The 121,896-nt window shown below is 41.3% G+C and overlaps 1 protein-coding gene across 6 annotated transcripts; it reads right to left on the bottom strand.

Annotated features, from left to right (window-relative positions):
- Positions 1–1,501: 1,501 nt before the first annotated feature.
- Positions 1,502–112,516, bottom strand: AFF1 (ALF transcription elongation factor 1). 6 transcript variants are annotated; one of them, XM_054064779.1, is made up of 22 exons: positions 112,425–112,516; positions 106,732–106,794; positions 64,026–64,146; positions 62,615–63,526; positions 37,170–37,214; positions 34,420–34,506; positions 33,630–33,666; positions 33,193–33,244; positions 28,442–28,496; positions 28,273–28,310; positions 27,075–27,231; positions 23,627–24,538; positions 21,003–21,103; positions 17,391–17,637; positions 13,742–13,833; positions 12,785–12,848; positions 11,792–11,928; positions 10,583–10,654; positions 9,877–9,970; positions 9,731–9,774; positions 7,710–7,936; positions 1,502–4,980 (listed from the first exon to the last, which is right to left on the bottom strand). In XM_054064779.1, the coding sequence occupies exons 2-22, from the start codon at positions 106,764–106,766 to the stop codon at positions 4,859–4,861; spliced, it is 3,651 nt and encodes a 1,216-aa protein (XP_053920754.1). In that variant the 5' UTR covers positions 106,767–106,794; positions 112,425–112,516; the 3' UTR covers positions 1,502–4,858. The 6 variants fall into 6 exon arrangements, with proteins under 6 accessions (XP_053920754.1, XP_053920752.1, XP_053920753.1 ...); XM_054064777.1 differs by lacking the exon at positions 112,425–112,516 and adding an exon at positions 86,043–86,127 and having other exon boundaries at positions 106,732–106,755; XM_054064778.1 differs by lacking the exons at positions 106,732–106,794; positions 112,425–112,516 and adding exons at positions 86,043–86,127; positions 95,447–95,677.
- Between the last annotated feature and the right edge of the window lie 9,380 nt (positions 112,517–121,896).

Here is a 121,896-nt window from a genome sequence, read left to right as displayed (position 1 = left end):
GCTGGCTTGCTGCACCTCCTACCTCTGCATCCCTGCTTCTGCTCCCTATCTCCATCCCACCTCCAAAACTCACCCTCCTCACTTTTGACCCAGGCAAGAGGTGTGGCACATGTACCTTTCAGGGTGCAAGCAAAGGTGGGACAGGGGACGCGACTGACCCAGGAAAAGCAGCTCCGCCCTGGGCAGCAGACAAGACAGCTCACGTTCAACTATTCCTCACACCCCACCCAAACCAGAACAAAATCCACAGACACTTGATCGATACATATATTGCCACAACCACAAGCCATCTTCCCATGCTCCTTTCTTACTCTCCATGCATCTTGTAACAAGCCTGGGGCTGATCCAGTTTCATGCCACTTGAAACACTAATTGCTGGCAGCGAACCGAGTCCCAGTCCCACCTCACCTGGGCAAGCGTACCACCAAGATCCTCCTGTCTAGCCTGTAGCTAAAAGTCCCACCAGATGCTCGTCTGTGCATCTGTATTCAATTTTTTTTTTACTAACTAGATATTATTGCCCTTTATTCTTACTTCAATACGAGTTTTGCCACTGTAATTTTAAGTGTGCAGTGAAAAAGTGCTTTGACTCAAGAAGAGCATGCATTTCTATATAAAACATCTGTAACAGCAACATGTCTAGCGGGTATTAAAACAGGTTTCAGTATCTTCTACAATTTATATACTACATTACAAAACCACACCCATTATTAGCAAACATCTTGGGTACACTGCCTGTTGCAGAAAGTACCTGAATTATACACACAAATTATATCACACTAGTGCATAGAGAGATGCAAAAATTATTGCAAGGAACAGTTACATTGCCTGCCATAAAACAACCACAAGAGGGAAAAGCCCCAAATAAGAACTGTAAGGTCTTTGCCAAAAAAGAATCACCCTCGTAACAAACAACCGGAAGCAGAAGGCCACCATGGGAGCCATTGTAGGTAATCCTGTGTTGATTCCCTGCGGAAATGCTTCCTCCACAGCACTTCAAAAAACATATTTCATGAAACTAGACCTGAGCAGGACCCTCCCCCCAGCCCCAAGCCTTGCAAGACCTTGTGAAAAACCATAAAGCAGTTACATTTCAGACCACCGTTTTCTGGCTTTTCTACTTGTTTACTTATTTAACCTAATTAACTGCATGAAACCAACCCATGGGATTTTCCTTTCAGTGAGTGCTAAGAGCCAGGCCCTGCTGGCCATCAGCAGCTGACCCCAGCACAGTCTTCCCTGGATCTGTTTTGGAAGGATAAGAGGCAGATATCTTGATCTGTGAGCCTCCTGCCTCTCTAAGCATCCAGACTTGCACCCATAGTTGTTCTTAAAGGACAGGGCAAGGGGTGATAAATGGGAACAATTGAAAAAGAGACTTCTTGTACATAAATTCATACTTAAACCTCTTTCAGAAGGGAAACACTAAGATCATCCAGAGATAAAAGGCAAATTACAGTTTCTCTACAAGAAGCTGAGAACACGAAGACTCTTGCAACAATTCATAACAAATAGGCTATTTTGTTTATTGTTTACTTCCCCATATGAATGAATCAACCATCTCAGAAACTCCATCACACACAGGGCAGAAAACATTATTTACACCAGGGACGTACAGCCCCAAAATAACTTTAAGATGTACAGATTTATAATGGGAACCAAGAGGGAGGGGAGAGGACAAAACCAAAATCAAAGATATTGCAGTCAGACTTTGACTTTCAGTTACAGGAGAGATCTCTATCTCCATGTAAGTGGGGTTTTCAACTATTAAATAAATGGTATCTTAAAAATAGAACATTTGACAATTTCAACACATGTATTATTTCTTCTAAATAAATATTGCATGGAAATGATGCTGCTTTGCCACCATAGCTGCCTTCCCTCCTTCTGTGACTCAATCATCACCTGTGTTTTTCCTTGGATTCGTAGTTTTGTTTCCTAATGGCAAATACTATTTCCTCCACTCTTACCTTTTGGTTGGGGGTATTTTTTTCTATTTCTTCTTTTTTTTTTTTTTTCCCTCCATCTTTCCTAACCCTTTGCAGACCTCTGACATGGCTCGAGGTTGAAATACAATGGCTTTTTAAAAAATTACCCATTATTTAAACAGTCTTTTCCATGACCTGAAACAAAACATAGCTTTGTACTATATAACTTAGTACTGATGCTTCCACAGATAATTTTTTTAATGAGTACCCCCAAATAACCCCTCCACATGCCTGTGACACAAATCACCCGTGATCTTGTTTCCTCCAAAGCCCAGATGATTTTGACCTGGGAGCAGGAGCAGCCCTTGCACAACTGTACTCCCACAGTAGCAGAGTACATAGTGCTTTCTCCCCAGCTGTAAAGAAGCAAATGTCAGTAGTTCATCTGCCTTCACTTGGTGTCTTCTTACCAACTTTGCTTGCCAGACACCCTTGCATGAGCTTTCCTAGCAGCAGGGCAAGGGATTATAATATCACTATCTGGGCAGCAAAGCGCCCAAAGGGCAGGTGAGGATATGAACTGGTGCACCTGCAGGCTGCACCAAGCTGTACACAGGACTGTGGCAGCACAGGGCAGATAGGCTGTGAGCAAGCAGATCTCCAACAGGAACCTGGTCTGGCAACAGGGAGAGAGGTGGGTGTATGTGAAATGAAAGGGGTACCGTGTCTCTCTTTCACCTTAACGCTTATTGCTAACCATCTGCTATGGTACTTGCAGATTTCTACAGTGGTTTTAAGCTTCAATAAAGCTTTCTTCCTTTCCTCCTTCCTTCCTCCTCCTCAGCTGGTGATCCTAAAAATAGCTTTGTTTGAAGACAAAGTCAAAAGAAGGCATCAACTCACAAGTCTGGAATTGAGCTCCAGCACTGGAAAAGTGCAGTCCCCATGCTTCCTGAGAACAAAACAGTTAATGCTGAGCCTCTCTCTGTCCCTGCTTCCTCAGAGCAGCTCAGGGAGGAAGACAGCAACTGAAATTTGATAGGTAAAATGTGGATAGGGGGGCATGGGCCTTCCTTCCACTGGTTAGGACAGCTTATCCCTGAAATGCACTAAGGCTTTTAATAAAGTGAACATAAAAGGACAGTCCCTTGAAGGTGTGGGAAGACCCAGCCAGGGTCCTGGAAGTCCTGCACTGCCAGGGTAAATGAGAGAGGAGCTCCTTTGTGCCTAGCACCAGGGCAGAGCTGCAGTATACTCCTGCCAGCTCCTCCCAGAAGTGAGAAGACTCCAGGCTTCCCCATGGCAGGGGCTATTTCTACAGAAATTACTTTTGGAAATGCAGACCTTTTGCCATTTATTTACTGCCCATTCTCGTGAGCCTCAAAACCATAAACAGGTATTTTACAAAGTGGGAACCACTGCACGTATGCAGACCTGTTCCTCCATGCTGAAATTATGTGGAAAATGAAGATAATTCTTTCCTGTAAGTAAAATTATTTTGGGTTATCATCCTCTGCCACCCCCACAGGCCTGTCAGAGATAGGGTGAGGGATGTGAAAGGGGACCAGAGGACTAAGGCACACTATTAGATATGAGGATAACAGGATGCTGCAGTCACACAACAGGAAATCTTTGGGCAGAGAAGGATATCATCTCACTGAACACAACAGTGCCACAGATGCTGTCTTTGCTGTTACTGTCCCTTGCAAAAAGGCAATTTCAAAAATGCAGTTCCTGACAACGAAACACTGGTTTCAAACATCTAATTATCCCTTTTCATGTTCCCATTACAGATTCCTAAGTTGCTGGGCCCATCTTGTAGTTTGGTTGAGAAAGAACACATGAGTTATCTCCCACATGAAGGATGCCCTACTTTGGTACCAATTTCTGCTGTTAGATATTCACTGAGACCAGCAAGGGTTGCAGGAATATATCCAAAGGCAAAATTTATCACATGTTCCACATTCAGCCACTTAGTCCCTCCATAAACAGAAGTGATTCCTCCCCATGTGAGCTCTCAGACTTGGAACAATGTCCAGGCAATCACAGTGATCCAGTACAGTTGTCCACTCCCACCCCCTGAAAGAACAAAAAGCAACCAGACAAGGAGTCCTCTGTGAGAGCAACATCCCTCCACTACAGAAGAGACACAGAGCTGTTTCCAGCTACACCTGGTCATTTTGTCACCCCAGCTGTGTTTGGCTTACAAAGCTTAAACTGAGCAAGACCCTAAGTAACATTGTTCGAGTGCTAAGGGCACATGTGCGCATGAGTGCATGGCAAGGAAAAGGACCAAAGCACTGATGACTTAAAAAGTGAACTTGCAGCACTGAAGGCAGTGGATTCCCCCGACTCCCAGGATAGCAGCTCGTTGACAAATGCAAGAGGGTGAAGTTGGAAAGCAGGCAAGGCAGACCATGTTGCTGTTTTTATTGTGCTGATGAAGTTGCTACTTGCGACATGAGGATCAAAGAGACTGAAGACTGCATCCATTCTTGCTAAAACACTTGTGTGATATGTCTTCTGGGGACAACTGTTACAGACTGGGATGTTGCATAATGACTTCTGGAGGCAGATTTCCTTCTTGTCGGCACTTTATCATGTGTGATTATTGTCCTGCTGGTTATTCATAATAGAAATGTTTATAGACCATTAATACACTGAGCCATTCAGACAATTCATTGCACTTCATTGTTTCAAAGGAAGGTGCCATAAACGCCGAGGCTTTCTTCCACCTCTTATTTTTCAAGGTAGCAAAGCACTACCCTAAAAACACAGTTCAAAGTTTTTCCAGTGTAACCAGATCCCTTCCACCTTGATTTAATTTTCCTTTGCAGGTGCTTTGTATCCAATGATTCAATAAGTCAGACTGTTTCTGAGGCTTCAAAAGTGCAAAAGAGTTCAAGGTACTTAGCCACCTTGAGCACCAGTTAAGGCGAATTTGTTTCCAGTCTCAGCCACTGTAAACCCTGTCTAGCGTAGTGTACCAGTTCAGTCATGCTGCTGTTCAGTGCCAGAGTGCATGTCACTGTGCTGAGTTCAGCAAAAAACTCTGGAAAAGGGGGAGTGAGAGAGAAATTATTTGGTTGGTTTCACACAACAGGCACTTCTGACAAGGCAACGGGGCAGTGAGGGTCAACAGCAGCAGCACACTGTCAATAGGCGAGTTCCGTAAAAACATGTTAATGGAGAGAGCTAAGCAATATTAGAAAGCTGGAAAGCGTAACAAACACATGATGCAGGCACATGAAATCAAGACACACACACACACAAGCACTGCCTTTAAAAGACTTTAAGAGACTCCATGGCAGGTGGGCAAAGTCTGGGTATTCAGACCCTGTCCCTGCTGCATGCTTCCCCCAGATTTTAAACAGGTCAAATTTGATTGTTTTCCTGAGTGATGCCCAGAGCATGCACAGCTGTCATAGGACTAGTCCCTTTCCTTTATCCATCCTGAAACCTTGGAGAACATCACAATTTCTCAAGTGAACACGTTTTGAAAAAAAACTTATAGCTTGTCAGGCTGTACAATTCTGGTTTGGGAATCTTATAGCTGGGTACGTCAGGCAGATTTAACAGAGTCCTACTATCCTGCACCAACTTCAGACACCACACTCCTCCTGCACAGGCAAGAGATCCACTCTTGCAGTGTACCTGAAACCTGGGGGAGGTGCTGGCAAGATGCACGCCCTGCTCTGTGCTGGCAATCATCTGTGCTGGTGGCAGCGAGTTATGGAAAATCGTCACATCTATAATTTTCTAGTCACCTTTACAAGCTATTACTGCATGACCTGCCTTTCAGTGACATGGGCTTGTCCCAGTCCCTCAGTCCCTCCTGCCTTGATGGTGTCGCCAGGTATCTTTTCAGAAACTTTCCATTCTCAGCTCTCCTTTTTTACATAACAAAGATTGAAACTGGAGACAGAAAACTTCTTCCTCGCTGTGCAAGGAATTCTTCAGAAGCAGAGAGCACCACACTTTCATTCCATTACTTTCCAATTCAGAAGCAGAGAGCACAATTCCCATGATTTTCCTGCTTTTGTTTACAAACTGGGTATCCATTCCCTCTATGGGCAAACAGAAGAGCTGTAAGCAGAGACAATGAGCTGAAACCCCTTGCCTTAGCAAACAGAAGATAACCTGATGTGTGACCACAACATTATGTGAAAGGGGAGTGACTTCACATGCATGCATGCAACCTAAACTTGTTGTTGCTGTGGGAGATCAGAGGCTGGAAGATAACTGGTTACAGCCTCATGATCTATGATGCTGCTTTGAATTATGGTGAGGAGCAGGGGCCTGTGCTGGAAGCACCTGGTTGTGAACCCACAGATCAGAGAGCACTTCAGATATGCACAAGTGACTCAGAGATCAGTTACAACTAACTGCTTTCCACTAATTTGTGACTTCTCTGTTTAAGAAAACTTGACAGCTGAAGGCCACTGCTCTTCCCTCTTCTTATTATGCCCTATGAAATGCATAAAAGAATAAAGGATGTGGCCTTTTTCTTTCAGCTCTATGTACTCCCTCTCTTTACCTTCCAGAATCTGTACGTTACAGTGAGTATCATCAAATTCCAGTTCTGAAACTGCACCATCCTGAACAGTGACAGGAACTGCCATGCCTACATGAGTATTTGCTGTTCCCTAGCACAGATCCATTCCCTTGGGAGTATTTATTACTCCAGTCTTTATTCTCCTACATTAAAAAGGCAACATAGAGCAGGCTTTGAATTTAGTCTTGATTGAAACAAGACTCTGCTTAAGCTGTCCTCCCACAGATTTTCCCTCTTTGACTCACTCCTCTGGCTTTTACCAGCAACATCCACAGCTCCTTTGTGTGACAGTCTTTTATCAGTCTTTTGAGAACATAACCAAAATACTATGCACAAATTGCTGTGAGCACAGGTTGCTCAGAGGACAGCCAAGAACTGAAGTTACTTTATTCAAAGATGACTTGTAAAGTCTTTTGAATTTCAGCAACTGCCTCAGAGTATTTTTACAGCCTTCCAACAACTCAGCATTGCACATCGTGCTTATTTCCTTTTGCAATTTTGCCAACAGATTGTGGCAATACATCCCTTCACCCACAGTAGCTCACAAAATGGGGTTTTTTTTTTATGAAAGATGACAGTGCAAATGCCACTTAGGGTAGTAGTCTGCAGACTGAACTGCACCCACTCCTTTTGCTTACTCACCACTGTTCGTATCACAGTTGCGTTTTTAACAATGCAACTGTAAAATAAAAAAGTAACAGCAATATTAGGAAATTCTACTGGCAGATACTGGTCACTTGCCCAGCAAGGACTTCAATTCAAGTGCTGCTCAGTTCCTCTGTTACAGAGAGAAACTAGATTAATTATTTTCAAGACAAAAATACCTGGAAGCCTGACAAACTAAAACACAAGACTCCAGCCCAAAAAGCTGCTTTTAAAGAAAGTGAGCCAGCTCAGAGAAGCTAAGTGCCTCAAAGGGAAAAACAAACAGCAAAAAAACTCCTTATGTTTCTTGTGTTACCATGGAGTGAATTGGCCGGTTTCCTGCACCTGATATCCTCATTCCTCAGCTCTTAGACATTTGAAGATGCCAAGACAACCTTTTAATTGGAACTCACCAACATAGCACCAATGGCTTTCCAATATGTCATAGCTACCTATTGCAACATATTTAATGTTTTGATCTTGAGTTATGGTGTTTGTGACACTGAACGTTAGGATTTAAGCAAATATAGATGCATAGCCACAACAAATAATACAGAAAAGACAGAGGGCAAAAAACTTACCCTTATTCTTCCTGGCCAGTGCATCAGCCTGTTCCCAAATATCATATGCATAAAGGATATAGGAAGTGATGTTGATGTAGGAGGAGGTGATGCTTGGGATATTATAAGGGACAGCGACTGAAGAAGCAATGCTGTTTCCACTGCAGTTGCTAGCATTCAATCCCAGCTGAGAACTCATAGAACTAGCAGGAGAGGGCATTGGAGAAAGAGGAGGTGTGCTTGTGCTTCTGCAGAATAAAGAAACACCATCACAAACATTTGAATTCAGAGTCTTGCCACAAGATTATCTTACACCAGGAGCTATCCAGTATCATCCAGGTCTGCAGTACATTGTGGAGTGATGAAAACTGAGATGTGTTCAGCTCCGTAACAAGTAATTGTCATTTGAGCACAAGGCCAAGGTTTTTAAAGTGATACTAAGGACTCCTCTTGACAAAAGAAAATGTGTGACCAGACATCAGATATTTCCACCTTCCAAAATATACAGCCACTTGTGGAAGACTTCAACAGATTATCTAGGTGTTTTTTCCTAATTACTCCCATTTCAGGTATGCTGAAGCCACCCACCTATGAAGGCTGGAGCTTTCTCACAGCTAGTCAAAGTAGTCAGGTCCGTCTACACACGCTTATTTATAGACCTAGGAAAGCTAAATATAGTCAGCTGCCTGCCTTCCAGACACAGGCTGGCTTCATCACAGCACTTCACCTCACCACTTCAGACAATCTAATTTTAGTCACTGGTATGAGAGGGCTTCCACCACTGCTCTTGGGAGACCACTTACTTCCCAATAAATCATACCATACAAGGTGGCAGCTGCCACTCTCTCAACTGCATTTTAAAAGGGACAGCTCATTGGGCCCAGTAAACATGGGCCTAGTCTGCTGGGCATCAGGTCAAACACTTATGTGACAGCTTGCCTTTTGGTTTTGCTGCCACATATGCAGCAACACTGCTGCACATACATAGAAAGGAAAAGATGCTCAATAACTCACAAGTTAAAAAAATTAGTTTTTTTTCTCAATTGGTGACTGAGCTAAAGAGAAAACTATTGAAGTATTACCCACCTCAAAGTTATGCTAGCACAGATTGAAGGCATAATCCTACCGCACAGTGACCAGGGTGGTCACCCATTAAGTCTCAAGGGGTCTCTAGCAGAACAAAGATGATGACAACAGAGGCTCTGAAATAGCAGAGTGAAAACACTTTCCTTCCTCCTCTGACCTGTTTCTTTAGTGAAGAACTGCTCTGCTTAATACATGGTAACCCAGGACCTCATAACAAAATCACAGGATCATTTACATTGAAAAAGACCTGTAAGATCATGAAGTCCAATCCTTACCCTAACACTGTCAAGTCCACCACTAAACCATGTCCCTAAGCACCATGTCTACATGTCTTTTACATACCTCCAGGGATGGTGACTCAACCTTTTCCCTGAGCAGCTTGTTCCAATGCTTCACCTCTCTTTCAATGAGGAAATTTTTCCTAATACCCAATCTAAACCTCCCTGGTGCAACTTGAAGCTATTTCCTCTCATCCTATCACTTGTTATCTGGGAGAAAAGACCAACACCTGCCTCACTACAACCACCTTCAGGTAGCTGTAGAGAGCAATAAGGTCTCCCCTCAGTCTCCTTTTCTCCGACTAAACAATCCCAGTTCCCTTAGCCACTTCTCATAACCCCTGTGCTCCACATCCTTCACCAGCTTCATTGCTCTTCTTTGCACACTCCAGCAGCTCAATGTCTTTCTTATAGAGAGGGGCTTAAAATTGAACATGGTACCCAAAGTGCAATCTCACCAGTTCCATGCATACGGGAGGAAAAAACCCTTTTCTAATGAGACAAGACAGGAAAGAAAGCAGAAACATACTCATGACTCCTAATAGTATTATTTCAGGTGGCAAGAAAGAGTGAGAGGTAGGGCACTCTCAAATGCAGTTTGCAACTCAAATACTCCGGGTACTGTTTACATTCACACACTTACAGACATATTACAATGTACGTATTTTTAAATCTCACCTTGCAACACATGGAGAAGGTGCTTGTGTTATTCTGGAAGAACTCTGCAGCAAGAAACAGAACTCTTGTTAGGTTTGGGCTATTCAGCAGACATCAGCAACTACTGCAGCCGTCTGACTGACAGCTTAGTAATAAGCATGCCCTACCTTGAAGTGGTCATTCAGGATCCTGGAATACTTCATTGCAGTGTCTTTTTTGTAACGAAACATCACCATGTGCAGAATGGACTGACAACGCATGCTGTGAACAGAAATACACCTAAGTGTCAGTGTTCACACACTCTGCTGCCTGCCTGCTCAGACTTTTAGGATGGAGGCAGGCAAACATCAGCTGTAGTGCAAAGTCAAGAAAGCTCAGAACTTCTTCCCCCGATCATCTTAAAAAAAACCCCAAAACACGGATTCTGTGAAAAAAATCACCTAAAACAAAAGAAACTAGGAAGGGCCACGTCTGGTCTCTTACATAAACAGGTGCCCAGACTCTTATAGGTGCCACAAGCTGAGCGAGCCCCTGTCTAGAAGTGCCTCACCTATGTCCAGCTACAGCTTCACTTATACGGCTCAAACACAGGCAGCCAAATCGCATTCTTTTGCCTTCGGTAAAAGCGCTTATGCGCTCTCAAGCCACTAGCAGATCAAGATTTAAAGCCTGTGCCTTTTGCATCTATGGCCCCTTGTGATATCCCAACTCACTTTAGAGATGTTCCAGTTCATTCTGGTTTTGTATTGTGGGTTTTTTCCTTACTGAACTTTGATTTCCATTTAATTCATTCCTTCACACCCAAAAGTAATGGGTCTTTCACTCTATTCAAGTCTAAAGAAAGAATAAGAAGGCAAAGAAAAAGTTACGTACCATAACACAGCAAAGATTTTTTCATGTGGAGGTGCTGACAAGTCTGTAAAAGGTTTCAATGTCATAATGAATCTAAGGAAACAAAACAAACAGAATCTCATCAGCCAACAGTGCTCTGAAGTCCCACTGTTTATAAAAAAAAACAGTGCACATCATTATTTCAAACACCAGTTCAAAACTCAGGAAATCTGCCTTGAGTTCTTAGTCCTGGCACCAAGTGTATGATCTTGACTGCGTCTCAAAATGCTATATTTTCCCCACAGTAGAAACAGATGTGATCCCTTATGCAACTCACTGGCCCCTCACACTGATTAATGGGCAACATTCCTACAAGTAGATGCCCCTTGTAGGCCACCTACAGGCCGGAGTCCCAAAACACATGCCCCCGCTGCTGAAGGGGAAATATTAATTTAAGAGTTTCTGGACAAGATATAACTTAGTGAAAAATACTTCTTTAGGGAAAAAAAAAATGGAGCAAATCTCCTTTTTGAGAACAAAGCCACAACAGCGTCTTGGAAATATATTCCATCAAGACCATAAAGCAAACACTGTAATCTAAAATTTTGAAATCTGCCACAAAAAAAAAAACCCTGACAGTTGTTTCAGCTCTAAGTTAAGAAGGTTATGCTACCTGCATATGTCATACTGTCTACTATCTACACCCATCTATCATGAGTATGAAACTAAATGGGGAAGGTTGCTAAAAGAAACACTGATAAAGTGTACTGGTACAAACACATATGGAAGAAACCAGTAAAATCTGTCTTCAATCAAGCTGCAAAACCTTTGGGGCACATACTGTTCTTCCACATGCTATAATGTTGCTTTGTTGTTTATTTTTGGGGTTTATTTATTTATTTATTTAACTGAAATACTACTGATCTCATGTGCAAAAGCAACTACAGAACTGGATAAAGTCAAAACCCCTTCATGTCCTTGATTGTCAAAACTAGTGTCCTCTTGTGTACCTCAGCTGCAAGGGTCTAATGCTGAGGACATGGTACCCACTTCTGGTAAGCAATACTGAAACATTTCCAAGGATTTGTCTCTGGTGCCTCTGAGCGGTCTCTCTATCTTGTGCTTGTACAGCAACTCAAACTCTGCTCCACGGTGGGAATCCACAGATGCCACGGCTGCAATCAAGCAATGCAACTAACTCTTCCCTTCCAAACATGCTGCCTAACCATGGTACTTTGAAAAATCACTTACTTGATGAGATCTATGGTGTCACTGAATATGCTGTAAGCTGGTTTTTGCGCTAGTGCATCTGATTCCAAGGCAACTCCATATTCAATGAAGGAAAGGGCAGCATCTAGGTACTGAAAGGCCTTTCCAGTCTTGTCAGTCTATTGGAAAGAAAATTTTCACTTTTAGACTAAGACAAATATTACTTCTTTCAAGTGTACTTGAATTCTTTTTTTCCTCTCTAGTTAAGCAAGATCTGAAGGGAAAAATAAAAGAGATGCAAATCAGGCCTCCAGGTGATAATTTAAGGGTTCTCAGTAGAAACCCTAATCTCTGGTCACAGTCATCAGGTTTGTGTGCTCTGGCTATTTATATCTCTTCCTCTTGCTCAGTGTTTTCCTTGAGTAATTTATTATATTCATTTTTTTTATATTATTGTCTGGTTTTGGAGGTCTGCATCATGAGAGGCAGAGGGGGCTTTCCTACTGCACTATTCTCTCACTTAATTTTCACAGGTAAATGGCAAGCAGCAAGCGTACATTATCTGACTGATCCATAATTAACAAAAACGTGTGTTCATTCACGCAAACTGTTAAACTGCACAGAGCAGAGAAAGCGAGTTACATCTGTAAAGAGGACTTCCAAGTCTCGTTCACCAGCAATACAGTTACTGTCAGGATCCTGACATTTCAGAGTAAACTGTCTTAAAGCTAACTGTTCCATTTATCTTCAAGCACTTTGTGATAGCTCTGCGAATCAAACAGGCCTGCTAACCTCAGACAATGACAGTTCTGAATCCTGTTCTCTACGCATATTCTCTAGATAAGTTTATAAACAAAGGGAAACATCTGTACATTTGGCAAATAAAGGCAGCCTCCTTACATAAATGACATGAGCATATGCCAAATATGGAGTATGAAATTAATGTTAGCTAGCAAATCTTGTTCATGGGTACACAGGTATCAGGTCTCGTTAACACAAACTCGTTAACATCTCTAGCACAGGGCCAAGACTCACCATTGCATCGGCTTTGTGCTTAAGCCTCTTGGCCTCTTCTATGTAGTATTCCATTGTGTGCTGTCTGAATTACGGACAGAGGAGGGAAAAACAGAAAGCAGAGTCAAAAGAGCAGGATAATTATCAGTTTTACCTTCAAATCTAGAGGATGCTGTGAGTCCAAATATCCTGTTTTAGCAAGACTTATAAACACACACTGCAGTTGTGACAGTCACTAACTAAACGTTGTCTGCATGTTAGGAAATACATGGCAGCTGAATGCACAGATAAAATGAATTATTTTTAAAAAAAAATCTATGATAGAATAACATTGAAAACTTACTTTCTGAAAGAAAAAACACGTGAGATTAGGCTACTATGAGACCAAGTTTATAACTTCATTCCCATGGAAGATATTAGTTATGTAATCTCCTACTCAAATACAATACCACATATACATTTTGATTGTAATGTACTTTACAGGACCAACGATTCATCTCAAACCAAAAGAGTTGGTATTCAATTTATCTGCTTACAAATGGTAGGGTCATCAAGGCCTCTAGAGCTCTTGGTCTCAATCAGCACATAAACGATGATAAAGTTGGATCATCTGTTCATGGTACAAATGGCACACAGCTACCTGTGCACTAACAAAACCAGCAAGTGAAGACTCATGTCCTCTCAGGAAAGTCAGTGGCCTGCCCAGCATTTTGTCACTTGTCAGCCATCAAACAAATCAAATCCCATCACTTGTAGTCAGGCACAAGAGACCTCCTGTCAAAGCTGAGTGGCTTCCCTCAAACCAAGAAATGTTGTAATGAGACCTTTACTTTTAGCTGGATGGGGTAAGTCCCAGACGCCTCTCTCTCTTTTCTCCCAGAAGTGCTCACTAAGAAGCAGAAGCCAAAGTGGCTGCAAGGCCAGCTTTGCCTAGTGTCTTCGGAAAGTACAGACAAGGGATGTGAAACAAAAACTTACTTTTCAATCTTGAGTTGAGGTCTCCTTGGTTTGGAGGTACCATTTGGCAAAGAAGGCACTGGGAAAGGATTTGTGACATCCTCTGCAGATCCCTGAAAAACCACAGAGTAGTGAAGAAGCTGATTAGAGAGATATGTCTAAAACCATTCCAAAGCCTGCCTTTCCTAAATTTCAAGAAAAAATGTATATTTTGTCCAATGACAAAGCAGCTGATGAGCTCTTCTATAAACAGCTGGGGACAGTCTCTAAATCTCTGCCTCTTGTCCTTGTGGGAGACTTTAACTTTCCGGATGTCTGCTGGGAGTACAATACAGCAGAAAGGAAACAGTCTAGGAGGTTCCTGGAGTGCATCGAAGACAACTTCCTTGCACAACTGGTTAGCGAACCAACAAGGGAGGGTGCCTTCCTAGACCTGCTGTTTGTAAATAGAGAAGGTCTTGTTGGGGATTTGACGGTTGGAGGACGCCTGGGATTAAGCGATCATGAGATGATAGGGTTTTCAGTTCTAGGTGGGATTAAGAAGGGGGTTAGTGAAACAGTCACATTAAGCTTCCAGGGGGCAGACTTTGGCCTGTTCAGAAGGTTGATTAGCAAAGTCCCATGGAAAACAGTCCTTCAGGGCAAGGGAGCCCACGAGGGTTGGGCGCTCTTGAAAAATGAAATCCTAGCAGCTCAAGAGCAGGCCATCCCTGTGTTCCGGAAAAGGAGCCGGCGGAGGGAAAAGCCAGCTTGGTGGAGCAGGGAGATCTCAAGAGGTGTCAATAATAAGAAAATAATAAGAAAATAATAATAAAAGCTCTATGTGCTTTGGAGGAAAGGACAGGCATCTTGGGTGGACTACAGGGAGGAAGTGAGATCGTGCAGGGAAAAAATCAGGAGGGCCAAGGCCCAACTAGAAATAAAACTTGCTAAGTCTGTGAAAGACAACAAAAAGTCTTTCTACAAGTACATTAACAGGAAAAGGAGGACGAGGGAGAATATCCAGTCTCTATTGGATGCAGAAGGAATAACAGTGACAGGGGATAAGGACAAGGCTGAGGTACTTAATGCCTTCTTCGCCTCAGTCTTTAATAGCAAAGAAAGTTGTTCCTTCTGTTTACAAATCCAAGAGTTAGAGGGGCAGAATGAGGCTCCCGTGATCCAAGAGGAGGCGGTTAGAGACTTGCTTGCCCAGCTAGACGCCCACAAGTCTATGGGGCCGGATGGGATCCACCCAAGAGTATTGAAGGAGCTGGCGGATGTCCTTTCCAAACCCCTATCCATCATCTTCCAGAGGTCCTGGCTGACTGGGGAAGTTCCACTAGACTGGAGGCTGGCTGATGTTGTGCCCATATACAAGAAGGGTTGCAGAGAGGATCCGGGGAACTACAGGCCTGTCAGTCTGACCTCAGTGCCAGGGAAAGTCATGGAACAGGTAATCTTGAGTGCTATCATGAAGCACATGCAAGAGAACCGGGTGATCAGGCCCAGTCAACATGGGTTTACAAAAGGCAGATCTTGCCAAACTAACCTGATCACCTTCTATGACAAAATCACTCTACTACTGAATGGGGGAAAGGCTGTGGATGTAGTCTTCTTAGACTTCAGTAAAGCCTTTGACACAGTTTCTCACAGCATTCTGCTTCAGAAACTGTCAGCCTCTGGCCTGGGCAGGCGCACACTCTCCTGGGTTGAAAACTGGTTGGATGGCCGGGCCCAGAGAGTGGTGGTCAATGGAGTTAACTCCAGCTGGAGGCCAGTCACAAGTGGGGTTCCTCAGGGCTCAGTACTGGGTCCAGCTGTGTTCAATGTCTTTATCAATGACCTGGATGAAGGCATTGAGTGCACCCTCAGCAAGTTTGCAGATGACACTAAGCTGGGAGGAAGTGTCGATCTGCTGGAGGGTAGGGAGGCTCTGCAAAGGGATCTGAACAGGCTGGACTGCTGGGCCGAGACCAATGGCATGAGGTTTAACAAGGCCAAATGCCGGGTCCTGCACTTGGGGCACAACAACCCTATGCAGCGCTACAGACTGGGGGAAGAATGGCTGGAGAGCTGCACGGAAGAGAAGGACCTGGGGGTGCTGGTTGACAGCTGACTGAACATGAGCCAGCAGTGTGCCCAGGTGGCCAAGAAGGCCAACGGCATCTTGGCTTGTATCAGAAATGGGGTCACCAGCAGGTCCAGGGAGGTTATTCTCCCTCTGTACTCAGCACTGGTGAGACCGCACCTCGAATACTGTGTTCAGTTCTGGACCCCTCACCACAAGAAGGATGTTGAGGCTCTGGAGCGTGTCCAGAGAAGAGCAACAAAGCTGGTGAGGGGGCTGGAGAACAAGTCTTACGAGGAGTGGCTGAGAGAGCTGGGGTTGTTTAGCCTGGAGAAGAGGAGGCTGAGGGGAGACCTTATTACTCTCTACAATTACCTGAAAGGAGGTTGTGGAGAGGAGGGAGCTGGCCTCTTCTCCCAAGTGACAGAGGACAGGACAAGAGGGAATGGCCTGAAGCTCCATCAGGGGAGGTTCAGGTTGGATATCAGAAAAAAATTCTTCACAGTAAGAGTCATTGGGCACTGGAACAGGCTGCCCAGGGAGGTGGTCGAGTTGCCTTCCCTGGAGGTGTTTAAGGAACGGGTGGATGAAGTGCTGAGGGACATGGTTTAGGGAGTGTTAGGAATGGTTGGACTCGATGATCCAATGGGTCCTTTCCAACCTTGTGATTCTGTGATTATGTACCATCTATTCTCCAGGCTCTCCTCCTCCTCTTACCTTCTTCCCCATTACCAATCCCAGTAACAGGAATGGAAACCTGGCCTCTTACCTGTTTGCTAGTAAGGCCTAATACCATTCAAACTTCTCCCAAGCACGGAGAAATTAAGTAGCAGGTTTCTTTGCATAATGGCTAGGCTAGCAGTAAGGTTGCAATCAGTGTATTTTTCGTGGCCACTAGCCAATGCAGGAATGGGTAACAGCGACTCACACTGATTTCCAGCTTAATCCCACAGTAATTGCTGATTCTCTATTACTAGCCATACTACCAGGAAAAAGTAAGCAGTCAGAAGCCAGATAATAGAGTGCACAGACTGTCTCAACACACACACACACACACATATATACACAACATCCTAGACCATATACTCCCAGCCACTAGTGAATAGCACTATAATTTAATTTCACCCAAAAATGCAATGATCTAGCTACAAGGATCATTAATTTTCTAAGCAAGCTATAAGGTATTATACCCAGGTTGCAGGCAAAACCACAAGTTGCTTGTTTCTTGCTTTTAAGCAATCCACTCTTTCTTTTCATAAACACATTTATTTTTATACCAATGTTGTATTTGCAGTTGCCTACAGTTAGAAAGTTACAGTCAGTTAGAAACCGTTACTACCATAAACATGATCCTCTTGCCTTTAGTTTTCACATGGTCACCCTCATCTCACCAAGTTTCACTGGTGACATAAAAACAGGTGATGGAGGAGAAGTTATAACGTAGGCTTTTGGGCTAGCAACACACTGTCACAGCCATTAAAGGGGCAAAAATACTTCAAAGAGCTTTCCTTGGTGGCTGGTTTTATCTTCCTTCCTTAATATCCGCAGAGCATATTTCTGAAGAGAATCACACAGCACCCACGAATCATAGGAATCCTACCAGTTATAATGGATACCTACTTTGATGCCCTTCGACAGTTCAGCGTGACTTCTCTCCACTCTCTTGTGCTTGGAGAACAAAGGACCCTTGTGGATGCTCTTGTTCCTGGCAGTGTTATCCATAGCAGGCAGCTCACCACCCTCACTTCTGGGTCTCTTTTGAGTCACCTTGGTTGACTTTGGTGCAGGATGTGCTGGAGACATAGGTGGCAATGGTGGGGGTACTAGGAGATCTTTCTTCTGGGCTTCAAACGAAGCTTTTGATACTCTGGACATGGGAAGAAAATTCAGCAACTGGGATGAATATGGTGTACTTATAATGTAGGGATTTTTTTTCAAACTTAGTTACATTATGTACCAATTCTATTTAAATTTCTCTGGAAGTGTGAGATGACGCATTGACATAAAGAACACAACAAAAGTAAAACGAAACTTCAGGGATGTCACTGTGCGTTAGATACCACAGCTTCAGCTGCCAACAATGTACAAGCAACTTGCTTTTCAAGTAGGAATAAGTCTCAGGACTTGCTTTTGGAGTAAAGGTGTGCAACCAGAACATCAAGATGTTGCAAAAAGGCATCCATCCAACACAGCCCCTTTTCACTGGAAGGGGGAAAGTGGTAATTACAGCAACTAAAATCCCTAGGATAAATCACCAAACAATGCAAATTAACTGCCCCCCTCTTCCCATTACAGTAGAAGGTATCTTCTACGATCAGAGATACTCACTCTGACACTTGAACCTGTAGGTGCTTTCACAGAATCAAACTAAGTTGTTCCTTTTAGACTTGCCAGCTCAACTAGACAACACTTACAAAGCTGAGAGGATTCAAGTAAGAGAGACTTAAAATGCTGTGCTTTTATATAGCAGAGGCTGTCACATTTAATAATATGGTGGAGTATCATATTTCTTATCACTTCAGGTTAGGATTGTCAGCTCTAAGGATTAGGCAGCTTTAAGCAGCAGCAAAGAGCTCTAGACTCATTTACATAATTTTTATTCAGCTTCTCAAAGTGTCTAAAAAACCACTAAGCATTGAATACCAACTCATGGACTGCAACATCAGAGGAGGAGAAAATTAAGTTAATCTGAGGGAAGACTGAGACATGACATTGTATCTTGCTTCATTCTGCTGTGTGTGGGATAGTCCTTTCCCTTCTTCCACAACCCACTTTTCCCATGCTACAGTCCCTACTCACTTCACACAAGCTCCCCAGCTTCACTAATCTGGTACGGCTGATGCTCCAGGGAGGACCACTTTACATAGAGCACAGCAGCATCCCCTGGCCTGATCCAGAGCCCTCTCTTCCCCAAAATGCATCCTTATTCTTCCTACTCCAAAAGGCAGAAAATGACTAAAAGGGGTGCTCATTTTCACTGAGGAGAAAAAACGGAGGAATGTATCCCAGAACTAAAACCTTTCCATTGTTACCACAGCTGAAATTTCCTTTCCTCCAACTATATGTTAGTCCCAGTGTCTCACTGCTTTAATTTCTCTGCAGAAAAGCAGTTCATTCACTGTCAGGACAATGCTACATACTAATCAAAGTCAAGACCTCAAATTCAAGCCATAAGCAAGCCGGAATTGAATGCAATAGCCCATGACTGATGCACAAGCCTCCACTCTGGGAACACTGCCCACTTGAAGACATGCTCTTGGAAGCAGGCCCTAGCAAAGACCTTGCCAAAAGTGCTGTGGCAGTACACTGATATGCAAATTACAGGTTAAGTTTCAACACATCTACCAGAAACACTGCAAATGCTATACTGCAATAAATGAAAAATTCCTGGCAATAAAGGCCACTTGAAATTCCAAAGTCATGATTCAAAAGGCATGATGGTCATGTGTCTGTTAGGTCACATACAAAAAAGACAAAGATAACAAGATGATTTTAATGGACAAGGGAAATGCTCCCTACCTATCTATATATACAAATTTGTTTTCTGGACCAGGCTTTGCACATTCCATCCCTATGCAAATTTGGGCCAGTCACAGTTAAAAGCCTATTGGTGCTGCAGCATCTTGGTTTGGTTAGAGAAAGAGGGAGTTACATATCCATGCAGTATTCCAGTTCAGCAGCCTCACACAGAAGCGAAGTGAGAAAATGGGGTTCTGCAATATCCACCACATCCACCTCTGTCTTCTCAGCTGTAAGATGACATGTCCCACCTAGCACAGACACCATGTGCACTAGCAGGTAAGTGCTATTCAAAGTTTGTAACTGGCGATGGCAAAAGCAGCTGAGGGAGTAGACAGTATCAACATTAACATCTGACTTCCTTCTATCATCAGGACTTCTTCAGTTAAGAAAACAGCAAGGATACCCAAGTCAAAATTTACGGGTATACAGTTACACTTAGTACAGTATCCTTTCCCAAGAGGCTGCCAGAACTCTCTGCTGTGGCCATGACTACTCAGTCACGGGAACAAGAGTCATGACTTCTTGCCCACATTTGCAGCTATTTCACATGTTTGTAGTGGGAGTCTGAGCAAACAACTCAACTTGCCTGGATCTCAGTTTCTCCACGTGCAAAATGTGTTCACATCATCTTCTCACCTTACAAAGACTAAGAACTTTCAACACACTTTCAAGGTGTCCTGAACCTGATAAAAACTTTTCTGTTGCTTCCCACACAGTGAAAGAACAAACCTCCCCAAAATAAGTATGACAGCAGAACCCAGAATAGGAAGGCACAGGCAAAGAAAAAGTAGGTCACAGAATCATTTAGGCTGGAAGACACCTTTAAAGGTCATCTAATCCACCTCCATCCTGCAATAAGCAGAGGACTTCTTCAAATGGATGACAAGTTCTCTTGCCATCTCCTAAAACCTTTAAACGATCATGCAGAACAAACTTACCTTACTCCTCACAGAACAGTTACCACCTTCCAGATCATCTAGGGCAACAACATGCCAATAAATTGCCACTAATATAGTCTGGACAAGGTGAAACAACTCCTGCATCCCAGCAGGAAGACAGTCTACCACGCTGTTTGCAGCTCAAAAATAAAGTGGTTTTGTACAGATTTGTTTCCTGCCTCTGCTCTGAAAGACAGCAGTTGGCTACCTACCAGCTTGGAAGGAGAAGTAGCACAGGCGCTTCTCGCAAAAAATTTCCTCCAGCATAAAAAAATTCTTTGACCTACGTGCAATATATGGATCGGAGTACACAGCAACATAAGCTGCAGAATGGACAAGTTCATGTTTAAGATACTGAAGTGTTCATTCCCATCTCAACTGCTAGAATTCAGGACAAATGCTATAATATTCAATGATTCTGCAGCAGTGGAGCTAGAGTATGGAAGGATGACCAGCCACTGAAACATCAGCTTATGCCTGAATGATTAGAACCATAATCCTCAGCATTAAGAAGAGGAAGGAAGATAGGTGACGCTCAGGTATCACTTCACACCTGCAGCAAACAAAAAAGTAAATTATATTCCCATAGCCATGTGGATGGTTCCAGGATGTAACAACAAATCTGCAGCAGATTAAGTGTCAGAAGGCACATTATGTTATAATATAAGCAAAGTCACAAGTCTAAGGACTGGAAGTAAAGTTCTTTGTCTTATCCTTTTTAAGAAAGATTCAGTTTCACACATCTCTCTGTCACCCACCACCGTATACTCACTTCCATTTTTTATTGGAGTCTGTGTTAACTGAAGACTGCAATGCTTTTGTTTCTTTCTCTGATTTCATTTTCTTCCTATTAACCTCCTTCTCCATTTCCCTCTAACAGGAAGAAAAAAGAAAAAAAAAATCACTCAGACTTTGAAAGTTCATGTAAAGTACAGACCAACACAACCAAGTTTGATTCTGGTTAAAAAAAAAGAAAAGATATTGGAACTGACAAAGTGGAAACCCAGCACACAGCAGATACATATTTCCGGCTCACTGATAACACTCACTGAAATCCTAAACCAACATTTTATCAGCTTTTGCTTGGACAGATTAATTATTTTGTAGTAGCAAGGATGAACTGCTAATCCTCTTGTTGGCAACAGAAATAAAAATTAAAGCACTTCCACTGCTGAAGATAAGCACTTAATCTGTTCTTGATGGGCTTTTTTCTCCTACTTAATATGAATTGTACAGAAACATATTCAGATTCCTCATGGCAAAGTCATGAGCTGGAAGCAATTCTCTGTGTTGTGGTATGCCTTATCAGAGGGAAAGAAAAAATTGCATTGACAGAAGAGTTATATCACTCAGATTCCCTAGATGAGCAAAGGTTCTTGGTTTTATTAACATGAATTCCATACAGGTAACATTTTAAACAGTCAGATAAAACTGCTTCCGTTGTCTTCCAGAAGAACAGGAACTATTTAGGCAGAAAAGTAATAAATAATACTTATTTGCCCTACATAGATCTTAAACACCAAGCATGCATATCATCAGCTCACTCGAATGAAAAACTTCAGAATCATTTGCTATAAACCAAGAAAACAAACCTCCTTGCATTTATCAGTCAGTGTTACCCATAGCGTGCCTGCTGGTAGCCAAAAGCATTCTAGGACTGTCTCTCTCCTGAGACTAAATCCAGGTTGCTGCTGCTGTGGTGGAGTTCAGTGGGTTGTGCTCAGCACAGTCTAGCTCTGACGGGGTGTTCAGGGCAAGGTTCCTGCACCTGGGTCATGTCTTTAAACCATTTCTCAGGTTGAGCTCCACACTACCGCAAAAGATAACCTCATCTAGATGGCTGCATTGACACCAGAGCCTCCAAGGACACTGATGCATGCTGACATAATCCAGACAGTAAGGCTCTGAGTTAGGTTTTCCTGCAATCAGACACTCAGACTGAGGAAGACATGTCTGACATCAAATAACTCCTGTCTTCGGTCTTTGAGACAACAGGACAGATTTACTGTCTGTCCGTTTGCCTTTCACTTGCCGCTCTGCAAGCAAGGGAGGACTGCTGGGGTCTCTCAGATTTCTTCACCATTTCCCTGCTCTTCTCAAGTTCACCCCCACAACTATGGGAAGTTCAGAAAATGACAAGACTAAACAAAACGTATGTAAGAATCAAGGTTATTCACTCACACATGCTAAGCTACCTGCTCTGTGAGGAGGGCCAAAAAGGTATACAGGCACTGAACTACCCACAATGAATACCTCTGGAATTGGACTGCAGCCAATTCTTTGTGCAGCTGAATCAGCTGGCTAGAAATATATTTATAGTCCCCTGTGGGAGTTAGCTTTCAAAAAAACACTTGGGAGTAACTACTATCTCTGTTAAATAAATGGCTGTCTTGTAATTCAAGGCAGAACAATTATTATAGTTGAAGGACTCTGCAAAGGAGTCCCTGGAAAGCCCCTTACTGGATACACTAGCATTGCTGCTAGCATCACAGCAATTTGAGGGAAAATCAAAGTTTTCTCTGCATTTGTCCAAGCAGTGAGATCCAAAGGAGTCTTTAGTGATGGTTGTTAATAGCAGTGCTGGGTCAGTTAAAACCTGCATTTACAGAAAAGCAAAAGGTAGGGGGCTGCTGCGATCATCCCTACTAACAACAAGAGTTCACACTCTCAGAAGTCATTCCTCTTTGCATAAGCAAGCAATCACAACTGTTTCATAGAAATAAACAAGACTACACAGGAACAGACTACACAGATTGAGGCTGAATGGCTAAAGGCAGCAGAAGATGCATATATGGACAAAATGGAAAATCACAGACCAGGGTTGCCTGGGTCAATTCTCCCTCTGGCCACCCTCACAAACTGCAGGTAAGGTGCTCTCACACAACAGACATTGAAAAGATATTGTAGATGGCTGCACAACCTGGGAAGTCCTTCGGATACTGTGCTGATTTTAAAGGGGTTGTATGGGGACGGATCACCACAGCCAAACAAACCTCTCTCCTTGGGTTGAAACTTGGAAAAACCCACAAATGCTACCAGGGGGTTGGCGAGCCACGTGTCTCAACAGCCTGCTTTCAAAAGCTCTCCTGATAGAGGAGGGCTGGGATTTTGTTGTCTGAGAAAACTAGCATTTCAAGAAAACACAGCAAAAGCGTTTTAAAACACTGAAGCATATGTTAGCTTATAGGACTTTTCACTTGCTCTGCAGGGGACTTGCCACCAACAAGGAATATCTGTGGACAGTTTTGATACACATTCCCTTTAGATGCTGGCTAACACCTTTATAATAGGAGCGTAATGGGTCCACTCCCAACTTGTGAAGCAGAAATGAACTCTTTGCATGGGATTTTCCAAGCACCACCTTGGTTCTTGTACAAACCCAGCTCCATCCCTCACCTTCCTCTTTTGAAGGGACTTGGAAGGAGCATTCACAGATTTCCTCTCTAAGTCCTGCTTCCTTGCATTGGGGAGTTCCTTGGCCTCTGCTCTCTTCTGATGACTGTCTTTGCCAGGAGGCTGGGGGACTCTTAATAGGAGAGGGAGATCTATTTTTACAGTGAGGGACTGAGGGAAAGGGGAGTCCCTCACTGATGAGGACAACTTCTCCATGATATGCAAGGTAAGTTTCTCCTTGTGGAAATTCTCTTTGGCCACAACAGCAGGCCTGTGACCACTAGTCCTGGTGTGGGTTGTGCCCTGGTCTTGAGGAAGGGGACTGAGAACGAGATTCTCCTGGGCACTGCCAAGCAAAACATCTCTCATGAGCTGGGGGTCCAAGCAGAGTTTCGCATTAGCCTGGTGGAAGCTCTTCTGCTTTCGGTTCTCAGAGGGCTCTTGCATTGACAGTTTCGGGTCTCTTCTGTCACTGGATTTTGGCTTTCCTTTCGTTTTGGCTTTTGGCTTGTCTCTGGAAGACTGGTCTCTGATGTCAAAAGAACCAGGGTCATTCTCCACCTTCAGGCTTCCCTTGGGCCCTTCATGCACTCGGGCCTTACCAGGCCCTTTGATACCCACAGTCTGCCTGGGAAAGGGCTCCTCAGCATGCACAGACTTCTGACAACTGCGTTTGGTTGGAAGATGAGTGTCCTGAGGAGTTCTGGCCACTTGGCCAGAGCTCTTGTGATGAGACTCCCTTGGCTCAGCATGCTGGTGGAAGGAATAGCTGCTGATGCCCTGCCCGTGCTCCTTGTCTTTCTCATGTCCATCCCCATGGGCAATTTCGCTGAGAATCTCTGCTGGCACTGCTGGTGGATTCACCTTGGTTAGCCAGTTGTCTAGCTGCCACTTATTAGAAGTTGGTGGGTCGGGCTGCAGACAAAAATAGAAAGGAAGGATGAAGGTTGATGCCTTGATATTATACTTCCATCCTAGCACAGCTTAACAGAACTCAGACAAATTTCCCCTTGCTGCTAGAAGACCTTGAAAGTGAAAGATCACGGGGCAGTGAGGATGCTCTAGCATGTGCACATCAACACTTATTTCAGACATACAGATGTCTTTTTTGCACAGGATGAGTCAAATGCGTTGCACAACACTCCTTTCACAGCCCTACCTGTCACTCAGTAAAAGACCAGTCTACAGGAAAGCTTCATCTTGGTTTGCCACTAATCAACATTGTTGCACAATTAGACATTATATTAAAAAAAGCAGCAGATATAAAAATGGATTAGGTACTGCCCTCCCAACTCCTTTGGAAAGTTATTTGCTCACAGCCCCGCTCTCAAAACGAACAAGAAGCTGTGCCAGCTACCACATCTCATTGAAGTCAGACAGGTAGACTGTCAGGCTCCTGTGGTTTAACTGAAAAAAAAACCAAACCAAACCAAAACAAAAACATTTACAAAAAAAATTGTATAGCTAGCATGTCAAGTACAGGCTCTTCCAAGTCCGCTGCCTACACAATCCAAATGCTGGCTCCTGTGTGGATCAAGCGAGACAAACAACAATCAAGGTGTGAAGGCCTCTGGAGTCACAACAGAATGCAGCTGCTTACAAGCCCTGCCTAATCATATGTGTCAGCATCACTGAAATGCATATGTCATTATCTGGGCACCATCAGAGCACAGCTACACTCCCATCTTCACCAATTCTCCCCGGTCACAACTCTCACTTCTGAGAAGAACCACAACTCTCCCCTGAAAATAGAAAGCCTAGTACATGAAAGGCTTTCCACACTAATGATGAATCCCTTCTGCCATGATTTTCTTCTCTATCCAGATTCGATCCAGAACACATGGGTAAATGAAACATGTCTTCAATTGCTTTTGAGTGAGCCAGTCCAGAAATCTGGTTTAAAAAACAGAGTTTAGGTTTACCATGGGTCTGTAAGTAAAATTAAATTACTAATTCCATCATACTTATCAAATTACACTAATCTTCTTTATTTTAATTAGAATTTTAACTTATCAGCTACCGAAGAGCATTTTTATTTTGGTCAAACACTATAAAAATATGGCCAAAAGACTTTGGTTTATAATGTAGGTAACCATCAGAAAGTGACATACTCTGATCTTTTTCTGGCTTGTCTTATTTGTACTCTACACCATTATATGGGTTTTCATAAGGTTTTCCAAACACAGAGAGTAAGAGACTTTTTTAAAAAAGAAGGAACTATTGCTTATAGGTCTTAAATTCTGTGCTTTTGCATGTGAAGAACTGACTATAAACAAAAGGGCCATGTGCACTGACTCGCTCCTTGAGCACTACAGATGAACAGTTAGCTGAATAAAAAAGGATAAAATGGTCAATGGCAAATAGCTAGGATTTCATTAGAGTGAGAAGGTTCTTACAAACCAGTATGTTCAGGAAAAGCCAGATAGGATTTGGTAAAAAAACAGAAGTACAACATCTTTTTCATTCCAAAGACATTAACATTGCAGAGGGAAAGGTCTGTAACTGAACTACGAGAGAGTAAAGCGTACTAGATGCAAGATGAAAAGATATGCCTTCTCAAATCCTGTTTTATGCACTTAAAATTCTCCCTATACATGTGCTTCTAAGGTAAAAGAAAGGAAAGATAGGGCTCGGGAGTATGGGAGAAAAACGACAAGGTTTCTGGGCTTTGTGAGAGTACCTTAAAACTGTCAGCAGATTCGTTTACGTCAGCTGTGGTCCATAGGATATAACCATGCACTTTCCATTGGCCTGAGAAAGTTTTGCATAGTGGAGGAGCTATTTGAAACCATGGGATACAAGCACTTCTGCAACAGATTTTTAAAAAATGCGTGGTCTCAATTATGAAACTTTAAGGCATCAACTTCTGTTTGTCTGCTTTTCCCAATAATAGCCTCAGAAATGCCAGTGCAGCACTATCCAAGCCAAATTCAATAGAAGCAAGTCTGAGCACATTCCAGCAGGGCCGATTCACTTCAACTTTGATCTGAGAGAGGCTGAATCTGTCACTTACACACAGGAGCTGCAAGGAGGCAGCAGTTCCTCTTAATGGATCAGGAAGCTGGTCTTGCCCCAAAGCAGCCCATAGTCTTGGCACCCAGAAAAGCTGCAGAGACGAGCAGCAAACACCCCAGACAGGCCATGCTTCTCATCTGCACCTTGCTTGTGTCTCACTAGCGAAGGCACTAATTCCTCCAGGAGCACTAGTCAATGTCAAAGGAGAAGAGGCAACATTTCAAGGTTAGACACAAAAGTCTAATTATGCTATTACTAAGAGTTATGTAACTGACAAACTCTAGAATGGAAGAAAAGGCCAAGAAAAGTCGGATGATGCAGCAAAGATGTCAAGGGAACACCTGAACAATGACTATATTTCAGGTTTACAGTCTCTCCCAGAGAGATTGAGACAAGAGGCTGTATTTAGCAACTTCTATATTTTATCTGTATTTACCTCAGGTGCTGACGCTCTTGGAGGGTCATTTGCTTCACTGCCACTCGAGTTGCTTTCCGTCTCAGAGTCTGAAGAACTGTCTGAGTCACTGATGCTCCCTGACTCTGGGCTGCTGGAATGTGCTGAAGCCACAATCCTGGGCTGGGACTGCGGGACACTGCAAGGCCACCATGAGACAACATTAGGAAGCAGCACAGGTGAAGGTTGCTCATTGTATTGACATGGCAGGATTCAAAAATAAAACTGAAACCCTTATTTTGGCATGGAGAGGACAGAAGGCCAAAGGAATACACTGCCATACTCAAAAGATAAAGGAGCAGAATAAAAAAAGGCTAGAATTAATAAAATCTTCCATTTCAACCCAATCAGACAAACACATAAGCAGGACATCACTGCTACCATATGAAGCTGCACTTAGCAAACCAAAATTTGAAAAACAACAAATTGCTAAGTGCTCTTCTGAAAGCCCAACCCTCAAAAGAAAAATTTCCAATAAAGGCTAACAAAACAAACATGCATTCCAGGATGGTTTCTCTGTTTAGTATCTCCCCGTTAAGTTTTCACTTGTTCATCTGTGTTACTTGGTCAAGGTGCTGAACCATTTTGTTAACAGTCTTTTCAAGCAGCAGCATATTTTTGCAAAACCTTTACCCTACTCAAAACTGTTTTCCTCCAGCACTGACAGTGGGAATGGAAGGAACTGAGGGACAGTTGTGACTTTTATGCACAGCTTCTTTTTGTTTTGAAATGGGCTTGCAAAATCAAGATGTATCAACAGATTTGCATGATTTGGAGGCCAGCTCCTTGCTGATCCAGACTGATACAATGAGAACACTATTTCAAGAGCTCGCAGAGATGCAGATCATGCCAAGAAGTGGTGTGCCCTTCTGCAAGTCTGACTTTGTAGACCATTACCCTGTGCTTGAAGAATATGAACAGTTGGGGAAATAGAATTCTGGTTCATAGGCAAAATCTAGCATGCCTGGATTATAAATTTCTAATTGGAGCTGTACATAAAACTCCACACAATTAAAGCCAATTTTCAACAGCAGCTTCAGGCAGCTAAGAACCAAAGCCTGTATCTACAAGAGGAAACCAGGAACCCATACCCCATATATACCATATACTCCATATATAAAACATAGTTTTGTTTTCCTCCTTATTTTGTCTAGCTAGTAGTTTGGGAACAAATGTGTACCTTGGAGGAGGAAGTGAATAAGGTGGCTTTTCAACAACCTGTTTTGTTCACAAAAACAAAGAGGAGAGGGGGAGGAAAAGTTAGCTTAAGGAACTGAGAACAATGCAACAAGTCATGATGATTTAAAGGGATGTCTGTGTGCCTAGTGTATAAAATATCTAAAACTGACTTGGTCGTCACCACTCTCTTCACTATCACTGAGCTGCAGGTCATCCTGGAGAATTCTGAAAGACAACCAGAAGACAAATATCAGCCAAGGCAAACACATTTTCAAGCAGTAGACACTCAAAAAGACTTGTTTTGCGTTTGCCAAAACAAATCAACCTCCCACATCCTTTCTGAACACTTTGCACGCTCTATTTGCTAAACACTATCATTACCTGAATAAATGATAAAGTGATAACAAACAACCTAGGTATTTTACTGTGCTTTCCAATCAATCTCAGGACAGATTGCAATGGAACTCACTATCATTGGCTGCCAGCTACAGACAACAAAGACAAGGTTCTGTGATGGGAATGCTCCTCAACGAAGGTTACCTATCACACTAACACAGCCAATAAAGGTTAACTAACACAGCCAACAAAGGTTAACTAACACACTAACACAGCAGAGCATGATGGAAGAGTCTGAGTTCAGATTGATAGAGCTGAGAGCAGGCTGTCTGCAAATGTTTTCAAAACAATTTAATCCTCTGCCTGCAGGTGGTAACTACTGCTTGCAATTTCAATGTATTACTGAGGTTTTCAAAAGGGTAAAGGAAGGATGTGTGGGAAGGGACACAAAGTTCTCCCAAACTGCTACCCCCCTCTTTGGGCAGGTATCCCAAAAGGAGCTGGAACAGACAGGGAAAACTTGGTGTTCAAAAGTATAGCGACTCAAATCTTGAAAGTAGCTGGAGACCAACTCCTCAACCCAGAGAATTAAACAAGTGTCATTCTAAAAATGGAATAGAAAGCTTGGGAACTGAGATGGGGATTTTAATCAATCAGTTAAAAAATCTGTATATTTCAACCTTATTTTATACTAAGGGCTCTCTGTGATATTTTTTTCTCATACTCAAGTAAGAAAAATAAGTCTCCAGCCCCTCATGACAACATATTTTGTATGAAGAAAACAAGTATGAAAGATCCCCAGTGAACCACATCACCTTGGAAAAGTAGGGACAGATTTAGTGTTCCCGGCGCTTGTTACAAAAAGGAAAACTACACAAACCTTCACACTCTTTCAAGCCTTCATAACAAATTATGAACAAAGTGAAAAATTTATGCTCTGTGGGTCACCTCTAAATGGCTGTGAGCAGTTCGGTTTTATGATTCATTGACAAGTGAGTAAAACTGCGAATAAAAAGTTATTTTTTTAATTTAAACACAATCCCCACTAACTAGACAAATTATTTTACACTCATACCAAAGCAGATGACATGCACAGAGATACTTTTATTGGACTAGGACCACGTTTACTGCCAAAGCTGGCCATGGTCTCACAGTGAACAATTTCACAAACCGGAACTGATGAAACTGCTCTTGCCCACAGAGTCAGACAGCATGAAGAAACCCCAAAGGTTTCCTGTGTCTACCATTACAAAGCCAACCCCTCCTGCTGAGGTGACACGTCCTATACTGACCCCACAGACCTCAAGTTCCTCTCACTGATGCAGAAGAGGCTCTCTGTGCCAGAAGGGCTCTACTACACTCACTATGCGCTTTCTTTATTCAAGCGTTTTGACTTTGTCATTCCCCTGTGATTATCCCTCCTCTATCTCCCAGCATCCACTACCTCATTTTCTCACACACCTTGGTGGAAACCACCTCTTGCCTCTTCTTTTGGAGTAAACACTGAAGGGAAACGCTATGAGACACCACCTTGAGAATGAAGCCCCTAAATTTCCTACAGAAGGTAAACAGCATGCAGCAATCCCACACATGCCAACTTTGCTTGTGGGCTAGAGCCAAAGTGCACTTCCAGTTCATTGAGACAAAAAAAGGAAAAAAGAACAACAATACATTAATTCTCCCCACTTCTGGGCAGCTTGGCCAGATGTCTAATGGCATCTCAATTATTATTTTTTTCCCAGACCGCTCAGGGAAGTAGTCCTTCAAAGGTTATAGCAAGCAGACTGCCAGAGATGATAAATAGAGTTCTTGGTTGGTTAGTTTTGCTTTAAGAATTGTGGACTATAGATACATTTCCTTTAGAGGAAACAGGATAATGCAAGGAAACACTAGATCTTCTTTTAAATCTGATTTACCTCTTTGTAATAAACAACGATGGCCTTTTTCACCTGAGCTGCTGGTAAATAAAATGCATCAGCATAAAAGAACACTGCAACTACTTCCAGTTCAAACAAGGACCAAAGTAGAATACTAAAACTTTAAACGAGTCATACTTCTGCAAGGAAAGACAAAGCCAGCTTCCCCAAAACAATTTGTTAAATAGCCTCGTTAAAGAAAATAAATCTGCTTTAATAACTGTAATGCTTTAATTAGCTCAGGACTTAATAGACACCAAATTTTCATTTGCAGGACCTGTTTGTTTGCAGCTTTTATATACACCATCCATCTCCCTGTAAAAGCTATTTAAAAAGAGCTCTTTTATTGAGAGAAGCAGGACTAAAATTAACATTGCTTGCCAAACCACCTCACTGAAAGCACAGGCTGGCCTCTCTCTGCCAGCTGAGTTAAAGATGCATCACCAAGAATGATCTTGGCACCTCCCCTTTTAAAATAAAGGACTACTTCTATTCCAGTGCAGCCAGGTGCTAGCTTCGAGGCTGTGTTCAAGAATGAAGGCATTCTGGAAAATCCATGCACAGTCTGTAAGTGGTCTGTGAAGCTGAATGCTTAATTTGGGCACACAGATGCAACAGGATTTCGACTTCTAATTAACAAATTACACTTTGTAACACGAGCTACTCTAGACAGCTGAATTTTCAGTCATTTGCACTTTGAACGGCAAAGAATGCAAGCTCTGTTGTGCAGATAAAAACAAACAAAACAAAAAAAGAAGAGATGCATCAGTTCAAGGGAAAGACAGAGGAATTCTTTGGACAAATCTTGCTTGAATCCATTTTTCACATAAACCTAAGCCATCCCAATTCTCCTGCTTCAACTGCTTTCACTGACTATGGGTATGCATGTCCCTGGTAGATGAATATTAGCCCTGAAATGCTGTCATGGACACTGAGCAGAGAGGAGATGTTGGCTAAGGACAGAGCTAAGTACCATGCCAAATTTGTGATTCTGGACCTTTGGGCCGAGAACGAGGTATTTTCAGATTCTTGTCTACACTAAAAGTCTCTATTGCCTAGAAAACTGATTCAAGTGCTAGAAGGATTTTTATAAGCAACTGAGAAAAGTTGCAATAAAGGTGATGGATGTAGGGTAACTGAGGAGGAAAGTAGAGTCTAGAGCAGTTGAAACAAGTATTTTGAATAATACAATGAAAATTTTGAGCATAGTTCAGAAGGACCAAGCAAGGGTAGAAGAAGGAACAAAATAAAGAGTGGAATGAGTGAGCAGTTGACTGCTCAGCAAAACACTGTCCCACACTCCTAGCCAGCAAGGGCTCCTCTCCATGAGACTAGAACAGTATGAAAAGCATTGTTTTACAGATCTTACAGAGTTTGAATGCAAAATTCTATAATCTCAACCAAGATGCAGAGATCCTCTTCCTCTTACTTGTGACTAGCCCAGTTTGGATTGGGTTTGTTTTGATATTTTTTTCAATTAAATTGTTCACGATAGGAAAACAAGGGGAATAAGCTTTGTAGTTTGTAGTTTGCAGCCTTCCGTATGGAACGGCAAGTCATGGACTAATGAGATCTTTATAAATCACAAACATTTAACAGGTGTTTAACAGTTTGGTAAGATCCTTGTACACAGACCCCTTAGCCTTACACATATGTAAAGATTTCTATTAATTACTCGGGGGCTCAGAAGATACCAATGCTGCCATCTGGCCAGGTTAATACTGAAAGAATAATGTCAGCCCCCACAAAACTACTTTCAAGCAATTTCTTTAATTAGCCTAATTAACAGATAACCATTCACCTACAAGGACAGTACCAAGTTATTTTATCCACCAACTTAAAATTTTCTGTTGGAGCAACTAATTTATCAGTTGGCACCCTTTTCTGGCCTTGTAAAACATTTTTAGTGATTATGCATAAACATCTTGTGCCAAGACTCAAATTGTAAGCAGCTTTCTTCTAATATTTCATAATATGAAGGGGAAAATTATATATAAAGAAAAGTAGAAATATAAAAATACTATTTAGCAAAGCTATAGAAATTTCATCTTCACTCCATTTTGCAACTAGCTAACATTACTAGAAATAAAATGAAGGTTTTAGAGTGCCCACATGAAAGTTTTGATTGCTTGTTAGTTTTAAATAAAAACAAAATTAAGACAAAAATTTTCAGAAAAATTTTTCCTTGGGCAATTGCAGAAAGTTATACCATATGATTGCTTTAAAATTTCACCCCTCATTTTCAAAGCTTTCCTGGCTATAGCCTTACAAGAACCACTCAGACTTCAAAACAGTACACAGAATAGATCAGATTCATTTTGTATCCCTTAGAACTTATGTCAGTTGAATGCATTATTAGTAGTTTGAATAGCACCAAGTGTGATAAGATGTTAAGTAGCCACACAGATTAAGAGTACAAAAACACCTTAAATCTGGTACATTAATAGTTGGAGGGTTTTTCCCTTCAGCTTTGTTTTGTTTTTAACGTAGTATTTACAATCATGAAACAGGAATGTTTCTATTGCTGAAAACTTCCTCCAATGACGTTTTCTGAGAAAAATCAGACTGATAAAACCCTTCAGAATCATCAAGTAAACCAAATTTTAATTCATTCCAGGTTCTTTTACGTAACTATACAGTAGAGATGGGAACTGAGTTTCGTTACTTACGATGTTCTTGGTTGAGAACTAGGCAACGTTTTTGAAGGTGCATCATACTGTTCTGTAAATCAAAAATGAATCAGTTTGTTTTATTTGCCTCACTTGTAGCATATTTTACCCTATCATCTCTGAGCATCAGATTAGACAATCGCTTTCTTCCAGGACGTAATTGTTTGCCATTGAGATTATTCATCCCTCAAATTGTGTTTCCTAACAAAATACCGTTTGTTCTCTGCTGTACTGCTGTCTTAATTAATCTAGGTAATGAGTGTACATATTCTCTTAAACATTTTCTAAACTGAACACTGTTCAATTGTTCAAACATTCAGGAAATTGCGCTCTTTAATCAATGTAAATATTTTATGTTCTCCTTGAGTATAACATACAATACACAAAACTATCTGTCAATGCATACAAAACAGTGTTTTCATTGGAATTCTACTTACTATGATTCTGTGCTACAGATCCAATATGTTGTGATTCCTAGAAAGAAAGAACAAGGTGCAAATTGAGAAACACAAATCAGCGCTTTCTTCATAGCAGCATACTAATGATTTGTTTTCCATGTGTTACCTTCTCTAACTTGTCAAAGTATGACTTTACAGTGTCCAGTAGTCTAAGCTGGCCTGACATAAATTAGTATGGACAGAGGTGGTAGGTGCGACTGCCACCAGAAAATGTGTTGCTAGCGCATTAGCAGTACGCGCATTTTGAAGAAACAATGAAAAAAATTTTATAAAAGTGGCCAAACGCTTCTGTTTAACACAGTCAGCAAATATTTTTGTTGACAATAAAGATAAAATGGGGTTTTATGCTGCAGAGATGAGGTGCTTAAAATATTTCTGAAAAGCAGACACATTTGAAGCCCAGGATTATAACAAACATGTAAGTCACTGAAACGTTATTCGTCCTTCCCTTCTCTGGCTTAAACATCTTCCAACTCTAAAAATACAAAGCTTTCTTAAAGAATAAAAAAGAGGAAAGGTAATTATACTACCACATAGTCCACTCAAAAATAATCACTTGGAAGCACAATCTGATCTAATTCTTAGAAAAACAATGTCTTGCAAGCAGATGTTATACAACTTAAGATTGCTTTAATTTATCTGACTACTACTAATGATAATCTATCCTAAGAGCCTTTATCTATGTATCAAATCAGATGAAAACAAATGCAAGAGCTGGAAAGCTCTCTTCTAATTTATCAAAAGCAATAGCAAGAAGAGGATGTTTTACCTTAGTTGGGAATGGAAATTTGGAAGTCTCTGCTGTACTAGGCGTATGAATAGCTGTCAGGGGAGGTGGCCATGAGTGGGTCATTTCCTGGAAAGAGATTGAAAAAAGTGGCTTACAGTATTTTTGCTGATGCATACAGGTTAAGTTTTACACTTAAGAGATTCATATGAATCTACCAAAAAAAGTCTGCCTTGATCTGATTGTAAACCCGAGAGACGTACCGCAGCAAGAAGCCCTCCTTTGAGCTCAGCAGCCAGACCGTGGTGAGGACTTGCTCCTTTTCGGCAAGCATATTTGCATTGCCCAAGTAACAGCAATCTCAGTGAAGCTTGAAGAGAGTTGAGTACTTACTGTGTTTGCAGGATTAGGCCTCACCCTTACAGCTATCACAGTTAATAAAGGGAAAAGTAAATAAAACCTGTATATGACTAGTTCTGGGGTTTTTCAAAGTGCAGGACTTTCCAATTATGGAAGTTCTTATATCCCCTTACAGCAACAACACTCTGAAAAGCTTTTCATAACTCAAGGAGGTCTGCCAGAGACAGGTAGCTGTTGCCCAGGCTATTCTGCCTGAAACACTGGCTTTTGCTCTGGCCGATCAAGACATTTTTGACACAGCACATGGTTTTGAACCAAAAAAAGAGACTCCGTGTTAGTCTATGTCTTTAGAAATCATTCTGCCCTGTTCCCCTGCCCTTACTCTTGCCCACCATCACTACCTGGTGCCAGCTTCTTGGGCCCAGCCATGGTCCAGGTGAAAACGGAGCACAAGCACCACAGCTATGGGATTGGGCTTGGCACATGAGATCAGACTCCAGCCTTCCTCTCCTGGCACCACAGCTGAACCCAGACAAGTGTGCTGAAGTCTTATCTTGCACTACAATGAGCACACATGAAAGGCCTAGCACAGACAAGGATCTTTGTCTTACACACATGCTAAAATAATGGAGGTTAATCTAGACAAGGCCTTTGAGAAAGCTGGAGATCAGAAATTCAAAACCACCTTCTTGAAACTGCACAAGATGGACTTTCTTTGACTCCTGATCCTCAAGTCTGAAATCTTGAAGAGCATAATAGTCACTCCAAGAATTAAGTGAATTCACGTGGTCTGCCAACCTCACTGCCTTTCCGGGAATAGTTATCTCAGGATTTGCCTCCTATCACCTCTGTGCTTAAGGTTTGCACTCACCATTCCCACACAGCATGGCTGTTCCCTGCCAACTTCCCAAAGAAAGCAGCATGCAGAGTAACACAATACTGCCACTTTGCTCAGAAAGTTAAGAATTATGTTCATGCTGAATGCATCTCATGATGAGCATGAACTACATGCAGTTTGCTGAGGGGCTTAGAAAAAAAATTAATGAGGAACATGTCAGTGCAAAGCACATTTTTATACTTCTGGCACAAAACAGACTGAAGCATGAAGAGCTCTACTGTATCATAATTTACAAGTACCATTTTTTTCATCAAGGCACAAATATGCAAGTTCAGAAGTGTCCCTAGTTTCCTTATCTATTAGGAATAGATAGATTTACAGGGAAAGAAATCACATTGCAACCTTTGTATCTATAAGCAGGGATCAGAGCAATTTGCAGGGATTTCTGTAGAAGAACTGGAAGCAGCCTAACAACTAACCTGGGTAACTACTTGATCACACAGGTACCACCCTTACCTTTTCCTTTCTCCCCTCCCACTGTTCAGTTCATTGCTCACTTTACTCACTAGCTGTGCAATCTTTCAAGAGATGACAAACTCCCCAATGTAGTGCACTACACCTCCTCACATATTTGTACACGCTCCCCTGTGGTTGCTACAAAAACAGTGTTATGAATTACTAGGCAAGAAAACAGGATGTATGGTGAAACATGAAAGGATGCAGTAGTTCTAGGCAGAGTACTCTAGCTGTATGCTAAAAACAGCATGGAAAAATTAGTGAGCATCTGCACATAACTACCTTTCAGTCAAAACACTGCCCCCAAACCAACTTCTTCAGACTAATAAAGGCATCAGGATTTTGCAGCCTGAAGCAGAGGCAAGTGATCACAGAAACCAAATGCTTCTGTTAAAACTTCAGTGTCCCAGAAGAGTACTTGCCATCAAGGAATTGTCTCCTCAGTATGACTGGCTTGCAGATCACAGTGCATTTTCACACTGTGCACAGTGAATGGGTGACATGTACTTAGACCCAGCTACTGGGTGTCTGTGCACTACTCACAGAGCAAGTTCTGGCAAAAGATTACAGAGGTAGTTTTGCATCAGAGCTGGCTTAGCTTTTCACAAATGGGCTAGAGTTACAGTGAAGGAGAAGCAGTTCAACAGCAGTGCCAGGCACAGGGAGGTGGGAAGGACACAAGTGCATGTTCCCATTCAGGGCCATGCTGTTGGGGCTGGCAGCACAGACAGGAGTCAGCATGTCCGGCATCTTTGCATGAAGTGTGCTCAGTAAGGGCATCACCTTGACTTGACAAAGGAACAGCTCTGGCTGTTCTGTTGACTTGACAAAGGAACAGCTCTGGCTGTTCTGAATGACTTGTCAGTCTTGCTCTTGGACTGCATCAGGCTGTATTACACTTACATATTGATAGAAAGACTAGTCTTTCTTCTCCACAGTGTACCCCAAAACACACTTTTAGTGATTGCAATATTTGCCAATGGAACAGAAGCAGAGTGATATTTTTTTCCCCCACACACTATTTTAATACATACAAAATACAAGCAAACATGGAGATCTATTATTTAAGGGCACCTACCTTCAAAATTTCTTCAATGGAGTGGACATCACTGGGGAAGGTTTGCTACAACAAAAAAGAGGGAAGCAGCATGAGTTTGGTTTGTTTTTACCAACTGTCATAAGATAGAGATGCAGCCACCAAACACTTGTTTATCATTGGTTCTCTAAATGTCATGGAATTCCACCGATAATAAAATGCTAGAAAGAATTAAAAGACCCATCAGAAGGGCATTTAATAATGCACTCATACAAACCTTGTGGTTTTCAAATCTTTAATGGAAGGCACATTCTACGAAAGATGATAAAGCAGGGAAGTGAAACAAAGCTCATTAAATAACAGTGCTTGTTCAGCTAATGGGAGTCCCTTGTTTCATGACTTGTGTTCTTCTATGCACCCACGTGCACTCAGCAGAATAAGAAGCCAGTATAAAGCCCTAAGTATGGAGAAGGCAAAAGAGAGGTGGTTTTAAGTGGAGGAATCATGTACCAGGTTGTTAAATGCCAGCTCTTGGACTCACAGGAACATCAACTGCCATTAAAACACAGAAAAGCAATACAATTGTAACTTGTATAGTTCAGAATAAAACCTTGACTATACCGCCAGGTAGAAGTAACATGGTCACTTCTGGAAAAGCTTGCAGATGACCTGGATCTGGATTGAGGGACTTGTACCTGTACCTCCCATACTCGTTTCTCTGGAGACCAGGCAGTGACCACTAGATGCCTGCCTGGCAAGGGCCAGGGCTCCTCAACACAAGTGTGCTGAGGACCTCCGAAGGGAAGTCATCTCTCTGGTGGTGCCCTGGCACTGTACTAACACCAGCTGAAGGGGACCAGGAAATGGCCATGGCAGCACCTACAGCTGCCTTCAACCAGGAGCAACCAAGATTCCAGGAGGGTACAGAGCAAAAGCAGTGCTAATATTTGCTAGTTACATAGCAAACAGTATATATTGCACCTTGTGCAAACACATAAATCCACTTTCAGTGTATCAGCAAAACCACTTATTGGCTCCCAGCAGGATGCCTCCCTGCATACACGTGACAACATGCAGCAGCAGCAGCATGGGTACTGCTGGCCAGTGCAGGGGCTGGGACAAGCTTAGCAAATGTCTCCTGCTTCCTAGGCACATGGGGTCAGTGAGGTGAGCGTCGATGTGCCCAGACAGAGCTCACCTGACCCATGACAGGCTCCACACTGCAGAAAAGGATGCAGCAGCAGTGTCCTTCCAGCACCATTGACAGCACTGGTTACTGTAGAAGATCCGCAGCAGGACCTGCGCTGCTTCTACACACTGACTCACTGCTTGGTCATAGGAAACACCACTTCACTTTGGCAGACTGGCTTCAAATATATTAGCAAGGCATGTGTTTTGAAAATACCTGTCATTTACATATTCTTCCCTAACCAACATAATTAAATGAAATTGAAATAAAAGAACAACCAAAGAGCTGAGTAGTTACAATAAGCAAAGTGCACCCAAGACTAGCTTCTTGCCTATAAACAAGAGATTCAATGGAAATGAACAGTGATCAACATAACTGCTGAAAGGCTTTGAAATTGATACAGGTTTACATACAAGGAGTATTTATAATGCCATTGTCAGGAAGATTTTATCATAACCCTGAAGGGCACTGTTCAGTGACTGTTGCTTTTCACAGGTTCTGTGGCCTAGCAGAAACCACTTTCTTCTTTGCGGCACAGAATTGAAAGGAAAGCAAACATACGACACTGGACAAGTACTGCAGAAGTCCACATTGGGATCACAATGACCTTTTTTTTTTTAATTCATTTTTTTTCTAAGACACAAGATGCCCCCAAAATATATGCAGCTCTGGAGATACAGAACATAAGGCATCAGGGATGCTCAGGATTACTTTCATATTTGGCTAGCAGTTTACTCCCTGGGCCACTAAGTTAGAACACACTAGGAAGCTCATATCCCTGCTGCAGACTCTCCCTTAAAATTATGGGGATTTCAGGCACCTTTAGTCACTGTTTTGCTATTCTGTTGCAAAGACTGAAAAACTCACTTTCACCAGCAGTAAAATATGGAACAGGCAAACAAAACTGCTGCCCACAAATGCACCCGCAACAACCATAAACAGTGAAACAATTGCCCTTGAGATTAAAATCACAGACTATTTGAGATATGCACAGAAAATTTGTTTTCAATACCAAAACCACAACAAAACTGGTCAGAGCCATTTGACTGCACCCAGGACCCCTCCTGTCCGTCAGGTAGATTTACGATTTGTCAGGTCTACCCTGAGACTGCAGCCCCTCATAATCCCTGTGCCCCAAACCTGCTGGCCTCAGTGTTTTTCAGACAGCACTGCTATAAGGAAGTGCAGCTGACTTACATCAAAGTTTAATTGCTGAATTCCTACAGATTCCAACAACTCCCTTTCTACTCAATGTGCACACAGCACAACACAATAATGTATCCAGAAAGGCATGAATGGTTAAAGAAAGCAAAAACATATAAACACCACATACTCGGGTGACAATTTTTAATGCAGTTTCTTTGCCAGAATAATAAAAGACTTTAATGGTTTCACTTCATCTTCATAAACAACTCAGAGGCTCAAGACCTGCAGGAGTTACCATCTACGTGATAAACTACTTTGGCTGAAGCAGATAATTTTGCTTTACTGTATGGTATCATTCTTTCCCTGAGAAAGTTAAATGTTTTTGTCTCTTGTACCATAATGCATTCAATCACAGAAAAAGTAGCTTTCCTTATGCTAAGGTAAGTGAAAAGAAGCTGAATTAACAGTTAAAGCACCTAATACAAATCTGGCTGTGAAAGACTATGTGTGAACCCCTCCCCATACATGCTAGGATAGCACAGATCCGCTGATGTGACAACACAATGGGATCTACCCACATTCATTAAAAGTAAAAAAAATCCCAACCACTGAACATTTCTGTACTTATTCGACCCTGAGCTGAAAAAGACTCCAGTCTTGAGGCTAACATAATTTCAAGTATCTACACAAACATAAGAAACCCTATAAGTTACACAAGGAACTAGTCTGCCTTCACTACAATAGGCTTGCAAAAATGCACAGGTACACATACCCACAAAAGAAGAGAAGGAGCTCTTAATTTAGAAAACAATTTAAAATCTGCATAGACACTCAATTCAAGCGTAGCAACTTTGTGATGAAACTCTCAGAAATACCTCCAAGTCCTCTCTTCAGAAGCAATTCCAATAAAACACACACTTTCATGAGCACAAAGTTCTTCTCATGCCCTGAGCCTTGCACAACTTAACACTTCTGTTGGACACTAAAAAGAAACAAACAAGGGAATTAATATAATAAGAATCATACAAAACCAGACTAAACAGCTTGAGGAACCATTTGGTACACAAATGAAATGCTCCACTGGCCATGATAATATTGTGGGCCAGACATCCAACCCTCAGCCAGCTGTACTGCACTGCTCCAGCCAGGGAATGACACAAGAAAAGGGCAGCATCAACCCTCCCAGCAGAAGATAGGGTTGAAGAGCTAAGGTTGATTCTTTTTTTTAAAGGTATCCAATTAAAAATTACAGCACACATTTTTATTCCACTCTACCCATGCCAAATGCCACATGGGAGGTTGAAGTTTTGTCCCTGGTTTTTAAATTGCTTGCCTCCTCACGAAGCTGTGGCAGAAGAGTTTCAAGCATGCTGTCAAAAAAAGAAAATCTTCTCCAAGACAGAGTTGGTCATGCATTATTTCAGAAGTCACCTAGTGGGACTGCTGAGACATGTGGACTCAAACAAGGCCAGTGGCATTAACAGCATATGGATTGTGCAAAGCTGAGGACAGGAGGTATGAAAGCAGATATTAACTGGAGCAGATATGGGCTGCCTTTCAGGCAAGCAGTAAGGTGTTGCAGATCTTTCTGTTCCTTCTCATCTGAGTGATTTCCACGTGACTGCCTTTTTTTTTTTTGCTAATTTGCATCTCTGCCATCATAGCCCATTAAGAGCTACCCCTCTGATATCCTGCACATAAACGTGCCCCATGGTTCACAGTCTCTTCCATCTCAAGTGAAACTGTTGCCTGTAGATACCCAGGCAGTATAGCTGAATAACAGCTACAGCATTGTATGCTGCCTGGTACCTCCTCCTAATCAAAACAGATCTGCAATGCAAGTGTGTAGCTCAAGTATGTCAGCTATTGCTCTTTGCCTAATTTTAGACTAAATAATTAGCACTGAGAAAACGCAAGCAAGCAGTGCAGCAAGGATGAGAAAAGTCAATTATTACTTCCATGCCCCTTCAATGTCTTGTCAGTTTTCTTGGGTTCCTACTGAGAGCTTTGCCACTGCAACTACCAGCGGAGTTTACCCATCCAAGCCAAAAAAGTTCATATTTACAGCTGCTTCTCATTTAATATTATGTTAAAACATAAGTCATAGAATAGTTTGGTTTGGAAAGGATCTTAAAGATCATCTAGTTCTAACCACCCTGTGATGGGCAGGGATACCTCCCACTAGACCAGGCTGCCCAATTCAGTTTTAAATTTAGTTTTTCACATCAACTGCACATGCTTTTTCCACTTAAATGCAATGGAGATCAGAAAACTGCATATGCATGAAGGGTTAGTTTGAAAACAACAGGCAAGACCAAAACCTACCATCCTGTTCTCACTTCACACACATGTGCTTAACCAGTACAGAGCAGGAGGAGATCTAGCATATTAGGTGGACTCCTACTCACACACAAGTCACTCTAGGGACAGCACGTTGACTTACTCTTCAGAGCAACTTTCCATCTGCATTTCTGTGTAGTTAAAAATCTGCCCTCTCCATATGACACAGATACAGAAATACAGAGCGCATTTCCAAAATGACACAGACAACAAGGGAGACAATATGTATTTTAACTAAGCCTCTACTAGTCTAAATTGTGGATGCAATGATGTTCTGCTGTATATCCAAAACGGCTTCCAAAATTTGAAGCTCGAATTACCTTGTTGGTCAAAACACATGAACACACAAATTCATAAAGGTCTTTGCACGCTGTCTCAAAGAAAACCAGACACCAAGCAGATTCTCTGCCAAAGATGTTTAAAAGATCCATGCCACAAAATAGATTAAATACATCCATGATACAAAGAAAGTTCCAATAATCTGAAACCTGGCTTACTCTATCCACCTTTTCTTCGAGGATGTGGTGACAAAGCTGCTTTCACAAAAGATAAGGCAACAATTCCTAGCATGCATTTGTGATTAAAATAATTTTTAGTCAGACAGAAACCATCCTGAGAGCAAAACATCAGCATGGGTGGTCATTAAGCATGTTGTTAAGAGATGTTTATATTTTGCTACAGACACAGTGCACTTCTTAAACAGATCTCTCTCATTCACACACTTAACTGATTCCCAGAAGTGTCTGATGAATGGAGAATCCTTTAAGAGGGCAAATAAAGTTTTTCCAAGTTAACCAGCTGAAGATTTATCTTGCAGAGAGACAGGTTCCCTATCAATCCTTCAAACAGTATCCACTTAATTAGACAATTTTCTTACCATGAATAACAAAATAACAATTAAGACATGCTAAAAAAAAAAAAGTGGGGGTGGGAGGAAACAGAAATGCAAACCAAGATTAATAAGACAGCAATGCTAACAACACTGTCTTGCCTGTGAGCTTTACATTTCAATTAGTCTTTTAAGATCTCAGCCAGCATTAAGTATGAACCTTATAATACACAGTATTTGCTTTAGGAGTAATTAATCTCATAGAAGGCACAAAAGGAAGTGCTATAGAGTAATCCCACCTAAAACAGTAGCCTTGAGGCAAAAAAATCAGTCCCACAAGTCTTTAGGGCATAGGAGGAAGTCAGCTGCCAGCAGAGGCACAGAAAGCAGGATTCTGGGTTTGAGCTTTTTGCCTCCAGTGGGAGCCAGGGAAGAGAAGGGCAGACAAAGCAAAAATAATGTTAAAGCAGAAACAGCTGTGAGGCTCAAGGGTGAGGTTTGACAGCACAGAGAAGGCAATTTAGCCCTTGGTGACTGCCAGGACAAGAAACTGCATAGTCCCTGGCCACACACCCCCCTCTGCCACCCTTCCCTTCCCCTGGCATCGGCCTGAGCCTGCAACTGAGACAGTTCAGGACTTAACCTGGCAGACAATCATTTCCCTTCCATTGATTCAGGTACTTCGACTACCTGGCCACAGGAACAGCTGAATACCAGAAGTAGTACAGCTCACAGGGTAGTAGAGTGCATTCCCAGATGCTCAGCTGAAGAGAGCAAAGGTGTTAAATTTACACAGCTTCCAACATTTGGTAAGCCTTTTGGGATCAAGAGCCAACCATCTACAGTCAAAATTATCTCTGGAAGCACACAGTTCACAGCTTAACCTTGCTTCTACTGTGGTGAAAATCCCATGAAGTGCAGTGGAAAAAGTGTTAGAATTCTTCACACTTTACAAGTCTGAAGTGCCTCTCATATTGCACCTGATATCTGCAGAACTTGAAAACAGTAATTTTCAAAACTTTGTGAAGTGGATATTTCAGATTTTAAAAAAAGACACAAAGAAAACTTCCCACACAATTCATGTATGTTTTGCTGCTAGCAAATTTTCTTTTCCCTAGAAAGCACACAAATGGGTCAGATTGTGTCATGATGCTCCATTTTCTAACCTAGTTCAAGACATTGTTTTTGCCTCAGTACTCCGAACTACAAATCAGGGTTTGTTTTAATTGCTTGTAGCTAAGCAGATTGGAAATAAAAGAAAGTGATGACTTTTTTGTTTTGAAGTGCGGGACATGCTGGTGAAACTTATTAACCTCAACAGCTCTCTGGGGCATAAAACCACATTTTCATTTCCAACCCACGGGTTTTATCAGCATCCACTCCTCCTAATATAATGCAAGTTGTTCAGATCTGGCATCAGCAACCACATCAGTGAACCTGATTTCACCTACTTATGGAATAAACAAACAGATATTGTCTGCTACCATCCCAATTTTCCCTGCCTACAGGTGTCATCTTTGGTTTGAGAGCAACCTAAAGTGAAAAGCAACTCTTACACCAACATCGCTGGTGGAGGACTGAGATCTGGAGGACTGCAGAGCCTACAGCACTTGGAAGAGTACAGAACAAGCCTCTGGAGCCCTGCGGGCCTTCACTGACAGCAGCTCAGAGCAGCAGCACACTGGTTGCACAGCAAGAGCCTCTGCTGAGCTGGCAGCAAAGCGGTCTGCAGGAAAGGCACAGCCAGCACTTGGGACAGCAGAGGAGCTTCCCTATTGTATTCCTACATGACCTGCAATACGGCAGGGATTCAGCAGCAGCAGCCGACTCAAAGGGCACCTGTTTAACCCAAAACACACATACGGAAAAGTTAAAATCATTCAGATATGTCATCTGTATTTGTAAACGTATGGTTTTGCAAGAACACAAAGGGAAAATATTACTATCACAACTGCTGCCATAGAAGAGACCCCTACAAACCACAGGAGAACTGAAAAAAAGCCACAGGGGAAACAGCAACACTGGTGAAAAGCAAACAAAAGCAGCAACATTGCGTCAAATAAGAGGGAGATGCAAGCAGAACATGAGCCAGCAGTGTGCCCAGGTGGTCAAGAAGGCCAACGGCATCTTGGCTTGTATCAGAAATGGGGTCACCAGCAGGTCCAGGGAGATTATTCTCCCTCTGTACTTGGCACTGGTGAGACCGCACCTAGAGTACTATGTTCAGTTCTGGACCCCTCACCACAAGAAGGATGTTGAGGCTCTGGAGCGTGTCCAGAGAAGAGCAACGAAGCTGGTGAAGGGGTTGGAGAACAAGTCGTATGAGGAGCGGCTGAGAGAGCTGGGGTTGTTTAGCCTGGAGAAGAGGAGGCTGAGGGGAGACCTTATTACTCTCTACAATTACCTGAAAGGAGGTTGTGGAGAGGAGGGAGCTGGCCTCTTCTCCCAAGTGACAGAGGACAGGACAAGAGGGAATGGCCTGAAGCTCCATCAGGGGAGGTTCAGGTTGGATATCAGAAAAAAATTCTTCACAGTAAGAGTCATTGGGTACTGGAACAGGCTGCCCAGGGAGGTGGTCGAGTCGCCTTCCCTGGAGGTGTTTAAGGAATGGGTGGATGAAGTGCTGAGGGACATGGTTTAGGGAGTGTTAGGAATGGTTGGACTCGATGATCCAACGGGTCCTTTCCAACCTTGTGATTCTGTGAATACAAGACTGTATTCTGATTTCTTTCAGGAATTGTAGGGGCTGGTTTTTGTTTGTTTTTTTATAAAGTTTATTTTTAAAAAAATATTTTTAAAAGAAAAAATAAGGTATTTGAGCTAAAACTTACTGATATGAGTAAGTTTTTGCTTTGGATTAGTAGATAGCAAATCAGAAAGAAGAATGTGAAAAGACTTTGAAACAAGCTGTATTTTAAGACTGTGACAATCCCTTCCCCGACTTCAGTGTAGGAATATTTGCATACACCTAGGTTTTCCTTGGTACTATTTTTGTATCAATCTCAAAAACTTTTCAGAAACTTACAAGAAAAAGGGATTTATATTACCTAGTTGTGAAATCTTTGTCTATATCATTTGCTTAAAATCTTTAATTTTACAGAGCTAAATATGCCCTTAATAATAGAATATCGCCTGAGGTTTCATTACTACTGTAAAAAAACCTTATAGAAAATATTTGGCAGTAGAGGCCCTGTATCAGACCTCAAGCTGTTTTAGGAAATTCAGGAAGCTGCTGTGTGAGGACATCAAACAAGAAGGGAAAGCGATTTTCTTAGCAGCTTGCCCAAGACAAGGGCAAGCAACTTCCACAGGAGATCAAAAATTGCTGCAAGAGACACCATTTTTAGCACAGAAGAAGAGAGTTCACCTCATTTCAACAAAAACTCAGGAACCACAACAAAAAAAAAGACACAAGAAGGTAGATGAGAGAGGGACAAAAAGAGGAAACGAAACAGGAAGAAAACTGACACAGAAAATCAGTTCTATAAAAACCTTGTTATCAGACTGTGGAAAGTGAAGAAACTCGTTTCTATTGCAGCACTAATAAGGCACCGCACAGCAGAGCAGTTGTTAAATACACGTGTTTGGAGATGCACTTGGTTCAAGTTTTGTTCTAGCTTCTAGTAGCCAGATAGGTGGGTATGATGACGAAGGATGAGCAGAAAAAAGCCACACAGCCTGTGTCTCCCCTCTCGCCAACTTAGCTCTCGAACATAATGGAACAATTCTGGAAGAGTCGCAACAAATCGAAGCAAACCTAAAGCTGATCACTTGCCATTGCTTACAGCTTTAAGTTTCACTTCCATACTTCATAAAAAACAAAAAACATGCCAAGCTTTTTGCTTTACACACAGCGTTACAGAATGGTTCTGCCTCATCCAGCAAAGTAAAAATCTTCAAAATTAAATTATCAATGCATTTGTTTTCACATTTATATTTATGTTGCTTGCTTGGTTTTGACACACAAGACCTCATTGCAGACTGTAAATCCAATCCACCAGTCTCGAAGTCCACATGAGCCTTCTAAAATAATTTCTCTGGGTGCTATTTCAGGTCCTTTGTGGGCACTAACATTTAACCAAAAGTTTTCATGTAGCCAAGTACCCTGCAGATGGTTTCATAAATGCACTTAACACATTTGAGTCCACTCCTTCCCAAGCCAACACTGAAGTTATTCCACCAGAACAATGCTACACCACAGGCACTCTCCTGCTTCTGCCTCAGCATCAACCCAACAGCCTAGCTCGCAAAAGAAGACCACAGCTCTGGCCTGCCTCTGCCTTCCTTGCAGGTTTGAAAACAAATCAAACCATTTCCACAGAACTTTTACTCCTGCTTTCCTCAGCTGAGACTGAATGATCCTGGAAATTTCAACATTTTACATCAAAATGCTCAGTAAACAATGGTGGTACTGTCATGCTTCTGCGTGGATGCCTGGAGGAAACAAAACATTCTTTAAAGATTTTACATACTGTTCTAACTCTGAGATGGATTATTTTTCTCAGTCTAAAAATAAATGCATGGGCCTCCTTCTTGTGTTCAAATAATATAAGAAAAAAGAATTGATATTTTGTCTTCTTTTGTTTGAAGGAGCAAAGTGGTTTGTGTTCAGGGGGGAACAGACTGTTATGTTTTAATAGAGGATTCTTTAAGTATCTTGAGTTGCTGAAAGCAGCTTGTGCATCCTTGTTAGCCTTCCTTAATAATAAAATAATTGAAATCCAAACAAACTAAACACAAAAATTAGATGCAGCATCACACAAAAAGCCATGTAGACCAGAACTCCAGCCAAGACTAATTATTTCAGTAGCAAACAGCTCTACATAAAGATCATTGCAGAAAAGTACCTCCCCATTGTACTTACCATCTGTATAGTACCTCTCAAACTAATTTCATCCTCTTGATACTGCAAGACATCCTCATCTAGTATCCCCTTAAAGCCTTTCCAGTAAATAATTTTTACTACTGCTTAATGTGAATCTACAAGTCTGTGTCATCTTGTTCCCTTCAGGACAAAAATGGTGTCTTTCAATTTAAGTGTTGAAGGTATGAAAAGCATTTGAGTAAGAGAAATAAGCCATGATTTCAGGTATTTTCTAATTTCCAATGCCACTTCGCTGCAACTGACGTATTAGATATATTTTTTTCAGTATTTTAAGTAGCCTGACTCACAGTCTACTCCAGAAAAAAAGAGCTGGTCACTGCAGCTGATATAAAGTTGTACAAGCAGCAGACTAAATAGAACTCATGTCACCAGAGATTTTTGTTGATAATATCTGTCAGATGAATAAGTAAAATAAGTCTACTCTGCTGGCATTACTATATTTACAAAGGAATTTTTACTCATATAAAATAGTCACAGGAAAGGGGTGGGGCAGAAGGAGAAATCACAGCTTTGACATTATTATTCTAGGGGGTGGAGGAGAAAAGAGCTCAGACCTGGTTGAAAAATAATGATTTTTAACATTTTTCTAAGGAAAAATATCATGAAATAATGCATTAAGCTGCATTAATGTTATCTGCAAAACTTAATACATGATCACTAGTAGGAATGTTGTATCAAGGCTAATACATATACATGCATGAGTGACGTACCAACTATAGCACAGCTATTTGAAAACCACAAAGGGCAATAATTAAATAAACATGCAGCACAAATTAGGAAATTCAGATGATGAGTATACATTTCAAAGGTTTCAAGTTTCTCAGAAACTCTCGCTTCACTTCCTAAAGTGATTTAACCATTTAAGTGCTCATGTTTTGCTAGAGGCCAGCAGGAATTAGGCTCTTACAAGCAAAGAGCATTTTGCAGATAAATTCTACTCACTTAGACCTGAGCTGAGCACAGCTACATTTTAGTTCTCCTTTAAAAAAAAAACAAACAAAAAAACACACACAAAAAAAAACCCCACCACAGACAAACCCAAAACCCTCCAAAACTCTGTGCATTAAGATACTTGTTAACAATATGAGTGAGCACCAAGGCGCACTTCAGTTCTCCAATCAACTGCTTTAACTAAATAAAATTTAGTAAAACCTGAAAACCTACACATGCTTCCCAAACTTCCACTCTTTCTCATTCCATTCTTGACCACGATCTAACAGATGCTTAGTGCCAACATCACCAGTCCCTGGGTATTCATACTAGAAGTAACTTCAAATCACAGAAGAACTACAGTCTTCAAGCAGGCTGACTTCTGATGTCCTCCATAACTTTGGCACTAGCAGGGTTTCCCTTCCATAGAAGCAGTAATGTAGTAGGCATTGTTTTATTACAGCTAGTATATTTCATTTCAAATCTCCAAATGTGAGCTTGAGAAATTATCTGATGGTAAATCCTGACCTTCATTTGAATTCAATGAAAATGTAAGAAAACTAACTACATTTGTTAAGACCATCAAAGAAATGGGTGGTTTAGTGGTAAGGTGTCCTGTGGTTCTATGGATCACCTCAGATAATTAACTACTGTTGTCTCTCAGAAGTGTTTGCCCTTTCCAAACCTCACTTTCCCCTTGGAAAATGAACAGAGTTAGATTTATAGTGGCAGCGGTGACACTTGGTACACTCCCCTTTAATGACTCAGTAATCAAGACTTGGAGATGCAGGCTCTCATACTGGTTTTATACTTAGCAGGCCTGTTTTTCTGAACCAAAGAAAAAAAAATTATATTTGTCCATATGTCTTGAAGAGTAGCACCTCATGACACCTCTCTGGATTGCCTTCACTGCAAATAAAAATTTGAAAAACAAAGGCAGGCTGGAGCCTGGAGCAGCATTCCAAGTCTGAGGTCACCACACGGCACAGGTCTGTGCTGCTGGGACTGACCACATAACTTGGAGGGGAGCTGGACTGCACCAGCCACCAGCACCGGTGTATCAACAGAGAAGGCAAGTAAGAAAGAAGTGAATAAAGGGATGCTTGTCAGTGAATCCAAGGATAGTGTTCCCAAAGAGATAAAAAAAAAAGAAAGAACAGGAGAGGACAGAAGTTTCATCTCTCTCCTTAAGAATGCAAAGGTCTTAACTGAAAAAGAGCCCATGTGCTATTATTAAACCACATCAGAAATTCAATAAATATATTTAAATGTTTCCAAAACAAGGAACTTAAACTTGTGGGATAAAAATAGCAGGATATCCTTTTGCTTTTAAAGGCAACTTTCACCACTGTTTTACAACTGACCTAAATGCAAACAGAATATTTCTAGATTTGATGTTTTAGGATTGGGACAGCAAAGTGCCTTATTGTTATTAAGTCACGAATACACAGATGAAAGCTATCCTCCCTGAGACGAGTATTGGACAAGTCTCTCAGAAAGCTCCCCTATCATGCTAGAAGACTTGGAAGCCACAGCAGGTCCTGTCCACCAGTTACCTGGTCACCCTCTCCAGTACACAAAACTATCCATTGAAGTAACTTAACCTATACTTTCAGCTGTAAAAGCAGCATCCAAGGCTGATGAGGGCTTCTCCTAGGAGGTGATTATTATTACTCAATTAAATATGCACACAGACACTTCCACCCTCTCCTCAAAGAGCTCTGCCCACTCAGCATAAATCCTGCCACGTGTTCAGCTTTTTTGCCAGGTGGATACAGAGGTCAGGGCTGGACGTAGGCTTCTAGGACCTGCTTTGCTCATGCTCTGCCTAGAACAATTAATACAATTAATATTTTAAATATCTATGTAGAAGATATTTGTCTCTGTTATGAATAAAAACATAAGCTTCCTTAAAAGAGATTTTTATTATCCCCTAATCTCTGTATTAAGGACAGCACACAGTGTTTCCCAAGATCCAGAAATCCTTCATGGCCAGGCTTACGCACTGCAGAGCTGTCACATGCAATTTTTATCCACAGCTAAGTGAAGCGGAAGGTGCTGAGCTTTTGTACCTGGCTGGCATTTGAAAAGTGATCCCTCTAAGTCAAATGTATTAGGAAGGCCATGGGCCATCAGTCTCCCAAGGCGCACATAGCTGGCAGAAATGTGGTGCTGCGAGGACAGGAGACTTTCAGTTCAGGAGAGATTCAGTTTGCTGTTTCTTTCTGTGTCTGTCTAATCTGGAGGGAAGAAGCAGGCTTTTTTTGCTTATTTAATATATCATCTGAATGGCTTATCATTAAAATCCACCCAAGGGGAGACAGTTACAAGAATTACCAAGACATGCCTAAGGGAAAGTTTTCTGCATCTTCAGCACACTGGAGAAGATTTAACTACTTGTGGCTCTCATCCACTACACTCATTTCCAGGTTTTCTATATTACTGTTTCACTGCCTATACTTTCCTTCATACATAATTGCTCATAAGATGGCAATATGTGTGGGAAAAGTTCCCACAAACCAGTGGCAAAATACACAAGCCACGTTAAATACTTCAGGAATGTGAGCAGGCAGGTTAGTAATTCATAGTCATACTACAGATCAGGCTCAACATCTTTGTATACCACAACTTGTTCTTTATATCCTCTCAGAGGCTCTACATGGGCATAGCTTCACATGGAATCTCCAACCACCACCAGCAAGTTGAACAACAAGCAAGTTGAACAACTACATGCACACCGCAGAAGGCTAAGGGCTCTAGGACACTGAGGAAATGTCTAAGGAAAGGATAGGACATACCCAAGGGGTTACTGCTACCATAGCAAACAGAATAACAAATACCACTAACCCTTCTCTTCTTCTTGTCATTATGGAAACATGCATAGTATTACCGCAGCAACATGAATACTGTATTAGCAGAGAGGGGAAGGAATAGAGCTGACCCTGCTCTGCAGAACAGTAAACCAAGGAGGCAAGGGAAGTCAGCCTGTCTTCTGCATCAGTAAAATGCAGACAGTATTCAGACAAGGATTAACAAAGTAAACCTGCAAATAGACAAGCAACATGACAGCCAACAGCACTGTTAGTAAAATGCTTGCTTCAAGGGAAAACACACAGGCTGAAAATACTGCACTTTCCACCTTCAGCAAACACATGGCATCCAACCAAGTCTGAATTACAGCTTAGTCCAAAGAGCAGTGAGCTAACAAACCGTTGAAAGAAACCAAAATATTCCACTTATAAGGAGGAGTAGGTTGGCAGGGTCCAAACCCGACGTGACTTTGTCTCCTGTCACATGAGTTCACTCTCCATCCTCTAAAACCTATAGCATTCTTCAAAAACCAGCGCTACTCAATGTGCAATAAGATACATTTACAAAAAAATAGTGTTCTTATGCAATGTTAAAAAACATGTCACCATGAGGCTTAGAAGAAATATTTACTGCATCATTAACAACGAAACATTCCAGGTGTTTTTTATTTTACAATAGACTTTTAAAACATGCAGTCACCCTGCCAGTGTATTCATCCTAGAGACACAGTAAAATACTTGTAAATACACACACCAGTTAGCCTTAAAAATTGTGGGGAAGTACTCCCTTTAAATCTGCTGCATTTCTGTGGGTGTGATTGCCAAACTTCAGGCATTTCCTCCTTTAAGGGAGCTTTGTTTATTGAATTCAATAGTGCATTAAAACAAACATTAGAATTTAGGCTCTGGTTCAAGAGGAATGTCAACTCAAAATTCTGCTAATACAGAAACTTAATTTTCTCAACATCTCTCAAGAAAAGGGAAAAGTAAGCATTGCTATGTTGTCACTATTCTTTTTAAATTCAAGTAGTGCAAGTGGAAAAGAGATCTGAAAACTTTAAGGTGGTTTTTTTTTTCAATGCACACATTTTTCTTTCATCTTAATGAAGCTTAATAAGTCAACCAAGATAATGGTTCTGACTGTGGCATAATCTAAGCTATACAGCAATGTACTGAATAGCAATAGTTACTATTTATCTTGAAAGGAAAGTCACCCAAACTGGAGTTTCTGTAAGTAATGGGAGTTTAGGTGAAGTATCTTTTTTAATAATACTGAAGGTGATTAACTGATTAAAAATTGGTCCACAAGTACAGTACTATTGAACTCTTTTTCTTTAACAGCAAAGGCAAACATCACACTTCTTCCTTCCTCCTTTGATTCAAGAAAAGCTACATGTTAAGAACAGGCAGAAAGGCAGAAGTGATGGAATTCAGTATCCCAGCGAAGCAGGACTCATATAGCAGTAATGACTTTTATTAGGTGAAGGTAGCTGCAGGGAAAAGAGAGGATAGAGGGCGCTTTCTAGCACCAAGTCCTTGCCGCATCTGAAACAAACACTGTCATGTCCATGGGCAGCTGCAGTTTATTTTCCATGTGGCTGGGTATATGCAAGGGCAGCTGGGCTGATGGCATAACCTCTCTGAGAAATACATGCGGACCTTTTGCTCGAAGCAGGATGGATTGCCAAGATCATGTCTTGCGCTATTTGCTACACCTGACTGCATGTAAAAAGAGCACCTCAATATCTAATAACATTTATGAACCATTTGACCAACTGAACAATTTGGCAAGAAAATGTAACACTGCTAACACAGTTTAGAAAGATAAATTAGTGTGCTGAAAAGAAGAATAGCAAAGAGGTAGGAACATCACCTTTTCCAACTGGGAATTAAAATACTCTGCTGCTTAAAACAATTGAGCACTTATTTATTGTCCAAGTAATAGATGTTCATCATTATGATGATGAAAACTGGCAGCTAAAACTTGTGAGGAAGGGGGATATTAAAGGTAACTGACAGGGACTTTGTTAGACATCAGTAAAAATGAGAAATGAGACCTGAAACTTCAGAGCACAGAATAAACACACAAGGAAAAAAATGAGAGGCATAACTGAGAGAAAACAGGCTATGCCAAGTGTATGCCAGGGCAAGAATAACACTAATTTCCAAATGTAATTTCAAAAATTAATATATTAGTATAGTCAAGGTTTGGAAACCTTACAGCATCTCAGCCAATGATCTTGAAATTCAGGATTTGTGTATCACTGGTTTAACGCCAGTTGTCGGCTTTAGAGGCAGCCAGTGCTGAAGACTGTAGAGGTCAGGTCCTCACACACAGGGGTGCACTCAGGGAGCCAGACCCTCACTCTGAGCCCAGCCATGCCAAGGGTGTTAGAGTTGTTCTCTAGCTAATATCAGTGCCTTCTTTGATGGGCTCTGGCCATCTCTTGCCCTACCAGGTAACATCAAGAATAACTTCTGCGATACAGAACTATACAAGCTGCCTTCTCAAGTTACTCACTAATCACAAAAGAGCCCAAGAAGCAGGAGCAGCAAACTCGTCATAACATGCATCACTGTGCTGATGCAGACAATGCCTATGCAGCATTCTTAAGATGCAAAATGCAACTTCCACTGTGGTTCACTGATAACCCAGTAAAACCCCCACGAAATAAGAAATAAAACATAAAGCATATGCTAACCATTTCCTTTCACTCAAGCAATGCAAGTAATAAAATCAAAGACCAGAAAGGTGCTCAAAATAGTATTAGAATATTAATGTGATGCCCAATGTAGGAAGACCAATCTGTGTTTTATTCCTGAAAATACATCTCTTGAAGAAGACACCAAGAAGTGTCAAAATAATTCAGAGTCTTGAAACAGGCAAATTCAGCTTCTGAGGAAACATCTCCAGGGGCATTCAGGACCACCAGAAGAATGACCCCCAGGCCCGGCACTCAGCTATGAAGTGCTGCTTGGTTGGGCAAAAGCACAAATATACACAAGTGTTTTAAGACTTACCTTGTTTATAAGCTCTTTCATACTTTAATAACTATAGAGAAGTTAACTCAAATTACATGAGGCAGCCCACAATTAGAAGACTCACTGAAAACAGCCCTCTCTGCCCCCCAGCCCATCCTTCAGTTACTGCTCCCACACAGACATAAAATCCAGACCCAGGTAAGGCCTCCCCCCCGCCCCTGCCTCTGACTTCACTGGGCTCGGGTGCCTGCCTAGGTTTCACCTCCTCCCTCTGAAGTCAACGCCCGACATCGCCCTAGCAGAGGCAGTTTAATGCCGAGCCACATCTGAGTGGTGTACTTACCTCTGTGAACATGTCTCACTGCCTTCCTACATGGCAGGGGAGGTTTCCTGTTTTCATTCATTCCCTTGTCAGCCCTACTCAGTGTCAACAGGTTATAGTGTCTTTTGCATTGGCAGCATCAGCCCTGACAGGAAAGAACTTCTAATTTTTTCCCTCACACTAAGCCATGAGAAGCGGCGAGTGCTCCCAGGCATAACTCCCTTGGCTCCTCTCCTAAAAATGCTCTCTCAAGCACACAGTTGCTTAGCAATATTTGCCTTCCCCCTCTGTGGTTCAAATTGGCAATATCTGTCCCTTTGGCACTTTCCACTTGTGCAAGAACTGGTGCAGAGAGTTTAAAAAAAAAAAAATCTACCAATAGGTTGGTGGATGACATTTTGCATGAGCTATTAAGCTACTTTGAGGTTTTATTACTGGTTTGTTTCGAGCCTGGATAAAATGTGTGGCTTCTTCCAAGCAGGTGGTACACAAGGGAAAAAAAGTCTTTTGCATCCAGTGGGACTCGCTGATTAATACAAATACAACAAGTAGGTTTTTCTGTTTACACAATTACACCTGCATGCTATAGGTTTGGGGGGGAGGGGGACCACACCAAATCAAAACACAGCACTGTCATATAATTCTCCCCTGTTGATTTCTCCTAAGATATTGCATGCGCATGAAGTTAGAGAAAACAAGAGAAATCAAAACCTGTTTATATATTTAAAAATGCAAAAACTGTATACAATCCTGACCTCCTTATCAGTAGTGCTCTGTCAAACCCTGAAAATGTCCATGAAACAGTCAGTGCCTCTGGATGTACCTGCAATACAGCTGCTACAGCAAATAAGGGAAAAAAATAAATTAAATTAATGTAAAAGTATAAAAGGTACCAACTGCTTTCACTCCTGAGAGCCAGAAGAGGCCACGGAAAACACTCAAGTAAAAGGACACATCTTTGGGCACTTGGTGCCTGAGGCAATAAGCAGCAAAGAATCCTGTAGTTAACCTTTTTTTTTACTGCAATTCATTTTAGGTCACATTACCACAATTTTTATGGGTTATGAAAAAGGCCTTGGACCACGGCTTTGGATATTTAAAAGCAAGTTATTAGGGATGCTTACTGGGAATGATGTAGCTCAGTTTCAGCCCTTACAGTGAAGGTGAGGTTTTCGGTTTTGTTTTTCTTTTTTAAATCTTATACAAAAGAGTCAGAAAAATAAAATGGAGTCAATCAAACTAAGTGCTATTACAAGCCTGAGTATTAAAATATCATTATACACATATGTGAAGAAACTAAACTTAAAAAAAAACCCCAAAATATATTTATACCTCTCAAAATGACCTTCCAACTGCTGGACAGTGGAGTCTGGAGACTAGGCAGAGAAACAGTTCAGACTACAACAGTCACCTCCTCCTCCCAGATAAACGTTTGGCTTTACTTTTGAAACTGGCAGCGGTAAGCTGTCAGTGGCTGTGTTTTGTTTTGAGCTCATGGATATGCACGTCGCCTGCCACCTCTCCTTGCCTTCAGTACTTGCTTTGAAGTTGTCTTGTTGGAAGGTTTGACTGTCATCTGCTTCTCCTCAGGCTTTCCAGATCTCTTTTCTTGTTTATCAGTCATAATATTGGGCAGCATTAATCATTATATTAGAAATATTAAATGCCTCTTTCAAGGTTACCGCTGCTAATCATAACATCCTTGAATTATTTTTTTTTATGATGTGCACCCACAAGCAAGGAACCAAAATTCTATTTTTCACATGCTGTTTCTTCCCACAATTCCCTCTGTAATGCCTCTACATAAGTACATATTACTCTGTTCAGAGTAATATATTTTGCATACCAACAGTCACCACTGAAGACCCACATGAACAATAACCAAAATAAGGCTGACAAATTTTTCTTGTTTCCACACAGATTTTTAGCAGGAGCATCAGGCAACTAATACAAGCTGTTACCAACCACACAAGGTTTAAAATCAACCACTTTAACTTAATAAAACAGTTAAAATCAACCAACAAATCTGTTCCTCCTGAAATGTCATACCCAACTGCCAGTGGCTCCTTTCCTCCATTACAAGTTCACTATCCCAAATGAGCTGCTTTACAAAACAGTTAACGCTGAAGCAATGGCAGTGCCCACCTGACAGCTGGGGGACTATTTTTCCATTCCCAAATTACCCTTTTCTAAAAAAAAAAAAAAAAAAGTATCATTCTGTGGTCTGCTCCCTTCGTTGAATTTTGCTTTCCTTAAATTGCTATCAAAGCTTTGTTTGCATGAGTACAGGCTGCCTCTACATTTAAAAGATTTGTATATGAAGCTTCATTAATTAAAATAAAGTTAGAAATAATAATCCAAATTCTTCTACCTCAGTTCTAGAGAACCAATAACATTCGCCATTCAACCAAGTCAGACTCCTTGCTGAAGTAAATAAAGCTATCTATAATGTCAAGTTCTGCACTTGGGCCACATCATACAACGCTACAGGCTTGGGGATGATTGCCTACAAAGCTGCCTGGCAGAAAAGGATCTCGGGATATTGGTCAACAGCCATCTGAACATGAGCCAGCAGTATGCCCAGGTGTCCAAGAAGGCCAACAGTATCCTGCCTTCTATCCAAAATAGTGTAGCCAGCAGAAGTAGGGAAGTGATCACGCCCCTGTACGCTGAATACTGTGTTCAGTTTTGGGACTCCCTCTACAAGACAGACATTGAGCTGCTGGACAAAGAAGGACAATGAAGCTGGTGAAGGGTTAGAATTGCGCAGACGTGGAGCTTAGGGACACGGTTTAGTGGGGTCACTGTGATAACTTCTCAGCTTTACCACATCTGAATATTTTCACTTACCTTTGTAAAACATGTGCAAGTCCCCATATACACAATGTAAGTCCCCATACATATATTTGGTACAGGTCAAAGTTTGGAAAGTTACTCATGCTCGCAACTGCAGGATATTCATTTTACACATTAACACGCAGCCAGTGACAAAATCAGATCTTACAGAAAAAAGTAGCTGCTTACAAACACTTAACAATCCCTGATTTTTTTTTTTCTGCACTGCAATGATAACCAACAACAGAAGTTCTCTTAAGTTCTCTTTAAATCCAGCTTGTTGGCTCTGAACTCTACAAACTGCAGAGAACCACAGTTTTTTTTTCCAGGGTTCGCTGGGATTTTTTTTGAGTTCTGGCTTTTTTTTTGGGGGGGGGGTACGTTTTTTTTTTGTTTGTTTGTTTTTTGTTTGCCCCTCCTTTTTACAACACAGCAGCTTTTACTGTTGCCAATGACAAAGGCAATGGTCTAAATTCTCTTCTGGAATCATAACTGATTCCAGTAAGGATGGCTGATCACAAGCCCTTTAGAGGAAGGACAACAACCTAAATAACCTCAATCAGAAACTTCCCAGTGCAGTCTGAATGAGACACTGACTGAGTCATGTGGAAAACTGCAATGCAGTTTATGGAAATTCATACCTGACCTTATCTATACTGCTCCTGCTTTCTGCAGGATTTGCTAATACCCATCTAACTGTTCTTCGTCAGTCTCCCATTGCTTTGTAAAGTGATAGATTTAGCAACCAAATTTGGACAAATGTTCTGTCGTGGTTCCCAGAGACACGCTATGGAAAGATGTCAGGTTTGGTGTAAGCAAAAGAGCTAAGTGCATCCATACCTGATGGGAGAAGCTGGAAAGGACTCAACTGCTCACTCAGAAACACTGTTTCTTGGTATTCTTCTCCTTCCACCCGCTCACCACACACTCCAAGCACATGTCAGATTCCTCTCTTCACAATGATACTCCCTAGCTGCGCTTCCAAGCAGCAAGAACAAACACTACTTGTTTCTGGTGGCCTAATGGCAGCACTATGTTTTCGTTTTGGTTTGTTTGGTTTTTTTTTTTAAACAATTTCCCTATTATTTAGTATTTTGCATAAAAGCCAAGTGAACAAGCAATGATCTCAAGCGTGAAAAGCTGTGCAGCTGAGAGTTGGTAGTTGAACACGACCTGAGTCTCCTTCTTCAAGCACCAAACAGGAAGATGAACGGGATTACTTGTAGTTTATGTCTTCTTCAGTCTGACACATGAACTTTGAACATCCCAGAGTCTGGTTAAACTGAAGTAACAATACAAGATGTCCTTTTGGCTTTTGAACAAAGCACCAGCCCCATGCTACACATGCCCTCACCCTCCATCTCTTCCAGGGCAATCTTAGTTCCAGAGACCATAAGGAAACGTTAACAACTAGTAGTAATAATTGTTATTTGCATTTGATCTCCTGCTTTAGCAGTCACATACCAACAAAAGGACAAATTTCTACAGTGCTTGTGGTGAAGCAATGAAATGCTTCTCCAATCACATAAGGCACTTCTGACTATAAAGAGGGCAGCAAAGGAGACGTAGGAGTAACACCTTGTTCTCTCTCTTGGTACAAACCAGGGGAAAAACAGAAGAAAGGAATAAAAAAAAGAATACAAAGGGAGGAAGGGAATAAAATCTCAATCTCCCTTCTATTCAGTAAGTGATAAATAAATACAAGTTTGGCAGAAAGATAACAGTAGCTTAATGCTAAATACTCTGTATTCATTAGGTAAAACCAAATGACAGGGCTATATATATTTTTAAAAGATTCTCTTTTTTAAAGTATGCAGGATTAGAGCAATATATCTATTTCTAATTTACAGAGTTCACCTATCGGACCGCTCCTGCCAGTAGAAAAGCTCAGCTGTCATTGAGAGAAGTCAGTGAAAAATTATTTATCTAAAATGGTTTCTCCTTTTTGCTCATCAAAGCTTCTTCCTAGGTATTTAGTCACTACCATATACTATGCGACAATCATGTTTTAACTGACAACCATTCATAAATATTTATTGAGGTGAACAGAGCTTGATGACAGCAATCACATTTTGAACATGAAGTGTGTACCCCGTGCTGCAAGGATAATACAATATTACCAAAAAGACTGAAAATATCTGGGCTTCTTCACTGGTTGTTGTTTTGGATTGTTCGGGTTTTTTAATTGGTTCCTTCTCTATTGTCCTCCAAGTTTGTTGGTGAAAGAGGAGAGCTGTTGAGGTCTCACTGCATGAGATAGAAGGAGCTTCTCCCTAACATTTCTGAAACTGCCAAAACAAAGCCAAATCTTCAGTCAGCATCAAGTGCTATACATTCCTTCAGACACTTTACCCTTAGTAATGTTTGAGGATTTACAAACATATTCCCAAGCCAGCCTCACTGCTCTAGACATATTCACTATCAGACTGATGGGAAGGCAGGACCTTCCCCACAGCTTTTGTTTCACCAAAAACAAAAGGGAGGGCCAACTTCTCAGCCAAAGGACAACATGGTTAGCCTTCCCAAGATCTTACTTTGGGTGAATCTTTCACCTGCATGCAACATACCTCACCAGAGGTTTCCCAAAAGGAAACCAGCCCACCCCTGCTCCCTCATCAACTCTTTCATACTGTACATCCAGCACACAGGGAATGTATCCAGGTGTACAACTACATGGTTTCTTCCTCTTCACTGTCCCCAGGCTTTAGCACTGAAAGATTGTGTCATCAAATGTATGTTAATCATTCAAATAAAACTGAAGTAAATATGACAATGACAAGCCTGAAGCAAGCAGAAAATGAAGTAATAGATTTTTCACTAAAGCTGACAGAGCCATTATCCACAATGCCTACGCACAGAAAATAGTCAGAGGTAACAGCTTAAAGACACCTAACTCAAATGAGGATCATTCAGCATATTCACAAAAGGTTTCATCTATCAGCTTCAAAATAATTAAGCATATAATTAAAACCAAGGTTTCATTTTGTGCAAAACCATTTCTTTCATTATCTTCGATTCCCTTTTCATTATGTTCTTACTCTGCTGCAGATCTGCTAGCATTCCTGCACCAGCATGGGTAATGCTACTTGTGCTCAGGCAGCTGTAGGATTTTTATGGGCATTTGGATTCAGAGCCACGTGTGCAACAAAATGAGAAAGTTTCACTCGGCATACAGCATCATGCTGCCTTATCTAAAATCATATTAAACCAGAGATAAATGAGATGACATAAAAAGCATCGGGATGGGAAAAGAGACAAAATGAAAATAGAAATGGGACAAGGAGAGTTGGGAGAGAACAAGAAAGTCTCACTTTGGAAAAAATAAGCATGCCTCCTCAAAAAAAAAAAAAAAAGGGAAAGAAAATTGCGAAGACTTTTAAACCCAGAGGTGTCCTTTATCTTGGCAATGGATAATGAAGAATGAGTAATACAGAATTCAAGTTCTTGCACTGCTTTATTTCTCCCCAAGGAGTGAAATATCTGGTCAGCAAATAATGAAACACAGACTAACAGCGCATTTCCTATTTTGAGGTATGATGTGCATGATGTGCAATGCCAACCTACTTTGAAGTAAATAAATTCTCTCAGCATGAAAGTCTTCTCACACCTGCTCAACAATGTCATTTTGCCAGTTTCCTCTCCTTTTCCACAAGAAGTTGTCTACAGCTATTTGTAGCTGATGAATAACCTTTTCCTTGAAAAGCAGACTGTACCCACACTCTCCCTTTTTATTACAAAATACAGTTCAAAAACTCTGTGTAGCTCTCTTAGCTCAGCTGCCTTAGGTGAGCACTGCAGGATCCTACATACCAGAGGGCACAGCAATATTATCAGTGCTGAAGAACAGTGAAACTGTCAAATGTACCTGGGAATCAAGCTCCTCTGAGCACACAGAAGGCTGAGTGACAAGGCAAGCAGAAGCACCATGGTGGTTCCTTAGTAAAGCTGAAACAATTGGCTTTGAAGAGCACAATGAAAGAGTGTGTGCATTTGCTCAACAACACTGCTCCTCCTCTCCTACTGCTTTACCACTGTGAGCTTCAAGCTGCTTCAATCTACAGCACATGACAGAAATCCAAGGCTTGTCATGTGTGATGGAGGCAGAAATCCAATAGGTGGTATTGCAAAAACAGATTGAGTGCAACAAGGAATCTTCCCATATCAAAATAATTATAAAGAATCACTTCTTGATAACCACCTGGTTAAGAAGCAGTTACAATTTCAGCCACCTCCTTCTCCTAAAATTTCCCAACAATCTTTTACACAACACATTTGCTCCTTGCAAAACCACTGGACTTAACAGCAAGCCTCAAATGTAGGTGAGAGAATTTCTGAAATCTTTGAAAAAGCCTTCCCAACCAGTCTGACCACTGTCCTTCTCATTTTTTCTCAGGTGAAAACTAGAACAGACTAATCTAGCTCAGATCAACTGCACCAGTCTCTATCACACACTGCCTAGGATCTCTAACCAACTCAAAATGCAGGGAGAATGATTAAAAAAAAACCAAAAAAATATTCTCAGAAGTTTTCCCTCTGGCAAGCAAGCCACTTAAGCAGTACAAAAGCAACATTATGTTCTGAACTGCCCCTGTTAATCTGCAATACTGTGCACTCAACCTCAATGCAACCAATTGAAATGTCCCAATGTGGAAAAAAACAATCCATGAAAATGACCAAAAGAGGAGAATGATAGACAAAGAAGGACCTTGAGAGAGAAACCTAACAGCAGATTCTAAGCAAAGATAGAAATCTAAGCCCTAAAACATTATTCATATTTAAAATGGTGGGCAAATGAAGAAGCTAGTGTTTTACTCTCAAGAAAATAACACAAATAAGGAAGAAGCTGTTCTCATATGAGCAGGAATAACCAAAGGCTTACACACAACACAGCCTGGTCTTTGGCCCAACTGTCACCTCTTCACTGCAACAACCACAGTTTCCCATCCCATGTTTTTTGAGACATTCCACTCAGTCCTTGGCAGAGAAAGGACAAGAATAGTGACTAGAAGGAAGCTATGCACAGAATCATGGCAAGTGTTGTATTTTCACCATCCAAACAGATATCTTACACAAGTCAGCAAAAGCCAACCTCAATATGCACCTTCTAAATATGTTAATGCATGCACAGCCATCGGTTCTGGTAGCCTCTGCCCTTCAATGACTTGTTCTCCAACAACTGAACTGTACTGGCAACAGGGTCCCCCAACAATTGCACTCACCTCTACAGGCTCAGAAGGGATCTCCAATTTGGATAGTCTGGCTTTTGCATTCGCCTTCAAATCTGAAATTTTTTCATAGAGTTCTCCATGGTATTCCTCCAGGAGAGGTTTGAGCACTGGTGATTCAACTGGTGCCTGATCTTGGCCATCCATTGGTCTGACATAGGCAGTTGGTTTCTGCTGCACTGCACTGGTTTTTGATGGCAAAGGTGGGGGGAAAGTCTGAGAGGAAGGCTGAGTGGTGCTGGTCAGGTTAACAGCTGAGTTGTCCTGACTTTCCTTCTCCTGTGATCCTGTCACTAGGTCCTGAGATGATTTTGTTTGACTATAGGTCGGCCCATGACTTCTGCCGCTGTTCTGTGACCTGGAATTGTTATGCTGGCTGGAATGTAGAGGTGACAAGGGTGCCACGGGAGAAGACAAAGATGGAAGCAATGGAGAAAGCACCAAAATGGAGGGCTGCAGTTCATTGGTATGACCTTCACCAACCTCGTGCCTGTCATTTCTCTTGTGGTGAAAACCTGCAAGACTTTCCTGACCACTGCAACTGTGTTCTTTACCTTGGCTCTGATTGTTGGATAAGCTGTGACTCTTGGCATGCAGACCTGAAGCTGGTTCTAGTTTTGATTTTGTCTTTTGGTAGTGAAAGGAGTGGCTTGGAGGAAGAGGAGCTACAACCATAGGTCCCATGAGAGGATGGTGAGTTGTGTGATGGAATGAAGATGGTAACATATGGCTGGTCTTTTCAGGGAAGCATGGGCGATCAGGCTTTCCTTGTGGGATCAGAGGAGTGAAACATTTTGGAACCCCTATGAGATTCTGATGGGATTTGTTGCTGATGAGCTCCTTGACCTCCTCATAATTGCCCAGCATGTTCTGAATTCGGCTTGACAGTTCATCTTCTTTATTAGTCTGCAACAGAAGAACAGAGAGAGATCCAGCTCAAGAAAGGACATTCTTCAAAATCTTATTTTAATCACTAGGCATCACCACAAGCAAAGGTATGCAAGCTCATCTCAATCCTGCACACAGTCTCTCCAAAGCAAGTCGCCCTGCTCTAGTCAGTATCAGCTATCCAGCACTCTTCAGCAATGTTAACACCAGACCAGTTTGTTTCAACCTTAGATGCAGACAGTTAGGCAGCCAAGCTGCTTTTGAGCCCTCTCCTTCAAAATCCCAGACTACTGCAGCCCCCCAAATGAATCTGCCCAACTCAAAGTCTATACCGTGCTTGCACCAGGTACACAGCTTTAAGCACATCCACTGATGTATTTAAGTTAATCAGATTGGAGGATGCTGTGCTTGTACGTATCACACTCAAGTCTACTATACCATACTTGGAGGCCACAGCTCTCGATTACCTCAGCTCTCTTTCCTCCTCTCCTTCCACCACATGCACACGCACCATTACCTTATAGGGTTCTGCAAAGAGGGGAGTCTTGTTGGGGACCTTGTCTTTGTCCTGCAGAGCCTCTTGATTCCGTCTCTCTCTCTCTCGAATACGCAGTAAGTTTCTGTCCTCATTGTACAAGCTTTAGGAGAGAGAGAAAGAAAGGATGGTTAACACTTCACAACAGTGTTATTAACAAGTACCTACTGTGCACAGAAGCCATGGTTTTCACGCAACAGTACACATCCAGCATGCAAGTAATTTTGAAATCCACAGGGTGGTTACAGCTGACAAATCAGTTCTGTCAAGTGTTTGCCATACCACATAGTAATGTAACATGCAAGGCAGAGTATGCATCCTTCTCAGTGATTTCTACTCCTGATATCACACATCAAGAAGTGCAGGAAGGGGAAAAACTATCCACTCATTTAATTGTGAAACAAATTGAAGACACCAAGATGAGTGACAAGTGCATGAGCTGGCAAATCCAGTTGCAACGTTCTATGTGAAAACTACCATTCTTGTCTCATCCAGACTCCTGCCCCAACTCTTCACATGAGAGGAAAAAGGTATCCACTTATTATCTGAAAGTATCCACTTTCAGATACTGAACTTTGCCTACTTTGTTAACAATCTTGAGAGCTTACTCTCTACTTTAAACCAGCATTAGGAAAGCTGCCTACCTGGCAAACCATGTTGGTGCATTTAAAGCAATAAGGTAAATGTATTTAAAGATAAAGTCTCAAAAACTAGTAAAACACCAGGTCAAAATCCCCTGTTCTTCCTCAAAGACATACACATGTACTCAATTCCACCCTTCCCACATCAAAATGGCACTAAAGCTGCATCACATGCACAGCAGCAAGACTTGATGGAAAATCAGATCCTTTAAACCATATGTCCTCTATGAAATACTACTGCAATAAATGGGAATCTATTGCTCTAATATTTATGGACATTGGGGAAGAAAAAGCATACAGGCATAGTATGTGGATGAAAGTATCTCCTATTTCTACTCTACTGCACAGACATAGTATGTGGATGCAAGTTTTTCTCTCTTTTCCTATTTCTACTCCACTGTAGAGTCCACTGCACACAAAATTCCCATGTTCTTCTCAGTACATTCAACTTCAAGGGTCCTAGTTTGAAAGGAAAGAGCCTTGTCTTGTCCTTCAGCGATACTTCATCAAATACCACACCAGTAACTATCTACTGTAAGTTTAACCACGCCTAAAGATGAGGTAGAGGATTGGCTTTGATGTGTAAACCAAGAGGCCTGACTGCTGCAAAGGCAGTTTCCTGACTCAATGTGAGCTCTGGAAAACGATGCTGTCTAATGATAGATTTCCATATATAGAACTGAAACAGGAATGTAGTTGTGCCACTAAGACAGGAAAATGTACTTAAGGGTTAGACTGTGCACATTTAAAATAAAATTCCAATTTTGTTAGTGCTAAACTGTTTCCAGACATATGAAAACATAAGTTTACAGTAAACTCCATAAACAGCTCTGCAAACAATGCAGACAATTTTAAAAATTTAGAAAAAAAGGAATCTCAGATCACCAATTCAGTAAATATACACAATCCTTCTGTTACAGATAATATATTAATAGATGCATTTCCACTGTGCATCTGACAGTATTTTACATGTGAGCGATTTTGCATCTATAATCAGTTAGTCAGTTGCCCTGTGTGTGCAGCCAGCTTTGGGAGATACCAACTGCAGAAGACAAAGTCAGGAGGAATTACAAGTCAAACTAGAAGCAACCTTGGCTACATCTACTACTTGAAATTGTATGCATATTTTTAAAGTGACTACCTTTCAATTTAACACCATTTTTTAAACATATCTGGAAAAGTTTTACTTAATGGAACAATTATCCAAACATTCCAGGAAGTAAAAAATTATTTGTAAATATCCTGTATAAAAAAAAAATTCCCTTAACAGCAAGCATGAAAAAGCCATAAAAGTTGGTTTTAACAGATAAGACACTGGCTTTTAGTATGAAGGAGACCTCTGAAAACTCCTCTTCATCAGTCTGTGACACTGTTCTCTTCATCAGTCTGTCCACTGTTGGGAACACCAACATCAACTGTAGAACAAACTGGTTTGATGAGCATGATTTAACCTAGATCAAACACCTCTTCTTAGTTCCCAGTCCATTTCCCCCATGACTGCACAAACACTCAAGCCCACACAGTGGAGCAGATAAAGGAACAAAACCACTGCCCTTTGTGGCATTCCTCACTTTTGCTCTTTGCCAGCCTCTTTGCCCTGCACTCAATATCTTACCTTAACAACTTGCACAATTCTCCTGCAAGGAGCCCTTCTGATGTGTTGGACTAATCAAGACTCTTACTGCAACGAGGTGCTCAGCTTCAGCTCTTTCCCACCAACCTTGACCTTTCCCTTTTGAAGGTACCACCAGGTATGTTTTTGAGCCCAAGGACAGTACTCAGTACAATGCTGAAGGCACAAATTTTAAGTTTGTTTTAACTCCTCCTCCTCGAGCATCATCTGTTTTCCCAGTCACGTTTTCCCCTGTCAGTTCTTCAGCCATAATTTTCACCATACAGTAGACACAAGGACATACACGAAATTCAAAGCCACAAATAGGATGTGCTTTTTATAAGTTAAAGAGAGAAAAGCTTCTGCTTCATGTCTTTTGATACACATATACGTTTCGGTCTGCACAATGCTCCTAACATCTCAGCCTGCCCTGTTAATATTTCTGCCTTGATCCACACTATGAATGCCAAGCACTCAGACCTACAGAGTACTTTTTAATACTACTGCAACATTAAATATACATACTTGGTTTTGTTTTCTCCCCAGTACTTATTAAATTATACCGCAGTCTGCCGATTGTTGCACCACACTTCAGATCCAGGCCTCCCAAAGACAAGCTGTTGAGTTGGCACAGCTCTCTGCTGAAGCCCAAGATGATAAGAAATGAAAGCAGTTTAAAATGCTCATCTAAACAACCCTTAAGGACAAAAAGCCACATCCAATCCATCTCTTTTTAAAACAGATTGTTTTAAAAACTTGAACACAAGTCTCTTGGGGAACACTGTCAAGACTAAAAGAGTAACTTCTCTTCCGACATTTCCAACATCCCTAACAACCTTATTTACATTTCAAAAATTCCAACATTATTATTATTAGAACATACCACATATATTAGAACATACCACTTAATAATCTGCATTATTATTTAGTAAGGCACATGCAAGAGCATTTGAATACTTGAGGCCTTGAAAGGTACACTACTATAGTAGAGGCCATTCTAATAAAGCACTGAAGACTGAGTAACAACCTCTGGATGCTACTACTAGTCAAGCATCCTTGCTTGTAATGACTTCACTGGCCCCTGCTTGCCTAGTTTCCAACAGTAATTTTAAATTTGCTCCCCTAATTAGTTTCTTCATGTATTATTAGCAAGGAGATAATATAGTTCAACTTTCTTAAACAAAAAATACACGCAACACTTCAGATGAATCCAGTTGACAAGCTGGGTATCATTTCTACATGCCAGAGGGCTGATGTGAGGAGTCAGCACGGATCTACATGTTCACCCGTGTTCTTCCTTTGTATGATAAATCCATATCACACAAGACTTGGCATTAACATTATTTTTCTATGATCGTTGGGTAAAAAGGGCAGGAGCCATAAACTATCCAGATTACTATTCTTGCAGGAAAATACAAAACAGCATGCCACTATTAGCAAGACTGGAAAGCATTAGTGATGATCCACCAGTATCAGTATAACCACATGTCTATCTCCCTGGCTGGAAGGGCACTGAGAGGTTGAGTCACTCCATAGTAAGACTCTGCTGCGAGACAATTGAGTAGAAATTCTGACCTAGAGGTTTTGTGTTATGTTCAGTTGTTTCAACTTGCAGAGCCATGGGAGGGCGAGCCAGAGCCCATTGAAACAGGCAAAAAAAAAAATCTTATTGGTTTCAACAGGCTTTGTGTTGGGCAATGAGAGCACAGTCTTCAGTCATGCAAAACAGGGCCGACCTTGGATACACATGAGCAAACCTCTGGCAAAATGATGGGAAGTCATAATTTGGACACCTTGCACCAACTCACAATGTTCAGCTTCTGCATCTTTCACAAAAATTACAAAACCAAAAAAAAAACCAACCCCCCAAAACAAATAATTCTCAAATATTAAAAGGCTGAGTTCATAAACATTATCTCATGACTACTCACATATTTCATCCTCTTCACCACAAACTTTTAACAATAGCATTAAGACTTAATTATTAAGATAAACCAGAACATTTATGTGCACATACACACAAGAGCAGAAGTGTATTGGAAAGAAGACAAGAAGAACATCAGTCTGATGTGCTAGAAGAACTAGGGAAAACCTCATGGGCTATTTTTAGTAGTTCTCCCAGGATAAAAACCACTGTCAGTGCTGGCCTATCAGGGTTCTTCGTTTATAATATCTTGCTGTAAACTTCTCACTAGACCTCTACTTAGAGCAAGAAAGCCCTGATTTCCAAGTAGTTTAAAAACTATCAGCAATGATTAAAAAAAAAAAACCAACAAAAAAACAAAACCAAAAACCCAAGCCACATATTATCACCCTGCAAATTGTTTTCTACTGAAACACTGCTACATCCACGTGGATTATGGATATACTTCTAGGCTGGCGAGCATCCAAATTCAGAGCAATCAAGCAGTTTTGCTCTGAGGTTCTGATTACATTCAAACAAAAGGAAAACCCTAACTGTAAATTGTGTCTGTTACAACAATAATATTTACAATAAGAAGTCACAATCTTTCTTATGTGGATCCCAACACTGACCATAATACATCTTACCAGCCACTTGCTGCAAAACCAGCAGCTGTAATACCTCTAACGGCCTTTTCTTTCCCTGAACCTTCCTTGACCCCAAGCTCTCTTCCCAGCAATAAATTCTTTTTCAAGAGTGCATGAAGAAAAAAAGAGGAGGCACAGGGGGGTGGGGAAGGGACACCACCTTTTTGCCATAATGCCAGTTCCTGTAGGTTTGAAAGAAGATGAATGTGCCTGCTCCCAGACAGCCCATAGGACACGAGTTATCTCACACACAGCACTACCACACACTGCTCAGTGAGATTAGCCATGCATTGTTACTACGCAAGCCTCTTCGTGCTGTCATGGTGATGAGTAGCCCATGTTGCTGGCCATGCACAGCTGACTACCTGTTCAGCAAGCTGTGGGGTCACTCCCCTCTGTTTTGCTGTTCAGGATCATCATCCACTCTCTACCTCTCTTTCTGAATCGGATTAAAACAATTTTTGTTCCCAGATTTTGTGCAATTTCACTGCACAGAAGGAGATAAAGGTTTAAAAACAGGAGGATAAGAAAAACACAAAGTAGCTACTTATTTGGTCATATAACTGAGAGCATCAGCCTCTCCTTCTTTAAGTTACATCAAGCCCTTAGACTACCTCAAGATAACAGCTAAAACTCATTTTAATTTGTACATTTTATCATGTAGGTGTCAAGCTTCCATGCATGCTGCTTCAACTCATACTCAGGGGCTTTTATTGAGTAAGCTGTATTGCATTAGACAGCACTACCAATTCAGAGCAGAAGTGTCTGCTGTCTACTGAAATGTCCCCTCTTTAATATAAACCTGTAGTTATCCTAGTTCCCACATCTCTGGCAATCCTGTTTCTGCCCATCATTAACTTGGCCATTGAGGGTATTAGTCAATATGCTTTTTAAAGCTGTAGAAAATCTGGGCTGTACTATAACTCATATCACTGCACAGTTTCCCCAAAGTCAGTATTAGGAGGCCAGGCAGAAAGTATCAGAGAACTGCAGTCAGCCCTGGCCTCGCATGTACCCCTGCCAAGAGGAGAGGGGGTCTCTAAAGCTGGTCAGGTACCAGAGGAAACCCACACAGCAAAGCTGCCTGGCAGGCTCCAGCAAGCTTTCCCTCGTGCATGCATGGACAGAGCCCTAACCTCACTATCACCAAGGCTGAAGGGTGAAAATCAATTCCTGTTCCTCAGGAACTTCTTCAGATTAGCAGCTTTGATATTTAGATTTTCCTAGAATGGGAAATCAAAAAACATGAAAACACAAACCACTCCTAAGCTCTTCCTTACCAAATTGTGCAAATGCTCTGGGAAACCAAATTTCTAGGCTTAGCATCAAAATGCCATGCACACAGAAACCTGTGAGCTAAGGGACTCCAGTTCCACCCTGTCCATCTTCAGGGGGAAAAGAGTTCAAAATTTGAGAGCTAAAAATAGTGCTGCACTCCTTGCAGCTGGGCTACACTTGACATGTCACCAGGAAAATACAAATACCCCATGAGTTTAAACAGCAAATGAGACTAAATATCGGCCCCAAAACATTAGCCCAATCATCTTTATACTCCACAAGAAGTAAACACATGCACAAATTTCTCCCTCGCCTCAAAAAAAACCCCAAACAAATCATAATTCACAGTACACTGAAACATTAAAATACTCCCATCCTTAAAGCAGCCCATGCTGGAGAAGACAGTCCACTGGCTCCTGTAATAAGAGATCTGGTTCAGAAACTTCAGCGAAGCGTACACCCTAACCCACATCATCATCAAGGCTTGGTTCTGTAACAGAAACTGTAACAGAAACCATGAAAATATCAGCTTTCTCTGAAGTTACACGACAATCCTTACTCCAGAGTTCTAGATGCCATTACATAATAATCCAGCCCATTACAACATTTTCAAAAAAATAGACAACTGCAGGAAGAAGTTCTGCCCCTACTCCTGCCCTCCGTGTCCTCCAAATGAAAATGAAATAAAAATTATCTGCTTTGGTTTTAATTGTAAAAAGATCTCTTGCTGGTACCCAAAAGGAATCATGCCAGCAGCAGGGAAGGGGGTGGAGAAAGACTAACAAGAAAACACACAAATGAGGCTCACTTCCTTCTGAACACATAGAACCTCTTCCTCCGAAACTTAAGAGGGAACATTTCCTTTTAGTACAACTGCAGGAAACCACAAGTCTATTGAAGCTGTTTTGTCATTAAAATAGACTTTTTTTTTTTATTATGAGAGGCTGCTAATCAACACTTCTCAAGACCGAGAGACATATTCTTTTTAGTTTCAAGGCAAGACACATCAACCATCAACCCAAAAAACTGATTAAACAGAAATAACACATGCACTGTAACAGCCCACCTGCAGCACCCTGGTTCTGCTGCTGTGTCTCCATAGATGAATCGCCACCTACCTAATACAGCCAGGATCACATCTACAAAGATCAAATAAACAGTTTCATTCATCAGCTTGAAAACAAACATGGATAAATGCACAGCACAGAAAGTTTTGAAGCACTATAGATGTGCTCAGTTCTCACACTGTGTATCACCTAAGCAGCTTGGCTGACAGTGACTACAAGACAAGCTGATGTAAGGATAACCTTAAAGTTAATACCAAAGAGCATCAAAAATGCCTTTTCCCAAACTTTGTTTCCTTTCCTTTATGGAAACACCATCAAGCTATGACTTTCCGGATATTTTTTAAGTTCTGTTTCACAACAAACACTATTTCACAGAACATACACAGTTTGAACAAATGATAAGAAGAAAACATATGGCAGAAGCACAACAGATGGTACAGTTAGTAAATTATTTTCTGCATCAACCACCAGCTTTGGTACATGCTTTTCAAAACTATATATCTTCACACTGGAAAAATATGAACTGGATTTTGTTTTTTCATATTTTTGCTTCCTGTAGCTCATCAAGTCTATCCAGCCCTTTTCACTGACTGTATGATAGCAGCATTAGACTGCTGAGCAAGAGATCAAGGCCACATAGCCCATCCAAATTTCCACGATGATTGCAATAAATCTCCTGCCAAATATTTTTGAATAAAAATAATGCTCCAAGAAAATCCAGTACTGCTGCAAGCTTTCCTTCAAACTGCACGGAACAATGATGTGGAATATACCTCTTCCTATGTCTTAAACAGATCTCTAGGTTACCCAAAAAAAAAAAAATGAAGTAGAGAACAGCTGGGATATTATAACAGGCAGCAGGGAACTGTCAGTTTTTTTAAGTAGCAGCTGAGTTGGCTTTTTCCAGGAAAAAAAAAATATATCAGTTCTATCTACTGATAGATATCTACTGTCTATTCTAACACAAAACTTCTTCTCACTTTGCCTCTTCCAGGGTAACCTTCGGGTTCTAGTTCTTACTTATTCATTTCCTGTTGCTGTTGCCAGGTTTAAAAAAAGATATTCATTACTCAGCCATTAGAAAGTTTTTGCTTCCTTTCAGCATCAATAGGCCTTTCTTTTTCAAGCAGCTCCCAGGAGTGAGCCTGAACATTTTCTGAAAAAAAAGCTGAGCCCCTGCAGCACCCAGTGACTTTGGCAGGAATTGGGAATGCTCAGATGTTCTTCAAACACGACAAGTGCTTCACAGAATTGAGCCTAAAACAGCCAAATGTTCAAATGGCTATGCACTTAAAAACACACCCCAGGACTGGGAGCAGCATTTCCCAGCTTATGGTCTATAAACAACTGAAGGCACAAAAGAGGGAGAAAAGATTGGTGAAAGGATGCAAATAACTGACAGTAACAACCTCTTCTCTGCCTACTGAAAAAAAGCAAATAAATGAAAGATTGATGACTTGGATCATGCACTGAAATTCTTAAAATATAACTTTTATTTAGTTGTAAATTAAAGCCATTGTAGCAATATCACACTAGACAGGCCTTCAATGCTTTCAAAAGAGATGTGACATGCTCTAGCCAGAAATACTTCCAACGGGAGTGCTTCAAGCTGTGGTGCTCTCATAAGAAGCAGAGCATCCTATTTCTCCTCTTCTTCAAAGTGACAGGAGCTCACGTACCTGATTCCACCATTCCTCAGAGTCCATAGACACATCTTTTACACTACTAGCAGAAAGCTTTTTGATTGCAAGAGGCAAGAAAGCCTCATGATAAATATATAGCACAAACAACACCTGTGGTGAACCCCTGAGAGGCCAGAATACAGCATGCAAAGTCAGAGCCTGTCAGCAGAAGGATCTTCCCAACCAAAAGCAGGAGCTCTTGCTGAGGGCCAGCCTCACTTAACAGCTGCATACAGCAGCAACTTTGAAAATTTGAAAAAATGTGACAATTATTTCAGTTTATACAATCTTTAATAACGTCTTCAATAACGGCACTTAACTATGTTGCCATAGTCAAAGCACCTGAACAAATCAAAAGGCAGTCTCTCTATTCATGATGGTACAGAAATGAAGACTCCGAAGAAACCCAGGCTTTCAACCTCACCCCACATACCTTGATCTTAATAGAGTGTTGTCAGAAAACGTGTTAATTATAAGTTATTACACAGGGAACAGGAAAGTTGTCATTCTCCATCTAAACGCAAATATTCTCGGAGGGCTTCTAAGAAGGTGTGGATGTGTGAAGTATAATTACAAGGACATCAGACAAGGTATTGGAACAATGATGAATTTAAGGCTTTGTTTGATCTGGATGTGGCAGGCAAAGGAGGAAATGTGAAAAATTTAAATCACCAGGTGTGTGCATTGAAAATTCCTGACCACTTCACCCCTCAGAGACAAGGTGTTCTGTATACAGCAGTTTAATTCATCAGGACCACATCTCAGCATTTCCCCAAGCCAAGTAAGTGGTCTGGCTGCCTTTCAGCCCTGAAGGCGCTTGTGTCATTCTGGGTAGGTGAGTAAAGATCTGCAACTCGAGTGTTATTTTAGTAATTGAGTACGCACAGAAAGATTCAGACAAAGCTGCTGACGCTTTGGCCGCAGAACTCATGGAGTGGCTCTAGTTGAGCAGACCTGAGTGCAGGATCCAGGCTCTGAATGCCCCCTCACAGCTGCACACTAAGCAGCCTTGGGTTTTGGTGACCCAGCTGTGACAAGACTGAGGTTACAGATGAGCAGCTTTTGAAAGCAAGAGAACCTCAACCATGCCTCTCTCACCTCACCAAGAAGGATCAAAAAGTTAGCCTAGTCAGGAAACAGACAGACACATGCCTCAATGACTGAGGTAACTTCCCAGAGGCAACAGTGAAAAATGAGTTAAGCTAAACATCACTCCGTGTTAAAACTGGAGATTTCAGTCTCCCACTAACACAGTTAGACACTTCTGTTGCACAGCTGAGCAAACATTTTCACATAGATCCAAGTGCCTCCAGAGGTCTTTCCACAGCATGCTCTGAGCCCCAACACCCAGCTCGGTTGGTACTTCAAGAAATGCATACCCAGATCCAATACCCATACCCTGACAGCACATTACATCCTGGCTTCATCTGAGAACCAATCTGTTTGGAGAAATAGCATTCCTTGCTGAGCAGATCCTGCTCAGGGAGGGGACTGAGTCACCCATTATCACCCCAAGACCTGTCTGTAAATAGGCCCTAGGAAACAATGCATACAAGCAGAAAAGACATTCAAAGATACTTAAATCATGTCATCCTAGATCAAAGTCTGCTGGAAGTAAATATAAGACCTTGGCACTATCAACAAATATATGGGGTGTAGCTTTTCTACCAGAATATAAACTTTGGATCTGCTTGGAAGTCTAACTTGAAGAGAAAATATCTACTGTCAAAACACAGGAAAACCAGATTTCAAAGGCCAGCAACTCTTGTTTCTCTTGCTGCCCCCACAGCTGCCACGCAGCTAATTCACATTCTTATCCCCTCTGTTCTACCTGTCTTCTTTCAAGTGGTTCTACCACACTCACATCATTTCTAAGCATTTTCTGCTCCCTCTCCTGAAAGGTGCTTCAGCATACAAGTTCATAAGCTGTGTAGAAAGGACTTCTTAGAAGACTCCTAGTATAGCTTTCATTAAGCACCATCCATCACCACAGCAGCTGCAGGATATCACATCCAAGTTTTCATCTCTCTTCTGGATTTGTCTTGGCACCATCTTGCATCAGCTTAAGCCCCATCCAGACAAACCTTGGTTGTTAGCTTCCTAGTGGTTCATCTGTTCTGAGGCAAACTCCTTTCCTGCTAGCTTATTTTCCAATGAGAACAGCCATGCTGCATAACACAGACTAAAGCATCTGCATCCACACGATCTTGAGTGCCTATACATTACAAAAGCAAGCATCAGCAACATTTCATCTTGCTTCTAAGCCCCAGCAGGTCCACTAAATGACCAAAAGACACAAGCTGCCTGCTTGCATCAAGCTAACAGTGGCTGAGTTGAACCAATTAGAAAATATCATCAGCTCAAAACCACAAAACCCTTTTCATGTGAATGGAAGAGAACTTTTCACTGACATAGCTGATGGCTGTAAACATCTCAGAAACTGCTAAGCACTGACTTACTGTAGTACCTTATCACTCTTTGTAAACGCTATGTTGCTTAGAAATTCAGCTGAATTGCCTGAGAAACAGCAAGAAATAGTCAGATTCTGACATTAAGTGGGCAAGCAAGTAGAAGACATTGCTAAAATGTTTGGTTATTTTACAGAGGAGCATATACTTGGTGGATGGCTTTATCCTTCTATACTTCCCCTTTCTCTTCTCCTATCCTGAAAAGTTACTTTTTTTTAGAAACTGATTAGCATGTGCTCATAAACACAAAAAGCAATTTTTTTTCAGTAGACACAATAATTTTATTTACTTTTATCCTGTTAAGAGAGTTCTATGAAAAAATGAGTGCAGAAAAAGGTCTTTTTTTGTCACTTTTGCATTTAAAATACTGCCCAGAAGATTGTTTCTGATCAAACGCGTCACACACATGTAAAGCTATGCCTCAGTACCAAGCTTTCCCAGTTATGAACAACATATTAATAGCTATGAAAAGATATCCCTAAAACTGAGTCACCTTTAGCAGAAAAAATAGCTATTCCTTTCCTGTGTATTTACCTACCAAGTGCCACAAGCATAGGATAGCAAACTTACTAGCACTTATACCCATGAACAAATTTTTACGCACCTTCCTAAAGCCAGAAGAACTCCACACATAAGAACTGTGAAACATTTCCAGATCAAACTCCAAGCTTCTACGAAATACTGCACATAAAAAAAATGCCATCATAAAGCCCTCATTGCATGTCACGCATGCCTCTACAGAATGAACGTAAAAATTATATGAGGAAACAATATGGAAACAAGAGAAGAAAAAAGCAGGGAGAAGGAACTCATAGAATTTTCTCCGGGGTTTCCTCTTCCAAAAGAATGCCAGACATTGAGAAACCCACCAAAAAAGTGTCAATGGGCAAAGGAGAAATTGTCTTTAATGAAGTACTCTCATTTTGATTTCCTCAGATACGGAGGAGGAAGATAGAGACAGTTGAAAAACCCATTTGCACAAGGTGCAGTCACTTCCCAGGGCTGATTTTGCTCCACCCAGTCTAAACATTACAATACAACACAGATGCAAAGTAACATTAAAAGGAACTGACCTGGGATCAAATCTCACTAGAGAAAGTGTGTTTAGGTAACCACAGATGTGCTGTAGTAACCCTGGATTGCAAAAGAACTGCTGTCGTAGTACACAGGATTCTAATAACTAACCATCTTATACTTAAGTGTGCTACCGACAGTCTGGTTTTGTTAGAAGCTTACTGCAGTTAAGACAAATCTTCCTGTCAGCAGAGTTCAGCTTTTGAATCTGCTGCTTCACATGTAAGCCCATCCTGACCACAAGGTCAAGATCTGCTTCTTCTCAGAAGTGACCTTTTCCCATTTTTACAGATTTAAAAGTCAAAGGCAGTCATGTAGCCTTCCACCAAATAAAAGCAACCTTGTATGATTCCTAACTCGCCTCAGGGCAAGCAGGGGCATGCAGGCAGCAGGGTAAAAAGCTACCTCAGCTGCTGTTAAAGTAATTGTTCCAGTGGTCCTTGAGGACCTGGAGCCTGCTGCAAGACAAGGTTGGGGTTTTTTTCCCCCCCTTGATGAAAACAGAGGTAAAGCACTTAGCAACTGCCGTGAATTAAGAATGTATAAATGAACTCCAATGTGGCCACATAGCACAGGAGCAATTTCTTTGAATAAGTCAGTGTTCAGGTAATAAGAAAAATTAAGGTGAGTACACCCATTAGAGACCCAGCTGGACCCCTTCTATGGTCCACTGACATTACAGCACCTGGAACAACTCAGCACTCAGGAGCAAACTGTCTTGCAGCATTATCCCTCCCCATGTTTCTCCTTCTTGATTATCTACATGCTACTCATAGTAAGAACAATTGTGCACTTCTCCCAGTTGTTTAAGTCAATCTGAGACACACAAACCTAACTCAAGTGTTAGCTTACAAACCCCAGCTCAGGAAAATCGTGTGACTGAAATAAAATTGGTGGAATAGTGCCAAACCCCACATTTGTTAAGCCCAGCTGGGTCCTCTAGCACTCTGCACTTCAGTGCACCACTTCAGCTATTACCTCTAGGCCAAACTTTCACTTAGAGCTGTAAGTCAGTTGTATGAACACAGAAACAGAGTAACTACTACATGGTAAGAAGCAAGCCTTTTCAGAGCAGATGGTCTTTTGCTACATGCACATGTGCACAACTGCCCAGCACAGTAAAAAGATGTTTCCCAGTGAAAAGGCAGACACCATGACTGTGATGTTTTTTATCAACTCACTCACTACTAGCTAAACATCACTGTTCCTAACCGTGGTAAGATACACTTAAATAAACAAAAGTGGTTATGGGCTGCTGCCCCATTAATGTGAAGGCTTACTTTCTCCCACAGTACCAATCCGCCTCTGAATTCTTCTTGGCCGCAGAAATCCAGCGCCTTGCATTAACTGTTCCATGTGTGCCTGGGAAAGTGTATAGGGCAAAACATACCTTCTACTCAGTATAAGAGCCATTCTATATGTTTATTTGCTTTTGCCTTGACATACCATTTTCTGTTGTTACTCTTGCTCAGTACAATGAACTTATTGGTAACAGGTTTAAAGGCGCAAGGGAACCACGCATTCTCAGTAGCAATCAACACAAAATGGAAAGTAAAAATTAAATCAGGCTTCTGTTTCTTTAAAATAGGCTCCAAACCAATATCTTTCACTGGCAAATCTTGGAGATCTGCGACATCAAGTAAAAAGGCTGCTGCATACTCACATTGCTTGAGAAGGAGACAAAATCTAGTAAGAGATTGTGAAAAAAGAGGGTTTGGCTGTAATATTAATTTCCCAGATGTATTTTAATTCTACTTTTTACACAATTACAAGATTTTGATTCAGACACATTTCCATCTGCCTGATTGTAGGAAATTAAACCCAAGATTGATTAGATCTACATTTTCTTCACACTAGCTGTCCAGACGTATTCCTGACCTAGCACAAAAGTACTCAGGAAAGCAAAGCCCAGTGGTCTTCCCCAACACAGTAACTGTTTCCCCAATGTCCTCATAAAAACTATAAATCTTTCAAACAACTATCTCAGTTAAAAGATCTGAAGAAAAAAGTAGGTTACAACAAAATAAAAACTCTAGGAAAAAAACCCAATGTTTAATTTTACATATGAAATCATTTTGCAAGTTAAATCCAGGATTCAAATCCTACAATCCACTTTTCTACCTCAGTCATTCAAGTACATAAATAAATGTTCGCTGCAGGTGCAAGTCAAATGCAATACATTTTCTACTTTAAGATTACATTAAAATTATTCAAGCGGATGTGCCTTTTGTTCACCAGTTTTATAGAACCAGCTTCCGAAACACTATTTAAAAAGAAAATCAAAACCATAATTGTTCTGTACTACACCAAAGAACAATTTTTTCAAGACATAGCTAGTAAAGAAGAAACTGAAATTATTAGTGAGTAGCTGCTTCATGTGTCTACATTCTAAATCTGTTCTCACACAATACTCCTCCTTGCATAGCTAACATCCCTGTACATCCAGCTGAGTGAATAAGTCACTAGTTTTCTGTAGGAGCAGGCTATCAGCTGCCCTGTTCATGCTCTGCCAAGCAGCTCAAAGTCCAACAGCCACACTGCCATGTGGTCCGTGAGTGCCACATCACACAGCTATTGCCACAGTGCATTTCACATGCAGCTTCACTTCAGCAACATTTCTCTACAGAGTCTCTGCATACTCCTCACACCACATCATGCAGATGGAGCACTAGTTTCATCATTACTTCACCTTGCTTTGCATGACGCACATGCATAACAACTCAGACTGCCGCTGAGCCTAAAAGCCTTTCTCCTCACATTTCCTGCACAGTTGGAAGGGTCCTCCTTTCTACCCTCTGCTGCCATCCCAGCTGTGGGCTAAAGTGCATTCCCGATGCTCTACAGTTTAATGCAAAGAAAGCCCACCATGAAAAGGAACACAACATCAGCCTTTGCATTTGTTCCTTTCAGAACTGCAAACACGAATCTGGTTTAAGAATAAACTACACAAACATTATCAGTGGTTTAATTTGCTATAAAGCATAAAAAAAGCAAAGTTTACAAATATGAGCATTTAAAATTGTTTCAGAAATATGGGTACGTGTAATTCTGCCTCCTGAATCTTTAAACCACGCAACCTCTTGAGCACATGAGAAAACATATAATACTTTCTCTGAAACATACCCTCAGTGTAAAATCCTTCCCAAACAATTGATTAAATCAGGCCCGTAGACAACACCGTAAATAATCTGTGATGAGGAAAAAAGAATATTAAAGATAGAAATTCTTTCATACTTTCATAGGAATTAGCAGCAAATGAATCATGCACAGATTAAAAGGTTTCCTACTCTTTTGAGTTTTCCACTTACATAACAACATGAGCTGAGTAACTGGTTGAACAAGTCTTATCTGCATAAAAAACACTAAGTAGGAAAACAAAGAGATTAGCAATGTTTGTAGAAAAGATGTGCTTATGTACTGAAAAGCCCGTTTAAAAATCTTTTCCAGAGCCTCTGTCAGGCTATAATTATTCTAGAATTATTTCCTAATTTTTCCATCTATGCAAACAAGCACCTGCTAATTTTTGTATGGTTTGTAACTGTTGCTAAGTTTTATTAAGAGGCACACATGGTCCGAATCCCAATATCTCTATATGCAAGAGTTTCAAACTGCAAATCATTGGCCTGAAGTCTTCACAATAAAGCACCTCATTATCATTCAAAAGGACTTGGAAAACATTCAAACTATGCAAGAGCAATAATCCATGACAGAGTTCATTAGGAAGGTAGCAATGCATGCCTAATTCACACAGCAAGGCACATGCTGCTCCAAAATACACTCTGAAGTATCTTATCTTTTTTCCTGCTTTTAAAAAATATTTACGTGCCGATCATTTTACAAAGGCTACTCCTTTCAGCAACTACAAAAAGCTACTCCTCTAAGAGAATAACAATTTGAAAATCTACAAATACCTTTTTCCTTTCAATTCTGAACAGATCTATTCAACAACTTTCTAGTTTTCTAATTTAAAAAAAAAATCTAATTTTCTTCGCATCATCTGAGCTTCCATCTTTCCCTCAGCATTGGAAGTCAGATGAGAAACAGCAAACTGTTCGGCTTTACCATTGTTAGCAACACTTGCATGCAGGCAGTGGGAGCATCACAGTGTGGCTCAGATCAAAAGCAACAGCTAACTCCAGTTCCCACAGGACAACAGTGTGGGTTTGGCAGCTCTGAGACCCACTGCAAACAGTGGAAATCTCTCCAACTTGCTTGGTGTGGGCATGGCAGTTGGTTTGCATCTGCATGCACCAGAGAGTCCAACAGGCACACATGATGTCCCAACTACGCCAAGAAAGGCTGGTATAATAGATTTCTGCAAGCAGGAGAATTTAGGTGTCCTTGTGCTTAGGCAGCATGGGAAAATCACACAGTAAATTGTAGGAAAGGGGAGTGCTGGTGGGAACCAGCAAGACCACTTCCAAAACACTTACCTTGCCTCCCTGTGCAGCATGTGTTCTTGGAGCACAAATTCCATGACAACCATGCTCTGTCCTGGGGAATGCAGCTGTATGCTAAATCAACTGCCAGCTCAGTACCGAGCTAATCTTTTTTTACCTCCTGCTCCTAACCTGAGAGATCCAAAAGTGGAGATGGCTTCTGCAAGGACTAACAAGCTTTGAACGGCTTGCAGCAATACCAAAAAATAATAATGCCAATGTGCCTTTCAGCACATCTCCTTTGCTGCTTAAAAAACATGAGGTATTTTTGTCAACCACACAACACAGCAAAAGCCATGACTTTTACAGGGAGGCAGAGGGACAATGCATTTTCTAGCTGAAATGGCAAACTACTACATATCAGGAGTTATCTGTCAATAACTGGGTAATGTGCTGATTAATACTTTTTCTGGGTTGCCTAAGGACAGTGCACGCATGAGTATGTCGCCACTATTAATTAATCACTCTTTGTGCATTTATCCTGATAGAATTTATGTGTCCCACACATTGAATGCCCTGAATGAGGCAATTTCTACCTCCAAAAGCACTGACTATTGTCCATTTATTTGCCCTGCTTAGCCTAATGCTCAGATTGGCAATAAATCATCGTTCCTAGCCGCTAAAGTGTTTAGTGTCTTTCATTCAATATTCTTTCCTCCCCACTGCGCCCCTCCCAGTGAGTACAGTAATCATGCTGAATAGTCATTTACAGCACTCCAATTAAGAGATTATTGCATTAGGCTTTGTATTTCTATCCAGTTTTATGTTTCCACTAAAAGCACTTTGTTAAACAATTGAGCAACAAAAGTAATGCAACCACAGGAGTCTCACGAGCAGTTGCCTGTTAGGCAGAGCCCCTGCAAAGCAGCCCAGGAAGGGCAGACAATGCACATGCACTGACAGAGGCACCTTCCTTTCATGCAGGGTCCCAAAACCCGCAAGAACACAGGTAGCACGACTACAAATAGACCAATGGAGGAGTTGACTGCCTGTCAGGAGTTTGCCTGATACTGAGGAAGAGTCTCTGGCCAGACACTTGCGTGCAGGATGAGTGAACACAACATGGTTGCTTGTGTCTCTAAGAACAGAGTAAGAAAGGACACGGAAGTTTTACTTCTGTAAAAAGTGACCACTCGTGTTCCTTACATTTCAGTATGCACACGGAGCTTGGGGATTCAAGTATTTCTAACATCTTCAGTGCTCATGCAGCCTCAGTCAATAGGTTTTCTACAGTACAGCTCTGCTGCTCTTTCACAGGTCCTTGCCCTCTGCTTGACCCATTTTGCTGCGGTGAGAACTGGAAGTTACTGGTGAAAGCCCCTCACTTCATCATGTGTGTGAGGTTTCAGCCCTTAGGGGCAGTCAGTACCAGTGAAGCCCTCGCTAAGTAAAAAGGCTCTGACAAATGAAGAAGATGCTTTTCCTTAGACCTTGCCTGGAAGCACATGAGGTGAACATGAGCACATGAGCTTCCTCTCAATTTCCATTTGCAGGAGTTACATGCAACTCAGCATGCTCAGCTGCAGCCACATTAAAAACAAGACCGTCTCAGCAATGAAAACACGTGGTCACATCACAGCAATTTTTCTTTCCATCTTCAAGGAGAAGACCCGACAGACCCGACAGATAGAAGGCAACTAGTCAAAAGACTTATTAATTACACCATAGTTGTTCTGTTTCATTAGCTTCCAGAGTCTGTATCATCTTATTTCCAGTTTTAATCTTCTAAGGGATTGGTATGTTTCCAGGACTGTTCTCAATCAGCTGTCCTTTTGTATGGGGAAACTACTACTCTGGAAGAAAGCCAGCCCTGCCCAGACAATAATGGTGGTGATTTAATGCCAAGCTCAAGACCAAGGCTGGAAAATTACACTGAAGTGCTGCAGGAATACACAGGAGGAGTTTCACGAGCATTTTTTCCGCTCAGCAGTGACTCAGGATGTCTTCCTGGGATACATTGCCTTCTCTCATAAAATCCTTCAGAACTTCTACCTTCATGAGTATTTTCATGGAAACAACCAACAGCCTCTTCAAGGTCCTGTCCCGTAATACCATAGTGGTGCAGACAGTTTGGAAAAAGAATGAATCAGCACCGCCTCTCCCTGGGGTTCCTCATTCCCTACCTTCCCACGCATGTTTGCAGTGACACTTATTCATCACCCTGAACACAAGGCAGGAGGTCTGCGCTTTGCCCTCTGAGGGACTGAGCAGATGCCCTGCAGTAATCATTGCATCAAACTTCCAAAGAAAGTTCCAAGTTCTTCCATGCAGGCTGCTGCATTTTCCCTCACCCCCTGACTCTGTCTAAAGCTACATCCAGTGGCAAGTTAGGTGAGCCTCTTGAACAACCTGCTTCCAACCAGACAGCTTCCTCTGTCATCACAAGGACACGTTTCCTCTGGATTGCTTAATCTCTCTGTAGTCTCTCACTGTCTCAGAGATTCACTAATGAGGCATCCACAAACATGATGAATAACATCTCCTACACCAGACAATACCCTAAATAACCCAAGCAACATCCAGCCAAGTCATCTGCAGAAAGCTAGGCAGTTTCAAGAAAATGCAAGCTGATCACAGGATTTCAGAATAACGTTCTTTATAAAAAAACCACCATATCTCCCTAAAATCTCACACACACTTTCTAATACATTCTGTATCTATTCCATCTTACATAATTGCTTAGTTGACACAGTTATTAAACATTCAACCAAAAAAAGAGTAAATGTTTTGCACAAAAAAACCTGCTATGCATAAGTATTTCTGGAAACCACTTGAAAAATGGGAGAAGGGAAAGAACAGAAAGTCACTCTTTCTACATTTTTCCATTCCACCTGAGACTTTCATTTTATCCATCCTCAGAACAATTCTTGGAATCCTTCCTGGCCAGCATATTGCACCTTAATCCCATGTTTTTTCACTTAACATGGCCTTGCTTAGAAATACAGTGCTTACAGCCACACACACATCAGAGAAAGAACAAAGTAAACGGTAAGGTTAATATCCTTCCCCTCTCCCACATCTCTTTTTCTCTCTATCATGCACACATGTAAGAAGTCATTCCTCAGTTTCAAGCTGTGAATCAGGAACCTATTTTGAGCATGTGCTTATAAACCTTCATATGCAAAAACCATCCTTCCTGTGAAAGGTCCAGGTGAAGAGTACATTTTGAGCACAAGCTCAAGCTCAGCTCTTTAACAGGAATGCTTTCTGGAACGGGACTTGAAAGGTTAAAGCCAAAGGAAACTAGAAAACTAATACTGGTCTAAATTCTTCCTTTCACCAAAACAGACCATTGCCTTATAATACATAGTTTAAGCCTCTCAAAAGATGTGAAGGGAACAGATCAGCTGAAACCAAGAGGACATGCTGAAGGTTACAATTTGGCCTCAAATGACCAACACAGAAAAATCCAGAAGAACCCAGGAAATTCAGAGCAGCAGCTGTAACAACACTTTGCACCTATGCCCTGCTGAGCCCTGGCACATCACCTCTCACTGCCACCTCAGAAAGAGAAAAGGAAGGAATGAAAGAATAATTCAAGGATTTAAAAAAAAAAAAAATGCATGATTTGGAGATCTTCTAAATGCATCATATTAACTCCAGTGACTGCTGCTAGGTTTTCAGCCCTCACACTGGTGGTTGTGTGTCCAGGGGCTTCTCTAGGAAAAAGATATAAATATTGAACAAACAAAAACAGACCATTATTTACTTGGCAGACTACTGTAACTAAACAGTCTTTATAGTTGTTACACTCAAGTAAACATAGCTTATATCAATATCATCAGTACATTTACATCATTAGCCTGAGAGACAGGAGTAGGGACCATTTTCAAGGAAAGCATTTTTTAAAAATGAAACCATTAACTTGATATTTAATCAATGTATGAAGGAACAGGGAAGTAAAAAAGAAACTTTTCTAGTATTTACCCTCTCCATCAGTTACATACTTTATCATCTGCCCCACAGCATGACACCTCTCACCCATCAAATTAACAGCTAGAAAGCAATGGACTGTAGGGAAAAGTGAAAGGATAGCCAATATAGAAATCCATTAAAAGAAAAGCAAAAAATGGGGTTGCAACACAGAAAGGAGTTTTCTTAACAATACCTTCTTTTGTATGGCATTTCTATCAAACTTAAGGGGGGGGTTAGTATTTTTAAACATGACTTTTGAGTTTTTCTTTTGCTATAGCTGAGAAAAGGACTTTTTCTCCCCCTCCCCACTGTTCTGGCTAGCACAAATGATTACTGCCAAATCAGAAAGCTACATGAATAAGCACTCTTAAGGGAAATGAGTAGAAACAGTACCGAGTACAAGACCTTTGACTGAGGGAGTGCACACTCCATACACATTTCTTTAATTGAGAATTACAGCACAGATGACAACCCCGTTCTTAGGTTTAAGGACTGAAACAACTGTATTTAGCCACAAAACGACATAAGGTTCAGCCCAAAGGATGGAATGTCAAATAAATATTCGTTAGATTTAAAAATTAACCCAGGTCACATCTGGCTTTATAAGCATTACAGAATAGTTTTGTGCACGTGTGTGCACGTGTGTGTTTGGTTTGGGGTGTTTTGTTCTAAAATAACACACATCCTAAGTTTTCATGATAAATTCTCTCACAGGTTGTTCAAATAGCAACACAACATCAACACACAACAATACAGCTTCCAAAAGAGAAGCTTTTGGTTGCAATTATCAGAGTGTTATAATTACAAATTGCTTTAATTTATTTAAGAATTATAGAAAGAAAGTTCTAGTTGTGAAACACAGTGCTAGACTACCTGAATGCTCTAACTTGTAAGAGAAATCTCCTTGCACATAAATTCACTTTGTCTCTCCAAAGACGTATGAAAAAGGGATGTGCAATGAGAGAAAAGTATCCACTGTAGGTCAGTCCATTCAGTTTACTTAACTGACTTGGAAAGAAAACACACTTCCTAAGTCATTAGGAACCAGACTGATTCACACATTTAAGTAACAGAAAAACCAGTTTAGAGCCAAATTTTAATGTTATCATTTCTGCTGACTGACAATTTAATGCACCCACTTTAATCTGCAGCACTAAGCAACAGCACTACTCTATGCTTAGTGATATGCTAAGGTAAATGCAGAAAATCCAGTTTGGGCCTGTCTCATTTTGCTTCGTTCAGAACCAAGGCTGAGATCATCCCATTTACCCACCAAGAATTTGAAGCTGGTCTGAAATGAGGAGGCATCAACATCAACAGAAATTTAAGGGCATCTTCCAAGAGATAGTCTAGCCTTGCTGAAAAGACAAAAAAAACCTGTTAGCACTTTTTCTTCTCCTTTTCCAAGTTATAGTCTTCATGCCAGACTGGCCACAATTCCATGTACCTGCATAGAAAATATCTGTTAAAAAATTAGTTTCCAGCACAGTGCATTCTTGCACAAAAGGCTGCAGTCTGTAGATTAAATTTATAGTTATTCACAACCAAAACTTAAACACAGCTTTGTACTCAGAGATATTAATTTTGGGGAGAGATTAATTTAAGCTATTAACTTTCCCTTCAGCTGTTATTAACAGTTTCCTAGAAACTACAAAACTGCTCAATGGTATCCTGCTAAGAAAGTCTAGAAAGTAAAACACTTTTTTTTTTTTTTTGCCCAAATGAAACTTGCTTAATGATATACTAAAAGTAAGGGGTTTTTTTCCATAGGTAACATGGAAAAAACACTCTCAACATCTGTTACAGCTAGATGGCACATCTTTACAGCACTACTAATGTCATCCATATTGTCTTTCAGTTTTCTCACTTGCTACTTTTTGATTTCATTGTCGCACCTAACTTATGTGATCTGAATTTTCCCAGCAGCGAAGATTTTCTGCAAGCTCCTTCACATATCACAGAATTTTTATCCCAATAGCTTGATGACATTAAAAATATTCTCAAGAACAAAAGCTATACAGGTAATTCCTTTATCAGCATATGCTTTTAACAGAAATGGCTGGGAATACTGGTGTAATTTTGGTTACAAATAAATAAAGTAAGGGAAAACTTTGTGGCCCTGAATTCACTAAATGACCAAAAATCTTTTTTTTGAAGGTAAAACTCTGAGTTATTAAATTTTTCCAAGTTAGCTAATTTAGGAAGGGGTTTTTTGTCTATTATTAATACCTCAGTGTATGAGTCAACTGCTTTTCATGCAGAATGCCACAGGAAAAAAAACTCCAATCTCTGAATATCAGGTCCCATTATTATGGTGTTTCTGAAAGCAGATTAGACTTTCTCAGAACAGGACATACTTCTACCTGTTTTTCCATCTCTCCCTGATTTGGGCAGAATTTTCTTAAGCTTAGAATAGTAGTTTTTCACTCTTTAAGTGGACTAGGCATTCTCTTTTCATAGGGGTGTTGGAGGTGGCGTCACAAACACTAGCTAAGCAAAGAAAGCCTATAAACAGTTTGCTGAAGTCAGCCTAGGTAAAATGGATAGGTGATTGCAAACGGATAAAGATTCCTATAACAATGTTTCAAAACCTCAGTAAAGTGATTGCATTCCCTTTAAATATTAAGAGGCTATTCATCCTCTTTCCAGAATGAAAGTTACAGAATATTATGCATTAAAGAGGGCCTGCAGGAAAGCTGGAGTGGGACTCTTGGTCAGGGAGTGCAGGGATAGAACGAGAAGTAATGGTTTTAAGCTGAAAGAGGGGAGATTTAGGTGACATATTAGGAAGATTTTTTTTCCTGTGAGTGTGGTGAGGCACTGGCACAGGTTGCCCAGAGAAGTTGTAGAAGTCCCAACCCTGGAGGTTGTTCAAGGGCAAGTTAGATGACGCTTTGAGCAACCTGATCCAGTGAAAGGTGTCCCTGCCCATAGCAGGGAGGTGGGATGATTTTTAAGGTCCTTTCCAACCCAAATCATTCTATGATTCAAACAGAAACCCCAGATTATACTGAAAGCTTCATATATTTACTCATTTCTGAGTTACAGAGCATCTAACCAAGCTGAAAATCATGAGCTTTCATAAACGTACATTAAACATACAGACTGGGGGGAAAGGAAGGTGGAACTACAAAGCATGGGGAGACACCACGAGCTCCATATAGTTCTGAATTGACATTCTCAAAGCTTTACAATCAGGTAACTATTTTTGAAGGGAGAAGCACTGCTTCCAGTACTGCCTAAGTTTCCTATCAGCCTGCACAAAAGACAACCTTGGGGAAGTCTCCCTCTCCAGACCGAGATGTACCTTATATCCGGCTATACACCAGGCAAGATTGCCCTGCAGCAGAGACTGAAAATTAAGTGCAAGCCAGGCTGCAATGGTTTAAAAAAAAAAGAAAGGAAGAGTAGATGTGCAAATTATTTTTCCCCAAAAAATGCACCCAGCAGCAACAGAGAAGTAAATGCATTCCTCATGTCAGAGTATATTGCACTAATAATGGGAAAACCTACTTTCTCTAAAAGACACACAAACTACAACCCCAGTGATCCATGCATGAGGTGTCTTTGTTTTTCTATCTGTATAAATCACAGGTGTTTTAGTGCTTTTTTAGATTTATATAGACAGACAATTCAAGAAGTAGTTTTAAACATTAAGGAAGCAATTTTAACATTAAAAGTAGGTGCAACATTTCAGTACAATTGAAAAGAGACTTCCAGGCTGGACTACAGGAAACATCATGGTCCCACTGGACGGTGATGGGAATTTTCTTGCACTGATTAAGAGTTAACCGCTGGATAAAGCGGGCTATCCTACTACAAGGAATCTGAAGGGTTTCAGCAAAGAAGGGGGAACACCATGGTTCAGAAGAGGTCTTCAGCTAACACAGCTTACATCCACCATCCACATCCAGCCCCCGAGAAGCCACAAGCCAAAAAAAAGACGCCTTATTCTCCAGCATCATGGTGTTTACACTAAGCTTTTGCTCCCACAGCTATCTCACCTCTGCAGTATATTTTTTACCTGTACTTTTAGCTATACCAGCAAAACTTGTCATGGTAAACAAGCCCCTGAAGCTGCAGTGACAGGCAGACACGGTAGCCATCAGGGACAGGGGACTACAGGTGATGGTAATGCTAAGGGAGTCTGTAAAAAAAAAAAAGTGAGCCTCCCTGCTCTGCAGCACAGCTAATCCACACTGCCTTTCTGTTAGAACGCATTATTTTAGCCAAGGTATGAAGAAATAGGTCCCTGGACTGACAGCCTGTTCTCAGCAGAACCACATGCTTACTGGCACCAGGAAAACAACTTTTACTAGAACAGCCTGTTCTGCTGAGGGCTGTGGGGACAGGAAAAAAGAGAGACATTTCACCAAAGCGCTTTTTAACTGCCAGTTAAGAGAAAGAGAGAAAGAACTGCCAATGCTTGAGAAATAGCTACAGACTAGTTATGAAGAAGAGTTTCGAAGCTCTGCTTGTAAAGATGAATTATCTCAAAAATGTGCTCTTAAGCACAACCTAACAAACTACAGAAGCACAAGAATATTGAAAGTAATTTCTTACATATATGTACAGCTCTCCATACATGCGAATATCCTTTTTACTGCTATACATTGTCATAATTCCTTTCAATTTCAGATACTAGCGGATACACATTTCAAACTGTAATGCCCATAACTCAGTTCAGGGAGAAGGCACATGTACTCATGCTCTCTCACATACCTGACATACACACACCAGCTGGTAAACACCGCTGTGCCAGGAAGAAGCTGTTCAATCATTGATAAATATGTCATTGCCCACCTATAGATTACACAGAATATGGTATTCTAAGCAAAAAATGTAGAGAATAAAAATACTACCATATGCTTGTGAGTTTGCTCTTTTGTTTCTTTTTCAAAAGAGCTTCTGTTATGCTCTTCCTGCTTAGGTTTTCATGAATTGGGGGTAGGGGTGTTTGTTGTTTGTTACTTTGTTGTTATTGTTGTCTTTGTCACTTTTTTTTTATAAGTACAAAAAAAGAAATACCCATTTTTTACTATCCTTAGAATAAGTTTTGCTGTTGTCTCTGACTTTAAACATTAACAATTTGCTTACTGAAATTTCTCTAAAAATTAAAGCGGGAACACTCTTTTATCTTAACCTCATGGGCAGGCACTGCAAAAACAACACTAAAGGAAAACTTAGGTCACTGGTACCACAAACACTCAGTACAACTAAAAAATCACAACTCTACACACTAAACAATATCTATGCCTAACCTAATCAGAAGACAAACATCTTCACAGAGCATACAGCACCTACGATGAAGGTTGCCTATCGAAACCTACCTACGACAACTCAGCTTGACAATGCTGAAACAGCGTTAACACTGGCAGAGCACCTCCCCAAGTGCAGTTCTGTGCACACACCTACTTTTTCTCCCTGCATGCCACCTACAAGAACAAGACAGTAAAAGATATGTACTTTTTAAAACCTGAGCGGTAAATTAAGGTGATTAACAATTTCTACATCTCAGCAGTGTAGAAGAGAGCTGGGGGCTACTTCTGCACAAAGCAGTATTCACAGCTGAGAGGAAACACAGGCGGGAAGGATTCTGCCTCTCGCCACCTTCCATGGCCACTTGATTCTGCACAGATCTAGAATGCAAGTTCTCTTCCCATAACTATCTGTGAATATGCAACTGTGGAAGATCTGCTCACACCACACGCAGTAGCTCTTATCTGTTCCCTGTAAAAGCATTTTGCTGGAACAATGCAGCTCTGTCTTAATCCACCTATGACAACTGCATTTTGGAGCAATATCTGCCCCAGCCAGTTGTTCCACCCCAGCCAGTGCCATGTGTGTCTTCACGTTTTTATCATGGACAAACTGCAGCAGCCAAAACTGCAAAACATAACACAGCCAGTACATTTCTCACGATAATACACCACAAGGGGGGGGGAAAAATCTCTATATTGTGTTCAAGCCTGAACAGGATGAGTACATTCCCATTTTTTTAAGGCTCAGGCATCTCTACATTAAAGTAACTCTCATGTCGCTGCCAACCTCTGTACTCCCAAGCACCTTGCACCTGAGCCAGGCCCTAAGAAGACGCCCTGTGCTCAGTGGAGATCTCTTCCTCACTTCTCTGTAGTCTACCTCACAAAGAATGTCTTCATAGCATTCCTATTTACTTTACTGAGGCAGTTTTTCTATTATATTTTAAAAGGCATTTAAAAGCTTCATGCCATCATTCACTATGACTACACTCAGAAAGAAAGCACTGAGGAGAATTTATTCATTAAAAGCTCATTTCCCGCTATTCATGATGTGTCTTGCTGTTAACTAGCAAATTATATTTCTTCTAAAAAGCAGTGACCAAATGCTTCTCTCTACAATACAGATCAGACCCAGGAAAATTACGTGACCTAAGGAACAATTCCTTCCTATACCAGCTCAGGTAGTCCATGACAACAGTATTTAGAGTTTTCAAGGGCTATTACAACTTGGAACTCCCACTGCAGAAAACAGAATAAAACAAAAAAAAAAAAAAAAAAAACCAAAAAAAACCTCCACACACCATAACATACACCAAAAAAAAACCACAAACCACCAAATACCCGAACCCAGCAAATCCACGTCCCTGTGAGTACCTCTTCTCGGGGGCAGGGGGCTACAACTACAGGCTGGCTCCAAAGCAATAGACTCCAGGCTCAGAAAGTCTAGACATAGACTGTATTTCTATAAGCAGGGCTAGTAGCAGTGTACAAGCAAAAAAAATGGGGGTTCAAAGGCTGTTTTAGCTTTCAACAAATAAGTAAACCTTAACACGACATTGTTGCAGTCCTTCTTCACGTACATCAGCTGACTGGAATGCAGCATCACCAATACTGGCATTTGCCAGTATAAACAGGACTCACAAATGAAACAAGTTGTGAAACAACACAGAATGAAATCAAGCTGCAGCATTCAATATAGCTCCTCCTCAGGGGGAAAAAAAGAAACCAAAAACCAGCATTATTCACCGTAGAAGGAACTGTTTTGCTGCACTTACCATATTTTAAATGCAGATATGGCTATATTTCATTTCTGCACAGCATCACCTTAATTTTCTACTGAAATAAGCAGTACAGCCTCATTTCAAGACTCTTCTGGGTTTAACTGGTATGACTTGGCTTTAGGGGGTAGAAACAGATAGCTTCCCAGACTGCTGTCCATCATTACCCTGCAGAGCTGACTGAGGAGAAAGAGCAAGGTTAGCTCAGCAGGGATGACAGCACAACACTCAGATTTCATGTTGCTCTGACTGTACTACTGCATTCACCTATGCACAAAGATTAGGAAATTGCACTCATTATGCATACCTGCAATCAAAATAATCATGACCACTTTGAAAGACAAGTCAAGTGACGACTGGAAATTCCTAGCATCCATACCAAGAAAGTATTTATTTATCCACCAATTTTAACTAAAGTGTAACCAACAGGGTGTACAGACAATTTAAAATGATCCCAACCAGCCTAAGAAAAGCAATCTACAACTTCAGAAAAGCAGTTAATAATCTAAAGATTCTCAGCTTGCAATCGCTGCAGTAGAGCACACGTTTTAATGAAGAATGAAGCAGCAGAAGAAAGACAAGTTCTGCCACTCAGCTAAGGAGCCACATCCACACGCCTCACTGATTGCTGGTAGTAGCCAGTAGTGAGCTCAGAAGCCACTCTGTCCCACACACCTCCTAGGGGTCCTGCCATATCTCAAAACAGCTAAGCAGCACATGATGAACATCACACCACATTTAACTAAAGTAAACTTGTCCTCTTTCAGACTAATTCTGCTCCTGTTCACATATTCCTGAATACACCATAAAAACCTGACACAAGCCCTGTTGCCTGGAGATGCTACAGGCATCAGATCATCCACACATTCCAGAATTGAGTGCATGGAGAGCTACAGCTGCAAACCTACAGCTCAGCCAGCAACTTAAAAAAAAAAAAAAGAAAATCTATATTTTACACAAAACACTAACTGGAGGATAGTTTCTCCACCTAATGGCTCTAGATACAAGCTATTCACAGCAGCTATCGGTAGAAGCTGATCATTCTCAAACAGCTGAAAAAAAATCATACACAACTTATCACAATCGTTTCTTAACATTTAATATTTTTTAAAAGGTTACAGCATCCATCGGTGCATCGGTTTCTCAGTCATCACTATGGCAGTTTTTAAAACACTGAAGAGCTGTAACAGGCACATTTTATTCCCTTGTTCTCCTTACTCCTTCCACCTTTCAAAACAGCTAAACCCAAATGCTAGGTGACCTGCCCAGGATCACATCACTGAAGCTGAAGAAAGAATGCAGGATTTTCTTGTTACCAAACAACATCATCCCCAATGCCACATCCCTTCCACTAGTTTAAACATACAGCGTGTGAGAAAGAGCAGACCCAAGCAGATTGAGGACTGCCAGAAGGCCACATACAGAGTGACATCCAAAACACTACCGTGCCCTGTATAATACCACCTCATTAGTAGTTTACTGAGCTTGCAGAAATTGATTGAATTTTTTACAAAGGAGAAATCAACACAAAAAGCTCACCCATATCTTTTGTCAGCTACCTAGCAGAGTAAACCCTCTGACACGCTTTGGCAAATGAACTCTGGAGACATGTGGCCTCACAGTTCCATGCAGCATAACTTTAATTATTTATAGTGAATATGAATTCATCCCTCACTGTATCCACAAAGCACAAGTCTGTTGGACTGAGATAGATACCCTTGCTGACCTATGCCACCAAATCAGAAATGTCACAAGCGCTAGGCTTTCTGGAAAATATAATCTCTCTCTTCTGCAAAAGATTAATTTCTGCTGCTCATATTCAGTCCTACTTTCTTTCAACTGTCTTAGAATAAGCAATAACCCGAGACTTAACAGTGATCTTGAAGTATAAAGATCGTACCTTCTTATTCACTATGCTCTAACACCCTGACATAGTTTTACAGCTTGAGCATGTCACTGCATCCTAACAAAAGCAAATACAAATGATGGAGGAGCAAATACAAACGATGTACAGAATGACAGGTGCATGTATTGTCTTCACATCCATGGCAGGTGTAAGGCACAGCCCTTTTACCTGCCCCGCATTACTCAACCCTTGGTTCATTTCCCTCTGTTTCAGTTTGAGCCACTCAATGTATAAAACTTGATTCTCTCACCTTACAAGTTATGGATGTGGTCCGCTGACCCCAGTGCCAGCCTCACCCTTTCTCAGACAGTTTGCTGAGGCTGCAGGCTAGTGCGCTGCCATGTGCCCTCCTGACACCCAAGAAAATGGCTGTGCAACCTCCAAGACATCAAGTATGTCCCTGGCCTTGGAGCCAAGCCAGGATCTGACACCAGCCAGCAGCACTAAGATTTATGCTGTATTCTCTTAGCCTGCCGGCTTATTAAAACAACCCATTGATAATGCAGTAAAGGCCAGTAAATCACACGAATAAGTGATCATACAAAAGAAAAAAGATGCTGAAAAATTAAACCTTTGCCTCCTTGCTAAGTACTCCCAGTGTCTCCACACAGGGAGAGAGAGCAGGCAGTCGGACCTAGGGAACAGTTCAGTTGCTAATGAAGCAATCGATCTTCCCTGTCCCTTCCTCCCTAAACCTTGGGGCTCTGTCATTTCGCAGCTTGTAATTTAAAGCCAGCTCTCGGCTTCAAACCTGCAGAGAAAACACTGTCAAAAGCCACCACGAGTGCAAAACTTCTGTATAGGATTCGCCACCATTTTTAATTTTTCTTTAACTGCCTGAAGGAAAGGGGAAGCAGGGTGACAGCTTGGTATGGGAGTAAAGAACAAAAACAGGAGTTTCTCTCGTTTGCATTTCTGAAATGCTCATTTAAGCACTGTAAAAGCTAAAAGTCATTTAATAGGTGCCTTAAATAGCACTGCTTCATCAAGTGCTATGACTTAACGAAAGATGCCTCCCTCATGCTGAGTGTGAAATTCACTTTAGATGGCATGCATGCACACCCCCCAGCCCCGGCTGGCAAGAAACTGTTTCTTTAACAACGCAGTTGAAAAGCATTTAGCCAAGACTAGTATATTTGCTTGAATTTTGCTCCCTGACAGCAACTACTTTGGATTATTCTTTTTCATACTCTTCTCTACAACCATTTTCTACCCTCTCACCTACTCAGATTTGCACACAGGCAGACACAACCTGCTTCCATTTTACACAGCTAGCTCCAGCCCAAGGAAATACAAACCGGGTGCCTTTTAAAACTTGCTGTGAGCAATCACAGAAACCTGTTTACACCGGGCTGGTTACAAAGGGGGGGGGGGGGGGGGGGGGGGGGGGGGGGGGGGCGGGGAGAACCCAAACAAGTAACAGACAAGTCTACAAGGGAGAAGAAAGTCAGTTTTAAAGCGGTGCTAACTTGTCGGATAGGGAGAGATTTCACACAGAATTACCACTGTTACCACCGTTCCTCCCGATAAAATAAAGTTTATGACGAGAGGAGGTAGTGGACACTTCAGTGAATAAAGTCCATGAACAGAAGTTATCCAGGACGTGCGCGCATACGCAAAAACCAAAACCAAACCGTGCCTGGGAAGGAGCGAGGGCATCACAAACCACACCGGGCCGCTAAACGCTCCCAATGAAACCCACCGAAGCGATCGAAGTTATTTAATGCCGTACCTCGACTGGGCAGCCATCGTGAAGTTCATTCCTCCGAGCGTTCTCTATTCATGAGCTCTCACCCCAGCTGTCCAGGCTCTACCCCGCTGCCAGAATCTTCTGTCCCATTTGATGCTCCCTTCCCCCCTAGTTCCCGGCGCCCGAGGCCGAGCCCCTCCGAGGCGTCACGGAGCCCCCTCTTTCCCAGCCCGGGAGGGCAGGCGCAGGGCTGGATGACAGTCGCGGTGATCGACATCCGGGCTCAGAGCCCTCCCCCGGGCGGCGGCAAGGGACGGGCGGCTCCCAACGGGAGCGGCGCCGGGTCCCGGTGCTGCCCGGCGAGGTCTGAGAGCTGCGGAGTGGGGCTGGGAGCGGGCGGCGCCCGCAGATCCCGGATCCCGCATCCCGCTCGTAGGCGCTGCGCGGGCATCCTCCATTCACCCGTGAGGATCATAGAATCACAGAATGGTTTGGGTTAGAAGGGACCGTAAAGGTCATGGGTGGTTGCGGTTGCTACCCCCAGTACTGGTTCCCTGCCTTTTGTCGCATCTTAAAGGCTCCCGCACCCCGCACCCTGCTCCCTCTCGGAGGCGCTGCCCGGTCCGGGGAAAATGTGCATTTCCCATCCACGCGTGAGAATGATAGGATTGTTTGGGTTGGAAGGGACTTTAAAGATCATGAGTGGCTGCAGTTGCTACTCCCAGTACTGGCTCCCTGCCTTTTGTCGCATCTTAAGGGCTCCCACATCCCCCTGTCCCTCCCGAGGCGCTGCCTGGGCCGGGGGGGAACAGATATTCCCCATAGAATCACAGAGTGGTTTGGGTTGGAAGAGACCTTAAAGATGATGGGCGGCTGCCGTTGCTACTTCCAGTAGTAGCTCTTGCCTTTTTTAGCGTCCTAAGTGCTGTGGGATGTTTTTATTTAGTTTTGTAGAGAAAGAAAAGAAAATGTCTCACATAGTCATCAAAATTTTTGAAAACAAATAGAGAGCCCCGGTATAAACATGGGTCCCATGCGGCCACACATCTGTAGCAGATGAAAGCAGAGTGTACTACTGAACCTTCAGGTATCCAGACTTGAAACTGCAGGCTAAGAAAAATAATAATAATTTTAAAAAATTGTTATGCAATTTCTTCTGGGCTCAAGTCCTGACACAGTTTGCAGACTCACTCAGAAAGCAGCAATACCTGTCCTTTGCTCTGGGTGTTCCCTGGCACAATTATAAAAACAAACTACTCCTGCAACTCCTTTCCACCGGTAATTAACCAGGCCTTCGTCAGGCAAAAACATTTATCCAAGATCCCTTCAACTTTTCTCAGCAGACTGTATACAGCTGAGATTTCTAACACTGCCACAACATTACAGTCCTCTCAATTTTCTGTTTTAAATCACAACTTGTGTCAAAGTAGTCAGCAGACACCACAGTTTTACAACCCATTCATAATATATGATAAATTATAATTTTAACAGGCCATCCATATAAAGTCTACAAGCATATAATTGTAATAGTTAAAAAATATAAAAATTATCAGAAAACATTTGTGTATTTTCCCCCATTCCTTGTCTTTACCCAAACCCAAAAGATTCTAAATAGAAAGCCACAACAGAACAAGTGGGTCCGATTATAAAATAGATAATATCATATATCAGATAATCATGGACTCACTGGTCATAAGTGACAGGGGATTTGAGGTGCCACCTTGATGATAGACAATTCCTATTACGAATTTAAAAAAAATACCCTCAAAACCAAACAAATAAAAACACACCAACAAAACCAAAACCCACACTCAGCATCCTGTGAAATTCTTTGAAATCCTAAAAATGCTGGTAAACCCACTATCATCTCTGAGGACAAGACGACAATTTCACATCAACTAACAAATCAGGAAACCCAGAAGACCTGGACAAAATAATAACAGAACAAGTTATCCAAGCAGCAGACACTCATCAATGGAAACAGTTACTGTAGCACAAAACCCTTGACTCCCAGCAAATCACACATTTCACACTGACTCACTCACTCACTTTTTAGCACAAATCTCAGCTTGCAGAATTAGCTATTTAGTGCAAATTTCATGCGTAAATGAGACAGTACAGAAGGCAGCAAGAAACAATTACTGTGTATGTCCTGTGGAATGGAGTTAACAAGATTAACATTAAATCCTCATACAAAACTTATTAAAAAGTGTAGCTTCAAAGAGACAAGTATCAATCTCATGGTTACAAATAGGGTATGGAAGATGGGTGCTATGACTTGCCCGGCATCAACAAGGTGGCCAACAGCAAAGCCTAGAAGGGAAGACAAGCATCCTGGATTGCAGGGGGCATCTTCAAAGAGGCAAACTAACTACCAGTATTAGAGTTGCTAACGCTGATTGCCAATACTACTTTTTTTTTTTTTTTTTGCAGCATTTTATAAATTCAAAGCATTGTAGAAATATTAGACCTCTGTCAAGATGGGAGCAGAGCACCTCTCTTTTCTGTAGAAGTCTAATGCAGGCTCTTAGCACTGATAACTTCATACCACTGACCATGAGACCTTTCAGCCAGGTTGCAATATGTACTTACCACACATGGTAAAAACCCTTCTGTGAGGTACTACAGAAAAAGCAAGCTGGAAAATTCTTGTCTACATCCTCTTGCTTTTGCCTTCAATTGTGTCATAACCTGGAGGAGGTTTTTGCTGCTTTTTATTTTTATTTTGTTGAAGTTGAACTAATTGATTTTCTTATGAGGGTATTTTCATCCTTTTCAGATGAGACACAATGTCAGGGAAACACAGTCTACCCTTAAGCCCCTTTTCTGCCAAGAAAGTGTCAAATGAACAAAGAAAGCAATAGTGAGGCAGGAATACTATGCAGATATGCAATGTTCATGTCTTTGTCTTTGTCTTTAGGAAAGCAGCTTAAGCAGGAGGGTTTCAGCACTTTACAGTGAGGAAAAAAAAAAAACCACTGCTGTGGGGACTACCACTGCTGGGCTGGATTCACAAATGGCCAACTCTTCTCAGGTGAAAAAAAAAAAAAACAAAAAAAAAAACCTTTTGACTCCCAGGTGAGTACCCCAGCCCTTGGACAAGCCCTCATACTCAGCTGTCACATTTTGATGAGTTATTAGGTCGTGGGGAGGGGGGAGGAAGAGAAACTGACAAGAGCCAAATTGTCACTTGAGGGCACAAGAAACTGTAGCTTCTTAAATAAATATTTTAAAAGGCTTAATTTAAATAAAATAGAAATTGGCAACAGTTCTTAAAAAGCTTGGGAGTCTGGACGGTTGTTCCCCCCCCTTTTTTTTTTTTTAATTTTACAAGGCAGAATTGGAATAATTTAGGTGCCTGGGATATCCAAACATCAGTTAATCCAGACATCAGGGCTTAATAATAGAATTTTAAATCATTACTTAAAAAAAAGAAATCCCACATCTTCTCTCAAGCTCACACATCAATCTAATGAACTTGATTATTCTTCCTATGAAAAGCAGTGGAAAATAGTAATGCTGAGTCTGACACCTTCAGAGAAGAGAATAGATTTAACTGCAGCTAGAAAGTTCTAAGTATAAACAAAAGCACTGATAATTAAACATACTAATACCAGCAGCAAAACTGCATATCCAGCCAACATTTTGGAGGGGATTTCCAAACAAAAGCAAAGATCCTACTTGTCCTAGAGAGTTATATATGTAATTATCTTGTGCAATGACATACGAAGACGTTAGAAAACAGGGAAAGGGAGGCATTTAATTATTTAAGATTATTTACTTATTTTTAAGTAAAGTAATTAAGAATTCATTCATTCTTTTTCATGTTTATCTTTCATGCAAGCAATAACAAAACTCTCATTTTTGAAAGTAGAGATATTGTCCAAAGGAAGCGAATTGAAATCCATGCCTCTATCTCAAAGCTTCATTGTAAAGTTTGGGGGTTTTCTCCCCTATACCTATCTAGATCAGTAGTTTTGAAGATTTGCTAGCTATTGATAGGAAGAGAGCTCTACCAAGCTATTGAATTTATGGTTCCTCCAACATACTATTCTGCTGTTTAAGCAAAGAAACAAAAATTCCCTGCTATACTAAGTTGAACACTGTGCACGTCCAGTGCTGCAAATGCAGAATACCAACATAAGGAAGGACACTTTTGGCTACTCCACAGTTCTTGCTAAGACCTGTGGAATCCACACCTCACTGAGAACATGCTAACTGGTGTTTTCCATAGCTAGTCACACTGGCTGTAACTGTTTTCTATGTTACAAGAGATTTCGCACTTGAATCACAGTTGCCACGAAATATTGCTAAACATAGAAAACATTCCCACTGTATAGATAGGTAAGTGTATGCACAAAGCAGGCAAACAAATTACTTGTTGCCTACCCTGTAGAAATCCTTTGATAGAAAAGATATTCAGCATTTCTTTCTCCATGACTTACAATTCAACTAATTCCACCCCACCTCCCTGAGTGGAGGGAATGCCGCTCCACACTCCCAAAGCTACATCAGGATATCAAATTTTCTACTTACCTAGAAATTAATTTGGACCTGCAGCCCAGATTACATTTCCAGATGTACAACATCCAGAAAAATCATTAAACAAAAGAGTCAGTTTCCTTTTCATGAGAACAGCTTCAAACTTTCTGAAAACATGCCAGGATGCTTCAGTCCAGTATGAAGAGACTAACAGAGGAGAATGGGATATTCTGAACCATTTGCCTGCACTTAACCAGGCTGCAACTTATTCAAGAAAACTTATAAAATATATACTTCTAGACTTCTTCCTCATCTCCAACACTAAATAAAGCTTTTGTTTGTACAGGCGGCACATAGACACTCTTTTCCAGTGGCAGATTATGTCAAAGAAAAGTGATAAATAACAAACAGAGCTGCTTTCTGTTTAAAATCCTCTCCAGCTGATCATATAAATTTTCTTAATCCAGGCAGCTGAGACTGGAGATTTCCATACACGTTATCTCCCTGAGGATTAAATAAAATTCATCTTGTTACTTTCAGGTAGAACAATAGATAATGGGAAAAAATATATATACTTGCCACGACAGCTAAGTTTTCTCCAGGTAAAAATGTCACAAACAACATGCTTTGTTTGCATCAGAAGTTTCTAGCAGCTTTTCATGCCTGTTTCCCCTCCCTCCTTGAAACCACTTGAGAAAGTGCTCCTTGATTCCAGTAGTGTGAAAAAGGATTCATCTTTAACAAGCGTTGGCTTTGTGGCAAGGCCTTCTTCATTGATCCAAGGTGTACAAGACTGTGCCAAGGTGAGGCATCTGCATTAGAAACACAGAGGCTTTCCAAGAGAACAAGGACTTTGAGGAGATGGGGCAGAAGGAAACAAAACACCATGACATTATTCAACTTCTGTATTTCAACTCTCATCTCACAAATACCTATGGGATCCTCCAAGAGAGTAAAAGAAAGTCTAACCCCACTTCACACTGCCAGGCAAGGACTGCCCTACTATCAATTTCTTCAAAGCACACAGCAGAAACCTCTGCCAAAGCTCTGAGGACATTGCAAGCCTGCAGGTAAATCAAAACAGTGACCAAATAAAACTGACACAGAAACAGCTGCTGGCTATTATTATTATTTCCACATACACCTTAAACACAGATACACTGTGATGAAAAGGATGTGATTATTTTTGGACAGGCAAACACTCAAAAATTAAGAAACGTTAATATCACTCACATCCCACGGACCACTGTTAGTCCTCAGGACAGACCTACCCCAGGACTGAAACATTTGCTTGGAGCTTAAAGGGAGTTAACACTCACAAGCTGTTTGGGCCTTGTTCCTGAAGCCTCTACCTCATTCCTCTCAGTCCACAGCTCAGCAAGACTTCTTGCAGGAGTAGCACAGCTATCCCAAGTGGGTCCTAAACAGAGCCTTCCCAGAGTATCAATGCCATGGAGAGCACAGTGATGATCCAACATGCCCCTACAGTGGCGACGCTATGCTACAGGCCCTGATATCTGTGGCTGTACCTGGCAGAAAGACTGCTTTGCTAAGCAGTATCCAAGCAACAAATACAGCAGAAGTCATTATCTTCTACTCATCTCCAAATCTCTGTACCTTGTTGCTTGTGAACTCCTGCCTTCTAGGGGTCCTGCTGTATTTACAGAACAGTATTCAGTGACAAAGCTGGTAGAAAAACAAAGAGATGGGTAAAGACAAGCACCCTGGGAAATCTCGCCTTTGTCTCTAAATTGTAACCTGAACATTTCTTAAAATATCTAAATCTTGATATATTGTATTCTTTACCTAATTGTCTCTTCCCTGCCCCCAATTTGTGTCATGCTGAGTTTGGTCTAACAGTGAATTAAAAAAAAAGTGGATTAATAAAAACTGTTAAAAAATATATGAAGAAAAATCACCATAATGTCATGCTGTACATACCCCCTGAAAAGAGTTTGTAAGTAAAATCAATACTCAAATTCTTTGAGCCTTTATCACAAAAAAAAAAAAATAATATCACACAGCACAGGTGGGGAATATCAAGATCCTGCCAACTACTGGAAGAGAGGAAAAACAGTATCAGTACTAGAAGCAGGAAAAGACAGGGACACTAGGATGCTAGGACTAAACTTCCTCTGCGTTGCCCACAATGATAGAACAACATCCTACTGCTGAATTACGGGGGGGGGGGTGTAAAGGTGAAATACACTAGAAGCATCACGGGTGGAAAACAGTAGCTGAAGTTTGCTGAAGATAAAAGGAATTGTAAAATAAAACATAACTGAGCATTCTCTCTGTCAAAACTTTCAGTATTAGTGAATCAGTATTAGTATTAGAAACATTCCATTTCACTTAGTTACTGATGTTTTCCAAAGAGCAAAAGCAGGCAAGCTCCTACTTCTCTTAACAGAGATAAGTAATAATTCCTGTGCTGTGCTGGCAGCACTTTCCATTTTTAAGGAAAAGAGGAGGGGGAGCAGATCATTGAACAACCTACCCAGAGTAAAGCCTTAGAAATCCTATGCCACGAACATTTCATATGAAAAAAATGCCATTCTGATGCTCCTTTTAGAGTTTCAGACATACAACAGAGGCCTTGTTGTTCCCTTCCTCTGGTTTCTGGCTCACCAGCTAGTCTAACAACAAAATTACACCATTTTTGTTGTAAGATTTGATGAAAACTTCTAAGTTCCTATGGAACATTTCAAGCCCGACAAATCAGTGTTTCCTCAAAGAAAGTTTTCTGTCAGAATATATCCTGTCAGCTGTAGTCCCCTTCCTTACATCTGTTTTCAAGATTAGCAGACTGCAGCTTTTCTAGCCTTTTTTATTCACCAATAGGATGCAAGTTTCCCCTTTTCCAGGTCCTTGTCTCTGAAAGGTGTATTGTACATGAAGGAAACTGTCTCCAGCAAGTAAAACACAAAATGAACCAATAAAATACACTTTTCATACTCTTCAGCTCTTCATAAACTCACAAATGCACTCCTAAAGTGAATGTGGTTACCAAAGTAATACCTTTCAAAACCTAACAGGAAAAGCTTCCTACCATATTTAAGCTATTTATGAGCATTTTAATTTTAGAAGATCCATTCTTATCTACTTATGTGTTAAATGAGAATCGGGTTCCCCAGAGATAAAGCTTGTGATTTAAACACTGCACAGAAATGCAAATCCAACAGAAAACCAGATGAAGATGTGCAGGCAATTCCTGAAAGTGCCTGACTACTGACCTCAGGCATCAGTGGTAAAGCACAGGATGTGGGTACATTATATGCATTTTACATACACAGCACCACCTCACCTGGCCATACACCTATCCATATCTGGACATGCTGAACAAAAGGAAGCTGAGATTTAGAAGGGGAAAAAAAAAGACATTTAAAGTTTGAAGCATAAAGCAACAACATTTTCAGATAAATTGCAGATGCTGTTACGTTGCCGAAACCAGTACTTAAAGCATTTACAACAGAGTCTGGCACTCCTAAGAAGGAAGACTGGTACCTCTCTGTACACCACTAACAATGCCTGTCATAGCTGAGTGTTGGTTCAGTACTACTAACCTCACACACCCATAGATTTTCAAAGTAATTACACAGTATTTTATCTCCAGCCTTGTTCAGCTGTTCAACTTATTCCTTCTGAAGCATTTGAAAGTTTTCCACAGCTCCACAGAGCATGAAGAACCCACTCTTTAAGTCAGTAATTTTTCACCTGCTATGGAATTTAATTGCCCCTGTGCCCTTTCTGTTATAATGCTATTTAGGGGGGTTCGGTGTGCATGCAAGCGGGTGGTATCACTAAATAAATCTTTTCGCATCTTCGTTTTCAAGAAGCATAAAATAAAATCAACAACAACAAAATGTTAACAGCAGCAATCAGTATCCAGCTTTTATTCAATGGATGTGATTTAGGTACTGTTCAAAGGGGAATACAGCATCCCTTCACTATGGAAAAAATGCAATATGACATTACACTAATAAACATATCATAAACAATCCATTAAATTTTTGAGACAAATTCTAGAAGTTTATGGTACTGTGAAACAAGCATAAAATACCAAGGAAGATGGAATAAATACCAAGCTATATTAAAATCATTAGATTAAACACATGGCCAGTAACTTTTCCTGAAATATAGTTTCTGTAAATTAAAACACATTTGTTTATACCTAGAAGTAGGCCAAATTCATGCCATTACTGAGCTTTTCAAAACATGTCATTGCATTGCGCTGCATTAGGTTTTTTTAAACAGACACACACCCTTACTTCCAGTCTTCAAGAGTCACTGTCGTCCTTTAATTAAAATGTGTTTACCCAGCTCTGTTGACAAGAAATCCATTTTACCACTGTCATTTATTGCCACAGATGAGTCCTTCACTTTTGGAGATGAAAAGCGTCAAATGGATACTGTGGTTCCTGGCCTGACACAGCTGCAGGTGGACTTTTCATTTGCACTGGTGAAGGCCAGAAGGTGAGGATCATGCACCATAAAGGCTCTGCTGCCCCAGACCAACAGGATAATTCTTAGCTTCTCAGCCCCATGAGCCTCCCCAGCTGTCAGCACCCCTCTTCCTCGTGTCTCCTTGCTACCTCTACAGAAAAACAGATGCTGCATGCCTGAAGACCAGTTAATCTTTAAGTAGTTGCATATGTTCTGGCAATCCCAAACCCTACACAAATCTAACAAGACTCTTGTGTCTTTCTCCACCAGCAGTCAAGGAACTAACCAGGCTACAATGACAAGACACATAATTTCAAGGGCTCCAAATATTTGGGGAAAGGAGATAGATTAATCTTATCCCCAAACTCCTGCCTCTAATGCATAGTTGGAAAACAAGCAAAATTCAGAAACCCATACACATAAGCACACACAAAAAACAGTTTAACAAGGAAAATGAAGCCCTGTGCTGCAAGCAATGGCAGCAAGCCTGAAGAAGGCTGAGGCAGCAAAACTTGTTGTTGACCCCGATTCAATAAAGCACTTCTCCATCGGCTTGATTTATAGAACCTTCTTGAACTTAGCGCGTTCCAGAACCAAAGCTAACTGCAAACAGCACACCCTACCTGTACAAATCACAAAAAGCATTAGATTTCATTGAGTGTAACACACACAGAACAGCTATAGGGAGGCTAGAGGAGCAACAAGGGCAAAGGAAAGAAACGGAACCAAGTACAATGCTGAAAAAATGGACAGAGAAGAATATAACCAAAAGGATATTTCAACTTTAACAAACAGAAGACTAGGTTGGATGCAGCCTGTTATGAAAGAAATTGTTCTACAGATGCTGGGAATCAAACATTCCTGAGAAAATAAAACCAAGCTCCGTCCTCCAATATTTAAACCGAAGGAAACATTAAAAAAGAAACAGCCTTCTTCCAGGAAATAGAATGCAGCAGAGACTGCACCGTACTAGCTTTTGGCAGCCACAAGGAACAATTTCCATCACCTTTCATTTATTTCTTATCACTCTGAATGCCTTAAAATGTTCCATAACCAGTATGAACTTTCACAAGCAGTTAAAAACCACAGAAAAGTTAATAGTCGTTGTTGGCTTTAAGACTGCAGCTGTCAGAAGCCACACTCTGAAGAGTGTTAAATATCCTGATTTATATTCCAATTGAATCAAGATAACATCTATGTACAGAACACAATGTACCCTTCAGATTCTCTACAGCAATCAGATTCATTTCCTGGTGATATCCAATCCCTAAATGAGGCAGAGAGGTACGTAGGACACTAAGTAAGGAAATGGCTGTGATTTTGATTTGCTTTTTGATCAGGCTGCTATACACAGCATTCCAACCAGAAGCCATCCAGAAAACAGACTTTTTTTTTTAGGTCCAATTCTTTGCAGATGTATCACCAAAACAATTATGAGGTTAGATGTACTTTGGAGAGTGATAGCAGAAGAGGTGCAGTAGCATCTGGATATTTTTGCAATATCTCTGTCTACCCACACCTTCACCTTAATGTAATTTTGCAGCGATCACTGACCTTTCACATCTAAGGATGGCACATATAATAGGGGAAAACACTGACCTGTGGTAGGAGAGTAAAGCATACCTGCAGTTGTAAAGAGCTAAATGATAAAGAAATGGGAACAGCAGAAAAACAACCACCTCAGGGAGGAGGAGGGCAATTAATTTTGCATGTTAGATGTTTAAGTACAAAACGCTCGTTGCTCAGACTTCCAAAGATGTGTACCTGCAGTATTGGGAGACCTGAGTCAGGTCAGAATTGCCTTTCTCAATTCATATGCATTAAAAGTAGAGAAATGCATGTTTTAAGGGCTGGGTTGCCTCATGCAGATCACTAGGATGGCAATATTGCCCCCTGCTACACTGAGACTGTGAACAGGACTGGATATGAAGCAACAGGACTGGATATGAAGCAACAGGACTGGATATGAAGCAACAGGGCTGGCGCACTAGAGATGAAAGCATGATGTGCTGTAGGCAAACACGTCAATTCCACACAATGAGTAGAATTTCCACAGGACAAGGGGTCATTCCCACCAGTGAGAATAATTTCGGTTGGAAAAGACCCTTAAGACCATACTGTCCATCCATTAATCTAACACTGCCCACTCCACCACTAAACCGTGTCCTATGCACCACATTCATGTGAGGATACCATTAAGACCCAGTCTCAAACACTGTTCATTTCAGAGTAGATTCAAGTTACAAAAGGCATAAATTATTTGGTCAAAGACAGCATGTTAGATTTGAAATTGTTCTGCTGTTATTACAATCCTTGTATTGAGGAGGGGATTATTTTTTTAAATAATCTCAAAATTTGTAACAGCACCTGAGAAGCCAGGATTACATCAAATTAATTCCTACCCATTGTTGCTGCCCTGATTGTCTGTAGGTTCCATTATGATGTTTCCATTTGAGTCAGGTCATCTGGAAGAGGAAAAAAAAAACCAGATATTTAACACCTCTCCTAATGAGAAGCACCAAAGCTTTACAGCAGCAGTCACAAAGACCAGCCCAGGAACATCCTTCCTCAAAGTCAGAGAGAAAAAAGGGGGAGTCAAATAAGCAAACATGAAAAATCTTCAGTTTACAAAGTAGCAAGTCATTGCAGTATAGCAATGCCTGGAACATTTGTTACAGTGAACAAAAGATGAGATCTAAACATTTATTTCCTTTGTCTACATGCCTCTGGGTGTCTATTCTGAATATAGTTTTCTATGTGTGTTACAACAGAAATTTATTTTAAATTGACTCTCCAAAATAGTTTTTCACTTCAAAACTAAAAAATACACATGTTACCCTCAACACTCTCCCACAGATATTTTCAGAGTTGTGCAAATTCCTCAGTTCTCCTTAGCAGTTTAAGTCATCTTTCAATTACATTCAGAACGATGCCTTGAAACACTACCCAACAGGAAGGTTAGATGTACCCTAACGAATAGATTTCTTACCCAAGGTAGCAAATAATTTAAATTTAAATAATGTTGACAGCATTCTCCACAATCCTCAATATTGATAGGCTGAGGCACAATCTCTGCTTCAAAGACAGTTCAAGAAACAGCTCTGGCAAAGCTTGTAAATATCAAGAACACCCCTGTAAATGCTTCTGCTTCAGAGAGACCCAATAGAGCCACAAACACTCACTCATTACTATACCATAATAGGTGATTGCAGGAATTGGCTTTCACTGCCTAGGAACAACAAAATAGCAATCATCTCTCTACACCAGCAAGACAGTAGGAGCCACTATGTGACATTTGATCTCACAGCACGTTTTACAAAAGACTAGCAGCTACTTAAGCGGGCATCTGTGCCAGTCTCTGCTGAACTCATCCAAAACAGGGAGCTAAACTGCAGGTGGATGAGAACCAGCCTAAAGCAGTAAGACTGGGTCAAAATCTCAAGGGACATTCAATGCACAGAGCCTGAGATGTTGAACTGCAATAACTGCAGTGCTGCTAAACATACATGATCCAAATACATGGATCATACGTAGCTAAAAATGGGACAACCAACATATCCATTTTCCCATTCCTCTAGCAGTGACACTGCATTTCGGGTCAGCTCTTAAGGAGAACTACAGGCTTGGCCAAGAGCATAACAAGCCAGACTATTGCTATAGCCGCCAGGATATTCAGTTCAATGTTAGCAATAAATATGCCATAAGAGCACTCCCTTCAGACCACCAAATAGCCCTCTGATGAATGGAAACAAAGGGAAGGAGAGAAGATGGGGGGGGAAAGCATTAAAAATATAGCTATAGATTAAAAAGTAACATTGGATAAAAATTCAAAGCAGCAGCATTCAGGACACAAGGAGAAAACAGAAGGGGAAGGATGTCGCAGCAATTACTGCAAGAGAGTCCCTCCTGTCACTGTAGCAGCAGTTCCACCTAGCAGGGCCCTCAGAAACAGCTAAGTTTCAGCCACTGCACTAGTACCATTTTGGCTGATCACAGGAAAATAAAAAGAAATCCCTTGCTTTCCCCTGCCTCACTAAAGGGGTAAAATTGAGCATATTCCCCCACAGAGATCTTCACTCACTCTATAACCAACACCTACTTCTCACCATCCCCTGTCTGCCCCAATTCTGTCTTCAGTTCACAGTAGCGCAGACAAAGCAAAGCATGTGCAGAATTGATGACATCAAAATAGTTTTCACAATGCCTGCCACATAGGTGCCTTGTGCTGCTAAGACATGGTCTACAAGGACTCATAAGGAAAAGAAACATGCATGGAAACACAAAAGATGTGATAAGCAAGTCTAGATTAACTGAAGTGCAAGATTACCTCAGCAGAAGCAAAAAATCTCCAACAGAAATACAACTAAAAATCATGGCTTTTCAATGTGTGGCATACATTTGTGGGATCAATTTCGCTCTTGAGGGAGCGAAATAATTTACAGCTGGGGTGCAGGCTACAGCAGCATTACATGAAACCTCATGAACCATTTAGAGCAACTGATAATAAACAGGTGCACAAATGCTTTGAGGATTAGATGAAATAGTTGACCTGGTTTTAGTCTCAGGTAAGATACCACCAGATAACCATTCTGTAAGCCACAGAAAGACAGGCCACTGAAGATGGGAATCCTGTCAGACACCATCTCAGCCTACAGCTACAAAGACTAAATAATACATTTGCTTACTAAGTTTTAGTGTATGGATCTCAAAGAAAACAACAGTTAGTTCCCTATTTGTTCCCTCCTAAGAATTATGAAAACCATAACCTTTGCTGGTAAATAAACAGTCTTAAAAGAACAAGGCGCCCACTTGAATTTAAAAATAAATCAAGGTGGGCAAAGTAGGAAGCATGTAGTGGAAGAAGTTATTCCAACTTTCTTTCAGCTTTTGTTTTCTTAATTATATATTTCTGTAGAAAGGTCTTCAAAATTTCAGAGGAGTTTCCTCAGCCAATGTATGGATCTCACATTGCAATAACACAGGCAGACAGAGATGCCTGCACAGATTTGACTCAACAGAATAGTGAGGAAGCTTGCTCTGTCACCAATTTATCCTTAACACAGATATAAAGCATGCAAGAATCCAGCAGTAAAATTTAGATTTTGCTAAACAATCTACAAGTTCTGCAAATGCCTTTGACAGAGCCAGGTTTTCAACCAATGCAGCATGGATTTGAGGTTGCATGGGCATTATTGATCTGACATATTTCAGCAAGTTACAAATGCTTTTGGTTTTTTCTGCAATCAAAATATTTTTATAAACAAGCTCATCCCTCATGTCAATTAGCCTAGCTGGCTCATTTAGTTAGGATGCCTTTCCTTGATCTAAAAACAACTATTCTATTATTAACAGTGCTTTTTGCTAAAAAAAACCCTTAAAATAGTTTCTTCCTTTATGTGTTTTCACTGCTGTGAGTTGATTATTTCCCTGCAGCCCTGCACACACATCCCTTATGTCTCAGGAACTCTAGGATGCCAAGGTTTTCCTTCCAAGCCTGTCAGGAAGCACTGCTGCAAAAAAAAATATGGAAATTGGTTTTTAGATATGAAAAACCGTAACAATTTTTGCAAAGCTAATTTCGTTAGTGTTTTTGTATTATTGTTTCACTCTTCAAGAATTGCAGATTGAAATTAGAATTAATGCCTATGTGCATGTATACAAGCTGATAACTTGTCCTCCAAAGATGTTACTACTAAGAGTAATGCAACAATGAGGCAATACAAAAGGAAACAAACTGAATTTGCTGTAGGGGAAGAGGTCACATGTTTACTATTTGCATTAGTAAAGTCTTAGAAATAGCAATTCTAACACTACTTAGGATACATAATAACTTTTAAATGACAAAAGTGAAAGATTAGCGCTATATATCAGAGCATATGCAAAAGTAATACAAACCAACCCCTGCTAGCACTTGGAGGATGGAAACAAAATTACCCCTCCTCTGTGGCCACATTGCACGAGGAGAAAGTGCATTGCCTCCTGATCATGAGGTGCAGCTTATAATTCACCTAATACCCTAATGAGCCAAGGTCTGTTTTACGCATTTGATTACAGATAAATCAAGAGATTAGCTAAAGCTAAGGAAGTGGAGAACTGCCAGCGGAAGAAACTGTCCACATCTGTCCCTAACCCCAAGTAAGCCAACAACACCTGCTAATCCTTCGGGCTAAGGGGGCTTAGAGGGCTACTTACACAAATGCCAACACCTGAGCTGCATACCTCAGCAAGACAGCCACCAGAGACTTGGGAGCAAGCAGTTTCTATTCCAAAATAATGAAAAAAATAAGATATTCAGAAGCTGCCAACTGCTCATCACAATCTAACAAAGATATGACTGCCTTGTGACTGGCTAGATCTTTAGCATTAAACCCCACCATTTTAACAAAAATCAGATGCCAGTACTGCCTTTAAAAGAGAAGCCTGCATAAGCTAAACATAATCCAACAGGGAGATACATCAAGGATAACTTGTGCATCTTCAACAGGTAAGACAGACGTGGATTCAAGGATTTAGCTGTGGAAGGTAATTTTATGTACCAAGAGGTGACAGAAATGTTCATAAACTTGCAGGAACTCAGACTTTTTCAAGGTAATGTTGCTCTGCAAGGTGCAAAATGTATAAACACATTGCAAACCTTGTGGATATAGGTGAACTTCTTAGCTCAATATTGGGTTCCATGCCACCAATAAATAATTTTCTACCAAGCTACCTGAAAATGTATCCAAATTTACTGTTAATTTGTATTTCCCACCAATCTACCTGGGAGCAAGTAAAACAGACGCATAGTACCAAGGCTTAAAATTTACTAACAATGAAAAGCCAGGTAAGATGCTCATGTACCTCCCTTATAACATAAAATATATTTGAACACTTCAGGTAGTATTCACAAAGAGAAAAAAGCCTGCTGAGTCTTGAAAGCTCTGACTCTCTATCCCAGGAATTGCATGACAGGCAGTAAGAGTTATTTCCTTCACTGGCTCTGCCTGTGGAGAGGCTACTTTCAGCTGTCAACTTTCTATTGCTGCCAATTAGTTACTCATTTCTACTTCACGTTTATCCCAAAAAGAAGTGCAAGGCTAGTTGTTGGTAAAGCAGCTGAACTCTTCACAGTCACTGTTTCTCGTTCTTAAAAAAAGCTACTGTCATCAACAGTGACAGCATAAAAAAAAGACGAAAGCAAGCACCCAAGTGGCCCTTATCTGAAATTCTACAAGTTTCTTACAGTGCTGTGTGTTGCAAAATTAATTTCTTTATCCTTTAGCTGGACATAATTGCATTCCTCTGAAATAAATGCTTTTTTCTGTCAAGCCTTGGCAAACATCTGCTCTGATGGAACAGGGAAGCTGCTTGGAAAGTTCAAACTTATGTGCTCATCTCAAGAGTTTCACTTTCCTTTAACACTGTTATTCCTAACATAGATACAGTGTTAGTATGGTTAAAACTTGACATAGGTGTATACATCAAATTATTTGAAGTGACATCTCAATGTAGGGTCACAGCAGACTTTGGATTATTACAACTGAAATAAAAAAGTCAGTAGTTTTGACTCCTTTCCTCTGGTTTGGTTTTTTTCAAATATATGTTACCTCTAAGAGTCAGAGCACTACAGCTCAACTCTAAGACGAACCGATACCCATGCCCGAATAAGAACAGTAGCAGTATTCCCCTGAGTAAAAATACCCAATGTAAGCATGGGGGGACACAGAAGACTGAGCAGCAGTCAAGGAAACCTGCCGGGGAACTTGGACAAGACACCTTCCTGCAAACAATCAGTTTCCAAGTTACCACCTCGCTAACAGGAACGGGTCCAGCACTTCCACACCGGACGTCGCATTCCACTTCATGACGCAGCTGTGGGTGCTGCAGCGCTCGCTGCAACTCTGCTCCATACGCAGGAGCCTGGGAACGTCCACGAACCCGGACTAGACACCGATCACACCACCCAAAACCGGCGGCGGTCTGCACCGGCCGCTGCAGCTCGCAGGGGCTGCATCGCCGCCTCTCTCCCACGGGTACCAGCCGCTCCTGCTCCGCAGGCAGTCCCGGCAGCGACAGGCGCCGGGATCAGCAAGGGAAACCACCCAGATAGGCTCACCTCAGCGCCGCTGCCGATCGAAGTCCGGCGGGAGACAACGCGCTTCCCGGGCGGCGCAGGGCCGCCCTCTGCCGCCACGCCAAGACTCCCTTCCCAAGCCACGCCCAGGGGCGTTCCGGGTGTGCCCGAAGGGTTCCGGAAGCATCCGAAGGGTTCCGGAAGCAACTGAAACTGTAGAGCTCTGCTCTTGAGTCCGCCCCGAAGATATCGAGCTGCTGCCCACCAGCAGCCCACCTCCCTCTGGACACGGCACATCTCCAGCCACTCCTCTCCCACTTTCTGCTTGTGCCCGGCGTGACCCCTCCCAGGTGCAGAATCCAGCATTTGCTCCTCTTCCATTTCGTTTCCAAACAGTGTCATCTCTGCTGCCCTTGTTGAACCCCCAAGACTCGACAGACGGCTTTTGTTAGGAGCTGCTTCTCCTCGGGAGGTCATCTCGTTTCATCACGGAGAGAGAATTAAAAGCTTGAATACTGATTTGTTTTGGTCTGCTGCTCTTCTTTCTCCTCCGCATGGGTCAGGATAGCACAGCTGGAACGTGGCTGTAGCGAGTTTCAAACAGCGTATGTTAGCTTGCTTTAGAGCTTGAAAGCACCTGGAGCTCTGTACTTGAAGTGAATGATGACTAAAGGCAGAATGGTGATTTCCTTTGGCAAGAGAAGACAACATAGGAAGGACTGAGCTAGATCCGGAGGACCTGATCAAAACGCTTTTGTATCGAGTCTTGTGACTTACTGGAACATCGTCCCAAAAGGGAACCCAGTCCTGAACCGAAGGTTCAGCCTTTATAATAATCGTTGCTTGTCTTCATAAACTATTCCGGTGCCGTAAAATTGTTCTCAAAACAGATGTGTCACAAATCTTATTTAGTGAGATAAATCTGAGAATTACCTTCGGTAGGTTTGTAGTGGTTATGGTTTTCAGTGGGAGGATTTAGAATCCATTTCTCTAGGTGGTGTGAATATTTTTTTACAAAGAATATGTTTTAAGGGGTATAAAATTTCTGATGATGTGACTTACACTTGGGTAGATATCTATCCTGGTTTTATTTAAATATTTGATTATTTCGTAGTGCAGATGGCATTGAATATACGAAGTCAATACTTTGAATGAGGCATGAAAATCAGTACTTGAGGTCAAAAGAGGCTTATAAAATAAATCAATGTCATAGGTCTGTCTAAGAGGTTGTGATCTGGTTACATCGAATGATACTCCTTAAGTATCAAAAGGAAGTACAAAAGCAAGATGTAAAGTTCATAGAAATTAATTGAGAAAGTAGCAAGCCTAATCAATTTTGTAATAAAGTTCATTGACCTCAAGATGAATTGGGAAGACTGCATTCAAGTTATCAATTTTATGCTTTCACAGTAGTTCTTCATAATGTGAAACAACAACTCCACTGGGTCACGTGGTAGTGGACTATCACACTTGTCCCTTTCTTCTGCTCCCTCATCCATGCTTAGCGTGTGTGTGGCTTGGTGTATGAAGTGTCTGCAGCATGTCATCATACCCATGATTTATCAGGGTGAGTGGCAGCTCTCTTGGATTCTAACTGTGTGACGGAGAGCTTTACTTCACAAGGTGACATTTACTTGGTCTAATTTCTTTTGTAGCTCTGTCCTTGAGCTTAAGTTTTCCCCTTTTTTTCTTTCACTTCCCATAAAATAATCCAGCCATACCGGAGATGTGTGAATGGATAACAGTAGTGAGAGAAGCCTCCATGATCCACTCCACGCTTTGAGCAGATGCAGGGTGACCTGCTATATGTACCCATCTTTAGGCCATTGATTATGCTTCCGCTGTTATAAGTCTTTTGCATCTTATCACAAGCTGCCCTGCCCTCAGTCTTATTTTGCTCCCGCTACCCACAAAACAGCCAACACAAAGGGATACTTGGGCTTTTTCATTCCTTTAGATCTCAAATCCATAAAGAAAATGTTGCAACAGACATGGCACCCGCTACTTCTTGTGCTAGGCCAATTGCCATAGGCTGTCACACAAGTTTCATAAATGGGAATGCTTGTGTCTGTAAAAATATAGATATTTGCACATGGTTTGTAATTAAATAAGGGTTAGCAAGCAATGCATTATAGTCCAATAAATGCTGCTCTCAGTGCCATGCATTGTCAAGATCACAAACCAGAAGCTGGAATATCTTTCACACACTTTCATTGTAAATCTGATAGTTGTCATTGTCATTACTGGATGTAACACAAACACTTCAATGAAATACAGGCAGGACTGAGAGAGCTCAGGCTTAGGTGTATTTTAGGTTTCGGTGTCTTTTCTGTAACACTGAAGATGTCTTCCACAGGAAGGTCTGTAAGAGTGCAAAAAAATCCTCTATTGGGTGTTTGGAGAAAGGGTGAGACAGTGGTAGATATTTTTCGATTTTCAGAGACAATGAAGTAATTTTAACTGGATAAATTAGAAGAACCCGGATAAACTCGTAGCCTATATTTTCCCTTAATTATATCGCAACTCATAATGAAGAATAGGTATGTATTTTTACCATGGCAGATATTATCACTGGTGATCCATTACTCATTTTGTGTATGCATGTGCATGCACATATGTTTTGATGTTTGCATGAAAAAACTATACCCTAACTCAAGTGGTACAGGTGTACAGACTGAGTGCCTGGAAGTTCATTTACCTGCTGGGCAAAAGAACTTCTGTTCTTTTGCTTTATCAGTGGCAAGTGAAAATTTGATAATGTTCAGGCATTCCATACAGAAAAACTACTTGACAGCCCTCAAAGTTCCTCACCTGCTATTTGACCTGAGTTTTTCTAGGAGGAACTTTCTATCCTGAACTTATTTTCTAAAGCTTGAAGGGCATATGCAACAGAGCAGATGTAAAGACTTTTTCACAGTCCCAAGCAATTTGTGTGGTTTCAACACATGCTCCAACCCATTCTCTGCAAAGGTTTGTCTTAATTTAGGCTGCTACTCAGTTCTTACAAAATTAGAGCCATTTTTTACCCTCTTGGCAAGTAAATTGCTGGTCTCTGGCTACATTTTCCTTTGGTTGAAGTAGTAGGTCACACCTCGTGCTGAGCTGTTGCGAGTATCGGAGAGTCAGCCGCAGCGTACTAAGCGATCGTGATAAGTTACACCAATCTGTTGCAATATCTCCCTGTACCTCAACCACAAATGAGGACAAACAGATTTTTAGGCTAATTTGTTTGATGAACCAACCAAGGAAGGCAGGCATCTCCCCAGAAACTTGAATGAAACTGCTCCTGCTCTGTCCAGCTCCTTGAAATCTGCGGGGCAAGCCTCCACCTGGGTTGTCTCACCTCTCCTTTAAATTCTGAGTGGAGTAGGTGTGATCTAACTCCATCTTCTCCATCACACTGATGAGATGATTTCTGTTGTGCAGAGCGGAGGAAAGAGAAGACAAATGATGAATGCAGCAGTTTGGCTTTCTCAGATGTTCCACTAGAAACTGTAACAGAGGCTGGTCTCTTTTGAGAGCAGTCCCATCAGCCCGAAGGGCAAGGTGGGAGGAAGAAATTCTTGACCAACGTTATGAAAAGCCTTGTGTGCACATGGGTGCAATTTCTCACAACGTCTCATGGCATATGGGAGAAGGCATTTGGTGGGGCCTTGAATAGCCCTGGTCTAGTGGAAGGTGTCTCTGCCCACGGCAGGGACGTTTGAACTAGATCACCTTTAAGGTCCCTTTGAAGCCAAACCATTCTGTGACTCCATAATTCTATAAAATTGCCATAGCTGCACCAAAGTTAATGGAGTTGTAACAACTGATGCTAGTTGACCAACAGTCCTACAGAGGTTACAGCATAATCTGGCACCTTGATTTCTATATAGGCTCTTAAAGAAGTAGCTTGGTTTTCAGAGGTGCAGGTGTATTGTCATTCTTTTATTCCTGCCTGTGCTGAACTACGAGACTTGATCCAAACCTTCAGTCTGCCTTTCAAAATAAGAACTTTAAGTAACATCAGATATTTCTGGTCCCAAAGTTGAATTTGCTTGTGACTGGGTATTTTTTTATCAGTCAATGTGCATATGTGGCACACAGTAACTCTTCACAACCTGTGTTAATTTTTATTCTGGCACATAAATCATGGCAGTTACTGCAGTGATTGAAGATAGAGCATTAGCAGCTTTTCAGAGGAAATAAAGATGCATATGTTTAAATCAAAGTTGTATTAGGACTTAGATCTTAGTGTTGCTTCTAGCACAGAGCAACACTATTTTTTCCTCATCAATTGATCAAGAGACAGAGGAGATAATTATCAATTCTGAGGAGAAGAAAACATAAATGTATTTTAATAAAAGAATGTAAAACCAGTTCTAGGTGCAGTCCTCTTAATTTCCAACAATAGTGGTGGGGGGTGGATTTTTTCCAACCAGCACAAGCAGCTGGAAGCAATAAACAGTACAGAAGTATAGCTAAACACATCCTCTTTTTGCGTTAAAATCTGCTTATTGACAAAAAAATATGTTTTTCCTACAACACTTTTGATTGTAAACATGGCAATCTTTAAAATTAGATTTCAAAGAAAGCCTGGAAGCAAGAGAGATATTTTACTTTTTCTTGTGAAACACTTGGATTGTCACTGCCTGGCTGGGTTTCCCGCATTTCCTGTTCACTGGAAGGTTATATGAAAATTTTCTGAGAAAGAAAACAGCTTAAATATGGATTCAGTTGATTACAGATGAAACATGAGCGTAATTCCTACACGAATCAGGACTAAACCTTGAATCTTCTGAGCTGATCATAAAAGACTAGAAAAAGTTTGTTTGTTTCTAATCATACAATTATGGTTTAGATGGAGAAAAGCAGTAGGAACACCAGATACCTGAAGGGCTGGTTTTGCTAACATTTCTGCCCCATTGCAGTGTAGACTTCTGCAATTGCTAGCACTACAGGGCATTTCTCATGATGTGTAATGAGGTCTTTAGATTTCCAAGGGCGAGAAAAGGAAAAGAAGTTGTACTGCCTGTCAATTATACAGTGTCTTACCGGTCATAAAAACAAATGTTTACAGTAAAATTAATTAAAAGAGAATCATACAGCAAATTTTGCAGCTAAAATAGGTTTTATTCGGGCTTATAACTAAATGTAAAAACAGCTTATCTCCACAAGTAGTAAAGCTAAGGCAGCATTTATTTAGGAATGGGATGGGATGTTTTCAGTTGGAAGGGACCTGCAATCATCATATACTCCAACTCCCTGACCAATTGAGGGCTGACCAAAAGTTAAATCTTCCATTTCATGCCAGTCACAGCTGAAATCCCAGAGCGGGGGTTATTCCACAGCAGAGGACAGGGTCATATCTGCATGGCATGGGGGGAAGTGCCCAGAGGAAGAACTGCAGATCTGGGGCTCTTTGATGTCCAGCACTGCAGCTTGGCCCATCCCTCCCTGGAGACAGCCTCATCCCTGCAGACACTCCCAATCCTTACGGACAGACCCCATCCCTGGATGGTCTGCACCATTCCTCATTCCCGCTGACGACTAACAGTGTCCCTCTAGCACACCCCTAAATGCCATTTTTCTCCATAGCCTGGAGAAGGGGAGGCTGAGTGGAGACCTCCTTGCACTCTGCAGCTCACCAAGAGGAAGTTCCGGATGCTTTCTTCAGGGAGAGCTTTTATTGCAAACTGCAAATCGCGAATACAAGAACACTGTACAATAGATTATTCCTCTGTGACTTTCCTGTTCACAGCAAAACCTGTCTGCCTAACAAACCATGAGAAGAATTTCTTTATGTCACCATTACACCTAAGCTTTTACTCAGCCTTCACTCTAAGCTGCCTAGGCCTAGCATTCCACCGAACCCACCTAATCTCCGCCCTCTTATGCTTAGAAGGTATAATACTATCCATGTACATAGCCCTATCAATCTGACCCATCGAAAACCAAACACCCTCTCCAACTCTAATACCAATTCTTATACTCGCATTCTCAGCCTGCGAAGCAGGCACAGGACTAGCAATACTAGTAGCCTCCACACGAACTCACGGTTCAGACCACCTACACAACCTAAACCTCCTACAATGCTAAAAATCATCCTACCTACAATCATACTCCTCCCAACAGCCTTCCTCTCACCAACAAAATTCCTATGAACTAACATCACAACACACAGCCTACTCATTGCTACCATAAGCCTCCACTGATTAACTCCAACATACTTCCCCCACAAAACAGCAACTCAATGAACAGGAATCGACCAAATCTCATCCCCCCTAATAGTCCTATCATGCTGACTACTTCCATTAATACTCATAGCAAGCCAAAACCACTTACACCCAGAGCCCCCAACACGAAAACGAATCTTCATCACTACTCTCATCTTAATTCAACCATTCATTCTACTAGCATTCTCAACCACAGAACTAACAATATTTTACATTTCATTCGAAGCAACCCTTATCCCAACCCTAATTCTTATTACACGCTGAGGAAATCAACCAGAACATCTAAGCGCCGGCATCTATCTACTATTTTACACCCTCATTAGCTCCCTCCCACTATCAGTTACAATCCTATATCTACACACACAAACCGGAACCCTTCACCTAACCTTATTAAATCTAATAAATTCCCCAATATCCACCTCATGAACTAACTTACTATCAAGCTTAGCCTTACTAATAGCCTTCATAGTAAAAGCCCCCTTATACGGACTCCACCTATGATTACCAAAAGCCCACGTAGAGGCACCAGTTGCAGGCTCTATACTACTAGCAGCACTTCTTTTAAAACTGGGCGGTTATGGAATTATACGAGTCACTACCCTAATAGCCCCCCTAATAGACTACCTATACTACCCATTTCTCGCCCTAGCCCTATGAGGAGCACTAATAACAAGCTCCATCTGTCTACGCCAAACTGACTTAAAAGCACTAATTGCCTATTCATCAGTAAGTCACATAGGCCTAGTAATCGCAGCAGGAATAATTCAAACCCAATGATCCTTCTCTGGTGCAATAATCTTAATAATCTCTCATGGACTTACCTCATCAATACTATTTTGCCTAGCTAACACAAACTACGAACGCACCCACAGACGAATCCTACTCCTGACACGCAACCTACAACCTATCCTTCCTCTAATAGCCATCTGATGACTACTAGCTAACCTAACAAACATGGCTCTTCCACCAACAACCAATTTAATAGCAGAACTCACCATCATAATCACACTATTCAACTGATCTGTCTTCACCATTATCCTAACCGGAGCAGCTACCCTACTAACTGCCGCCTACACACTATTCATATTACTAACAACCCAACGAGGAGTAACACCAACATACATCACCTCAATACAAAACTCAAATACAGGAGAACATCTCCTAATAACACTCCACATCCTCCCTATACTACTCCTAATCCTAAAACCAGAACTAATCTCAGGAATACCCCTATGCAAGTATAGTTTCAAACCAAACATTAGACTGTGATTCTAAAAATAGAAGTTAAACCCTTCTTACTTGCCAAGAGGGAGTTCAACCAGCAGGGACTGCTAACTCCTGCATCTGAGTCTAAAACCTCAGCCCTCTTACTTTTAAAGGATAATAGTAATCCACTGGTCTTAGGAGCCATCCACCTTGGTGCAAATCCAAGTAAAAGTAATGGAACTAGCCCTACTACTAAACACATCCATACTTCTTACACTAACACTAATCACCACTCCAATAATCCTCCCTCTCATTTCAAAAAAACTCAACTCCCCAAGCACCATCACCACCAATATCAAAACTGCCTTCTTTACTAGCTTAATTCCAATAACACTATTCCTCCATTCAGGGACAGAAAGCATTGTATCATGTTTAGAATGAAAATTCATTACTAACTTCAAAATCCCTATTAGCTTCAAAATTGACATATACTCAATAATATTCTTCCCAATCTCATTATTTGTAACTTGATCTATTCTACAATTTGCATCCTGATACATAGCCACAGAGCCATACATTAAAAAATTCTTCTACTACTTACTAATATTTTTAATCGCAATAATAATCCTAACAATCGCCAACAACATATTCCTCCTATTCATTGGCTGAGAGAGAGTAGGAATCATATCCTTCCTACTAATCGGCTGATGACAGGGCCGTGCAGAAGCCAACACAGCCGCACTACAAGCCATCTTATACAACCGAATTGGAGACATCGGCCTTATCCTAAGCATAGCATGACTAGCTTCCACTACAAACTCATGAGAAATACAACAAGCCCTATCTCCGAACCAAACCCCAATTATACCCCTATTAGGTTTAATTCTAGCCACAACAGGAAAATCAGCTCAGTTTGGACTACATCCATGACTCCCAGCCGCTATAGAAGGTCCCACCCCAGTTTCTGCCCTACTCCACTCAAGCACAATAGTAGTAGCCGGAATCTTCCTACTTATCCGCACCCATCCAATACTATCCAACAATCAAGCTGCCCTAACCACATGCCTATGCCTAGGGGCCCTATCCACACTATTTGCCGCCACATGTGCCCTAACACAAAATGACATCAAAAAGATCATCGCCTTCTCCACATCAAGCCAACTAGGACTAATAATAACCACCATCGGACTAAACCTACCCCAATTAGCATTCCTACACATCTCAACCCATGCCTTCTTCAAAGCTATACTATTCCTATGTTCAGGATCAATTATCCACAACCTCAATGGAGAACAAGACATTCGAAAAATAGGAGGCCTGCAAAAAATACTCCCAACAACCACTTCATGCCTGACCATCGGCAACCTCGCCTTAATAGGAACCCCATTCCTAGCCGGATTCTACTCGAAAGACTTAATCATTGAAAGCCTCAACACCTCCTACCTGAACACCTGAGCACTACTAATCACTCTACTAGCCACAGCATTCACCACTACTTACAGCCTACGAATAACCATCCTAGTACAAACAGGATTTACCCGGATGCCCGCAATCACTCCAATAAATGAAAACGACCCAAAAATCACCAACCCAATCACTCGTCTCGCACTAGGCAGCATCATAGCTGGCCTACTCATTACATCCTACATTACCCCAACAAAAACCCCCCCAATAACCATACCAACATACATAAAAATCGCAGCCTTAATACTCACAATCACAGGAATTATCCTAGCCATCGAATTAGCCAACATAACACACACACTCACTCAACCCAAGCAAAATACATATCTAAACTTCTCCTCCACATTAGGATACTTCAACCCCCTAACACACCGCTTAACCCCAATAGGCCTACTAAGCACAGGACAAAAATTCTCATCACATCTAATCGACCTATCATGATATAAAAAAATAGGACCAGAAGGACTCGCCGACCTACAACTCATAGCATCCAAAGCAGCCACCACCCTACATAGCGGACTCATTAAAACCTACCTGGGATCATTCGCCCTATCAATCCTAATTATATTAATAACACACAGAACAACAAAACCAATGGCCCCAAACCTACGAAAACACCACCCCCTATT

Source organism: Cuculus canorus, chromosome 4 (genome assembly GCF_017976375.1).
Source record: "Cuculus canorus isolate bCucCan1 chromosome 4, bCucCan1.pri, whole genome shotgun sequence".
Classification (NCBI taxonomy): Eukaryota; Metazoa; Chordata; class Aves; order Cuculiformes; family Cuculidae; genus Cuculus; species Cuculus canorus.
This window is presented reverse-complemented; position numbering and strand designations above follow the sequence as displayed.

Bases quoted from the DNA above. Each gene is read 5' to 3' on its own strand.
- AFF1 (XM_054064777.1), bottom strand. The intron at 64,147-86,042 runs GTGGGTAAATGG...TCTCTCCTAAAG, and splicing joins AGACCAGCTTCAAATTCTTG to CTTGTACAATGAGGACAGAA. The intron at 12,849-13,741 runs GTAAGTTTTTGT...TCCGTAATTCAG, and splicing joins CCTCAACTCAAGATTGAAAA to ACAGCACACAATGGAATACT.